The 144,179-nt window shown below is 38.1% G+C and overlaps 2 protein-coding genes across 8 annotated transcripts in view; both read left to right on the top strand.

The window, feature by feature from the left end:
• Positions 1 to 58,974, top strand: part of C6 (complement C6) — a 64,188-nt gene extending 5,214 nt beyond the window's left edge. For 3 of the 7 annotated variants that reach the window (XM_033111046.1, XM_033111049.1, XM_033111045.1), the window contains exons 3-18: positions 1,223 to 1,379; positions 2,632 to 2,776; positions 7,646 to 7,787; positions 13,469 to 13,607; positions 18,569 to 18,769; positions 23,392 to 23,632; positions 28,178 to 28,300; positions 31,095 to 31,261; positions 32,655 to 32,880; positions 33,785 to 33,956; positions 34,275 to 34,386; positions 37,623 to 37,755; positions 38,647 to 38,835; positions 43,574 to 43,664; positions 46,017 to 46,258; positions 50,716 to 51,146. In XM_033111046.1, the coding sequence (XP_032966937.1) occupies positions 1,223 to 1,379; positions 2,632 to 2,776; positions 7,646 to 7,787; positions 13,469 to 13,607; positions 18,569 to 18,769; positions 23,392 to 23,632; positions 28,178 to 28,300; positions 31,095 to 31,261; positions 32,655 to 32,880; positions 33,785 to 33,956; positions 34,275 to 34,386; positions 37,623 to 37,755; positions 38,647 to 38,835; positions 43,574 to 43,664; positions 46,017 to 46,258; positions 50,716 to 50,897 (2,662 nt within the window). In that variant the 3' untranslated portion in view covers positions 50,898 to 51,146. The other 4 variants (XM_033111044.1, XM_033111048.1, XM_033111043.1 and 1 more) reach the window with 4 other exon arrangements.
• A 23,469-nt stretch (positions 58,975 to 82,443) lies between these two features.
• Positions 82,444 to 140,283, top strand: MROH2B (maestro heat like repeat family member 2B). The gene is made up of 42 exons (XM_033110009.1): positions 82,444 to 82,585; positions 83,874 to 83,935; positions 84,998 to 85,108; positions 86,420 to 86,579; positions 87,277 to 87,375; positions 90,042 to 90,196; positions 93,118 to 93,258; positions 93,631 to 93,723; positions 93,815 to 93,884; positions 95,598 to 95,711; positions 96,597 to 96,670; positions 98,210 to 98,332; positions 99,043 to 99,156; positions 100,037 to 100,193; positions 100,340 to 100,380; positions 100,890 to 101,031; positions 101,604 to 101,647; positions 103,689 to 103,796; positions 107,133 to 107,249; positions 109,804 to 109,911; positions 110,408 to 110,560; positions 112,938 to 112,964; positions 114,096 to 114,215; positions 114,422 to 114,501; positions 119,654 to 119,789; positions 119,878 to 119,973; positions 120,253 to 120,342; positions 121,172 to 121,292; positions 124,117 to 124,214; positions 126,623 to 126,775; positions 129,174 to 129,331; positions 129,830 to 129,956; positions 130,488 to 130,675; positions 131,711 to 131,851; positions 132,254 to 132,368; positions 133,007 to 133,153; positions 133,379 to 133,561; positions 137,536 to 137,691; positions 138,026 to 138,160; positions 138,569 to 138,671; positions 139,673 to 139,738; positions 140,177 to 140,283. The coding sequence occupies exons 1-42, from the start codon at positions 82,444 to 82,446 to the stop codon at positions 140,281 to 140,283; spliced, it is 4,875 nt and encodes a 1,624-aa protein (XP_032965900.1).
• The last annotated feature ends 3,896 nt before the right edge of the window (positions 140,284 to 144,179 follow it).

Here is a 144,179-nt window from a genome sequence, read left to right as displayed (position 1 = left end):
AATTAAGAACCAGCAATATTTTCAGTTGACTATTTAACTTGCTTAGAATGAGTACTCAAGCTTCTTTTCAATCCCCATAGAACTCTGCTTGCCTCCAGTTAGTGAGTTAATTATAGAGAATTTTCTACTCATTAAACTGAGTCGAACAGGACCTCAATCGAGCAGCACTGTTAGCTGTTAGCTTGATTGTTGGCATGTATAAGAAGGCGAGAAAACTGTATTTACTTGATAACATTTAATAATTCTGTCTTTTCACCAATTCAGATTACTTGTCCCCCAGGTTTTCTGGTTTTTTTTCAAATCTATTGGGTGTTTCTGTTCCATGGAGATGCTCACATGACTTGGGAGAGAAAGACATATATTTAACGTGTTTTAACTAGTTGAGTATTTTTTTAGAGACCTATTTTAGAAAACTATTTTTGTATATGTGGTACGAGTCTCATTAAAATCACGGGTTGACTTCCCCAATAAACTGTCCACTAAGTATGTAAAACCAGATTTGTTTATAATGCTCCTCTACTCAAGAGTCCCTCAGTAGCTCTCTTACTGTCTACCTAATAAAGTACAACAATATGTCTAGTTCCTCTCAATCATGCACTTCTCAAGCCCATTCCATATGGACATGTCATTCTCTTCCACCTCTAATCTTTGCACATGATGTTCCCTCCACATGCCCTTCCTTTTGTTGCCTGGAGAATTCACATGAATTTTTCAAGATGTATCTTTCACGTTACCTTCTCTTTGACTTGTTTGGCCCCACACCACTCTGATTCCATCTCATAATCATTGTACTTTCCACATTGTGTTGTCATCTTTTAAGCAATTTGCAGGGTTCTTCTTTCCTTTCTTTCCCTTCCAGTCCCTTCCAGGAATTCCATCAGGGCCAGCTTCATGGTGTGTGATCTGTGCAGAAGCACAGGACCCTATATTTAGAAAGGCTCCATGTTTGGCTTAATGCTCTGCCATCACTGTCTTAAAATTCTTAACAATTTTTGAATAAGAGGCCCCCCATTTTCATTTTGCATTGGACCCCACAAATTACATAACTGTTCCTGAGTCCCATTAAGTGGTACGAACTGCACATGTGCCAAACTACGTGATTTTCCATGAAAACCTTCTTTCTTTTTACTCACTGTAGTTAATGCTCAATGATATTATTCTTATAAGTCTGGAGCCACGGTGAATATACTCATTCTAAGCAGCTTTTTCCTCACTATTACAGACAAATAATAAAGGATGCGTACTATCTGGGGAACTCCTGTGAGCAGCTTTGCATCAAGCAGGAGACCAGAGACTGTAACCAGCAAACTTGTCCTATCAACTGCCTTCTGGGAGATTATGGACCATGGTCAGACTGTGACCCTTGTGTTGAAAAACAGGTAGGTAACACATGGACATATTCAGGAAATCTGAGTCACAATAAAAATGCTTGGATTCCCTGAAAGCCTCAACAATCACAGAAATGCTGAATTTCTTCAACTTCTGAAAATAAACTTTCCCACATTCCATTAAGGGAAAATTTCATTCAGCAATTTTTTTGGGGGTGGCGGGGGCAGGAATTCATTTTACATGTTTCACTGTTGTGTGTCCATCAAAGGAAATTCTGCCCCCAGTTTTGGTATTGAATGTGCCCAACTCTGATAGCTCAGGAAACAAAAGCAGGTGTTAGAAAATGGGTATTTGAGTCCAAGGTTTAAAATCAGACAGAAATGAGGAACACTAATCAAAAGCCTGACTCCTTGCCCTTCCTCTAACTTCCCTCTTTCTACAGGAAAGTCCCTCAATTTGTTTATTGTTCCCAGTTGCAATATTTACCCACCTCAAACACTTTTCTGTAAGGACATTGCCCGTTGTGAACCTCAGTCAGGGCAGGTGCTGAGCATTAATACGTTAGGGAAGAAAAAGAAACTCATTTGTGGAGCACCCACTTTCTGAGATAAACTGTTCCAGGCCCTTTACATATATTACTTTATACAAACTTCACATCACAGTGTGGTTTTCTACCCACAGGAAGAATTTATGGCTCTTCAGGAGTTAAGTAATTTGCCCAAAAATATATCACTAATGAATGTAGAGCTACACTTTGTACTTGGATTTTTCTGACATCAAAGTCAGTACTTTTTAATCCTGTCATATTTCTATTCTTCCTTAACTCTCTGTTTTACTACTCACCATTTAAAATCATTTAAAGTAGCGACTGTGTCAACCTTGGTCTCCATGGTGACTTCCTTGTACAAAAGAACCCCCAACCTTTCACATTTATTACTCACATCATACTACCTTTGAGATAGCGGAGGGCTATTGTTATTACCTGGAAGGGTCTGCACTCAGGAGATGCTCAGTAATTACTCGTGCATTTGAGTTCTAGTTAATTGGGAATCACGTGATTTCAGAGTTAGAAGTTTTAGAAAACTTTTTGCCCTATTTCCTCATTTTAAGGAAATTGGGGCCTAGAGAGGTGATGACTTCCTTAAGGACACACAATAATGGAATTGGAAAAATCATCAGTTAATTTAGGAAACACCACTATAGTAAAAATCACTATTGTGATTTCTAAGCCCAGTTTTCTTAGATACGTTTTGGCTTTGACCATGCCTCAGAGTTACTCATCTTTCTCTCCTTTTCTTTCAGTTTAAGGTTAGAAACATTTTGCGCCCCAGTCAGTTTGGAGGACAACCATGTACTGAGCCCCTGGTGACTTTTCAACCATGCATTCCCTCTAAACTCTGCAACATCGAAGAGGTTGACTGCAAGAATAAATTTCGCTGTGACAGTGGTAATATACTTTTGGAAAATGTTCAGCCTTTACTAAAATGACTTGAGTGAAATAAAGTTATTCCAATTGACTCCAGTAAAAGCTGCGATAGAGAAGTCCCACCATATTTTAAGCATGGGGACGTGGGGGTGTTATGTTACCAAACACCAAGCTATTGATGTGTGAAATTACCGCTTTCAAGCTAAAATCATCTGGACCACTTACGTGATTCATTTGCTCAGCAAGTACTGGTGCCCAGGTCCCTAAACTGTTATAAGGCAGGAGGAAGAGAGAGGAGGAGGAAAAGGAGAAGCAGGCAGATACATTTTTTTTTAAAGACTTTTTTTTTTTTTATTTTTGGGGAAGGGGAACAGGACTTTATTGGAGAACAGTGAGTACTTCCAGGACTTTTTTTTTACCCCCAAGTCAAGTTGCTGTCCTTTCAGTCTTAGTTGTGGAGGGCGCAGCTCAGCTCCAGGTCCAGTTGCCATTGCTAGTTGCAGGGGGCACAGCCCACCATCCCTTGCGGGAATCGAACCAGCAACCTTGTGGTTGAGAGGAAGCCCTCCAACAAACTGAGCCATCTGGGCGCTCAGCGGCAGCTCAGCTCAAGGTGCCGTGTTCAATCTTAGTTGCAGGGGGCGCTGCCCACCATCCCTTGCGGGATTTGAGGAATCAAACTGGCAACCTTGTGGTTGAGAGCCCACTGGCCCAGGTGGGAATCGAACCGGCAGACTTCAGAGTTAGGAGCATGGAGCTCCAACCGCCTGAGCCACCGGGCCGGCCCCAGCCAGATACATGTTTAGGCTATTAGTAGCACAAATCTATAATCAGAATAAGCAATTGAAATGGAGCAACGGGTTTAAGAGATTTTCAATATAGTTTATTAAGATATAAATATTAATATTAAGATATTATATCAAGAGGATGACTAGAGATGATGTGACAACTTTTCTGGGGTGGTCCATTTATGGCTCCAAAGGTAATTACAAGAGGAAACTGTAAATGATTTAAAGGATGGCAACATTCCCTTCAAGTCCAATACTCGTTCAGATGCAGAAATTCTAATATTTAAGTTTCATTGGATTATAATCAAATCTTGAATATAGTACTTAATTTTTGTATTATCTTGCTAATTAATAGCTCTCCAACGCTCACCACTTTAAACAATCTAGATCAGATTTCTGCAAACATTTTCAGTAAAAGTCTAGTCTAGATGATAAATATCTTAGGCTTTGCAGGTACTCAATTCCTGCATCGCAGCATCAAAGCTGCCAAAGACAGTATATCAACAAATGAACGTGGCTGTGTTCCAATAAAGTTTTATTTACAAAAACAGGCCACAGGTAAGTTTTAGCCCATGAGCCATAGTTCACTGACCTCTTATCTAAATAGTCAATTTGAAATTAAAATTAGAGTTCAGATGAATACAATTTACATCACTGCTGTGTACTCTGGAATACACTGACAAGTAAAGTATTTATACTGGATAGCAGAATTTCAAATTCCATAGAAAATTGACCTTGGATACAATGTTTTCCTCCTCTTACTTCTTGCTTCCTCTCTTCAGTTTTTCCAGTATTTTCTGAATGTCAGACAGAAATGCGGGCGTCAAGGTTTTCCCTCTGTGCTCCCCAAACCTGAGTTACAATGGTGGGACGTGGGCAAGAAGATATAGATCATGCCTACATGAATAGGGCATATAAGCTATTGAACAAAAAAAAAGAGGGAATGTAAGAAAAATCTTGACGGCAATGACTGAGAGGAATATAGACCTAGGCATTATATCCAGAATATTAAGATAAAGACTTAGAAAAGAAATGTAACTATTTGAAGCTGGTAGGATAACTTTTAGAACAAATTACCAGGAAGAAGTCCTTTATCCAATGGATGATAAATCTATGAAATTTATGACAAAAAAGTTTTGTTGGGTCCCAAAATATTCACAAGATTGAGGATGATTTAAAAACATCAAAGGACCACCAATTCATAATGAGCAACTTCAGGAAAATTAGTGGTGTGTATACAGCTGATCTCTAGTTCATCAGCAATATGTCCACAGCCACTGATTAAACAAACAAACAAACAAATAAGCGTCTGCAATGGCTGGTAAGCAGCTACTACCCTGACTTCCCTGTGTAACCCCTGCCCTGTTTCCTTCACCAGGAATCCCTAGATTTTCCCAGGATTCAGCCATTCACTGGTTAATCCCTGGCACAGATGTGGTTGGCAACCATTCTGATTGGGTGGTGCCATGGCCTATTGGTTGTTAAACATTCTGCTAAAAATGATATATTATTATGCTCTCCTAAAAACATCCACTAATGCCACTCTCAAAGGGAATAAAAGGCTAGATGGACTGTTACTTGTCTGACTCAAGAGGATGTTTGGCCCTCAATTAACAAAGAACTGTCTGTCCTAAAGAGAGTTTCCCTCTTCTCTTCCTCCTGCATAGTTGCTGTTCAGAGTCCTCAAGCCTAAGTATGTTATTTTAATGTATATCTTTGAGAATTACCAATGAGTGCAATTCCCATCCTCTGTGCCAACTTCTCTCCCAAAGTCCTAATTTTGAGCATTAGAAGACTAGATAATTTGCAGTTGGTTATAAAAATAATGTCATTGCAGTAACACAAATCAGTTCAAGTACATAGATAGGAAAAACATGTACAATTTCTAAATGATTGCATAGCTCCAGGTGGAAGTGTATATATATTATGTACATGTGCTTGCTAAATGTTGACTTCTGCAAATCCTGCTCTATTTAAATTGCCCTTCATCTTTCCCATCCCTCCTTTGTATAGGATATATGTATGGCTTACAATATCTTTCTCTCGTGCTTCCTACACCATTGCGTTTTCGTGGCCTGGAACCATTATTAACTGTGTTCCTTGGCATCTATATCATTTCTGCCACTTACTCCTAATATCACTCAAGAGACGTCCTTTTGTTTTCAACCCTACCCTTGCTAATAGGTCTTCTCCAGTATCCCTAGAAGTATCAAACGGGTAGAATTTCATGTATCCTAAATTTGGTAACCTGCTCACAAAGTTAGGCTAATGAGACCTGTATCCTGCATGTGTATCCCGACCTCTATTTGATAAAATAGGATTTTTTTTTCAGTGTAACTATATCTAAAATTAGCATTTGCTAAAGTTTGTGCCAAGTTCAAAACATTTTAAAACTGTAATATTTGGGGGTTTTTCTTAGTAAAGGCATCTCTATTTCAAACTAAATTACCCATTCTGTTTTGCCCTGAAAAAAACCCAAACAAATAAAAAACTAGAGATGTGCTCTTTTAAAAACAGCATCTTTCAGGTTATATCCTGGGATTAAAAGAAATTCAACTCCCTCTATATTTTCAGTCTTGTATGATTCTGGGGCTCATGACTATAATTCTTTATAATAATGGTCTAGATACAACACAAGATTTTTAATAATCAAAGGAGGACTTAATTACCTTTGTTACACTCTACTTTCTGAGTGAAGATTATTAACCAAAAGAGTTGAAACTAAGTGCTTTCTGGGGAATTTTCTATTAATAGATAAATTTATTCAACAGAACACCCAATTTCCCCAAGCATTTCAGCTAGTAAAGGTAATCATGTATAGCTGTAGTGAGATGCAAACCACAACCTAAAATAGTTAACTAGATAATCTTGAGTCAAACATTTAATCATTGTCAGTGAGACCTGTACATAAACGGTAGGACGCCAGCATCCCTTATTATATGCAAGAGGGTGAGGAACAGGGGAGGGGCTGTCTTTGCACACGAGGCATTTGAATTTCTGTAATATATAGTTACTGACTCCAAGGATCTTTATGAAATTCAGCATGTTTAAAAGAGAAAAGAATTATCTGTGTACGTGAAGTTTGTGCTATCTCCTAAATTCAATCATGTAAACTGCTTCTTAATAGTGTAGCACCTAGGCATTTAATTGGTCAAAAAAATTAGATGTAATAAATTAATTGTAGCAAATAATTATATACTATAATAATATATAGTGCATATGTAATAAAACATGTAGTAATCATGTATAGTAACATAATTATACATAGTAAAATGCACAGATAATAAATATGCAATTTTACTTTGATGAATGTATGCATCCATGTAAACAACCCCTAATTAAGATGTAAAAATTATCCATAAACCCAAAGACATTCCATTTTTCCTCTTTCCAGTGCATCCCTCTCCTTGTTCTTGAACATCATATAAAGGAATCACATGCATGATTCTTACGTGTCTGGTTTCTTCCACCCTACATAAAATTTTAGAGATTCAGCCTTGTAACTGTACATACTAGTGGATGTGTGTATGTGTGGGTGTGTTTGAAAGGTTACAGTTTTTTTAATAAAAACAGTAACCTTGAATCTGCTATCCAAATTCTAAACCTACTGTTCATTTTCTCCTACAGAACATGCTTCTACAGAAAGTTCACTGTAATGGGAATAGGATTCTAGAATTAGTTACCTTATTTAAGACAATTAGACCAATGTTGACTAAATAATCTATGGTGACTCTTTTAATCCTAAAAAAATAACAGAAAATATCAGTTTGTCATTCCATTTCCATGTGTTCCTAAATCGTTATCAAAAATAATGAAAACTTAGGTGGGTACTAGACTTATCAGGGGGATTGCTTCATATGTTGTATAAATGTCTAACCACTATGCTGTACACCTGAAACTAATATAATATTGAATGTCACCTGTAATTGAAAAACATTTTTTTTATAATTTTTAAGTGCATGATCTTGGATGAGTCACTTTAAAAAATAACAAAAACTTGCTCTTAACTTTTCCTTGAAATTTAAGGCACTAATGTTTCAAATTAATAAGTACTGTCTTAAATGATCACTTATTGTCAATGTTGTTTGCTTTTCTTGACTAGGCCGCTGCATTGCCAGCAAGTTAGAATGCAATGGAGAAAATGACTGTGGAGACAATTCAGATGAAAGAAATTGTGGGAGAACAAAACAAGTATGCTCTCGGAAGTTTGATCCAATCCCTAATGCCCAGATGATGGGCACTGGGTATGTAACATCTTTTTATCATTTGGGGAAATAGAGAGTTCTCAGAACTAATGAGATGGAAGCAGCAGTGAAGCAATGAGACATGCCATTGTCCGCCTCCTTATTAACCTTGTTACTCCCACCAGCCTTGTCTCGGGCATGTGGCTACTACTCTCAGGAAGCATGTGGCCATGAGCCTCACTCCTAGCGAATAACATAATTTGGCATTTTCACATTTACTCTGTACCAGGCAACGTTATGGGCCCTTCATAAATGTTATTCGTTTAATTCTCATACATCCTCTGACTGCTCTGGAGTGAATCAGGACAAACTGGTGGGAGGCCATCTACTCACATGCCACGATGGATTCCTGGGACTAGGTCTTGAGTGGCTGAGTAATCACTCCGAGATGCCAGGAGCAAATGGAGAAAGAAGGTATCAGAAAAGCATGCCTAAGAGTGTGTTGAAAGTCAAAACACTAGAAAAGCAAAACCAGTCTTCAAGTGGAAGAGTCAAGCCCTGAGTCAATAATGGGAGACGAGGCCAGAAGGAAAGAAGTTACACAAACATGGGGAAAAGGGGATGATAAAAAACAGTGGTGTGGAAAACTTAAGAGAGTTAGAGGTGAAACGAACATAACGAAACTTCCTCTCACATTGACGATATAATTCATGAGAAGGTCAGTACAGTTTAAAGACAGAAGGTCAGACTTGCATTACCATCTGGTTCTTGTTCAACTTACAAACCAAGAAACTGTGCCTCAGAAAACTTCAATAACCTGTCCAATTCTACCAATTAGTAAATGGTGGAAACAGGACTCAAATCCAGATTTCAAAACCCCGGTTATTTCCAACATTTCATGCTGATTCAGGCAATAACCACCTTAAAAAAAAAAAGAAAAGGAAGAAACCTCAGGAGACCATGCAACTCTCCTCTCAATCTTTGAATAATGCTCAGAAATTCTAGTATTCCTATTTCAGAAATTCTAATGTTCCTATTTCAAGTCATGAGGGCATAGAGGTTTAGTAAAGGATTCTAAATTCGTTATACTGAACAAATGACTTAGAAAACTTTAGAAAATGTAAGAGAACTCAACGGAAATAGAAGATTTAAGCTTTAGTTGGAAGCATAAGAAAAATCAGTAAAGATAATCTCCTGTACTCTCCTGTTCCGATGATAAAGAAATCTCCCTTCGATTTTTGGCCAGAAAGCAAATCATTTGCTATAGGCTTTTATTGCTTCCTATTGAACTTCTTTTTTTAAAAAAAATATATTCACTTATCCTGCCAGACTTGCATAATATGAAGCTTTGAGGCACCAAAGACAAAAAAGCAGCAGTTGCAAATATAACCTCATTTGATTAGAATAAAAACCAGAAGTTACTGAACCAAACTCAAGGATAGCAGTAAAATGGAACAGCCATTAGTCTGGAAGTAAAGGGAACCAGGTTCTAGACCTAGTTCTGCCTTGACTCACTATATCATAACCAAGTTATTGAACATCTATGGGCTGCAGTTTCCTCACTTGTGTGTTGGATGACTACAAACTAATTTGCAGTTCTATCCTAAGAATTCCTAATTAGAATTGGTTTCAACGAGAATGTTTCAACATCATCTTCTTATCAGTGTGCTTCCTGTTTTTTTCATTTTCCTGGAAGAAAACTCAGCCAAAACTCTCACTGGTAACCATGTTTTCTGATGTTCTGATTATCAGGGGTGACATTACAAACTCACCTCTTGCTCAGTTGGTCCAGACTCTAGAGTTACAGATGGGGAGGACCACATGCTATGTGTACTTTGGCAGAAGAACCGGGCGGCCCTCTGCCAAGCAGAGCTGTGGTCCCAAGGATTCTCAGAAATGAGCAAAACCTGCTGCTTCAGGACAGTCAGTCCTCTCCTCGTCTCCCCATGGAATGAGGGTTTTAAGAGCTGCTTACTGGAATCTCATTCTAATCTGCTGGTCTTAGAATCTCTGCCCCCTCTCTGACATATTTCTATCCACAAAAGGTAGCTGCCTGGGTGGCTGTACCTCTTTCAAATGGCATCTCTCCAAGAAAGAATTTAATAAGATATAATATCCTACGGTGCCAACATCAGTCACCAGGTCTTAAACCTAAAGCAAAAATCAAGCAATAGTAGCATGTGCTTATTTTTTCTCAGGCTCAGCCAAGGTACAGATGTACACACACACATACACACACGCATATTTGTATATGTATATATAAATTAATTCAATTCAAACAGTTACAAAACAAGATACATTAAACCAAATTAGATAAAAGCCCTTTAGAAACCTATAATATTAAAATCCATGATGTATTTGAAACACCAAAATATTTAAAGTCAATTTAAATGCCACAGAGGCAAAGAGATGATAGGGCTGAAAATTGCTGTATAGTTGACTTAACTCCTAAAAGATTCCTCAGGCATGCCCTGAAAATCCTGTCTTCAGGCTTTCTACAAGCAGCTGTTACCTCCATAGATTCCTCATGACCTGGAAGCCATTTTTCTTAAGCTCTTTCTTGTTGAGACAAACTCGTAAGTACTAGCATAAGGCAGTATAAGGTCAACAGTTCTTTTTTCCTCACTCATCCCTCTTAACTCAGAGAACAAAAATGAATTTTAAACACCCGTGTTTGTCATGCTAACCTAAGTAGTTTGGAAAGTTCTTCCTAGACCACCTTCTCATACTTCCTCCCTCAAACACTTATTAATACAAATTCAAATATGGATGAGAACAAACCTCAAATTGTATTCACCAGTATTTGAGTATGAGATGTATCTTACAAAACCTACAGGAATCACTACAAAGACCACTACAGAATCACAGGAATCACTCCGTATTTTAACAGCTTCGTTGATATGTAATTCACAATCCGGTTCTCCTCCTGTGTACCACTTTTACTCTCACACTACTAACGCACTCACAACACTTCTGACACCGGATGTGTGGGAGCTCTCCCCTAGGAAGCAATTCTCCACAACACCAACTGGGTATCCTACAGTTTAACTCAATTCTGGTAGTGTTAGATGCCACAGGTTAAGGGCTCAGTCCCACAAGACTGTCCCCCCACACTGCAGATGTCTCTTCACCTGTGCTTCTGATACATTTGGAAGTTCCCACTGATCCCCCTCGCCCTGGACCCCCACCTCATCAGGTTTGATTAATTTGCTAGGTGGGCTCACAGAACCCAGTAAAACAATTTACTTACTGTTCACTAGTTTATTATCAGAGGATATGATAAAGGATGCAGATGAACATCCAGTTGGGAGAGATGAGTAAGGCCAGGTGTGTGGGAAGGGGCTCTGAGCTTCCTGCCCTTTCCAGGCACACCACTCTTCCAGCACCTCCTGTAATCACCTCCATGTAATCACCAACCTAGAAGCTCTCTGAACTCCATACTTTTTGGAACTTTTGGAGGCTTCATCATGTAAGCGTGTTCAATCATTAACTCCATTTACAGCCACTCTCCACTATTTGGAGAATGGAGGGTGGGGCTGAAAATTCCAAGCTTCTCATTAAGCCTTGGTCTTTTTGGTGATTAGCCCCCATCCAGAAGCCCACCAAGAGTCACCTCATAAAGAAAAAAAAGACTTTGTACATATGGGTGCTAGATTTATCAGGGTGATCACTTCATAAGATATATATATAAGTGTCTAATCACTATGTTGTACACCTGAAACTAATATAATATTGCATGTCAACTGTAACTGGAAAATAAATTAAAAAAAAAAAAAGGAAGAAAGACACCGCTGTTACCCAGGAAATGTCAAGGGATTTAGGAGCCCTATATCAGATACAAGGGTCAAAGACCAAGTATTAGAACAAAAGGTGTTCTTAGTGCTCTTATTGCTTAGGAGATTACAATGGATTTTAGGAGCTCTGTGCCAGGAACTGGGGGCAAAGAACATTATATATTTTTTTAATTAATTAATTTTTATTGACATTCAGTATTGTTTTATATTAGTTTCAGGTGTATAGCACAGTGGTTAGATGTTTATTTATATAATTTATGAAGTGACGACCCTCCCCCATAAGTCCAGTACCCATCTCACACTATACATAGGTTTTACAATACTATTGACTACATTCCCCATGTTGTACTTTACATCCCCATGACTACTTTGTGACTACCAATTTGTACTTCCTAATCCCTTCACCTTTCTCACCCAGCCTCCCATCTAGTAACTGTCAGTTTGTTCTCTGTATCTCTGAGTCTGTTTCTGTTTTCTTTGTTCCTTTATTTTGTTCTTTACATTCCACATATAAGTGATATCATATGGTATTTGTCTTTCTCAATCCGACTTATTTCCCTTAGCATAATACCCTCTAGGTCCATTCCTGTTGTCACAAATGATAATATTTCATTCTTTTTTACGGAAGAGTAACATTCCATTGTACACATGTACCACCATTTCTTTATCCAATTGTCTATTGATGGGCATTTCTGTTGTTTCCATATCTTAGATAGTTCTGCAGTGAACATAAGGGTGTATATATCTTTTTGAATTAGTGTTTTAAATTTCTTTGGATAAATACCCAGGAATGGAATTGCTGGGTGATAAGGTAGTTCTATTTTTAATTTTTTGAGAAACCGCCATACTGTTTTCCATAGCAATGGCACCAATTTGCAATCCCACTAACAGTACATGAGGGTTCCCTTTTCTCCACATCCTTGCCAACACTTGTTTGTTGATTTACTAATGATGGCCATTCTGACAGGTGTGAGGTGATACCTCACTGTGGTTTTAATTTGCATTTCTCTGATGATTAGTGACATTGAGCATTTTTTCATATGTCGATTGGCTATCTGTATGTGTGCTTTGGAGAAAGGTCTATTAAGATCCTCTGCTCATTTTTTAATGAGATGTATATATTTTTTTCTATTATCTCATCATATGTAATTCAGCATTACCAAACTTTTTAACACAAAACTTCTTTTTTTCATAGACATTAGTGAAATACATATTAATATCTATAAGAATTTGGAAAACTATTAGCAACTTGGAGGAGTATTTCATTTACCACCAAATAATTTCTTAAATACTTGGTTTGTGCTAAGCTAATTAAACTCTATATGCTTCAGTCTTCCCCATTTGTAAAATGGGTATAATAATTATATCTACATCACATGGTTATCAGAAATGTTAAATAAATATAATATTAATATTAAATATAGATCAAACAGTGCTTGACTTATGCTAAGTAACATGTAAGCATTTGTTAAATAAATTTTAAATATTATTAATTATTAATAAAAACAGTAGTATTATTACAATTCTATTAAAATATTGTTATTACTATTTCATTTTTAGCTCTCTATATGAATTCCTTTACTGTATCAGACTGAAGGAAGTGGACCCAGAATGGCATTCATTATATAATAATTTATTTCATAATCTACTTTCAAAGTTTGTGTTGGTTTTGTAAACTATGAAATAATTATAAACTCAAATTTTATTTCATGTTGAAAGCCCAGAACAACCATGTGAGTGGAATAAGGAGAAGCTAACAGAGCCAGAGGGGCTGAATTTTGGCTTCCAAACCTTTCTGGATACTTCACCATAGACTAGAAAAAATGGGCTTTGTTCAAGTCATTTGTCATGAGTCAAAAATGTCTAAGAGAGGAATTTCTTTCACATAAGTAAGGTATATTTTAAAGATTACATCTCTTGAATTCTCGAAAATTATTATATTTCTAGGTATCATTTGCTGGCAGGAGAGACCAGAGGAGACGTCCTTGATAACTCTTTCACTGGAGGAATATGTAAAACTGTCAAAAGCATTAAAGCAAGTAATCCATACCGTGTTTCGGCCAATCTGGAAAATGTCAACTTTGAGGTATGACAGCCTATCGTGGCGGCATTCCAACTCCAGTGGTGATTATAAGTTAAATTTTCAATGAAAAAAATGAATAATGAATGAAGGGACAGAATAAAGAGGTAATGAGCATTTTTAATTACTTATTACACAACACAATGAGGTTAGTATTTTTATCATCGATTTACAAATGAAAAAACTAAGGTAACTAATTTGACCAAAGTCAAACAGCTAGTAAGTAGCTAATTAGAGATCCAAACCCAGGTTTCCCAAACTCCAGAGTCCATGCTTTCTTCAGTGAGCATACAGCTGTAAGGTATCGCCACACAGAAAGATGATTGGATTCATTTAGAATTTTCTCCTGCATAGTTAATTCTCTCAGGTGACTATTATATTTAGACATAAAAGAGTGTCTTGCTTCTAAAAAGTCACGATGAATCTAAGGTTCTGCCCACCTTCCTTCCTACTTTATTAATTGATGTGGTTTTCTGTTTGTTTTCCTAAGTGGTCATGAGCAGTGTACTACATACCCCCAGAAGGTAGGCCAGTGCCTTACACACAATAAGTGCTCCACACTTGTTGAACTAAACAATCTATTTTTTATTTTATTTTATGATCATAGGAACAGAAAAGACATGATTTTAATGGTAACATCCATGCATACAAATTTGACATGCTAGAGAGAATTTCAGAAAGTCTATGGATTTCTGAGACCACATGATGAATAGTATGAATCCAGCAAAAGTCATTCAACCCTTCCTTTAAAACAACTTTTATATACATATAAATACTGGCAATTTTCAATTTGATAAACTCAATTTAACACCATCTAATATATATGAATGAGTGTGGGGAATGTCCTTGGGGTCCAACTGTCAAATTCAAACACCTTTTGGGAGACCAAAAGAAACCATCTCTGCCTGAAAGTACAAGTGACAAGAGTAACAAGTGACCTCTGACCAAGTAAAGGCACTACCCACTATTTCCCCACAGATCCAGAAGACTAATCTCAGAGGGTCCACCACCTCCAAAGAAGGTAGAAAGAAAGGTTTTGCTGTTATTCTAAATAGTAACTCGGAAGAGACATCCCAAAGAAATAATAACATCAAAAACTCTGGCAATGATGGTATTACGCTTAAGATATGTTGCATTGAATAAGCTTTGTGGATAGAGCTAAAACCCAAATATTTACATATACTGCTGCTCTGTTGGAGGATGCTTTCTAGGTCCTAAGCAACCAATACATAAGCTTCATTTCAAAACACAATAATTTCCAAAAGAACATACTGCCTATATTCTTAGCCAGCATTTATTTCAAGCAATTTGACAAGTAAGAAAAGTTAAGCTCAGCACTTAAGATTAGGGCAAATTTGGGCTTAGATAACACTTTACATTTATAGGCTACTTTAGAGTTTTCAAAGTCCTTTCATATAGTGCTCTACTCAATAACAACTTTCCCTAAAAGGTAGAAAATTGTTTATATCCACCTTACTAATAGGAGATTTAGGCTCATTGAAGATGGAGAACTTTCTCAGAGTTGTGCTAAATCAGACCTTGACAATAATATCAAGAAAGACATTAACAACTGTGTAATGAGTGGCAGGTCTGCGTACCTTTCATAAACTATAATTTAAAAGGTATCACCTGTGAGGTTCACCAATGCCAGCTCTTGTAGCTGGCATTGAACCAATCGGTAAATTTTCAGGAATTTTGCAAGCAAATTGTTAAATTCAGACATTATTAAATATTAATTATATAATCTTACAATTAAATAAAAATGTTAAAAACACAGGTGATAGTTATTCAAAATTTATCTCTTCTCAATGATTTTGTTCCATTTTATTATTATCTATGCACCTAAGGTTACCTTACATCTACTGTATCTGTATCATGAAAATACTCTGTAATAATTTGCTACTAGGCATCATTACCCAAGTTGGAATTCAGAGGTGCCACATAGGTAGGTTGAAATCAGCTATAATAGGAATATATATACACCATGAGAAAAGGCAAATGCTGTAGTAAGTCACGTTTTTGTTTTCCCCTCCCAGAGAGCTGGTTGTTAAATATTTACCAGCAGACCACTTGATCCACAGGCATTATTTGGTAACCCAAGCCTAGATGGCAAGTTAATCAGGAAACACAGCCTGAAAATCCCCATTCAGAATAAAGTAGACTCATTTCATTATCAAGGCAATTCTAAAACTTTGTCCAAACTTAAGAAGCCGACTGCGCTGATCTCTAACTGTACATCATTGAGTTCTAGATGATATTCAACTGCTACAAAAGGTAATGGTGATATAAAATGGTAATGGGATTTCTTCAAACAAAGATCTGGGAATGATCAGATCCAAGGTCACAAGCTATTGGGTTACTTTTCACTGAATCCTACATTACTTTGTTTATGCCTTTAGTAGGCAGCTGTACTTAAGCTATTGAAAATAATAGAGGAGAAATCCAGCAGACGTATGACTTCCCTTCTCTTATATTACTGGAGTTTATTAGGACAGATAAAATAATGGGCTGGTTGTAGAGAGGTTTCTGAAAGAGGGAAAGGCAGGGAAGGGAAGGTGTTGGACAGGAAGTCAGACTAGAAACCCATAGGAAGAATTCTTCCCTTCAGGGATCCCCCAACTGCTGAATGCAGAGCTCAGTCACTGTACAATTTCTGCACCAGTCCCAGATTTGAATCAGTCAGGAATCCTCTCTTTTTCTTGTTGTCACTGTTTTTGCTACTGATTGTGTGCTAAGCATTTGCTGTCACCAGTAGACTGCAGAGCGAGGTAACCACTACACTTTGATTCTTCCAGTAGACCAGCCTATCTAGACATGGCCTCTTGTTGCACCCCAAAGCTTGAAAATCTTCATAGCTCTTCAATCCTTCAGATCCTTCCTAAATCCCTTGTAAAATTCACAACTTCAGGCTCTGTTTCTAACCCTCACACCACAGGAAACCAGGTGCAACCTGCCCCCTCCATTCCTCAAGTCTCTATTAACTGTCTTCGACCTCTCCCTACACACTCATCTTCTTTCTTCAAACACAAAAGTAAAAGTGTCAATGCACATGGAGCCCCAGATGTCATCAGCCCACAAGATCCACAGATAGTCAGGATGGGCTCAGGGAGAAACTCGCAGTAATGTGCAAAATGGAGATTAAAACCTTTTCCCCAGAATTTGGTTAACATCGCTTCCTGGGCAAATAAAGTTTCTCAGAGCCTACCAGCTGTTTCTTACACAGAAATAAAAAAAAAAAGAACTCATCTTCCTCCTTTCAAAAGTTGCCTTGGCTTTCTATATTCTATATTCTCTTTCATGAAACAGCATTCCCATTCTCTCTTTTTCTCTCTCTTCTCCCTCCTTCCCTCCCTCCCTCTTTCCCTCCTTCTTTGGCTCCCTTCTTCCCCACCACCATATACTTGGTCAACAACTTCTGTTGACTTACCTCCTAAATATCTTTCAAATCTACCAGCTTCTCTCTACCCAACCACCATTCCTGTAGACCTGGCCATTAACCTGTCCCCCTTGGCTTATTACAAGTTTTTCAAACCACTCTCTTTGCCTTCACTTTAGTTAACTATGTAGTTTATGTGATCTTTGCAAAACCACAAATGTGATGGTAACACTCCCAATTTTTCATTCATTCAATTAATGTTTTTGAAGAACTTATTACATGCAAAATTTGCCTTTAGAATTCAATCCAAATATTTTATCAGGGCCTACAAGGCCTGGCCCCAGTTTTCCAGTTCAGTCTAATTTTTAGTACCACTCATCTGTAAACCTGCCTTCCCACCAAGCTAATTGCATGATCAGATTTTCTCTGAGCTTCTGGCCATGATACCCAAACCCCTTTTCATACATGTTAATATCTTTTTCTTTAAGCTGATACATCTTTTCTTGTGTGAAAGCTAATTCATAAAACAAAATATTTTTGTAGTCTGGGTTTTTTAGAGACATGATAAAGAAATGTCCGCAACTATATTTAAATATAATTATATTGTTTCATTGTTAACTTATTCGTAGACATTTTAAAAGCTAACTAGCATGCACTGCAATATCGAAAAGCAACACTGAACTTCTGTTTTTTACTGTTGAGCAAGAATTTCGCAGCTGGGTTATTTTGTCTTTGCTTGACTAATTGTGCAAGCTATTTAATGGTGACATGTTTGCCTCACAGTGTATTTTAATGCTGAATATTATAAAACAGGAAAAGATTTTTCTATTGTAAATCAAACAAACATTTTTAACATGAAGAAGTACTACTCTTCAATTTGTTTTGCAACTTTTTAAAAAATTTATCCATTGTTCTCTTCTTACCAGCATAACCATAACAAGGATTTAACTTGCACTTAAATTCAGGTCTACTCAGCGTAAGTCCCACTGTTTTTTTCCCTTCTTCCCAGACCAAGTCAGTGAAGATAACCACCCACCAGGCAGAACCAATTGATTACTTGTCCTCTGCCTTGCAGACATGGCCAGTAGAGTGTTGATGCCCAACATTGAGTTGAGTAAAGAGATGGAGATGGTTTCAGAGCAGGGTCAGTCAGAACTTGCCCTCTCCTTGTCTAGGCCTTAATTTTCTGAAAGATATCTTAAATTAGATTGCAAACTGCATCAAATTCACAAGCACACTGAAAATAGGCCCTGTTGCTTATTACCCCATTAAGTCTCAGCTTAGGAGTCATTTTCTTGAGGTAGCCTTTCTGGTATTGTCTCTCTGGGTTTATAGTTATTTGTAGTAATTCCATTGGCAGCACAACACTTCACATATCCAATTAAGTGTCTGTGATTGTCTTTCTCTCTAAATAAACTATTGACTCCCTGAGGGCAGGAACTAACATTATCCCTTGCTCAGCAGCAAAATGGATCTTCAATAAATATTTATTGAATGCATAAATAAATGATCATTGCATTAGATCTTAGATCTTCACAAGTAGCTCCAAAATTTCCTAAATTCTGTTTTATTTCATACGGATTTTTCTCAGGTAGAAACTAAAGAAGACGATTTGGAAACAGATTTCTATAAGGATTTAATTCCTCTTGAAAAGAATAAAAATGAGCAAATTTCAGATATCAGCAAAAACGACAACAATTTTAATGTGCCAATTTTTTACTCCTCATCGAAAAGTCAAACCTCCAACCATAATTCTGCCTTCAAACAAGCCATTCAAGCCTCCCATAAAAAGGTAATAAAAATGGTTTCTAATTCTTTTACTCTTTTCTGAAAATTACTACCAATTCCAGCAATCATGCAATAAGAAGGGGGGAGTTTTGATATCAAACAGAAGGCTTTCTAACTCATACTTAAACACCTTTAGTATTTTTGTCATTTTATCTCATTTCAAAAATTCTAGATGTAGTGTATATAATGATGCTTTCTTTTTGCATCCATTTGGCTGTGTTTATGGTTGTTTTCTTTTCTTTGTCTTACTGCTTTAGGTGTATGTATTTCTTATAAACCACATATAACAGAACTTTGCTTTTAATGCAGTCAGTCTGAGGCCTTCGCTAAGACAATTCACCCAACTCAGATTTAGTATACTCACTGAAATACTTGATCATTTTTCTCCCGTCTTTAATTTTTCTTACTCCTTTCACTTGGTTGCTGTTTCCTGTTTCTTTACTTTTGCCATCTTTGTCATATTTCAAACTAGCCCTTTTATTCTTTTGGTCATTTGGAAGTTTTATTAAGCTTTAAATTTCTGCTATAGTTACCTTTCTCTAGTTATAAAGCATAATTATACCTATGTTTTTCTCTTATCACAGTAATACCTATAGCTCCCCAAACCCACATTTTCACTCTCTCCTTGAGAAAACATTTGCTCTCCACTTCCCCACCACTATCATCACAGACCTCCAAAACCTGTTTTGTTGAGATAGTTCAAAACCTTTATGTTCCATAAAGATTGGTTTGTATTTGCTTTTATATTATATATGTTCATTTGTATTTTATTCTGACTCTTGTCTTCTCTATTTAAAATTCCTCACATAACACTTATAAATTCCAACTTTTTATATTTTTTTGTATTTTATATTTGTGTGATATTTTACGTATGTATTTGTATATATGAGTATGTGCGTATGCACATATATTTTTTTCCATTTACTCATTACCATTTCCTCTCCTCTCATCTTTCCTTTCTTCAGATCCTTGTTCTCATTCAATTGTCATATTTTTGGTATTTTTCCTCAAGTAGGATACATGCAAGATATATTCCTTAAATCCTTATAGTGTATCTAAAAATGTCTACATTTTCCCTGAGCAAGAAAGATAAAGCATATCTTGGCTAGATATGGAATCTTGGATCATAGTCTTCTTTTAATGGTCAGTAGATGTTATGTTCCACTGTTTCCTTATTTCCGTTACTGCATAGGAAAAAATCACATGTAGAGCTGATTTTCCTTCTTTTGTATTGTCTGGAAATTTACAACTTTTTTATGCTTAGAATTTAGGTGATGTCTAAATGTTGGACTGTTCTCATTAATCTTGCCAGGAACTTATGGGACTCTTTTATGTAAAGATAAAATCTTTATCCATTAATCTTTCTTCATCTGTTCCTTTTTCTCCTATTATTTGCATGTGAAATCTCCTGGATATGTCTTACAACTCTTAAATGATTTATGGGATAGATTTTCCATTAGACATTTTTAGACATTTATTAGTATCATTTAAAATAGTATCTGTTCCTCACTATAAACACCACTTTAAGTAGTGTTTGCTCTTTCCAAAGAAATGAATGTGGAGACTGAACCCTCAATCACAGAATGTGAGAAGGGAGGTGAAAAGAGTAGAGAGAGGTAACAATGTTGGAACCAATGGGACCAACACCTAAAGGGCACCGTTTTATGGCTCCTCTTGCCTTTACTATAGTGTCCCTCATATTTTTATTTATTCATTCATTAATACACTTATATAAATGAGACCTTATAGCACTTTATAGATAAATTTTGTAAGCATTTATCTTCAAAAGAACCCTAAGAGATAATCAGAGTATTTTTAACACCATTTTGCACACATAAAGTCCGTATATTTATTTTCAATTTGACACACACTTATCAAATATTAATACCTAATGTGTCAAGCACACACTGAAGTCCAAGAAGCTAAGTGGCTCCTGTGATGATGTTACAGTGAGTAAATGCCAGAATTGGGAATTGAAATCAGTTTGTATGATTTTTGTCCATTATTCTTATCCATTATTCTTATACGTTACACTTCAAGCTATTTGCTTAGTCATTCATTCACTTATTCATAATTTCAACAAACTGTGAAAAGAGTACAGCTATGATGGTATGAACATATGAAAAAATGAGAATAAAATAGATTCCTTGTATAACATAGATTGCTAGTTCAGTTTGAATGGGCTATGGCTCATATAGTGAGTGTCCCTTGAACTTACCAAACTATTTTCTTAAGACAAGTTAGTATCAGAATTACTAGGAAGTAAAAATACATCACTACTACCATCACGCCTATGTCCTTCCCTTAATTTACTGATTCAGAATATCTAGGATTGGGCATGTGATTCTGGTTTCTTTTTTTTTTAAGTCCCTAGCTCATTCTGATATCCAGGATCACAAATATGTATACGTGTGTGTGTGTGTGTGTGTGTGTGTGTGTAATATATATATGCATAAATATATTATATATGTTTATAATATATATATACACACACACACCTACATATTTATATATATATATATATATATATGTAGGTGTGAGTGTGTGTTTGTGTGTGCGTATATATATATATATATATATATATATATATATAAAATCAGTCTTGACATTAAGAATTGCTATAAAGATTTGGTTTATAAATGTTTCAAACACGCTAGAAAACACTTGTAGAAGCCTTATAAACTACTGTTTTTGATCCTCTAATAGTTTGCCATAAAGTGGAAACATTTAAGATTATTCACAGTATCAGATGGAAACATGTAAAACTTCTGACATTCAATAATTTTTTACTTACGAAATTGTCAACTTCATATGGTTCAACCCTGTACCATGACTATTGTCTTTGATTAAATCTGAACAGAATAAGGAAATCTCAATCTAAATAGAAAGTACTACTACAACCTCTCTTAGTCTTCAAATCTTAAAAACAATAAACCACAAACTTGAAAATCAATCCAAGCCCATCAATGGAACTTAATGCTTTATTTATTAATTTTGTCAATCACAGATCTGACTAACATGTTTGTTGGGCATATAGTTTGTATCAAAGTCAAAACATTAGTTTTTTTCAATAAGATTCAGTGCTTTTCTGATTTACTTTACAAAATCTAACCCACAAAAACATGGCTAAATTAAAGGAAGTTCTCACAGAATGTTGAAATAGATCATACATGGTTAATAACCTACTGTCACATAATTTTTTAGTGTAAAATAGCCAATTCCAGCCATCATGCACTGACCTGGGGAGCACCTTGGAGGTACTTGTGCTAAGATGAGTTACCAAAAATTTCACTGTATTTTCCACTGTTTAGTTTTTAAAGCAACCTGGAAATTTTTAACCACCCATATCTGAACAGGCATTTCAGATACTCAGGAAGTGCTTGCACTTCTTATTAAACGCACAATGCTTCTCCAACTTTCACAAGCCATGGTTCTGTGACAAAATTCAAGTATTAAACTTAAAACGTAGAATTAATGGACACTTAAAATGTAAATTCCACAAAGGCATGATCTCTGCTTTGTTCACTTCTGTGTCCACAGCACCTGAGATAGTCAAGCAATAAATATGTTGAAAGCAAGAAGGTAGGAAGGAGGGAGGGAGAGAAGAAGGGAGGAAATGAGAAAGGAAAGAGAGGGAGGGGTAAATGATGACTTCTTCAATCTTTGTGATTATTGTTTTTTCTTTTGTGTTAGCAGTCATTTTGCTCCACAATTACAGCATACAGGACTATAGCTGTTTAATAATTTATAGCTACAATAAAGTTCTTTTGCTAAAATATGCTCCTCTCTCTGTTTCTATTACTCAAACACTACCATTTGCTAAAATTGAGAGATCAGATAAAGTATATTAAATTGTTTTAAAAGAACAGTTACATGGATACACGTATAAAACTCTGTGGCTTTGTAGAAGGACAATTTAGTAGAATGAGATTTGGGGCATAATACCAACCATCTAATCCTAAAATAACCTGACATAACAAGAAACAATTATAAAAAAAAAAAATTTTGAACGAATATTTTTGTTTAGGGGTGGAGGAGAGAGGATATAAATAATTTTGGTTAATTTTACTCCCTAAGTAATTTTGAATCATAGCATTTTATTTGGTGCTATGTTGAAAAAGGCATGAAATGTTACCTGGTACATAGCGCTCATCTGTGTACCACGTGACATTTCACAGATAACTGAGGCCTAGAGAATTTAAATGCTTTTTCCCAGTTAGTAACAAAGGTATGATGAATCTTAGTTGAATAACTTGCAACTGAAAATTTGCACAATCTTTTTTTCAATTATTTGCATTAGCAAGACTTTCTAAACAAAAACTCAGTAGGGTTGAAGCCATGATTGACAATCAAAAGAAAAAGATTTATTTTTCTGCTAATTGATCTCTTTTTGGTAAAGAACACATGTCTTAGTCACACAGTTTACATTATTGAGATAATCTTATCAGTTTAACACTTTGAACATCTCAGGAAAATGTAGTGGAAAATAAAATGAAAACTATAATTTTGTATGTGAGAATATGCAATAGTTAAAATTGTTGTAATACTAGATTTAAGTGCTTGATAACCTCAAGCTTTCACTACCTTTAATCATCTTTTCTTTTCTTTTTTTTCCCTCCTATTTAGGATTCTAGTTTTATTAGGATCCATAAAGTGATAAAAGTCTTAAACTTCACAATGAAAAGTAAAGATCTGCAGCTTTCTGATGTCTTTTTGAAATCACTTAACCATCTGCCTCTAGAATACAACTATGCTCTGTATAGCCGGATATTTGATGATTTCGGGACTCACTATTTCACCTCTGGCTCCCTGGGAGGCGTGTATGACCTCCTCTACCAGTTTAGCAGTGAGGAGCTAAAGAACTCAGGTATGCTTTCTTCAGCCCTCATTTTTTTCTAAACTGATCTGATAGCATGTAATTCATTTTCCTCTTCCTCTATTGTTTTAATTCTTTTTTATTAACTTCATTTAGACCCTACTTTATTTCTAAAATCATATGAAGAACAACCAAAAAGTACACACTCAAATAAATAAAACAAAAATAGAAAATTAGGACCAAAAAAGACGGAAAAATAAATATGCTAACCTCTTTGATGGGGCATCAGACTTGTCTCTAAATTTCCTGACATTTGGGAATATCATAAGCTACACAATAGCTGTGACCTAAAAAGAGAGATGCATGCATTACCTTAAGGAAAGAAAAATTTGTCCTGGAAGTAAATTCTAAAAGATAATTTACTTATAACATTTATATAGGCAATAATAATGTTACAGAACAATAATTATAGCAAGTTCACTAGAAGTCCTTTTCGTTCAATGATTTTTAGCTAAAAGCCATGGGTGTAAGATGAAAGAACAAACAAGGACTTGACAAGGGACTAAGTTAATGAGGGCCAGATATGCACCGACTGATAAAGCTTGAAATCAAATGAGAAGCACTTTTATTTGAGGAAAGGTTACAACTTTATATCTCGGTGCTTAATCAGTGATGCTTTCCTGCCCACATATAAAATAACAATATAAACCTTAGTTTATGAATAAATTTTGGTTTCTTAAAAACTATCAGAAATTGCCAATATTAATTGTTGTTACAGCTTAAATACCTTTGGAATAATTTGTCTTCAGACTCCTGTGTGAAATGATACAGGGTCCTTGTGATGATTCTATCTTGTGTCTGTTGAGAACATGGTTAGAAACAGAATGGTAACCAGAACTCAACTGACCAATTCCCCAAATAAATCATAATTCTTGATCATGTAACTTTTACACAAAAGAAACCAAGAGTTTATTTAAAAAAAAAATCGCATCGGGCCAACCCTGGGGTCAATAGAGTGTCGATCCCTCTGTTCTTACATCTCAGATGGCCAATATTAAGTTTTAATGTGACAGCTCTGAGTCCTTCCAAACCTTAAATGGCCAGAGAACCCTCATGATCTGCTGCCTAAGAGAGGAGATGGGATACATGTCTTTGAGAAGGGCTTGCAGTAAGCTGGTCTTCAAAAAATTTCACCTGACAGAGTTACTGAAATTGAAAAGATTTATGCTGTGATGAACTTTCCACACTGCCTAACCTTTATGTTCATTTCAGCTATCCTTTCCACGGGAGCAATGTTTGCATGATAAATTTGATGTCTTCTGCCATTGAAAATAGCATCAACATTAATGCTGAGCAAAAATGGTTGGGGGAAATGTCTGACCCTTGAGTTGTTTTTATCTCACCCTTGGGATAAAATTATTCTGGTCACTGCTGCTGTAACCCAGAGAGTAATTTCTCCACTTGATGAGCTATAGTCATCATGCATTCAGAGCAAATCTTCTGAAGTCTTAGAGATCAGGTCAGTTAAAGAATGATGTGAATCCTTAATCAACCATCAAGCATTTTAATAGTTGAAGGCCCATAACCAAAATGATGAGTGATGAGCTATACTCCCCTACTGGAACATTCTCAGCTTCCATCTCTTTCTCTATAAATGGAGAAAGAAACTGACAATGAGATATACATAATAAAGGAAAGAAAGGGAGTTTGAGATGTGATAGGAAATTGAAAATGTATAACCATACACACCTATGTACATATACACACACATATAAACATAATATATATATAATATTTATAGTGTGTGTATATGTATATTCAATAGTCAATAAAATATATTCTTATATGCAATATTCTTACATGTAATATACATTTTTATGTTCAATGAGTGTGTGTATCTATATATGTGTTTATACACACACACACACACACACACACACATATATATTTCTCTGAGTCCACAATAATAATATTGGTGCACAATTTTAATTGTGGTTAAGATGAAGCACAATCAGACAGAAATAAATCTCAATGAAATGGAATTCTCCACAAGGTATGTTTACCTACTTTGGCCCACTTTCTAGATGATTATATATTCTGGCCTCCTCTCTTGTCTCTCTTTCCATTCCTTTCCCATAACATGGAACTAGAGTATAAGCTTAGGTTTTTGTTTGCTTTATTCAATATGAATCATGTCCTTTGTCATAAATTTTGATAAAATGACTTGAATATTTCATATTTTGTCTCCCTCAAGAAGAATAAACAAAATTAAATTGCTTTTTATTTGCATCCCTTGATTCATTCCTCTATTGTTCAGTGTCTCACAGTCAATTTAAATCCTTGAATATAAGTTGACATTGCTTCAGTGTGCAAAGTGAAAAGAATTTCAGGAATACAGTGAAAACATTAAACAATTAAAATATCATAAGATGTCAGATGGTAATTTTAAACTCCTTTGGTTAAAGGAGTTTAAATTTTCTGCTTGAATTGAGGAGAAAAATTCATTGCCCCACTATTTATTGGTATGACATTTTTGACTAACGCTATTGACCTTTGTCCAGTTGGAGTAACTGAGGACATTTCCAAAATACTCAACCTTGTGCCACATCAGAGGGATACTCAGCTTTGAGAGGCCCAGTCCTGTAGCATCAAGCAAGTCTTTGTCAATGTGGACAGAGGTCAGGCAGCAAACTATGTACTGAAGGGAAGCGAAGGCTTGTGCAGAAATTCCCTGATACAGCCTTGATATAGTAATCACTGCATGAGAAACGCCGTTTCTCATAAGAGGGATTCTTCATTCAAATCTTCAAGGAGTCTCCTCTAACCCTCAGGAAATGAAATTAACTAAGCTTATGGTTAATTAATTATGTTGTAATTAGTGAATTGGACACATAAAATTTAATTTCACTTACAAAGTATAAAAGCCTAATGAAAGACTAAGAAAAGATGGGAGTTAACTGCTATAGATGCCTTAAACTATTAACATGGCCTCTACATTGGACTGACCCACTTATAGGAACAATACTACCAGGAGAAAAATGACTCATATTTATTCAGCCTGATCAAAATAGCCATTTTTCTAAGACACAAGGTAAACATGAGAAATTCAAACCAAGAATTTTTACTCCCAACTTATAATGCATCCCTTCAAATGTGTCAAACTATTGAGAAAACTGTGAAGTAGGCAGATCCCACCCCATCTACCCAGTCTCATTTCTCAGGGATCTCTACCTTTAGGTTTCTGTTTCAGCATCACACCAAACTGTGCCTCAAGCTCTAAACACACTCTTCCCTGCCTATCGTAACCTGCCACCCTAAATATAAGTATTTGATAAATTACTTTGCTTTAAGGTGCTTAAGAGCTAATATTAACCTCTTATGTGCTTGTGTTTTGCAAGGCAATTTTTAAGGAAACATCAAAAAAACCTGGATTCTAATTTTGATGTTTCAGGTAGCAGGTCAGATGGCTGGGGAAGCAGTTAAAGGGGGGGGGGGCATTGATTGTTCTCAAATTACCCCTAGATAAGCAGGCAGTACTACTAACTCAGCCTACAAAGAGCCAGACCTGTTTTCCTGCGCTGTGTCCCTCTCAGTCCCTGACATCTACATGGATTTTGAAGTCATTGAGAATAATGGCAAGATAGTGGTGGGAAAGAATGATTCAGATGACAAAATCTTCAACAAATGATACTTGGAAGTTTGGTAAAAGATAAGAACAATGAGGACTAAACATATTAGAACTGGGTGGCCTGAGCCTCAGAGCATCAGGGTTTTTCCAAAAGCTATAAAACTGTGGAGAGGCATCCTATGGAAGCAGCACTGGGAGACTAGGAAGACATCAACCCCAGCTCCCACATGTGAAGGGGCTGGGGATGAGGCAGTACCGATCTCTCTTTAGAGACCACAGGAAACTTATCAAGAACAGGCTTGAATTAAGATAAGGAGAGTGAGAGAACAGTCAATGAGGACGCTGAAGAGAGGAATTCGTAGGTCAGAAGTCAGAATTTCTGAGAGCAGAACAAATGGGTTTTGGAAGTAGAGGTGAAGTGAGCAGCTGAGCCAAGGAGAGGAACCATAAACAAGTATGAGAATGAGTGTTCACAGAAGGAGAGATGACCAACAAGACTTACAGGGAAAAAAAAAATCACATTGAATCGGCTGTGGCCCAGAAAGAAGGTCTAACAGTGGGGCACCGAAAGCAGAGCATGTGTCCATCTCTTGATTTGCAGGGCTGTACAGTGGCAGTGGCCAGTAGGACGGCAAACTGAGGTTCCTTGTGTGTAAGCAACAGGGAGAGGCCAATGTGATCCCCTAGGATGAGCCACAATGACCCCATGTGTGCTTCTTAGGGCCAGTGTTAAAGGGAGAGATGGCGGGGACTCATAAATACCTCTTCTGTTCAGGACTGTGCCAGGGTCTGTGAAGGACTGAGTCTGTAGGGAAGACCTGTCATTCATTCGCACTTATGGGAATTAGAGAAGATGGCGACTGGTACCAAGTATCGGTAGTTCTCACAGGGCCTGGAGCCTCATGATCCTCTTCTCTGAATTCTCAAGGGTGCATTCTCAGGGGTTTTGTTTGTATTCTATTTCCTAGGTTTAACAGAGGAAGAAATTAAAAATTGTGTCAAGATTGTAACAAAGAAACGCTTTCTTTTCTTTAAAAAAACATCAGTGGAAGAACGGTGCACCACTAGCAAGATGTCAGAGAAATACGAAGGTAACAGTACTCTCTCTTAGCAGCTTACGCAGTGCGTCCTGAGGCTGACAGTAATTTAAGTACCATACGGCACGGCACGTGTCTGTGCTGTTTTTAACTTTTCATTTATTTCATTTATCTACCTCAGAGCCCTGTATGTAGTTGCGGGGGGGAAGAGTACAAATAAAGTATCATCAGCACTACTTAAAAGGAAAAAAGTTAAAGGTTTTCTTTATCTTATACTTAGGTTGTTTAATTTAATTGACATTCATTGATCCTTCCCATGGGCTGACCAATATCAGGCATTCTGATGTACAGATGGGTGTAAACCAGCCCTTCCTATCAAGGAGCTTACAAAGTACTGAAAAGTATTAACAACCATGCAAAATACAGACTGATAAGGGTCTAAGAGAGTTATGTAAACAAGGATGAGGTAACCAAATCAGGTATCTGAGTGTTATCTTTGATTTCTCCCTCTTTCTAGCCTCCACATTCAATATGTAATCACTCTATTGTTTTAATATTTCTCCCGCTTATCCCCATCTCTTCATTTCCATGAGCATGCCCTCTGTTCATTATTTCCAACCTGGATTATCACAGAAGCCTTCTAATTGGCCTCTGGCCTGTAGTCTTGCTTTCTTCCAAGCTATTCTACCATTTTCTGTGAGAGGAATCTTGTCCAAGGCAAATCTTATCATGCAACTCTCCTGCCTTAAACCTGTAATGGTTTCACAAAGCCTTAAAGAGAAGTTCCTGCCTCTCTTCCTCTACCTAGCTAAACTGTAGGTAGTCTCCTGAGTAAGTCATGCCCTTTCCTGTGCCTTGCCGTTATAAATAACTCCTTCCTCTGAGTAAGATTCTCTTATTCCCTTACTTCAACGACTGATTCCTACTCATTCTGCTCAGAACAAAGGGAAGAAAAATCACAGAAACTTCCACATTATGAAGCTTATATTCTCATGGGGAGACAGACGAGGAATAAATAGAAATATAATATTTACTATACTAATAAATAGATCATTTAAAATATATCAGAGTATATAGATAGCCTATGTGCAGATGCCCGTGTTAAACATAAACAAAATGAGAACTTGTTTGACAACTACGCATTCGTACTATATTATAGAAAAAAAGGAAAAGAGGGGAAAATATTATAGAACAGAGTGCAAAACAAATAACCTAGTAATATCATCCAAAGAATGGTTACAGATTCTATACCAATTTTTCACGTTATAGAATAATTTAATAAGAATGTGAGTTCAATAAATCAAGAGCTCAGAGACAAAAGATTAAATGTAAGAATTAAATGAAAAGGGAGATTTAAAAGCTAAGGTACTGACAAACAAACATTGAAAAATATCACCCTTATAGTTATAAATAAGTTAGACACTGCAAGGACAAAATATAATTGCCATATTTCAGGGACAGTAATTCCCACATACGAAATTATATTTGTCATTCCATTTCTATTAGATTATCTTTAATAATTGTTAATATCTGAATTTTTTCTCTGCATTCCTTATGAATGACTTTAAATCTTTCCTGTATGTAATTAACTGTACTGATTTTATTTTCAGACAATTATACTTTGTCACTGTCCATTGGTATATAACGTATTGGCAAATACTAGTTTCCTATTTTTATATGAAAAATAAATTCTAAAACCTCTAAAATTTTCTTCTTATATCCCTTTGTATTATTTTATGTGCCTCACCTTGGAAAGGATCATACTACTCTTCATAGGGAGTATTTCACCCATTGTTCTAATCATTCTAGACTACCTTACTAGAGGCATGGCTAATCCTTCCTGGCATTGAAGAATAGACATCAAATTAATGGCATTAACTATTACCCATATCACCAGCCTCTTTTTCATTTGATTTTATTTCTTACTACAATTTCCTATTACTCAGATTCTATTCATATTAATATTAGTTAGACACCATTACTTCAGAGGGATTGTTTTGAAAATTTGTATAAAACTCTGTGCTGTGTAGATTAAAGAAACATTGTGCCAACTCTTACCGTGAGGTTTATTTATTTTTTTTCCCTCTTTGGTTAGCTGTGTTTTTACTCCTGTCTTTAAGTTGAAAAGCATTCTGCCAGCTTTTTTTTCTGTGAATTGCGAGTCTCCTGCATGGCAGTCAACTAATTGGATATCAGAAGCCATGAGGTTTATATCATCCCGGGGATCCAAGACATACATATACTAATATATATCAGAAGTGGGATTTTGGCATCAGAGAGCAGGGAGCAGAGTAGTCAGCACTTGGGGTGCATTTGCATCTCAGACCCCCACCCCACCCTAGTAACTGTGTTCCAGGCCAGATTACTTCTAGCTTTAACATCCATGTTTGTAACAATACCTACTTCTCAGGATTGTTGTGAGAATTACACAAGACAATGTGTGCAAAGTGCCTGGCATGTACAAGCTGCTTAATAAACGGTAACTATTCACACTGTTATTACCATTTCTATTATTGAACTCCCTGTAGGAATGAGGACTGGTGTCCTCTTGCTTTTCATTTAGCTTACTTAATGGAGCTACATGATTGTTCCATCTACTTGTCCCTCCTGTGCAAACAGCTTTTTCGTTAAAGGTTGAATTTGCAGGACATTTAACGAGTACTTTTCTTTTTGTTCTAAAGATTTTTATTAAAATATAGCTAACATACAATATTACATTGTATGCTATTGTATGTTAGCTTTTAGGTGTGCACCTCATATTTATACACCCAAAGAAGTCATCACCATGATGAATTCAGCCACCATCTGACACCGTACAAATGAGTAATTTTCTTGAAACACCTTGCAGGTTCAATTATGCAGGGAACAGAGAAGTCCATCTCCTTTGTGCAAGGTGGGAGGAGTGAGTACGCAGCTGCTTTGGCATGGGAGAAAGGGACCTCTGGTCCAGAAGAGAAGGTCTTTTCTGACTGGGTAGAATCACTGAAGGATAATCCTGCTGTGATTGACTTTGAGGTAAGATTAAAAAGTATTACAGGTAAGAGAGCTAAAGTAGTTCTCTAGCAGCCCAAAGGAACTGTCACACAATTCTTTTCCCATTTTCCTCTCAGAAGATAAAGGAAATGTCTTTCTCCACTGCGCATGCACAATGGACCTTTGTTAAATTACATATCTGTTGCTTTTGCTATTCAAACAAGCATTCTCTAGGTTAGCATTTAGAATTCCTAGCACATGTAAAATCTCCAGAAAGAGAATTTGGTGACTAGAGCTGCTAAGACTTGCCTTGACTAGTGTTCTTCCTCTGTCTGTGTATACAATAAATTTGATTTCGGTATATTTTTTGCAACTTTTTATTTGATGAGCACTCCTAAATCTTCATTTATAGCTCCGTGGAATAAATGGGATTTTAGATCTATTTGGCTCTGTGTTTCTATCACCTTTGATTAAGTTTACTGGTCTTGTATTTGTTGTAGTTACATGAAAAGGTGATTTTTATTATGGATGGAATACTTTGCCCACATGTCAGTCATATGCCATTTAGAGCCATTTTTTCCTAAAACATAACCGCATTTTAAAAAGCCCTCTAACAAGCTATTCTGTTCATTTCATTTAAATGAAGACAAAGGAGTTCAATCATTATAAAAGTAATTGACACGCAGCATGAACATACATTGAGCTCTCCAGGTTATGGTAGGAAAATGAGATCCAGCCGCTCATCTGGGCATTTATAAGTCATACACTGCATTAGATAGTCATTCCGCTGGGGTTTTCAAATACTAATTATATGCTACTGTAACTCTTCCTACCAGTGAGTTCATTTCTCCATTTTCTCCCACTCTACATTTTGTCCTCTGGTTTCACCAAAAGCCAATATTAACCCTGGAAAAACATAGAACACAGAAAACCTCTCTTCATCCTCTCCGGGTTTTTTCGTTTGTTTGTTTGTTTGTTTGTTTGTTTGTTTTTCGCTTTACTCAAACTTAATGAGGCTTCAGGATAGCATTCCTGAGCTGCCCAACTCTGGGTCACCTATCTCAGTATATCAACACATGCATTTGCTGCTTAATAAATAACACGATGCAAATCTACATCAGCGACACCGCGCATGGGGCGTCCTTCATAGTAGAATTCCAGGGAAAGGAAGCTCCAGATACAGCACAGCTGGCATACTATAGAGACAACAGAAGCCAGCTGACCTTGCAGAGAGGGGCTCTACCCATGTGGGTGGGAAAGAAACTCCCTCGCCCTCCCTGTTTCTCCATTGGTTCCACAGGCCCATATACTATATTCTGCAATAATCCCTTTGAAGTGTGGGATGTGCCAGGCTTTGCCTCTCATTCCATGAGAATTAGGCAGTGATGGCAACATATGCCAAAGGGATGTGACTGGGTCTCCTCTCTGCTCTCAGCTTGCTCCCATTACGGACTTGGTAAGGAACATCCCCTGTGCGGTGACAAGACGGAACAACCTCAGGAAAGCTTTTCGGGAATACGCAGCCAAGTTTGACCCTTGCCAGTGCGCTCCGTGCCCTAATAACGGCCGCCCCACACTCTCAGGGACCCAATGTCTGTGTGTGTGCCAGAGCGGCACCTACGGGGAGAACTGTGAGAGACGCTCGCCGGATTACAAATCGAGTAAGTATCAGGAATTTAAGGTGAGGCAGGCACCTTTTCCCTTTCCAAAAGATTGGTCAATTTAAACAAAAACAAAACACTTCTATTAGCGTCTTCCACCTGATGCAAACTCCCAAGGAAAATAAGCCTGTAAAAAAGACTCTAGAGTCAAACCCCAAACAGTCCTGGTGTGAATTTCAGCTGAGACCTACTAGCTATGTGACCTTAGGAAAAATCTATGTGACCTTAGAAAAGACCTTAGGAAAGTCTAGCCTCTCTTTGCCTCAATCTGCTCATCAATAAAATGGAAATAATGTCAGTATGTACCCAAAGACTTTTTTTAAATTATATATCTAAAGGATACACAGCACAATGCCTGTAACATAAAATAAAAGAACAGAAAATACTATAAAATAAAAGATATGATACTGCTGTTATAAGCCTTTTTATATATTATAACTTAGAAAGAAGACGGCATTGTAATAGGGATAAGTTGAGCCACAACCAAAGTTTTCATACAGGACTAGGTAATGTTCATGGCTACCTCTAATCCTCCTTAGAAAGGGGATGTGTTACGGGCGGGAGAATATATTCCATTACCTTTAAACATGTACTTTGATATGTACTCTATTCAGAAGTTCATACTTATACATCTATATATGCATACGCATATGTGTGTGATGTGTCGCCGATAGTTGAAAACAATTCACAATTGTCATCATTTTATTCAGGCAGTGGGGACAGGAAAGGGAAATAAGGCAATGTGTCAGGGCCTAATTTCTTTTCATCCTCACAGTAATCCTGTGATATTCTACAAAGGATTGATTACAAAGCTAAGGAGTGAGGAAACCAAGCTGGTCTGTCTTCAAAGCCCAAATTCTCTCAGATGCACCATGATCAGTGGATGGGTTTTCCTGTGTTCCAGAGGCAGTAGATGGGAACTGGGGCTGCTGGTCATCCTGGAGCACGTGTGATGTGACTTATAAGAGATCAAGAACCCGAGAATGCAACAACCCTGCCCAGCAATTAGGAGGGAAACCCTGTGAGGGGGAGAACCGGCAAGAGGAGCACTGCACATTTTCAATAATGGAGAACAAGTAAGAATGCGTAATGGGAAAGAATGAGTCATGTTACCCCGCTAACAGAGTTAAGATATTTATTATCCTACTGCTAAGTCAAGAAATAATTAGAATTTCACCTATTCCAACACAACACATTTGTGAGGTATTGGATCTGTTGCTACCCTTTTCTTGCTAATGTTTTCTCTGTTCTATATTAATATATATATGAGTACCCATATGTAATGTATATATGCATGCATCTATATGTACACATGTAAGTATATGTATGCATATATATACACATACATATATACATATTTATGATATATGCACATATTTCTCTTTCCCTTTTAGTGGACAACCATGTATCAATGATGACGAAGTAATACAAGAAATAGACCTTCCTGACGTAGAACCAGATTCAGGGTGTCCTCAGCCAGTTCCTCCAGAAAATGGATTTATCCGAGTAAGCATCCTGACCTTCGATTTAGGTTTGGAGTTCAAAAAATAGAACATAAAAAGTATGCATTTTTGTTTTATTTAGAGTTACTGTTTTCCTAGTTTAATAATCTTCTGTTGACTTAAAAAGTAAAGAAGTAATATTGAGAAATGCTTTGCCACTCTTCCATCTTGAATTCCCTGGAGATTTCTTTATACCAAAGGACAGAAGCTTCCTTGTGTTTCTTTGCACTACTAATTCATATATTAATGGTACATTTATGAGAGTGGAATTTGAGTATCATATAGATTTGGATGACTTGTAAGAATATGCAACTAAGGTCTGACTATTTAATTCTCACTCTGAGCAAACTAATCCCCGATCTGAGCATGTTATCAGAGAGACAAACTAGTCTTGGCTATAATCGTAGGAAGTGTTGCATTTGTAATATCTTATTAGGTTATAAGAGGTTATAGCACTCTTAACCAGTCAATACAATTTTAGTGTAATTGATATAAAATTAATCATTTTCTTTTCATTCGGTCACAATATGCTTCTATGATTCAAAAAACAAATGAATACTTTCAGATAGGTCTGTGGCTTTAGATATAAATTTTCAGGACACATATAACATTTACAGTTGATCACAGAAGTCATGCTCTCTAATCAAGTTTACCTTTTTTTTTTTACCTTTCTTAAACTCACTAAAGCCTTTAAATTCCTCTTTTTTCCAACTGTATCATATTTATGACAAAAGCTAAAGAACACGAGATTCTCCAAGGCCAACAAATAAATATCCATGGAGCATAGTCTAGGCTAATGTTCTTTCTTATTCATTTGTCTTCTGCCCATGTACAAGGTACCATGCCAAATGTCTTAAGGAGAGAAAATATTTTGGAGGGAGGTAACGTCAATTGTCTTTACTCTAGAACAGAGATTCTCAAATTCTCCAATGCACTGGACGGCTTGCTGGGCTTCACTCCCAGAGTTGCTGATTCAGCAGGTCTTGGGTGCAGCCGTGAATTATCTTTATCTAACATGTTCCCAGGTAATACTGGTGCTGCTAGTTCAGCACTTTGGGAACAAAATTTTTAAAACAGAGGTCAGTAAACTATGACCCACAAGCCAAATCTGGCCTGCCATCTGTTTGCTTTTACCTTTTTTTTTTTATGAAGTTTTATTGGAACACAACCACACTCAAGTGTTTACATAATGCCTATGGTTCTCCATGCAACAATGCAGAGGTGAGTAGGTGTCACAGACACTGTACAGCCTGCCATTGACTACTGAGGCTCTTTATAGGACAGGTTTGCAAGTCCCTGCCCTAGGACAGTCTCCTCAGATTTCAATACCTAAATAATTCTTAATCTATGCCAGCTGCTTACAAAAACTGTTGAAATTATCGGCATTCTAATTTTAAAAAACACACAAAGGCTTTTAACAAGTGGTTCATAATTTTATGATTCCTTATATAAAATTAGATTATATGTTTCCATTTTCATAAATAAATTTACTTCTTATTTTATTTTGCTTTTTATTAAAGGCCTCATCTCCATCTGACACAGTTTTTACTCAAAAATAATATGGTTTCAATTTTCCTAATGAGCACCTTCTGAAATGTCTAGTAGCAAAATGTGCTCTTAGGGCATCAAGCAGAGGCAGTTATGCCTAATTCCAGGCTAGAACAATGATGTCATTGTACCCAAAGATATTTGTTCAATGACCAAGGCACAAGTCCTACCCCCGTACAAGTGGCAATGACTTTACATAAGGTTTCCTTGTGTAGTCAGTCTAGAAGATGTGTTAACCTAAGTTCAAAGGTTGCAACACACACTTATAGGTTATAGCTGCATAAGAGAAATGGAAGCAGAAGCTTAAGGCGATGATTTATTGAAGGAGGAATGTGAACAAAGTTCAGCCTTTGAATAAAATATCCAGATATTAATATTATTCATCATCACATTTCTCTCCGAAACAAAGTCACACCCATAAAAACCAATAGTAGCATATTCTTTTTGTATTCAGGAAATTAAGAATCTTCTAGGAGACAGGTTGAATTATGTGGCCAGGTAATAACAAAAGTTGACTATTAAGCTTTCACCTTCCTCAAAATTCCCAACCTCAGTTCTCAGAGAATAACTTCCTAGTCAATTCTTTGGATTCTTCTCCCACTCAGTAAGGAAGAAGAGTGTTACATTACCATCTCTGTAAGAAGGATCGTGTTTTGCATTCCTTCAGCAAAGAGTTATTAAGCCCTGTGTAAAGATTTATGAGACAGAGATCTGTTCGTGGAGGTGTCACTCAAGTGTCAGCGGTGGGGTTAATAAAAGTGATAAACAGTATAAAACTAGAGTTTTGTACAAGTTTCCCCCAGAACTGAAAGGATGGTACACATCTTGAAGCTGGGGAAATAAAAGGGGTTATCACAGAGGAATTTCTACTTGAACTGGGTCTTGAGAGAAGGGAAGAAAGTGTTGAGAACAGAGAGGGAACAGCCGGGTAAAAACATAGACATGAAAGACAATGAATATTATGTTCAAAGAATGGCAGACGTTTTATTTTGTTGGAGCATAGGTTTTATGGGAGGAAGTAGCAAAAGGTGACGATGGTAAAGTGGGTTAAAGCTAATAATTCCAAACCAAGTAAGATCCATTTTATCTTGAAAATTTTAGTGAACAACCCACCTCACCCTCATTCCCCCTGACACACACACACGATAGTAGTTGTATTTTAATTACCCATAATTGGGAAAATACATAATGACCAATGGCTTACTTGGAATTCAGTAACACTTCTAAATGACTTGTAGTCAATTAGTCATCATGCCAACTGCATATGTTTGCATATGTAGGATACAGTATTTATTCAATTTATAGCCACTACAGGATAAACATATAGGTGTTTTGTTTGTTTGTTTTTGAATTCTTGAAATAGTAAGCCATCGAATATACAGTGGGGAGCAAGTTTGTAAGTAAAAGAAAATATCTTAATCAATTTAAAGCAGCAATATGGAAGATGGATTAGAAGAGAGACCAGTTAGAAAGTTGTCCTGGTAAGAGATAGTAAATGCTATGAACAAAGGCAGTGATGATGGCAAAGGAAAGGAGAGAACTTTGAGAGATATTTAAAAGTATAAATCAAGAGGATTCTGTGACTGAATAGATAGAGGAGGGAAGGAATAGAAAGAACCCAGGATGACCCTGAGGTGTTTAGAAATATTACCCATAGCACTAATAATTTGCTGTTTTCTGTTTTAATTCCAGAATAAAAAGAAAGTGTACTCAGTTGGGGAAGATGCTGAAATTTCATGCTATACTGGATTCAAAATTGTTGGATACCAGTACTTCAGATGCTTGCCAGACAGGACCTGGAGGCAATTAGATGTGGAATGCCAACGTGAGAACTGGGCAGCCATTTTGCGTGACTATGATAAAGAATGAATGTGCCCCGAATAAATAAAGCAAAGTCACATCCTTAGATCAGTACATTTAACTATTTTTTTTAGTAGCTCTGGTGAAAAGCTTTAGTAAAGCAGAAAATAGGATTCATCTACTAAAATTAGATTTCAAAGTATCTTTATATTTTCGTTTTGCTCCTGTGTATTTGTCACATCCACACTGGACTGTGACATATGTGCTTAAAAAGAAATCCAGGAAGTCTGCCCACTGCATCCTAAGCACAGACATCTGTCTTGTGTGATGTACAAACTGAATCAAATTAATGAGTCCCAGGAAGACGATACACCTTCTATGTATCAGGAATGAGGTTTTATGTGAAATGCAGTTTTCTCCTCAGAGCACATTCACATCCTTTGCTGAGGAGGAGAGGGTGCGTTTGTAGGCAACAGTACAGTCAAAATGAGAATCAATCAAGGCTCAAACGGGGACTCCAAAGAGTTATTATGGGACCCCCGAAGACACAGAATTGAGACCAGTGTCAACTAGAATGTCCTACCTCTGCATTACCCACAAGGTGGTGACTTGCTTTTGAGAAAACAAGAGGAAAGATTATTTTCTGAACTGAAAATGTCTGAATAATGTAATGAAAGTTGGAAGTGTCTGGAGCTAGTTCTTCAGCAAGGGAACCTCAGATAATAGAACTAAAAGGAGGCTCTCGGGGAAGCCTGGGATCCTCACACCCCAGGTTTTCTGCTCAAAAGGTGACATTAAAGAATGAATGAATGAAATAAATCATATTAAAATCAGCCCTGGGGTTGTATAAAATCTGCCTGCATCTAATGAGTATTCTGCTCCACTAAACACATATGACACATTTGTCTGCCTGCAGGAACACAGTGCCTCAAGCCAGTTGTGCAGGAAGTCCTGACACTTTCACCATTTAAGATGTCATATGAAATTGGTGAATCCGTTGAACTAACGTGTCCCAAAGACTTTGTCGTAGCCGGGCCATCAAGGTACACATGCACTGGGGATTCCTGGACACCGCCTATTTCAAACTCACTCACCTGTGAAAATGGTGAGTAGAAGCTCAGAATTCTGGGGTCTGCTAAGGGGGTGCTCCCTGATATTGACAGAATAGCATCTACCATGGTGCTATTTCTTGATTGTGTTTTGGGAGGAGAAAACAGGTTGTATTTCATGTATAGATGATGAGATCAGGCAGCAAATGAGAAGTTACTGGTCAAGTTTTGGTTCAAGAACTTACTGGTTCAAATTTTAGAGAGTGAGGTCAATTTTCTTTTCCAATATCCTACTTCAGTATTTTTGAGAGAGTGCAAGCTCTCTCATCTAATAAAATCAGAATTGATGGTTAACTCAAATTTTGATTAAAGTAGAGGGCCATATAAAAGTAGTGCACAGTACTTTCTAATTAATTAAGCATTTAATTTTAATTTAAAACATAAAAATAGACATTTATTCACCAATTTTATGATGTAGGACCAAGCTCTTACTTCTCAATGAGTCTCCTAATTGAGTTCCAAGACTTCTTTCTCAAATAAAACAAATATGTAATTCACCACATACCATGTTATCTCATACCAGTTTCTCTGAAACAGTTTTTAACTCCAGGCAGGGTTAAAAAACAGCTCTACTCAGGTCCCGTCCCGATTCTGAAGTCACTGAGCAGGAGAAGGCCTAGTGTTTTGTGTTTGTTTAAAAGCTCTCCTAGCTAAAACAAATGTATGTAGAGAAAAATTGTTTTGAAGACAGATGAAAACAGTTACTTTTGAAGCAAATTGACTAGAGAATGCTTTACAGCTTTTATATATTCTTCCTTACTCTTTTGCAGTACTCTCATTCACAACAGATTCAAAACAAAATTTTTGCACATCTCTTTCAATTGTTCAAAATTTTCAACTTAGGTTTTATAAAAATAACTCCCTTTAGCCTCCTTTATTTTGTCAGTGGACATATTTAACCAACTTACACAGTTACACTAACAACTGGCATAAATAAATTTAGAACAAGTAAAACTGACTCTTGGTAAACCTATTGCTCGACCAGTGGGAACAGAAGTGTGAAGCTGTAGAAGAGAGGAACTATAAACCTTGAAGTTCAGTGTCAGACAGGCCGCTGGCACAGAGGGACTGGAGAACATTAGTCTGGCGGGTCACTTACTTGGAGGACAGTTAAGAGACCTTCTACCAATTTGTGTCTTTTAACTTTCTCAGCATGCTTGTTTAACTAGTGTCTCATTTTTAATGAGAGAATCCTTGAGTCTGTAGTGAGATCAGCTAGGATTAGGCCCACTTTGTTTATGAAAAAAAAAAAGAAGGCACAGAGAAGCTAAATTCAACCCATGGTCAGATGGTTTGGGTCACACAGGAACTGTGCAAGAGCTCTGCTACTTCCCCAAGCTCTTTGCCATCTTGCCTTCTTTATCCTGTTCTGGGCTTTTATATTATGTAAAGGGGGAAAGTCAGCCCATTAAATAACTTTAAAACTATTGAAAATGAGATCTCATGGAAATTTGTAGGAACATCAGGTCAATATTGTGGCTTGGTTTCGCTTGACCCCTGATCACATACGCGTAAGTCAGAGGGATGGATACGTTTGGGATTCACAGGCTTCAGAAAGTTAAGATCCTTAGGGCATCTTAGGCAGCATCCTCTTCTCTATGCAAATAACAGCACACGTGTACACACACACACACACACACACACACACACACGACTCTGGAAAAGAAATTGAAATTCTAATCCAAACTGAGAGATAATGAAATGTTCTACATCTAGATAATGGAAAGCAATATCTTATCTCATACACTTTCCAACAACAGTGACAAAAAGATCAATGAAGGAAGTCACAGAAAGAGAAAGAAAATCATCAATAAAACTAACTGAACACTCTTTCAATATGTGGGGAGCCGTGAGATAAAGAGACTTTCAGGCCATTTGTTGGTCAGGGAAAGACTTTTTAATTCTTTCATCATGAAAAAATGAGATGCTCCATGCCTCCACGGATATTTTTTTCCTTTCTCCGAGAAGTCAATACCTGCAGAGGGTCCCCTTGCCCTCAGCCCTTCAAATTTCCCAATGCTCCCATTTCCATTTTTCTCACAAACTGTGCTGGGGAGTGTGGGCAGCAAAGGGTCAGTTGCTGCTTCAACCTGACCCCTAGTGAGGAGCAAAGACTCCTTGCATGTCATCATTGACAATTTCAAATCTGTAGACAGAGTAATGCTCCCCATTACTTGAAAGTTGATTCTCTTTGGAAATAATGTATGGCTTGGGTCCTTCCCTGACCTAAGTGTGGATTATTTACAAAGGGCAAAGAAGTATAGCTATACAAGAAACCAAAGAACAACAATCCCATGTTAGTGGAAATGTTAGTATCTGATGCTTTACTAGCATCTATTGGTCTCCGTGTTCATGAAAGTTCTGGGCCAAATTTCACCAGATGGAATGAGGGTCCTGATAGAAGATTTTTTGCCCCTAACATAAATCTCCTTCCTTTATCAAAGCTTCTGCCTGATAGGCTAAGAGGAGAAACCATGAGCTGGTTCTCCTGTTCTGCCATCTAATGTGTCAGGATATATAGATAGCTGCCTACTGCCCTCCTTTGATAACTACTTGCTCTCAGAGGCCATTGTAGTTCTGTGGATGCCTGATTAGTCATATTCAGTCCAGGCAAGTTTGTTTCATTCCACAGGCCCAGAGGTCAGCTCCAGGTCCAATTCAACCAGTCTAAATTTTCTCTGGATAAGTCTTAATGTAAGCAAAATAACCAAGATGTCCCTTTCTATATAATATACCCAAGTGTTATTCTCTCTATTTTAATTCCCCTTCCTCTCATACACACTACTCAGTTGTTCATCTTAGCTCAAGCATCATTTCCTTATGAATCTGTCCTTACATTTCTCAATTGAGGTCTTTTTGTTATGTGATCTTCTAAGAACCCTGTTCCCTTATTTCAAAATACTTATCTCAGCCTTTAAGTGTAAACCCATTACTATGGTTATTTGATTAAAGTCTGTTTTGCCACTATCATTTAGATTCATGGAGAAAAGGATCACTGCTGTTTTCATTCTTTCTTTTTCTTTTTCCGCCATAATATCCTCGTGCCTAGAGTATCATACAGAGATAAATAGCAACATTTAGGTGTTGCATTTCTTCATTTATTCTTCTTATAAGAAAATCAGACTTTCAAGCCATTGCTCCCCAACCGCCATTTGCAGGATTGTAGTCAACGATATCCATATTGCTAAAGGTAATGGACAATATTTTGGTCCTCGTCTAACTTGACCTCTCAGTAATATTCAACAGTGTTAACCTTCTTCTGCATATATTTTCTTTCTGTGGTTTCCAAGATACACCAATCTCTTGCTTAGATTCTACCTCTCTGGCTGTTGCCCTTTCTTTTTGGCAGGATCCTCTTTGTACTTGGATGTCAAATGTTGGAGTTCCTCAAGGCTCAGATTTGTCCCCTCACCTTATGCTACACTCTCCTGCTGGGGAATCTCACCCATACTCGTAGCTTCAGTGACCTCCCCATACACTAATAACAAATTTAAATCTTTAGCACAGACTTCTCCATTGAGCTTTAGACCTGAATATCCAAATTTCTATACACCTACTTTTTCAAATGTCTTAAAGATACCATAAATTCAATATATGCAGACAGGAACTCGAGTCATCCCTCTCTTCTCCCTAAAACTAACATCTTCTAATAGTTCCCATTTCACTTAATGCACCAATGTCTGTTTTCTTACATGAACCAGAAACATAAGTATTTTATTTCACAGATCTCTTATCCACAAAATGCTACATCATCTATTTTATCTACTAAATGTACCTCAAGTTTATTCACTTCTCTCCATTTCCACCTTGGGACTTTGGTCCAAATTACCATCTTCTTTCACCTGAACTACTATAATAACCTCATAGATTATCCACCCCTAGCCCTCTTGACCACCATGCTCTCTATTCCCCACACAGAGCTAGAATTAATTTCTTTTTCAAAAACCAGACCTAATTTTGTCTCACCTCCCGCTGCTTAAAATCCATCAAAGCCTTTCCACTGCTTATGAAGTTAAGGACAAACATCCTTCAAAAGTCCTAGAAGACCCTGCACAGCCTGACACACCCACCTCTCTGACCTGACCTTGTTCCATGCTCTTATTTTTATGCACGTCAATCACTCTGGCCTTCTCTCAGTTCCAGGAAAGTCACATGCTGCCTCTCTTTTGAGCATTTTTATGTGTGATATTTTCTGTGCTTTGAATACTTCCACTTTTCTCATTTTACCATTCCTAATCTTCCCAGCTACATTTATTTTCTTGGTTATACGCTTTCTCTGTAACATTACTAATAAGGGCCGTAATTCTATTTGTATTAGTGTGTTTGTTTGATTAAGGGTAGTCTGTCTCCACAAGAATATAAGCTCTGTGAGCATAAGATCTGGGTCAAACTTTGCTCAATTCACTATCCTCAAAACCTAATCCACTAGTGAGAATACCATAGTGGCTCAGTAAATATTTGAAAAGCAAATGAACAGAAATTTCACTGATTCCATGTTCTTTAGTTATCTGAACTTAATAGCAATTTTAGGTTGGAAAATGACAGCTCATGAGAGCCAGAAAAGACCTTTCAGATGGAATTTTTCATGACAGCTTATTTGTAAAAGCAAAAATGAATGCTCTAACTGCAAGAGGTAAATGCACACCTTTTCACTATTGCCTTTCCTCCTAAATTCAGGTTTACTGCATGGAATCTATACTGTGCACTGCTCTTTACTCTTTCTTTTTCTTTCAGATGTTCTGAAAAGATTAAAGGGCGATTGTCAATCAGGACAAAAACGAGTAGGATCTGAATGTATTTGCATGTCTCCAGAAGAAGACTGTAGGTAAGAGATCCTCTATGGACTGTGTTTGGAAATTGGAAAAACTAGTCTAGTGTAACCAGGTTGATGGAGGAGCTGAGCTTCTTGAAGCAAAAATACGATACATATTAATTTTTCACATAAATGATACCCTTCATGCTCAGTTAAATTCCTCCTTCTGCACTGGTTGCAAGCTTTCTAATTATCTCTCAGCCCAATTCCTAAATTTGCGTGGCTTTTGTTTATTAAAACAGTCTCATTTTGATTATAAAGACTTACTTCTGTCCATTTTAAAACTTCAGACTCAGTTATTTCAAAGCCAAACTGTTCCCATAAGTATAGGGAAAGGTTGTGACTTCAAAAGCTTGGAGTAGAGAAAGTGGTATGAGCATGGACCACAGACACACACACACACACACACACACACACACACACACACACATACACACACACACACCTTTGTCAGTTTATTCTTTCATGCAGGCGCAGAGAGCATGAATATGAAAAATGATATATCTTCATGTGACTGCCATCACTAGTTAGCTATCTCCTCTTTGTTGCTATAACTTCTTTTTCTTTACATGAACAAACACAGGCGTGTCAAGGGTGCTTATTAATTTAAGGACTACTTTCAGCTCAATTTAATCCAAAATGACATTAGCTTAAGATAAAATTTTGTTTCCCTATGTCACAAAATAAATATGGAGGTAGGCAATCTAGGGCTAGTATGGTAAACCTCTTATTTCAGATAACAATGAGCCTCCTTTTTGCTCTCTGTTCTGCCATCCTTAAAGTTATTTCATGGTCTAAGATTGCTCTGCTGGAACAGGAAGGAAGACCAAAAACAGACACATTCTCTCTTTTGAAGAAGAGTTCCTCAAAGACACCTCGTTTGCTTCCATCTCCTTCACCTTCTCTTACTCACATGGCCACATGTCCCTACAAGGGAAGCTGTGAAATGCAGTTCTTTGGCTGGATATAAAGATATTTCTGAATAAAATTAGATTATGGAAGAGGAAAAAGAATGGATGTTGGCGTGAGGAGCCAACAGACTGTGCCTGTTGTTATACTTTACTTTTTACACTGTCTAGCTCTGATGTTCCTCTGTGTGGCAGGGGAACCAATGTTTGTAAGGACTCATTCGTTCATTCACTTAAACACTACAGGTTGTTCTTCTGTATAATTTCACTGATATAATTCAGCCCAAAGGTGGCTCTAATTTGCCCTTCTCAGTAGCTTCACAAGTGGGCCACCACACAGCTTCTTGCTGCTGAAGTCCCCTCACTTATCAGATGCCCTGCTGGGGAGTACTTACAACATACATATTGTCCAGTTAACCCAGAGGAAACTTCTTTCTTTATATTTGCAATACCAAACTATGAGAATGCAGACTTCCCTCTGGAACTGTCTGGATTTCAGCCCTTCCCTTCCTCTCTAGCCTCTTTCTATAATCCTCAGTTCTCTTCTACAGTGTTAAAGGTATATATGGGAGTGACTGGCCCCACACCCTAAGTTCTCCAAACTTAGTATTGGCCTTTTCTTCTCAGGTATGGGTGCTAGTTCTTGGAAACAATTTTACACGCTGGTGCACTGATTGTTAACTGTAAGATTGACCTTAGAGAAGAGACTCAGATTTGGAGTAATCAAAGAGTTCTTGTCCTCTCAGCAAGACAACGGCTATGGCCACTGGTTACCTCTCGGTAGCAGGACATCTTCTACTTAGAGAGATTAACGAAGTTACCCAAGAATTACTTAAAAGTGCCTGCACTTACTCATAATACAAACACACTTGCAAAGCTATATAAGGATATATGATTCTGGTGTTGCAGTTAATGAGTATTACTGAGTTCAGAAGGGGCACAGACTACAATGGGCTAGGTTGATCAGGGTTGGTTACAAAGTGTAGGCAGGAATTGAACTGGACACAGATAGGCAGAGAGGAGAGAAAATGTAATACTGCTTGAGCCGGGCATGGGATGGCAGAAAAGAAAGAATACTCTTGCCAGTTTAGAAAATGATCAATAAACAATTGTCAGGTCATAAAAAGGGATTAAGGAGGATGGGAAAATAATTCTAGAAAGGCAAGTTGCTTGGAGTCAAAATATGGAGATCTTCGTTACCAGAATTTAAAAATTCAGATTTTAACTCAAAGGCAATTGGGAGTAATACCAAGACTAAGATGAAATTTTAGAAAGATGAGTCCCAGAGCAGGCAAGATAAAACAAGGGTCTAAAAGACGAGAAATATGGGGAGGGGGAATCGGGAGGAAAATAACTGGGTAGTAAGTTAAAATATTAAATTGGCTAGATGTCATCACTCTCTCTTTTTTTTTTTTTTTTCTTTATATATTAATGCTTGCTTTCCTCTCTTGAGCAGCTATTATTCAGAAGATCTCTGTGTGTTTGATTCAGACTCCAGCCATTATTTTACTTCACCTGCTTGTAAATTTTGGGCCAAGAAATGTTTAAATAATCAGCAACTCCATTTTCTACATATTGGTTCCTGCCAAGATGGTCCACAGTTAGAATGGGGTCTTGAAAGAACAAGACTTTCATCCAATAGCACAAAGAAAGAATCTTGTGGCTATGATACCTGCTATGACTGGGAAAAATGTTCAGGTAAGCTCCAGTGGTGACACATACTAGAAGTGTTCTCACTTAACCTTCCTCTCACCTAGTATATCTATTTGCAAACACTCTCTCTTAAAATTAACCTGTCCTTAATCAATAATAATTCCATTTTATTGTAAACATGTTTTATAAAAATGATTTAAGCAAAAAAGAAACATCTAACCACCCACAATTAGAGATAACTACTTTAACAATTTTGGTGTAAATCTTTCTAATCTTTTTTCTATGCATATATAATCAGTACCACCCTTATACCCCGGTAAGAAGAATACTCATCTCAATCTCATGCTTCAGGCATCCTTCCCCACTCCCAGCTTTGGAGGGCATGCATCAAAATGGTCTGTTTTTCTTTTGCATTTGGGACGAGTTGGGGCTGGCGTAGGTAGAGGGCCCTGAGCCTGGACTGGGTTCCTCGTGGATACCAATTGCTGAAAGCATCTTCCTTAAATTTTTTTACAACCTCTTGCTGTGTCTGGGACTAGCCAAGGGTGGTAGTGTTATTCAGTCAGGATGCTCTGAACCCAGACATGTCCCCTCGTGGATTCAGGTAGGCACTGTTTCTCCCTGTGGAACATTCTCTGACCCTCTACTGCTTCTTCCCTCCATTACACATGGCATCAACCAGATGCTCCAAGGAGCTCTGGGCTTCTATCTATAGAGTCATCCTTGGCTCAGAGCTGGATTCTCTTTCCCAGAGAGCAGCCTGGTGAGCCAGAGGCCAGCAAGGTCGTCTCTCTCAAGATTGTTTCACATTGGAGGACTAGTATGGTACTGACATTCTGATTTGGAGTGACTTTAATTGTTTATATAGAGAGGCATAAGAAAAATTTCCCCAGGTCACACACACTTCAGGGCAGCTCTGATTATATTACAAATTTTTTTTAATAAAATAGGATCACAGTCTACATCCTATTTTACATATCTCTGCTTTGCACTTGTATCATAAAACTATTTCCACATCATCATATGTTATTCTGCCACATAATTTTCAGTGTCAGCAAAAGCCTACATGGAAATTTTGTGATTTATTTAACCAATCTTCTGTTAGGCATTTAGATTTTTCCCAATATTTGACTACTATAAACAATGCTGGATTCACAAATCTATCACAGATAAATCTATAGTGTAAGATTATTTTCTTACAATATACCTTAGACAATGGAATTTCTAGTTAAATATTATTTAAAATTATAAAGTCTGTTGTATCAACTTGCTTTCCAGAAATGTTTTTATCATATTATAGTCCTATCTACAACATATGATAAAGACTGCTCTCCTACACCCTCACAAACCTTGGAGTTATCACTTCTTTATGTCTTTGCCAACGTGATACTTAAAAAGTGGCATTACATTTCCATTTTCTGTAAGTGTATTGGCCAACGGCATTTTATTTGTGAGTTGCTTAGAAGCAGAAACTTCACAGCAGTACATTTGCTCTACGATGAAGTTTGACCCCGAAATAGCCCAACTAAGCTTCATATAATATATAAATATGGGTTGGAGATTAGGATTTAACAGAACTCAAATAGGCAGCTAGATTTCCCTTGTGACACTCTTCAAAAACTTAAGGTGAGACATAAAGTTTGCAATAGAAACTTGTTGAATCGTTACATCCAACAACAACAAAAAAATGACTAAAACCTATTGCTCCCATTGACTCTTCTTTTACTTTCTAGCCCAACGTCCTTCAACTCAGTCCTGGAAAATGGGAGAGGACTTTTTATCCAAATAAAGTTTCTTCCCGATCCACTTAAAGCTGATTATCAATATCTAGCACCTTTGCTAGATGGCAGGATTGAACTCATGTCAGAGGGTAGACGCAGACACCATGGTCAGCGAACCATCTGATGGTTGCTACTCAGGAGGTCATTATCTGGGGATTCCAAACTTCAAGCCATATCTGAGCAAGGCTGTTCCACTGTGAAAAACAGCAAACCGGGGACTGCTACGTGCAGTGCCCAATTCTAATCACTATTAAATCATCTTCTAGATAAATACTATTATTCATTCTTTCACTGACTGACCCAGCAACATGATCCAGCTGACATGTCTCTCAGAAACAGAAATTTGTAGCAGAAAAGAGCTAACATTATGTAACATTATGTTACATTATGTATTATGTAACATTATTTTGTATTTAAAATATAACCTATTTTTGAAAATCATAGTGTAAGAATATTATTTTCAAAACTACATACAGCAAGTAAAAGGAATTTCGACAGCAGGTCAAATAAAAACAGCCCCTGTCTGTCTACTTCAATAGGTCGCTCAGGCATTTAGGGATGTATTCCGGGTTAACTTTCATTCCTCCTTATTTTTCATGGAAAAGAGGTCTTCATGGAACTCTTCTATTTCAAGATTTTTTTTTTGCTATTTTTACACAAATTATTCTTTTTCAAATCTGTCTGAATAACAAATAATCTGTGGCTTACCATTTCATAAAAATCTGTCTTTACTATTTACAGTAAAGACAGACTTTACTGTCTTTACTATAGTTCTTTGTTGTACTTCTATCTAAAGGCCACGGTCTCCGGGAGTCTAAATTTGTCTAAAGGAAGAACACTAAAATGTTTGAATACTTAACAATAGTGCTCAAGTTAGCAAACAGTCTTGGGGTAAACACACTAAAACATGAATATTTCTCACTAAGAGATTTATGTCATTTATAATATTCTTTGTTCCTGCACACAATCAGAAAACAGAAAGCATTTTCTGCCCTGCAGATATGGTCTGCCTCTGTCAGCCTTTTTAATTGGTGAGCAAAACTCAACATCACAGAATCCAGTTTAAGCAGCACTATAGAACAGCATGAATGTACAAACCACAGCGTTTATGAAGAAAGAGAAAGCTGAAAATGTGTTTCATACCCAACCCACTCATGGCAAGTTGGGATATTATTAATCTTGAGTTGCACTGAATATCACCTTGATTAAATTGTGTTCTTGATTACATTGTGTACTTTGCTACTCATTTCATTTCCTTTTTTTTCTAAAATAAAATAAGAAAAAGTTTACAATGGAACTTCAAAGTTACATGAAGTTCATTTTTCAAAAGTTAAAACACGAATGGTTTTGAAAGGAGTCTAGTGTTATGAATATTAAGTGTTCTGTCTGAATTTCAAAAATATTCACTATCAACCAATAGGAGGCGAAGATTTATTTTGTACACTTATACTGTTCACAGTAGTTGGAGGAGTAACTTTACACAATAATTTCATGAATAACTTTTAATGCAAGGCAGTATGTGATAAGAGCTATAAGAGACATAAATATCTTCTGGCCTGGACATGTTTCATGAAGTTGAAGGCATGAGAACGAAGTGTTGGAGGATGAATTAAAGGAGGAAGTGGAAAAGGCCTCTGCTGTTAGTCTGAAAATAACCTTGCTGAGAGCATTTAAGCTCTAACCATGCTCAAAGAGTAGTGACTATGGCCTTTCCAGAAGCCTAGGGAGCTGACTTCCTCCCCAGGGGTGGAACAGTCTCCTGTCCTTCACCATACCCTGTTTCTAACAATGTAGAAGACTTTCCACAACTAGAATCTTCTCTAGCTGGTTGACAGAGGGCGTAGAAGGGAAATGGATGCTTTTTCATGAAATGTTTCCTACCACAGGCAGAAAGACTGCATATGGGTATCTCCCCATTTCCTTGCCCAATTTTGTCCCATCAGTTGAGACACATGGGAAAGAACTGATATCTGCCTAAAAGAAGCTACTTATTAATGCAATCACTGCTGATTCTCAGGCTGACTCAGAAATTTTGAATACACGAATTATCCCCGATCCACCAAATACTTTCTTTTTGAATACTTATTCTGCACCTTAAATATCTACACCTAAATTTAGAATTTAAAATCAATTGATGAAGCAGAATTCTTTGAGCACCTTGGTAAAAGCTGAGTGGGGCATGCAGATGGATGAACCATAGTTACTGCTCTCAAACAAATCACTTGTAGTTGTCTTGGGGGAAAGACATATGAATAGCTAACTAACAAGAAAGTATAAAAATGTCAAATGTAATACTGACAAGTTTACACCATTAAAGTTTGGTTAAATAAAATACTGGTGTTGGGGTAAGTGGCTAGGAAACACTTCATGGACAAGGTAAGACTTGTAGAAATTGGACATGTGGAGAAAAATAGGAAAGAGTACATTAGTCTGGCAAAAAAAGAAGCATTCTGCTCTCTTATATCCTGTTCACTGTATTCAACCACAGTTGGGTATTTTGCATTATTGCCTTTTTTTCAGTTTTCTCATTTATTTTGCCACCAAGGAGCTCACCACCCTGGGACAAGTTAGGTAAAATTAAACCCTAACGTACTGTGGTAAGTCACATATTCTCTCTCTCTCTCTCTCTCTCTCTCTCTCTCTCTCTCTCTCTCTCTCTCTCTCTCTCTCTCTCTCTCTCTCTCTCTCCCTATCTCTCTCTCTGTCTCTGTCTCATTGCAGCCTCCACTTCCAAATGTGTCTGCCTATTGCCCTCCCAGTGCATCAAGGGTGGAAACCAGCTCTACTGCGTCAGAATGGGATCATCAATGAATAAGAAGACAGTGAACATCTGTGAAGTAGGAACTGTCAGATGTGCCAACAGGAAAGTGGAAATACTGCATCCTGGCAGGTGTTTGGCCTAACGCAATTACTGGTAAACAGATTTACTATCCAAAAATAATCCCTTCAAAAGGGCATTCTTGTACAAACAGTAGACTGATGTATCCAGAAGTCACTGACACATTTTTGTATTAGTTTCATATAATTATTCTTCCCTGCATCTAATGTGTTAGCCTCCACTATCCAGTTCCAACCCATGACACCCTGTAGCATATCCTGGCTAACACCTTTCATATCAATCTAGTAAATTCTTCTGTTCATGTTGCACTAAATGATGGAACTTCTGAGGACATTGTGTAGCCCGTGGTACTCAGCATCTTCACAAGTAGAAATAAGAACAAACACTATAATGCTCTTCAATTAATCAATAAACATAAAAATTTACAACTTTAAAACATATTCTTGAAACTTAACCTTCATACATTCATTCAACAAATAATTCTGAATGTCTACTGTGTTCCAAATACTGTTTAAGGTGCTGGCGAATCAGCAGTGAATAAAACAGACAAAATCTCTTGCCTTCCAGAAGCTCACATTCACGTGGAGGAAGACATACAAAAGAAAACAAAAGCAGCACATAAAATATGTAATATGTTAGATGGTGACAATTGCTATGGAGAGAATAATGCAGGGAAGGGTGAGTCTCACATTTAAGCCTCATCAGATGCAGGGAAATATTCCAGAGTAAGAAGCGTCCCAGGAAGGATGATTGGACTCAAATGTAAATTGCCTGTTTAAAGTAGTTAATACACTTCTAAAATTCCAGTCTTTTGGGAAAAAGAAAAGAGATTCTCTTTGACTCTGCATTAAAGTGCATTAGAAAGTTTTTAAGCTGAAGTGTGTGATGGATGGAAAATCATCAGAGAATTTTTTTTAAGTAAATCATATCTTTTGTATTAGGCCATACCAAGTAAACATCCATTTCTTAGAGAGGCTCGAGTGTCACTTTGAATTGGGGAAGAGAAGCATCTTTGGAACAGTGGTTTGCAAATATTAGCGTTCTTCAGTCTCACCTGGAGTGCTTGTCAATACAGATGCCTGCGACCCACCCCCAGTTTCTAGGTCTATAGACTGGGGTGCGGCCTGAGAACAAGTATTTCTAACAACTTTCCAGGTAATACTGCTGATGATTGTTATGGGATCACATTTTGAGAACACTTATTAGTTTAGACATGGAATCATCAAACAGTAAATCCTGATTTAGTCATTGATCTCCAAACCTTAGCCAGCCAGTCTCCAAGCAAGCGAGTGGAAGCAGATTCTCTACCTCTAAAACCCACCTAGGGGCTACGAGCAGAGCCACCTGGCTGCACCCTCACGAGACCTTATATATTAAATGCAGCTCCTCCTCCATCTCATTAATCATAGGATGTTGACAAAATCTAAAACATCTTGCAATGTCAAAGGGGAATGAGAAAGGAAAAAACCTAGAAACAGAAAACATATTTTCCTGGTGTAATAGCTCCTGAGTGGGAATTTTTCTATTCCCAGGAGTCAGTAACCATCTTTATCTCAGGCCACTCCTACTCCCTTCTCACTACAAGAGTGTTGCAAACTACTCTTGTAAACTTCATGCCTTCAACACTTCCAAGACCCCAAACTGAGGGCAAAGAGTCATTAAATACTCCCATATCCTAAGGAGAGCCACTAACAATTGAGCCAAGAAACTTTCCTCAGGACTGAACTGGCTCCAGTCTACCCAACTCTCACACTGTCCAGGTCATACAGCAGGCCTGCGGGAGAGGGAAACCACGAGAATCTGCAGCCACATGAAGGCAGTGGCTCATAGTGAGGCCCGTTTTGTCCCCTTGATGGAGAGGAAGAAGATGGGAAAGCCTTGAGATCATCTTTTGTAGGGTGCGGGGACACCTACAGCAAGGATATACAGTGCAGCCCTCGCTGGCTGGGTGCTGTGGCATCTTAGAGCTGCCACTGGTGAGCAGAGTGCTGGAGGAGGTCCTAAGAGACATGGAACTCCCCATACCAGGGAGTTCTCCCTACAGAAGCATGAGACCTGCTTAGAGAGTGCTGAGGGCAGGATGCTTTCAAGGGTGGTCAGCACCATTTCTATAGTGAGAAGAGAATGGTGAGGCAGGACTAGGAAGGAGAGAGACGCAGCCCTTTCTCCATCTGAGTCCCAAGGCATAGGGAAAGAATGGAGAACGTTAGTGGTTCTCTCTGGCTGTGCAGGAAGAAGCACAAAGAAGAGGAAAGGCAGGCTCTCTGAGGCTATCCTGAATCTTAGATACAAACTTAAAGAAAGCACAAAAAGGAGGCAGAGCTGCCTCTCTCACAGGAAGGACAGAGCAAGTAGGAGTAAAGCAAAACACCAACTCAAGAAAGCACAGGGACTATCAATAACATATACCAGACTTAGTAAGAACAAATGCAGAAGTGACACCACATCACTGACTGTTACATCAAACAACTCCTGCCATCTCTCCTAGTCTACCTCCTTGCTTCTGACACCAGAGAACCAGAGCCCACAGATGGAGGGGAGGGAAGTGTCCTAGAATGAGACATACCCCACCTCACCACTTCCAAGATGCTGGAGAGCTTGGAAACACAAAAGCAACCCTCGTCCCTTCCCTACCGCAGGCCTGGCTGACACTGGAGGTGGGGAAGGCGATGAAATGCAAATTGGATATGAGAATGGAGACTAAAACCAGACAACTTTTATAAACAGAAACGGACCAGAATACTATATAATCTGTCCAAGACTTACATCAGCAAGAACAACATGGAATTGGGCAGAACATAGTGAAAGCTGTATTAGTTTCCTGGGGATGCCATAACATAGTACCACAATCCAGGTGGCTGAAAACAATGGAAATTTATTGTCTCACGGTGCTGGAGGCTAGAAATTTGAAATCAATGTGTCAGCAGGCCATGTTCCCCGGACACTCGTAGGATAGAATTCTTCCTTGCCATTTCTGGCCTTTGGTGTTTGTCAGAAATGTTGGCATTCCTTGGCTCATAGAAGCAGAGCTCCAGTCTCTGCCTCCCTCATCACATGGCTGTCTTCATCATCTTCCTCACATGCATGTCTGTCCGCCCAAATTAGCATTGTTTCATGAGGATAGCAGTCCTGTTGGATTCGGCCCACTCTAATGACCTCATCTTAATTACGCTACATCTGCAAAGATCCTGTTTCTAAATAGGGTCACATTCACAGGAACCAGCAGTTTACACTTCAACATATCCTTTTTTGCAGACATAATTCAACCCATAGCACTGTGATTAAAAAAAAAGATGTTTTCTGTGTGCACCCCGTAATATAATCAAAGACTTACACCAGCTATTACGTTCATATTGCTTGATTCAAATCAGTCACGTTGCTTTAAAATATGTTATTCTTTTACTTGTAGCAATCTTTCCTTTTAATGATTAGTCTCTTTACCACTTTAGCTACCTTTGTAGCAAAAGATTTTTTTGAGTGCACTAATTCATTCAAGTCTGCATTAAGTTAATTTGCATACCACTTACCAGTTGAAATTTTCACACTCTGATATTAATATTAATACACCAGTTTAGTACAATAAGTGTTAAGAGCTAGTGGTAAAATTGTCTTCGTGAAGCAGAGAGCAAAACTGAAACGTATTATAATACCTGGAATTTGGACCTAGAATCTCTACCACACTCTTAGATTAAATAAATTCTAGATCAAAAGTAAAAGCCTTATCCTCTTAGGCTATTAGAGATGAATACTAAGCATGTATGCTTGTAGCTTAAGTAACGGGAAATTAGGTACTTTTTTAAAATATGGATTTTAATTTTTGTTGATTTTGCATGATACTGACAAAATAAATGAGACCCCAGTTTAAAGAACTTTATAAATCTGCATGTTATATATCTCAGAGGTCCTGAAAGCAGAACTCTTAAAACTATTATTTTAAACTCCAGTCTTCTGGGGAGGAAACATTCAAGCTCCACTAATGAGTTCCTCTTTTTGACAGCCTTCGGTAAATTTCAGAATATTTTACTGTTGTGGTTTTTTTTTTTTCTACAAAAGCCTGCAACTCACACAACCAACATTCCTTAGTTTTAAAGATTGAATTCTCCTGTTGTTTTCAGAAGAGCACCAACAAGCTAAACCTAATTCACATCCCTTCCTAAATTCCAGTTCTAAGTAACAAGATTCTGACAGATCATGATATCTCTGGGTGTTGTTGGGCACCAAACCCCCCGAAGCTTGATTAATTGGATTCTAAAAGGCTGCCTCTCTCTAAGGTCACCTTCATTCTTTTGGAATACATTGTGTGGAATCAATGAGGCATCAAGCGTCTAACCAAACAAATGGCCTACAAAATTATAGTTGTATCCATTTTATTTTATGAGAGTGAGACAGGCCACTGCTACCCTATTTGTCATCTTGACAAGTTCTAACTACGCAACTTCAGTTCTACGTGTCAAATGTCAGTTAGTAGAGGTGGGTGTCACCAGACAAGGGACTCCAAGGGACAGATGGTGCATTGAAAGTCGTGCTCACAAAGGTTTATATAGAAAGATGTTCATGACAACATTATTTATAATAGCAAAAAATGACAGAGCCTAAATGTCCAATAATAAATTAGGGCCCTTCCATATCATGAAACAGTACAAGACCACTGACAAGAATCTTTTAAAAAAGATTTTAAAGGACATAATAAAAAGTGAAAAACCAGGTTGCAATATTATGTGTGATTATAGCTACATAAAGTGTGTGTGTGTGAATGCCTTTTGAAACCATGATTGGGAGAAAAAATATCTCTAGAACTTGGATTTATTTTTATTTGTATCATTCCTATTATTCTAAATTTTCTAGATTTTTTACAATCATCATGCATTATTTTTTTTTGTAATTGGGCATGAAAAGTCACTCTAAAAAATTTCTCTTCTACTTAGATGAAAAGGACAGATTGTTAATTCTGCTTCTATAGACAATGGCAAATCGGCTTTGGAGTTCAAGCCAGCAGCCCTTGCCTGCCTGCGACAGGTAGTACCGTGTTTCTCCGAAAATAAGACCTAACCAGAAAATAAGCCCTAGCATGATTTTTCAGGATGCCAGCCCCTGAACATAAGCCGTAATGCATCTTTTGGAGCAAACCTTAATACAAGACCGGGTTTTATTTTCGGGGAAACACGGTAGCTTTCAGCCAGACTTGTGAGCCTCACATACATCCTTCATTCACTCACAAGGATTTTCTGAATACCTGCTAAGTCACAGGAGTTAAGTCTATAATTATGCAGAGATTTGAGAGGTGTTTATAGTCTACTGGGAAGATTTTAAAGGTAAAATACCAGTACTACACAAAATACAAAGCAGTGAGTTACTGTTTAAAAATTAATGGTACAGATGTTAATTAATTAACATCTTCCAGAAATTAAAAAAAAAAGAACTGGATGTTTAATAAAATACAATCAAGTCTAAATTCTTAAAATTTGATAACAGTTTAAGACACAGAGTAGCTGTTTAAACTTGGACAAACCTGTCTGAGAGTCAATTTCTTCATATGAAAATGAGGACAATACCAGCCAATTCATTCTATTTGTTCCAAGAATTGGCTGGAATATGTATATATATGTCCTATATATAATATTCTATAACAACCCCAGTTGAAACTACTATTATCTCTCACTTGGATTAGAGCTATATAGCTTCTTAAATGGTCTCTTTGATTCTGCTTTTTTCAAATGAAAATTTGGATTATTTTTACTTTCTTACTTAAAACTATAACTTAGAAAAAAATTAAAACTTTTTACTATGGCCTAGAAGGCCCTGCATGATCAGCCCTTGCCTATATCTATCTATCTATCTATCTATCTATCTATCTATCTATCTATCTATCTATCACAACTACTAAGAGCTTAGAACAAAATGCACATTCAACTATTGAGGTATTATTATTAACACCAATGGAGAAGAATAGCTGGACTTCATCCTTTATTTCCAGCAAACAAGATACTTTCTCTATTGCCAACCTTGCCATTGAAGCCTGACTTACAAAGGCACACATGAGCTTATTTAGAGTGTTCCGAGGTAAGAATGGCTGGAGAACTCAGACTCCTTATCTACCTAAGCTGATGAAAGGTGCTTCTCCCCTGTGCTCTTCATACAGGTATGACCACAATGATCAACATCAGCACTAAAAGTTTTAAATTCTCTTTGGAATGAATCACCCTTTGTTCCAAATAAATAGAGATGGCCCAATGTTTGCCATAGAAAACCTGACAATCTATGATAGCAAAGCAATGTGGACAGAAGACCCAGGAATAGAAAGTGAAGAGAAAATTAGACTGGGTAGCTGGAAATGCACTCCAAGCATTACCTGCTTGATACCACCCATACACAAAGACAGAGTGGATTTGGAAAAGGCTACATTTTACCTAAACGTGACTCTTAATGTGAGGGTAAAGCCTTATCACAGTTCAAAGCCATAAAACCAGAATTTGTTGTCCTCCATGGAGCTGTATTTGTAATACCCCCAGGATACAGAGCACCACCCTAACTGAAGCATTTCCATTTTGTCTGTAACAACCAAAAACTAACTGTTGGTTTAGGGTCATATTTGCCCTTCCATTGAAAGGCAGTGATGCACAATGGTATATCTTTGCAGTTGTCAAAAATACTGCTCGACACTGTTGCTGGCTCTCTCTCTCCCAGGGGCCTGGTAGAATCATACTTCCCCATGAGTTGGGGTGCCATGTTCTCACCAATGGAATGTGAGAAGAAGTACATGTGTAGCTTCTGGACAGCACATGTAATTGCTGGCAGAACGATTTCCCCAGAGCTCCCCTTTCCCTATGGCACATCTGAAATGGTAGCTGCTCCATTAGCCTGAGTCCCTGAGTCACAACATGAGTAGAATTGTCTATACTCCATTGAACTCCTACGGCTATGTGTAAAGAGCAAAAAATAAAACCTTTCTGAGATTTTGGGGTGGTTTATTTGTTACATCATTACCCAGCCTCTCTGACATTAACTGTAAGTGTACCAAATGACATGATAACATTAGAAGCTAATCTCTTTCACTTTCCCAAATTGCATTCCAGAACACTTTCAGTTTTCTATGGGTATGACTGAGTAAATAGGGATTATTATTGTTTGGAACATGGCCTATATCACCTGTATGTTTGAGGGGAAAATACAGAAACAAATTAAAATTAGAAAAGGGGACTGATTATATTTAGTTCTTAAATACATTCTTAATTGCATCCATCATTTTGCAGAGAAATTCATTAGTGAAAAATTAGTTACAAACAAAATAAATGCTTACATAGAAAGTTTACCTGCTAGGACTAAAAAGAAACATAAATGCAAAAATGGCAAACACTCTTCTAAGAAGCTCATATTTTGGAAATTTTTTTAGAACCTTAGAAACATTTATTATTTTAAAAATCATTTCAATGTTAATTAAGTCTGCTTCATATTTCTTGATTACCAAATGATTCCTATTATATTTCACACCAATTGTTTATCAAAACTGCATTTAGAACTCCAGGCATTTACTAATGATGCAAATATACAAAATGGATTCTTCATTCCAATGTCTAATAGTTGGATATAATTTAAAATCTAACTAGTATATTGTAGCAGGTAATATTTATTGTCCATCCTCCACCAAAAAAACTCTATTTAGCACCTGCCAATGGTCAGTATTTTGGAAGAGGCTGGTCCCAATCACAACACCAGACCCAAGAAGTAAACCCCAATTGGTTTAAGTCAATCAACAGGATTCCATTTCCCTTGCACATGTGGTTTAGACATGTGCAGGTGATACAAGTCCAATGAATGAGAGATGAGGAGCTTTCTCTGGAGGGCTTCTTAGAAGGAGTTTCTCACTCTTCAAGAGTTTACAGGAAGATATGGTCTCTTCTGAATGTTGCCATGTATGAATGTGATGTTTAGAACTGCTGCAGTCATCTTGCCACTATGAGGGGATTTCCTTTTGTTATATAGGCCAATATATGGAAGAGGATCCAGTAGAGACATGGAAAGAACCCTTTGTAGACCATGTATGAAATCATTGAGCCACTGAATTACCTAACTCTGGAGTGTCTATGCTTCTGGTCTTCTTGTTATATAATAATAAATTTTCTCTATTGTTTAAGCAATTTTGCGAGTTGGAGATTCTGTTACTTGTAGTCAAAGGTATCCTGATTTAGAAATTAATAATGTTCTTGAGGTTTATACTTTCATGATGCCTCAACACTGAGGACAAAAAGTTACACCAGACTTTCAATGAAAAGCCCCAGAGAACCAAACCCTAAGAACAGGGGTGACCTGAAGACAGACCACAAGTCAGCCTTAACGTAACTCAGACGATGAATGGATTAAAGCAGTCAGTTTCACACTCTAACTGAGAAACAAATGTGACTTAGATATTAGAGTTAAAAGACAGAACATTAAAATGAGTATTATATTCAAGAATATATTTTTAAAAAGAAAGAAATAAGGCCAACATGGCTGAATGATACAAGACAATATGAGATTGAAGATAGAGGCAAGGGCTGATCATTCAGGGCCTTCTAGGCCAGAATAAAAAGTTTTAATTTTTTTTCTAGGTCCTGGTTTTAAGTAAGAAAGTAAAAATAATCTAATCTTCATTTGAAAAAGCAGAATCGAGGAGACCACTTAAGAAGCTATTACTCTAATCCAAGTGAGAGATAATAGTACTTTGGACTGGGGTTCTTACAGAAGATATGGAGAGAGGTAGCTAAATTCAACTCATGTTTTAGAGGTAAAATGAACAGGACTTACTGATGGTTTGAATATAACTGATCAGAAAAAATACCAAAGATGAGTCTCGGTTTCTAAGGAGCAAAAGTGGGTAGAACAATAGTAGGATAAATTGGGGAGCTGAGGGAAGTCTCACAGAATTTGAGAAGCTTCCCTGAGATTACCAACTAGTCAGTAATAATACAAGGACCAGGACCCAAGTCTCTTGATTCTTATTCAAGTACTCTCTATCATACTAAATTAACTTTCTTTTAGGGACCTTTTCAGTAGCAGTATGACTTTCTGTATTATACAGACAGTGCACTGAAAAATTTTGTGTTTAGGGGTCCAGTTTCCAGGAGTGGACAGATATTAATTTTGAGTCTTTAAACATGGATGTCAAATGCAAATGCCTTCAGAGTCAGGAAACATAAGATGGGTGAAAATCGAGTTCTGTAGTCACAGAGAATGGGAGGAGGGCATTTTTGGATGAACCTGCAGCATACATATCACCTAACAGCATTCAAATTCAATTTAAAAATATTTTTAATCACTCCCCTGCCAATTAAAACAGATTTATGTGCAGTATACCGACTCCTGCTAATTAGATACAAGTATGTTTGGTAACACCTTATTTTGCCTTTGAACATAAGCAAAAGATAGGCAAGTTCCATTCAAGGACTCGACTCTTGTTCAGCCATTATTAGAAATAGCAAAGTATTTCTAATTGCATGAATATTTGTATATAAAATAGAAGTCTAACTGTTATTCCATAAACAAATAGAGAATTGAAAGAAGGCTATACCTAAGCCAGTGATGATAATGAATTGTGATCCAGAGATTATGGTTAATCCAACCTTTTACAACTAAAATTAAAATAGATTAATTGGATTATGTTACCTGATGCATTTATTGTTCCCTTGAGCTATGACACCAGGAACCCTCAACCTGATCACCTAGGAATAGTCAACAGAAAGAGGAAGAAAAGAATGATTGCAAAGTAGAAGCTGCCAGTGAGTTATCAACATGTGGGGATTCAACAAGAAACCACTGGGAAAACACGAGGGCATAGACAGAACTGTTTCCATCTGTTTCATGAAATTGCTTAATGCTTAGAAAAATGTTTAATTTCTTTATGTTTCAATTGGGAAGCCATTCAGCTTAAATGTTTCTTGCCAGTTTTGTAATTTCTAAATGCATTAACATACAACCAAATTTAGCAGAATATCAGTGGAGTGTGCTTTTGACAAAATGACTGAATGTCTTTTATATGCTTAATTTTTGAAAACGTATTTCATGAAAGGACAAAAATTCAATACATTATGTAACCCACAAAATGAAATAATTAAATAACAAATACCTTGAAAGCATGTGACCCAAAGACTTGCATTATCAAGTTAACATTATAGAATTTTCATTATCACTTTTGCATCTTTTTTTAAATAATATTTCATCTTTTTCTCTCTCTCTCTTTTTTTTTTTTTTGGCTCTCAAGATATCAGTTCTGACTTAATTAATTTATTTCCCCCCTACTCTTAAATAAAAGTGGGCAATCTGATTGATCTATTTCTTCTGCTATTTTGTTATAAACAATTGCTTTAATGTGACTATGAACATGGCTATTTCTTTCCATCTGCTTACAAAAATATGTGCATGGACATCAAAAATATTGTTTTGCGTGTAGAAAATCAAAGACTGAATTTGCAACAGTTCATGCCAAAATATCTGAGGCTTTTAGGTGATGACAAGCTTAATATGAACCAACATTGCAATAATTACTATTACTATTTCTACTGTTACTACTACTGACAAAAATAGTACTTCCTTCTAGTCAAGGTAGTATCATAAAGTTACCCATTAAGTAACAACTTTGTTATAAACACATAACAATGATAAAATATTTGTATATATTTTAAAAGTCGTATTTGTGTTTAAGGTGATATTAACTAGATATTCGTGAATCAGAAAGAAAATTAAGTTGGGTGAGGACCACAGACCCACTGAGCTTCAGGATAGACCCAGAATAAACATCTAGATCAAATTCTAGGTGGCTGATTAGAAACTATAATACCACATATATTTTAGACAACCAGAGTCAGTTTTGTGGCGGGTATTAGAGATGAGTGTGGATTAGGGACTCCTTGCCATGAACAGTATTTTTTCGTGTGTTTGTTTTTAAAGGCCAATCTATATGGAGAGAGCAGCAGCATTTGCCATCCCAAACTTGGGTCAAGCTAACCTGCTGGCTTAGGAAATGAATCTTTGATATTCTTCCAGCATAAGAGATCCAAGCTACCAAAATAAGGTCTGGTTCCACAATGAGGATTCCACAATGAGGACGCTGAAAGCTGAGCATTCCTCTGAGAACTTCCACTTTCTCCCCTGAATCTTGCTATCACCCCCTTAATGCAAAATCAATAACTATGAAACAAAGATGGGAAAATTTGACTCAAGAGTAAGTAGAGCTGGAGGAAAACTGAAATCACAGAAGTGAAAAATACAACCACTGAAACAAGAAAAGATAGGATAAGGATCTAACTGATGAAAGAATTGAATTGGAAGTTAGTAGTTAAGAATTTACCTGAAACAAATGTAGGACATAAAGAAAGATAAAAATTTAAAAGATATGAAATAAGGAGAATAGATGACAAGCTTCAACATATACCTCATAATTGTTTCAAAATTAAAGAATAGAGGACATAGCTCAGAATTTTCCTGGATTAAAGGAAGATAGAAGTTATCAGAAAGAAAACTCCTGCTGCACAACAGAACAAATCAAAACAAGGCCAAATCTATGAGTTTTATTATAAGAGTGATATTTCCACAGTGCTGCACACTGCTTCTGGAAATGGCAATGGGATTTTTCAGGCTCATCTTACAACTGAGAACAGATAGGAAACCTGGATAATTTGTTAACAAAATGTGTATGAAAGCAACAGAAAGCTACAAACAGGATGAGGATCTGTGGTACCCTGATTCAGGCAAAGGAGAGAGGCCATAGACAGGTGAGCTCTTCCCTTTGAGGTAATCACCAGCTTTGAAAATGGCTGCTGAGGGGTTGAGAAGCTGAGCAAAACTTTACAACAATTAGTGAGGTTATTGCAAGTTGAGTTCAGGGACCACACAAAAAGAGGATCCTTAATTTAAAAACAAATAAATAAATAAATAACAGGCTTTTGATTGAGCCTTTAAACACCTACACCCTAAGAATAATGTTCAATTAGAACACATGTAGGTCCATTGTGGTCAAACTGTTGAAAACCAAAGACAGAAAAAGATCTTGAGTGTCATTAAGAAAGAAAAAATAAGCTTCAAAAGAGCAGTAATTATAATTAACCTCACAGCTGACTTCTAAACAGAAGCCAAAGACAGCAGAATTATAATTTAAAAGAACAGAAAGAAAACATCTGCTAATATAGAATTCTATATACAGCAAAATTACCTTTGAAAATAGAAGTTATATAAAAATATTTTTTGATAAACACGAACTGAGAGAATTCATCATTAGCAGATCGGCACTAAAAGAAATAACAAAAGTTATTCTTTGGTAGAAGGAAAATGACTGAGGTGGAAAGGCTAATACATGGGTAAGTGAATATGGACTACATAATCAATATGTCTGAGGATATACCTTTGTGAGGATTAAAATAAAATATGAAAAAAATGGAGAGGAAATATATGAAAACAACACCACATAATTTGAGATGAGGATAAATGAAATTAAAATGTTTTAAGGTCCTTGCATTGTCTAGAAAGTGGTAAATGTATTAATTTGTATTATACTTTAATAACGTAAAGATGCAGAATGTAATCTCTAAATCTATAGTGACTAAATAATAGTAAAAACCTATATAATCAACACGGTAATAATGGGGGATGCAATGACTAAAACTGAAAATATAATTTAAAAGAAGTCAAAAGGGGCAAAAAGCAATTAAGAATAGTTAAGACAACTAGAAGGCTAATAACAAGGTACGTTTACATTAAATATAAAACTACTATACTTTGTGAGTTTGGGCTCTCCAGGAAGCAGGCACCAACTTGAAATGAGAATCACAAATGATTCGCTGGGAAGAATAAAAGGGGAGAGAAAACAAGGGTATACAGAGTGAATCTCAGATCACAGAGCAGATCTGATACCTGTAGGGGTGGAGAGAGGAGAGAGGATTGCAGAGAAAGACCCTCAGATTGCACCGCAGTTCTGAGAAAGTCAGGCAAGGTTGACCTGGAACAGATTGCCCACTAGCTGAGCTCCACGCACACTGACAGGACAGGCTTGGTTCTTTCACCCCTGCCATGCTTCCCCATCACTGGGAGCAGCCTAAGTAAAGAATGATCTTGGGCTGGATGCAGTGACTGATCCCAAAGTAGGTGGAGGTGTCAGCTAACTGCATTTCCTGCAACATCTTCTGTCTTGAACACAGAGCTGAACCATGTACCTCTTAGAAGCCACACCCAACCGTTTGTCCTGTAGGTTTTAAAATGTTTTTATTCTAGAAATATCACTGCTATGAGCATCTCTGTTTCGTTGCTTATTTGTGAAATGAGGACTAGGTGACACAGGATGAACATATACCATATACCAGGATGAACATATACCAAAAGCCCTTGGTATATGCTGTATGATCTTGGTGATACTTTAAATATGGCACTGGGTTGACTTAAGAGAAACTTGAAAAACAAAGGAACCTCAAAAACCAAAACGTCCTAAAAATGTAAAAGCACTCTCAGAGTGGGCATTTTCATGACAGCTAAAAGATGTAGGTACAGCTCTTAAACATTTTAAAAGAACTTTCTCATTATATTGTTTCACTTGCCCAAAACCATTCTGTAGAAGTGGTAGGACAGATGTTACTGCTAGCAACTTGTCCAAAACCAATCAGTTAATAATTTATACAGCTGAGACAGAAACAGGCCTTTTGAATTCACATGCACTCTCCTTAGCCCACAGCTCTCAGTTTGATATAATATTGTATAGATACTTTGATTAATACTAACCCTTTCTAATGAATGGTGAAGTTTTAGTCTCATCCTTGTGCTTAACTTTGATATTATAAAAAAAAAAAAATCTACTAGGAGCGAGTTCTGACTTTAACGAGATAATGGCCATACTATCATTAAAGTCAGGTGACTTCTCTTCCATACTCATAAGTACACTCCAATTGCTGATGAATTTAGACAAAATGTCATGGATAATTTTCATAATTTTGTCATATACTAAAAGTAATTATATCATTCCTACTCAGCCTGTAGGAAATAAAAATTTCAGTGCTGAAAAAAGGAAAATGTGATGAACAAACCTCATGATCCTCATAGAAAAGATATATGTGCCCAGAGTTATTTTTTTCAGTTTGGGTGGAACTTTCATTTGGGTTCATCCTTCCATTTTGCCTCAACTACACAAACTGGCATTCTTTTATAGCCAAAGTCTGTACAGTCTCTACAGCCCTCTGTATGCACAGGTTTTGCATTCACGGATTCAATCAACTGCAGATAAAAATGTTTGGAGAAAAAAAAAAATACCAGAGAGTTTCAGAAAGCAAAACTTGAGTTGGCTATGCACTGAGCACTACACTGAGTCCACCCAAATGAAGTGATGTGTGGGGATATCCTGCTGTAGCTGATATGTAAATATAGGTTAGACACACATATTACACCATTTTATACAAGGGACTTGAATATCCACACATTTTGGTATATGAAAGGGTCCTAGAACCAATCCCCTGTGGATATTGAGAGATAACTATATTCTTTAACACTGAAAATATTCCTTCTGGAAGCTGATATTTTTGTTTGTTTGAGGGGATTTGATACAGCAATTGACAATTCCTCCATGACAGCAAACGTGTTTCCAACCAGTTCTGTAATGTCAATTTGGTTCCAACATATCACCTTAAACTCCCAGCATGTAGCGTGGCTCTGTTAGACTTCAATCTGCTGCAGGCTCAGAGAACACTTCGGTGTTCCATAATTCATGTTTATTTTTAGAGTTACATGACTTTCATTAGAAATCACAAATCTATCTTAACCTGGTTTATACTTGTGTTCTGACAAAAATGTTCATGCCAGTTTCAATGAGCAGGCTTTGAAAAATAAAGGAACTCTTTCTGGGGAGGTATGATGGTGGTAGAATGTGTTCATCTGTATCTCTCTAGTAGGATTAAGAGTCCTTCTAGGTATTTGATTCATGCCACCAAACAATTTCCAATGAGGCTTTCTTTAAAGATAGAGATTATAAAATGAGTCTGATAAATAAATCGCAGTCCCATAAAGCAAGATGAAAAGATATGTGAAACGAAGCATGTGAAGAGAGAAGGACTAGCACTCAATGAGTGCCCACCAAATTCCTTTCTTTCTTTCAAAGTACTTTCTACAATATAAGAAGTAGGTATTGTTACCATATCATTCTAGAGTTGACAAAATTAAGCAAATAAAGAGCAGAGACAAGATATGAATCCAAGTCTGTTTAAATTCCAAAACCATTGATATTTTCCCCCAGCCTTATGTACTATAGGACCCATATTGAATGAGAATGCAATCTAGATGTTAGTGGTAGATGGCATTAATGCCCCCAATTCTTCACTGCTTCCTGTATGTGTGCCCTTTGCCATTTAACTGTATAGGGCCCTCTCACTGTAAACAGAGTAACCCCCATAACTCAAGTCTTGTCTCAGCCATGTGACTTCCTTTGGCCATTGGGCTATTAATAGATATAATGCACCAGTTTCGTGGTTACCAGAGGTTTAGGGGGGGATAGTAGAAGAGAGAAAAGGGAATCAAATATATGGTGATGTATTATAGAAATGTACACTTGAAACCTATACAATTTTACTTACCAATGTCACCCCAATAAATTCAATTTAAAAAAATAGACATAATGCAAACTTGGGGTTGAAAGAATTTGCATGACTGGGCTTGCCCTCGTGTAACTCTGCCAGCACTATGAGAAAGACTCGTTGGTCCAGAAGGAGGATGAAAATACATGAAACAAATTCTCCCAGCCTGGGTCATCTGGACATAGCAAGTTGCAGACACATGAGTGAATGAAGCCAAGACTAGCAAAACCATCCAGTCACGCCCAGCTTAATTTAGCCACTCACACAATCTACCACTGATCTGCAAAAACAAATTCTGTTGTTTTAAACCACGTAGTTTGGGGTGATTTGTTATACAACAGTTTTCTGGCAATAGTTGACTAATCTACCCTCCATACCCTGATCCAGTATGGTATAGGAATTGGGTTTTGTTTTTCTTTTTAATTCTATGGGTTACAAAACCTAACAAAAGATTGAATATTCCTTCTATGCACAATGAAGGAAAAATTTTCAATCAAACATTTAATCCTAGAAATGTTCCCTAAGAGTTCTTAAAATATTGAAATGTCAGCCACACTACATACACGGTTAAGCAACTGTAAAATAGTAAGTCCCAAGATCATCAGCTGTTTGACTTCGAAGAATGTAATTACATTTGAGAGACAAAGGTGACTTGCTTTTAAGAGACACTGGCAAGCTGTGACTCTGAAAGAAGAGGGTAGGTAAAAATTGCAACCTACAAAAATCACACTTTAATGTAACTGATAGGGCAAGTTTGACTAGTTTTTAATCTTGCATTTCTAGTTTCACATAGAGTTTCTCTACCCCCAGAAAGCTTACTTAATTCTCATTTATGTAAGAGGAAAAAAAAATGACAATGTGGAAGTAAATAGATCAATTTTAAGTACATCTTCATGTTTTGCTTATTATTACCCTCATACTAACACTCAGGGTGTGCTTCTATTTTGCATATTCTTTAGTGTCTTCAGACCACTTCTTAGAGTAAAATGTTTTTGCTATACAGCAAACTTTTACTCCTTAATAAAGAGTTCCATAAAGTGTTCTCTCTTTCTATTCTAATGACTTGCCACTAACCAAAATAATCTCTGTCCCACATTTCTCCCCTGGCAATCTATTTACACTTATTTTTAATAGCCTCTTAACACTTTCCATCTGGGTTTTGAAGTATTTTTGTGCATTTTCACCCATCTGCTATACTACAGGTCATAAACTGAATTGCCTCCAGAAGCCAAAAGGGTAATGATGAGTAAAGAGGGCTGACAAAGCAACTATGCGTAGTGAAGATTCTGGCTAACTGAAAAAGCATATCCCATCTGAAGGGAGAGAGCTATACTCAGGTCCACCTAATTGTTGCCAATTGGAGGATATAAGCTTAGTGGTGACAAATCTACCCAGTTTTAAGATTTAAGACTCCAGATTTTTATGTAAAATTTTCCAACTTTATGTGAAAATCCAGACTTTGAAACGTTGTGGTAGAAATTTCATTCTTTTTCTGAGTTGCACACCCACTGCCTTGAGGCAGAGTATAGTTCCCGGCCCCACTGAGGAAGGGCTTGACTATGTGGCTTGCTTCATTGAGTGATCACTGTCCTCTATGTGTAACCAGAGCTTTAAACGCACCACTGTGGCCTCAGATCCCAAAATGAGACACATGGAGCAGACGTCAACCATGGCCTGCAAGCTGAAGCAGAGCCACTCCAGCTGACCTGCAGACCCATGAGGTGGTTTGTCCGTGTTGGAGGGGTGGTAGATTGGGGGACGGGGGTTGTCACTCAGTGAAGGGTGTAAATGTCCAACTATTACATTGTTTTGTACACCTGAAACTAATAAGAAGAAGAAGAATAAAAGAAAGAAAGAAAAATAGATGTTTGTTGTTGCATGCCACTGAGATTTCCAGGGTTGTATTTTATGTGGTGTTATTGTATCTGAAATCTGACTAAAACATTTGGCCATAAATTTAAAGGAAAAACTTAAAGCAGAAAAAACTCAGGTAACGAAGCTTGGCTCGTAGTCCTATAGGTTTCCACCTCCATTACTGGGAGTTTTCTGAGGGGAATTCATGAGTCTATTTCCATTTAAATTCCCTGTCCCCCATCATTGCAACATCTAATATCATCCATCACAGAGTAAACACACACACACACACACACACACACACACACACACACACACACACCTAATATTTTACTTGGTAATAATCTGCCATTTTACATCAAATCTCTTAGGATTATGAGTCATCATTAAAAATAAACTAACTCCTGTTTCCATACACCATTTCCCACACATAAACCCAACAAAAGTAGATAGCACCCTGAAGGGAAATTTGAAAACATTCCTCCCAGCACTGACTTAACTCTATTGATCATTCTGAGCCACAAAGGAGCAGTTTCATTTAGCAACAAGTTGACAATTCAAAGTCAGATGCAATCCTAAACCTGGATAGTTAAAGATGTTATGCACAGAGTTTATTTCCCTCCATATAGGTTTTGTTTGGCTGTACTAGTTGGTACATGGACTCAACAATGCCTGGAACAGTCTGTCCTACCATATTTTTCTGCCATCCCTAGGTGACACCCTTATCCTCAAACTTAAAAAAGACTCCTCACAATAACCTATGTTCCAGCCCAAAGGGAGGAGAAAGAGGTCAGCCTCCTTTCTTTCTAAAAGTATAACCCAGAAGTTGTACACAGCACGTCTGCTCGCATTCTATTGGCCGGAGCATTACCTCAAAATTTTTCGGTGATAAGGAAAGCTGGGAAATGTAGTCTTTACAGGCATATTGCTACCCAGCTAAAGCGTCAATGAATACAGAAGAAGAAAAAATGTATTGAAGAGAAAATTAGGAGTCTCTGTAATATGCCAGCAAAGAAGGAACATTTTGACAATTTTTAAACATTGATTCTGCTTTGGTCCGTACATGTAAATTTATAAGTAAATCTGTCTCTATACATGTTTCTTTAATAAAAACAGCCTTTACCCCTTATTTCCACTAGGTGAACATTGAGGAAAGCTAGTTAAAGAAATAAATTTAAAACAGGAACCATGATTTTAGACTGCCTGAAATGTCCAAAGGATTTGATCTAGCCTTTTCCTTGCTTATCACAGGATTGATATTGGGTAAACTTCATTTTGAAATGAAAGGGGTGAATTTCACAAAGGAGTCTTATGTAGATGAACTGTATTTATTCATGAAGTTGTTAGTGGTTATCTATTGAAGGACAACCATGGCAAGGCACTTTGCTAGGCATGAGGGGATACAAATGGATAGGATAGACATTGATCACATAATCACACAAACAGAAGTATGATCACAAATGGATTTAAGTGTAATTAAAGTGGATACAGAGTACAGGGCAGTATGCAAGCAATAGGGATATGAGGACAAATAAGCCCTGAGAAAACAGAAAAGCTTCTGTTTTTAACATTCATGCTCCAACTAGCTCTCTTTTTATATCTTTTGTTTTGAGGGGAAGCCTAAGGGATTCCTGAAGAATATGCCTCCTAGAAATGTAGCTTATTAGCTTCCAGGCACCACAGTTATGTCTTTTAGGAGCTATTAATATAGCAATTAATTTTTACTCTAGTCTAGTTTTCTATTAAAAAAAAAAAGCTGAGTAGTCTGTATAAATAATAGATCATAGCTCAGGGATGTGTTTGTCTCAAGCCATACTCTCTGCTTCTCTCATGGAAGTCTTGCTGAGCTGCCAAAATGATCATCAAACTTATTAAAAGCATCCCAACAGTCAGTGCTCAGAGAAATTGAGGAGGATGCTGGGAGATTACCATTGCTGTACCAAGATGCTAGATCTCAGTTAAAAGGAACAAGTTTTCCCTGACAGGAGAGTAAGGTCCAAAATAAAGTCACATCTTGCAATTATATATGATCCAGGATATTTTAGAGAACTGTGGTTTTTATTTTTAGGGTTTTCATTGTGCACGCTGGTAGTTTATTATTTATTATTTTATTATTACTGTCTTATGACTATTGCTCTTACAAAATTCCACTCAACAGCCCCTGCCTCCTGGCTAGTTGCCCCCTTTCTGCACCACTGCCTCTTCCATGACTCCCAGAGGCTCCAGGATGACATTCATTCGACTCGCATCTCTGCGTTTAAGCCCCCAGAAATGCCCTGATCCTGTGCAGCAAACTAACAAAATTTCCAAACACTCAATAATTCCGTTTTCTAAAACACATTGAGCATCTGCTACTTCAATAAGGAAAATAGGAAAGGGGATTATTCCTGAAGTCAGGAGATGTAAACACGCTGCCTATGGAAATCTTGTTCTCTTCAACAGTAAAATATAGTTAAGAATATCTGCCCACCTTTACTTTGTGGGGCTTTGATGAGATGAAATATATGAAAGCATTGTGAAGATGACAACATACACTATATAAGCCAAAGGCATGAGAACCAGTGTCCCCTGAACACTCTGGATGTGTGATGTTTTAAAGACTGAAAATCTTGCTGTCTTCATGACTTCACTCCTCCCGTAAATGTCAATAATCCTTTAATCCCTATAATCCATTTTACAAGACATGAAATTTGCACACTTGATATTGTTCTTTTAGATTGGGTCACAGGTCTCCAGAAGTCCCTCTGAAAATATAGAGATCTACCAAATATTGGTAACAAATGAATCTAAGGACAGACACAGAGAAGTTTATCAGATTACTTTATTTTGGTCTTACCAAATGGATGAGATATCTTAGAGAATGGGATACAACATGAGTAAATTGGGACTGAATGGAAAAAACTTAACTTTGGCTGAACTACATATGTGATTGGGTAGGATACCAAGAGGATAAAAACTAGGATTGACCTCAATAAGGGAAATGCAAAAGTAACTACTCTAGAGAACTGTATCTACTTAGGTACTTGACTTGAATCGAGCCAATCAGGACCAAGTTTGGCTGTGAAAATTATCTTTCTTCCTAAGTCTCTTTTGTCACATCTTCTGTGAGCATGTTTTACTCGTTTTTGAAATAATAATAGCAACATTCACCTTATAGTTTTGTTGGAGGATTAGATATTAAAATAATGAAAATCACTAATATACAGTATCTACAATAAAGTATGTACTCAATAAAAGAGACTTTCCTCACCTTGTACTATCTGTGAAATTTTATTGTATGAAGTTTTTATTAGGGGTTCAGAAGGAAAAATTGTTGTAAAAGGGAAAAGAAAAAGACTTGGCTCATATAAAGTCACTTTAATGAATATAATAATAAATAAATGTACAATCTCAATAAAAATATTAGGAGTGCAATAAAAAGCATGTTTTGATTTCAACCAAGCACTTAACAAAAACTCTTATGACTGTGTAGTCAAGAGAGAGAACTATATGAAAAAAATAGAAAGAAAAATTTGTAGACTTATTGGAAATCAATCAACTAATATCTGGTTCATCATTGTCAATAGGGACAGAATGATCTAAAGTCCAGCTACAGATTTCAATTCCTGCTTGATTTTCTTTGCCTCTGTCTGCCCCATCTCTAGAAAGTGACTCTCCAAATTTTCCCTATAAGCAGACTGGAAACAGTCCCCTTTCCCAAGTCAATCTTGACAGAGCATTATATACACCGACTTCTTGTTATGGCCTCACATGGTGGAAAGAGGGCTAGAGAGCTCTCTGGAGTCTCTTTTATAAGCGTACTAATTCCATTCATGAGGGCCCCACCCTTATGACCTAATCACCTCCCAAAGGCCCCACCTCTTAATGCCATCACATTGGGGTTAGGATTTCAACATATGAATTTGGGGGGGGACACAAACATTCAATTCAGTCCATCACACTGACACGCCTATCCTTCAAGGTTTTCTTCAATGTCAGTTAGACCCAGATCTGAAAAACCAAGGAGCAAATCTTGAACACCTGAGAAGTAGTCCTCAAATTGCAGTGATAGTTCCACTCCCTTCCCCACTTAGATTACACTGGTCCATCTGAAAACTTATATGATCCGAAATGTTTGACCATTAATTGTTATTCTGCCCTGTTCCTTCTAGTAGCTGACTTTTCCCCACTGGGTTGGGGCTGTAGGAGGCCACCTCCTGCAACCGCCTGTACCTTCTGCTGAGCTCCTCTCTGGTACAGTCCCTGGTCCTCACACATTTACCTCTCCTACCCACAGACAAGGATCTTCCTCCCCATGTCATCCATAGTTAAGACTTGTTTTATATTTGTCTGCCACCTGAAATCCCGGGATCAAGAACTCTGCTCACCTTCCTGAGTAAGTATATTTCTTAGTTCCTCTAAAAATATTTATCTTTCTTCTCAAAAAACATGTCTCTGTTCCCCTGCTAATCTCTCCCTACTGGCTGGCCAGTGTTACCAATTCCTAAATATTCCTATGACTGAGACCGCCTAATTCACAGCCTCTAAACTATTTTAAAATGTTTATTTTTAAATTTTATTTATTCAGCAAATATTTATTGAGCACCTAGTATATGCCTACCACTATTCTAGGAACTAGGAATGGAGAAATTAATAAACAAGGAAAATTCCCTGGTCATTTGAGATAGATATATTTAATTTGAGTTTTTTTCTAAAAACTAGGAAGCATATTCAACAAGTTAGGAGACAAAACAATTAAAATAAACTATAATGATCAACCTAAACAAATAAGGCTAAATTTAGCAAAATAATATATATTTTTTAATTGGCTTTAAAAACGCCTTTGCTGAAATGTAAGTTGGAAAAGATCTGATATGCTGGCAGTTCAAGCAAAACAATGTGTGAGTTAAGTAGAGCATAGAAACCCAATATGATGGAGCTGTTAAGAACAACAACAACAACAAATCTTAGGCTGATGTAAGAGAAGTTCAATGTCAACATTAGTATGGAATATTGTAATCAGTTATTGACAACATAGAGGGGCTTTTAAACACTAAGAGGAAAATGAGAAAGTTGCTAAGAGACGTGGAAACCACATTACTGGAAGAACTATTAAAAGATCATGTAGAGACGTTTTCCTAGAAAACAGAAAAATCTGTGAGGTGTAGAATGGCTCTGAAATTCTTTCCAAATATTTAAAGTACTATCATAGATAATGAGAATAGTTTTCCTACTGCAAAGGACAGATCTTCAACCAATCATAGGCTTTCAAAAAATCAAAGAAATTGGCTCATAAACTGGGCTTTCTAATAATTTGAGTCGAGTCAAAATGGAATAGTCTCACTGTGTAAAAGCAGTAAAGCCCCTGTCTCTGGAAGTTTTCCAGTAAAGGCCAAGGTGTCACCTGCTGAGAACGGGAGGGGGAGTGAGGAGGAAGGTAGGAGTCCTACTGTAGGATATAGATGACTGTACGACCATCTAATATGCCCCCCAATTTTAAGGTTCTCTCAGCCATCCATACCACTCCACTCATACCAAAGGAAAGAGAGGTACTTTCCAGGCATTAGAAAAATATTCTGACAAGCTTGTTGATTGCCCTGCAGTGAAGAAAACTATATTTAACAACACATTCAGCACAAATTGAGGCAAAATGGGCCTTGTGAGAATTGCTAATTCAATTACTTAAATAAAGCTGTCTACATTTACATATGCATATGGCACTCATTTAATAAATCTTAAAAGTGACACTTGTGGATGGAAGGAGAATTAACTCTGGGTGATGAACACACAATGTGATATATAGATGATATATTACAGAATTTTACACTTGAAACCTATTAATTTTACTAACCATTGTCACCCCAATAAATTTTAATTTAAAAAAAGAAGTGACACTTCTCGACAGGCAAGGGAAATATTTAAGTGCCAACAGATTTAAGAACCACAAATCTGTCTAAATACTATAACTTTTGAATGAGATACTTTGTCAATTTATAATGCAAATAAGGCACACATACACAGACACACATGCATTTTAAAGTATTCTTTCTTATATTGCATATTTTTGTCTTTATAAGGCATGTGTATGGCTGAAATTATACAGCACTGCTGTCTTTAAGCTTATTTTCTCTTCTTTTTCTTAAAATTGCTTTTTTCTACGACACCAATGTTTTATAAATAAGGAAAACAATTATTCTGATGCAGCCCACGTATTAAATCACAGAAGGCAGTAGATTTCATGTTAACCTTAAAACCATATGCAATATTGTGAGAGATATATATATATCAGATGACCAAAATGTATTTATCATATAAATTTGGTCTTCATCCATGGTTCCTGGCTCACAGCTTCCAAACTCCTTGGAATTTTCTAGTGTTGGCAGTGATAAATACGTCTTTTGTTATGTTAATGAGGTGACTTTTGGAAACCACCTAAACATAGGGGCTGGCTGCCAGGGGACCTGAGCAGGTGATGAGAGAGTTGGAATTTTCAGTCCTACCCCTGACCTTCACTTTCCAGAAGGGGCAAGGGGCTGGATACTGAGTTCAATCACCAATGGTGAATAATTTAATCAGTCGTGACTATATAATGGAGCTTCCATTAAAAAAATAAATAAATAACAGGGTTCAGAGAGCTTCCATGTTGGTGAACACGTGGAGATTGGGAAAAAGTGGAGTGTCTGGAGAGGTCATGGATGCTCCATGCCCTTTCCCCATACCTTGCCCTGGCATCTCTTCCATTTGGCTATTGCTGAATTATATTCTTTCATAATAAACTGGTAGCCTAGTAAATAGAATATTTTTCTGAGTTCTGTAAGCCACTTTAGCAAATTAATCGGACATGAGGAAGGTTTCATAGGAACCTCTGATCTATAGCTGATCTTTATAGCCAGTAGGTGATTACCTAGACTTTTGACTGGCATCTGAAGTAGGAGAGAAGGGGCAATATTGTGGTACTAAGTCCTTCACCTGTGGAATCTGATTCTATCTCTGGGTAGATGGTGTTAGAAGTGAGTTAATTTCTCAGACACTGTTGGTGTCCAAGAATTGCTTATTGGTATTTGTCAACCACCCATCCACACACCTTCATAAGAATTTGGTAATCAGGCCACCGGAAGACCATATTCAGCATTTGTTTCATTCCACCAAAAACAAGTATGTTCCAAATAGTACAAGTAAACTATGTAGATTTTATTGATTGTTTAGTTAGGAAATTGGAAGAATTTATATCATTCTTTATATAGATATCAAATTGTTTAAATCACAATTAAAATCTATAGATTGAAAGAGGCTTAAGAAGCATATCAACTAATTGCAACGAAGGGATTATAATTGGGTCATACTCAAACAAATGAACTTTAAAAAATATAAAGATAGTATGAGGAAATTGAACTAAATATTTAAAGATATTAAGAAATTGTTAAGTTTTTAAAATAATGGTATGATGCTTACATTTTCTTTAAGGACTCTTTTGAATCCTTAACTTGTAGAGAAACATTCTAAAATATTTGTGAATTAAATCATATGATGCCTGGAATTTTCTTCAAAACAATCCATGAATGGAAGAAACAGAAGGGGACATAGATGAAACACGATGGGCTATGACTTAATAATTATTGAAAGTGGTGATAGAAATACATGAGTATATGAGCATTCATTATGCAATCATTTCTACTTTTGTAAATGTTTGATATTTGCTATATTTTTAAAAATCAAATCAAATCTCACTTAGACATTTTTCTTCTCTCCCAAAGTCTTTCTTCAACAACCAGCCATGAAAATTTCCCATTTCACTACATTTTCTCTCAAACTCCTGTGTTTTCTCAAGCAATTCAACTCTCACCTTACACTTACAATCCTCAAACAGAGAAACAAAAGCCTTGAAGCTAATCACGCCCAGTCTATAAAGGACACATTAAAGATTATTAATTATGTACAGAGTCTATCCCCTGAGATCTTGCTTCTTATGCCAAAACAGCTGTTAAATCATCTAATCTAATTGTGATTCTCCTTGTATACCATTACACTGAAGGTTTTAAAACAAAGGACATGTATTATCATAAATGTTGTCATCTCAACAGCACCAAAATTCACATGTGTGAGCATATGTATGCATCTCTGTCTACATGTGTGATGGAGAAGCACAGAAGCTTAAGTGAGAATTGAAAAATGAATTTTGAGAGCTTCTGAGTTAAATAAAATAAAAAACAAGTCAAAATGGAGTAAACCTAACAAATTAGGATAATGAGGTATAGTCTCCATTTGAATTTATCTTTTATACTCTAAACTAATTTTATCATCTAGCCTTTACTCTCATTCACCATTTATGATTTACATAAGGCCAACTGATAAACAAACACAGAAGGAGAATGATATCAAACATAGAAACTAAGTGGCTATATTTGGCTCTCACAGATTTGGGCTTAGGGCAATTTTGTATATCTTAAATGTTTGGAACATAATAGGATTATTGTTCTGGCAGACACTCTGGACTATCTATCCAAAAAAATCCCCATAACCGTTTTCTTTCTTACCTCCCTCTATTGAGAGGCATGGAAGCCAAAATACATGATTTCCCAGACTCCATTCCAGTGAAGAGCAGCCAATTCTTACTAACAAAATGTGAATGAAATTCACTGTGGATGTCTCCCTTCCCAAATTAAAAATGCTAATATCTCACATGGAGAAAGTTTTGTACTCTTCTACCTTCTTCCTTCCTTGAATGCAAACATGAGTTCTACATGAAGGTATAGCAATTTTCTGGCAACTAAGAGGTCAAACACACACTAAAGATAGTAAAGCAAAAAATGAGAAAGAGCCTAGATCCATAACAGCATTGCTGAATGGCTGCTTTAGCCCTGGCTACCTGTTCCAGATAGATTTTTATATTTGAACAATAAAACACTATATTTAAGCCACTGTGAAGAGTGTTTTCTTGCAGCAGGGGGCTGGGGGGTGGCGTTTATTTGCAAGGAAACATATTTCTATCTTACACACTAGTATTCCTAAGAGCAAAATAGGAGGCAGCAATTCACAAGATAGAAACAACAGAAATACATATATAAGAATGTTGGCAGACTTCTGCTTCTCGCAAAAATGAAGTAACAGGAATTGAATTTACCCTTCCACCTAAAATAACTAAAAAAACAGGCACAATATAAGAAATGACAGTTTTCAGGTATGGAACACCAGTTAATGCAGAACACTGATTTCTAAGAGTGGAGGAAAATATAAGGTTAGCCCCAATGATTACCCAACCTTGCTTCCTGAAGAAAGTTTCTAAGCCCCCGAACAGGGTAGAGGAAGTCAAGTGGAGCTTGGAGGTCTCCTTGACTTTAAGATACAGAGTTGGGGGTCCAGCAAGCAGAATACTGGAGAGGGGAGCTTCAAAAGGTGAAAGCTCTGGAGATTTGCAGAATATTCCCCTCCAGTCTTCAGTTGAGTGAATAGGGCATGTATATGAGGAAAATTGTGACTAGGAAATAAACCATGCAAAAGGAGAATAATCCCCAAAGCTCACACAGGCCCGGGAGTAATCCACATTTTCAACTAGCCAGAACAGAAAACTTCATAATTCAGGGAACATCAGGTAAGTACTCAGAAGGACATCACCTCGTATTGGGGCCAAATTAGCTATATATTTAAGGCTGTCTGGTCCTTACACGTTACAAAACTTAAAATCAAGCTTGGAAAGAATCAAATTATTTCCAAGTAAATTAGCTATATCAGAACAAAGCTCACAAAGATTCAACACCTAACAAAAAAAAAAATCTCAATGTCTGCCATCCAGTGAAAAAATATATATATACAACCAATAAGAGGAAAAAAAAGAATCAATAAATAGAAACAGATTTAAAAATTACATACTTTAGGTTATAAAAGGAAGGAAAATGATTGGTATGTTTGCTTTTGTAGAATTAATATACCATCAAGAAGCAGAAAGGATTTAAGGCACACTATTTTATAAAATAAAATAAAAGAGAAATGCTTAAGAATAGTAAGAAGTAGTTAACATGTGAATAATTAACAATTGAGTAATTGACAATTAGACTGATTATGTTATAAGTATGGTTATTTCATAGAGTCCTGGAAGAACACTTTCCCTTAAAATCAGAAACCATACTCTTAAGACTGCAATACACATAATGCTGATGTAGGTGATGTTGGATCTGCCGGCAGTTTCTGAGTGTGGGCCAGGATCGTGTCTTGTGAAGCCGAAGAATGGAAACATGGACCAGGGAGAGGTAAAAATTTGTAAAAAGAGGATAGTTTATTAGAGACAGGAGAAGAGGTTGCAGCTCCCGAGCGGGAGGGGGTCCCGAATGGGGGGTGCCCCATGACTGAGGCCAAAGCTCTTACTTTTATACCTTCCCTTGCCTGTTTGGGGAAGGGGAGCTGTTTGGAGAAGGGAACTTGTTTGGAAAAGGGAACTGGCGCCTTCTAATGAAATTCCCCTACCAGGTTTGTTCTGCTTGCCCATCCTGGAGGAATTAGCAAAGTAACCCACTCTTTATCTATCAGATCAGCTCCATTTGTCAGGCCAAAATGAATTTTATGATTAACCTCAAGGCCTTGTTACATTATGTCCTGGAGCAAAGGAGTGATTTCAAAACCTGGAGTTTTAGGGATATGGCTGTCTTTGTTGATTCCACCGGGGACCTCCCTGTCTACCTAAGGACATGCAAACTCTCCTGTTATCAATGCCACTGGAATGATGTGTCTGGTTAGTCTGTTTTTTGGTTAAGTTATAAATACAATAAGAACAACAAAAACAAATAGCAGATAATAATAACTTACTGATAACTCAGTGCAACATCTTTCCCTTGCATTACTCATTTAATCTACACAGCGAACCATTTTATATAAGATGGAACTGAGGCTTAGGGTAAGTAACTTTATTGCTAACATCTCTAATATTTATTAATGGATAGATTTACTTTTCTGCTTTAAAAAGCACAAAATGGTGACCTGGGCTCCAGGTTCATCTCCTTGAACTTCTCATCTTGGTGCACTATAGAAGCAGATGAAGAATGACATGTACTCACACAAGGACCAGCCAGGAAATTTACGTTAACCCAGAGCATGGTTTTGTGATGTGCCACCTTTTCAACAAAAATCCCTACTCATATTTGAATGCTACTGGTAATCAGAAATTGTATTATTTAAAATTGTATTTAATATTTTACCATGGCTTCTTGATTCAGATGTTTTTGAAGAGTTTCAATTAATAAGATGTTTTTATAAAATTCATTGAACAGTTGTAGGATTTTAATAGTTTCTATGTATAACATAAAAATATCCACATTTTCATGGTACATCTAGAGACCACTGAAACTACCAAAATCATAAATTGGAAATGAGTTCTTAAAATTATTAAAGTAATCAAAAGACAACAGAGATATGTTTGTTTCTCTAAAAAATAAAAAAAAGAAAGAAAAGAAAAGGTAAGAGTTTTTTTTTTAATTTCTAAATATAAGATAGTAACCTAGAGGTAATAAAATTGTCTTTTAATCCTTAAAAATATAATACTAATGACTGTTTCTTTTAAGATTTATTTACTTAGGAATTTATAGGACCACCCAAGTAACTCATTATGAAAAGCTGAAATTATGAAAGGATCTGACTTTAAATTATCTAGCAACCATAAAAGCTGAATTCCTCAGTCAAAAATATGATGTTTCATTTCACATTAACAGGACCTGACGGTTAAAACTTAGTCCTTCTGAAAGCTCTGCCAAGGTCGAATGAGCTCCAGAAAGCAGATAGCCAATTCTGATTTCAGGCCTTTAGGCAAAGTCTTCAGAGGTAAAAGGTTTCGTCTCTTCAAATTATAAAGTCAGGCTGTATTCTTCTCCTGGCACCTGTTAGTAACAAAGCTAGAAATGGCTGATATGAGAGGCATTTGAAAAACAATTTACTAGGAAATTACTTACTTATCTGCAGGGGCTTGAATTATCTGTCACTTGAGGGTGAAATCATTATATAAATCCATCTGCAAATTCTCAGCCCTGGGTTAAATTCTTAAGAACCTTCTGAATTCCTGAAGGGATGACTTTAAAAATATAATCTCAATTTTCAAATGAAGCCTGCTTAACAGTATATAGAACAGTAACTGCTGTTTACATGTGTTTCAGATTAGCAATTCATGGTTAATATCCCTTGAGGCTTATTAATCAAGAAACATTAATGAGGCTCAGGCATTATATTAGGCTTTGAGGTTATTCATGTGTCTTACCTTGCCGTCCACAGTGACAGGTGTCTTGCATTCAGTCTCTAGAAACTTCTCTGACCTCCTCTCCCTACAGTACTGGCTGCTGCTATCAGTGCAAGGAAGAAGGAGATCTCCATCCAGGGTGTATATATGGAGAAGAGTGTAAGAAATACCCTATCAACAAAAGATCCCAATACATAAAAATTCATTTATAAGTTTATCATTTAGGAATTAAAAACAACATTACAAATGATTTGGGTATTACCAAGAAAGTGAAAACAAAGTTGCTTCATGCAGGTAATAATAATCCTTAGGTCAACTAATCTGATCCTCTCATTTTGCAATTGAGACTACAAACTCAGTCCAGAGAGGTTGACTTTTCCAGAGTAATACTACAACTAGTTTGAAGCAGAATTTAGATACAGTTCAAGTTTCTGAACTCCAAGTCTTACGTTGTTTTTTTCTCTTCCCTTTTATTTCATTCATAAATCCTTCTCTGGAAAAAGTGTGAATATATTTTTTCATAAGAACATAGCTGAACACTACATATGTGCACTGAAAATAATAACTATCTAACTCTTGACAAGTAAAAATTCAATCATCTCCTAACTTCCCTAATCTCTATGAAATCAAGGAAATCTTCATGCACAGAAATTCAGAAAAATGATTTGCCACCACTTACAAAACAGTAGTAAACCGATTATAACAATTACTTAAATGGCTAGCTTTCTTCTTATTGATTCTATTGCACTTTGTTCTTTAAGTTTCTAAGAGCACAAAATTTCCAACATTTTAAATTTAATCCAAGAGTTTTAGGTTGCTTCTCATCACCTCAGTACCTCTCCAACCCACAGATTCTTGGCCTAGGGTGAGTGAGCCATGGTGCTGGAGATGAGCCACTGCAATTCTTACCCAACCACAATGAAGACCCTTCAAATAACTGCTAAATTTTCAGTTGCCCACTGATGGGTGATTGGGGAAGAATCTTGGCTTCTCAGACTTTAGTAAACCAAAGAATCACCAGTGATACTTGTTAAAAATACATATTTCTGTTCCTTATTCTAATTTACCAGGTCTGAGGTGGGCCTGGGAAAGGACATTTTAAATAAGGACACTAGGTGATTCTGTTACAGCGCACTGTGGACACACAAGAAAATAGTGATGCTGACTTAGGAAGCTGAAAATGTTCTTAACACCAGCGTACTGAGAAACTCTACGATAAATACAGTGCAAAATGTCTATGGAAAGAATGATGAATTCAAAGATTTAGTTGGAAACATTTGGCCTTTGAATCTGAAATAAATTATTGAAGGGAAGATAGTCAGAGAAGCAGCAGCATCTGAGAACTGTCCTGAGCCCCTCCCCTCAGTCCCTTTCACATCCGTCCTATAGCCTGCTAGTACCCCCTTCCCACTCCCTCTAACAACTGCCCCTTAATATACCGTCTGGACAAACACTGGAAATTGTGGTCATATAGATTTAGGGTTAGGGAGGCATTGAGACCAGATTTAGGTCCATACTGATATTAAAAGCATTATAACCAATACCAGGGCTAGATAAAAAATGATTTGAAAACCAGAAGAGAAAATGGAGTCAGAGAAAAAGCCTGAGCTTGGACTGAGGCCAACTCAATGATGGGGGTTGGACTGGGGGGGCGGGCAGGGAGGGAGGCAGAGAAGGCTTTGCTTTGCTGCTGTCAGTTGGACATTCCATTCAACTGCCCCTGGCAGGGATTCCAGTCCACTGGGCATGCCCAGTTTGTGCGACTGACTTTCATCAAGTAGAACAATCAACAAGATCACCAAAAGGCTTTACCAACACCAGGCCAGTGAAGTGACCACTGAAAATCATTCCCAAATTTGTGATCAATGGACCCAAGTTTAGGGAAAGGAGCGCCTTTGGTCTACAAAAATGGTTTGAGTTCCAGTTTCTAATTTCTACCTTCCCAGACAGATACTCTGGTCTCCACCAAAGGAACAATATTCAGTGAGATGCAGCCATTTTGTTGGTCAGCAGGAACTCAGAAGCAAGAAAATGTCATAGTGGGAGACTACAGCATCATCCTCCTCAACAGCAGCCCATCGCTGGAAGCTTCCAGATCATTGTGCCGATCAAGTGGAGGACGGACTTTCAGTTAGAGAACCTTATGTGACCTTTATATGAGAAACCTGCCAACCTGCTTCTTCGATTTTTAGCCTTACTATTTCTGATACTTAGGTGCTATCTGTTAGAGAGCCTGAAATAGCCAAGATATGACTCAGGACATGGAGGAATCTGTAGGTAAGCACCATGGTACCCTGAGGAGATAGGTGTCTTGTGTGTGTGTCACCATCTGCATACGTGGGGAGGGGGTGGTGCGTGTCACTTGGCAGGTCTGTACACCTTACAGGTTTTATGAAAAGCTGTGCTAAAGTAAGATTGTCTCTCTCCACTCTCCCCTTATTCTAAAATAATAAAATCACACTGATTGTAAACAACCAATTATAGAGTAGGAGCCTGCGAGATGGTTGTGCCTTACCTTCTACCTGAGGAGAAAGTAGCTGCAACACAAAGAAAGACAGCTTCTTGTTTAACCTTAAATACTGGAAGAAACCTTTGGAAATATTTTCTCCCAATTTTCAAGTATGGTTGCCTTTCTGCTTTGCCAAAACGACAGCGCTAAAGGACTACATGTTTGATTTGGAGGCTTGTGGGAAATCACCACCTCCAAAAGTAGCTCTCCTACCAAGTTGCCAAGTGGCCTAAAATTGCTCCATTTCTTTGACTCACATATTTATTTTTTCACTTTTCCAGAATACTTTATTCAAATACAAATACTCCTTGAGAATGCTCCTGAGAATGACCTAAAAGTCAAAATCTTTTAGGTCATTATCAGAAAAGAGCAAGTTTTCATGGACTTGGAACAATAAGAGGGACCTGGCAGGGCCAGAAGGGAAGGCAGAGGCAGACAGGATATGAAAAAAAAAGACGGAGGGTATGTTGAGGGAAGAGCACGGTACCACACCATGGCTTTGCCATGCTGAGGCCAGGTGTAAGGGATTCAGCTCATGGAACCTGAGGGCTGAGCCTTGCCAGAGAGGCTGGAAGGCTATGCTTACATACCTGGAGAGATAAATAGGAATCTAACATCTTTTATCTTCCCCTCCACATATAATTTAGGTTTTGAAAAAAATACTAAGCATCAGCTATTTTCAAGTATGTCAAGTATATGAAATATGAATAAGATATAGGTCCTGACAAGAAAGAGCTGGCAGTTAAGAAGAAGAGGGGGAGAGCGAGACAGAGGGAGAGGGGATAAGGAAAGAGAAAGAAAAAGGGAGAGAAAGAGAAATCGAGAAAGAAAAACTTCCTGTGACTCTTGCATAGTAATGAACAGGAGAACATTTTGGCACATACTTAATTTTTTTTCTGTGCATTTTAGAGACTTTTGGAGATATTAACCTCACTCTCGGCATGCTGAACAAGGAAGCTAATATTAGCAAGGTAAGGAAAATAGAGAAACATCTCAAAAGTCCCTAAAATCTCCCTTACTCATCTGTAATGCTATTTCACAACTAGAGATTTTATCCCTCTGAGATTTGAAGGCTATTCCAGCTTCATTAACCTTTCATAAAATAACAATAGCTACGCTTCATTGAATGCATCTACACGGTAGAGCGCTAGACGCTTTCCAAACAATAGTGAATTGTATTATAGTCAAAACTTTATGAGGTAGGTATCAAGATTTCCACTTGACAACTACGAAAAGTGAAGCACAGAGAAGTTACATGACTTGTCTAAGGATAGCAGGGCTACATCCAAGCACAAGTCTGTCTGACTCCAAAAGAATGCTCCTAATCGTTATTTAAGGTAGCCTCCCTGTGAAGGGCAGTGTCTACACGTTTATCTCAATCCAGTTGTTGACATACCTTACTACATATTAAAATCCTTTATGCAGAGGGAGTTATTTCACATTTCAAACCTGCGCATAGTACCTCAAGGTGGCATGTTTGCAGTTGTTGGAGATTTCAGAACACCAGTGTTTCATCTTCCAAAGGCCACATCGCTACCTAAGCAATTTAGAAGAGCCCTCACACACAACATCCGGTCAAGCCATACAATTCCCAGAGGCTGCAGCGCTATCAAAACAGGTCTCCCTTAGGAACAAGTTTCTTAGCTTAGCAGACTCCTTGGGAATCACACTGCATTCCTTGACACCATAGTCACAACTTAAACAATTAGGTTGATGGACATTTCCGTTCCAGAGTTACCTACAACAGTGATTTTCAAGAGACTTTGATGTGTCAGGTAGTCTACCCCGGCAGTCAATTCGATTTTGGATAGAAATGTAGTCACGTTAAAAGTTTTAGAATGAACTTTGCTCTACATGAAAGCCTTTGTCTCCCAAAGATGCATATTACACTCAGGAAGCCCACATTAAGATACATTAACTCCATCGTGTAGTAGAAATACATTGTTTATTTTAATGGTGTTACTCATTTGGACTTCATCTGATTCCTTTAGTTTTGCAACTCAAATTTCTGTGTATCCTTTGTAACTTCACAGGAAGAGATTTATAGTCATCTCACTGCCATTATTCAGAATGCTGACATCTTGGACAATGCAATTGTCCAAAGGTTGATTTACTATGCTTCCAAGGACATGCGAGATGACAATGTAAGTTTGATTGTTGGTGATGAATCCGTGTCAGAACTAGCAACAAGTGTTTAAGTGGCCCAACTGCACCCATATAGACATATATAAGCTTTTTCTATATCACTGCAGAACCACAAATCACTTTTATTTGTTCTTCATGATAACTTGTATACAGTACCTATTATTTACCCTTTTACAGATGAGGAAACTGAGGCAAAGCTAAGATAGCCTTTAGAGACAATATTATCCAATCCACTTTGAGATGAGGAAATTGCTGCTTAGAGAGATTTTTTTTTCAAAGTAACACAGTTATCTATTCACAGAAAAAATAACTAGAAACTAGTTTTCATGTGCCTACTTATCTATGCACACCAGGCATTGAATCTGACAAATTAATTGTAGAAATAGTTTGAGCCCTAGGAAAATGATATTTTCTTCCAGACAGGATGTTTATTTGTTTATCTGCCAAGTGCAGTTACAATCCACGATTAATTTCAGAGCTTGAGATTTTCTGGGCAAGTTCTGTGACTCAAAGTTGGACTACAATCCTTGGAGGAGCAATGTAACCTTTCTTCTGAATGCAGCCTGTGGGGTCTTAGCCCAAAAGATGGGAGGTAGGATGACCAGGGTCTCACCATGGTTGGTCCTGAATTCCGATTATTTTCCAAAATGCTGCAATGCAGCCTTAAACAAAGGATTTATCTCTCTGGATTCCCAATCTTTTCCAGATCTCAACTCAGTAACTTATTCCACACCAAAATGTGAGCTCTCTGACATTTTTCTGAGTATATGTTTTGAAATATCTTGTCCAGCTCTTTTTATTCTCCTCAGTAGTAGGGTTGATCAAATATACCTACTTCATTATTACCAAAAGCAGAAGACCCTCCACACATCTCCAATATCAGAAGTATTATTAGATCAGGACAGTACTAAAACCCAAAGCTCTAGACTTCTAGCCCCGGTTTTGTTGTTGTTGTTGTTGTTGTTTTCACCATAGCCTTAAGACTTTCAACCATAGTAATTCATGTCACTCAAAACATAAAACATAAATTCTATGTTCATGGTACCTGACCCTTTAGCAAGAAAACGTGTACTGACCCCAAGCTTATAAGAACCCTATTAAAATCTGGTTTTAAAGTGCATAAAAGTTACCTCTGCTTTCCCAGCTACTGATACCTACCCTAGAGGCTTCTACTCTAGGTTTGTAAACAGCCCATTCTCCCTCTATTCCAAAACGAGGGGAACTTATAATATTATGTATTCTACTTCCTGTCTGCAGACTCACTCTGCTCTTTCTCTAGTTGTTGTTGTTATTTTTCTTTTCTTCCTCAGATCCTCAGGGAAATCAGAATGCTAGCTGGTGAGGTTTTGGTGTCTCTTGCTGCACATGATTTCAACTCTGTGATGTACGAAGTACAAAGTAACTTCAGGATCCTCGAGCTACCAAACGAATTTGTTGTGCTTGCCCTGGCTGAGCTGGCAACCAGCTATGGTAGGGAGGGAATACTCTCCATGTACTCCTGGGAAACCACTACCCCAACTAATTGTTGAAAATCCCAATGCAAGCAAATGGCAAAAGGGAGAGCATCTCTACCTTGTGTCGTACTACAGAATATAGGTAAAGGGATTTGGGCAGTTGTTTATGAGCATAAACAAGTCTGCAGACTGCCATTGGTCTGCTCGGAATTTGGCTGGACTCTCTCCGATCCTCACCTTCCCTTTCATCCCGCTTTGTGTCTGTAGAAGCACATTTTCCACAAGGTATATTCTGCAAACCACTGAACACTTGCATGAAGTAAAGGTTCCTTATGATTTTTTTTCTACACCACTTTATTTGACAGATATTCATTGAGCACCAATTGCCTTTGCTGGGCCCTAGGGATACAGGAAAGTTCTGGTGGGAGGGATGAACATTAATAACATAATTATCCAAGTAAGAAATTGCTGCTGAACATAGGTAAAGGTACCTGTATACACCAAATGTACCTTGTTACACCAAATCATTCCTTGATTCCTTAACTATAGCCTGGAATTATGGCAGGGGAGGGACAGAGGAGAGTATGTTCCTACTGCACCTTACCTACCTCCCCCACACAGCTGTGAACTGCTTGTTGGTGACATGAGGAGCAGTCCCAGAATCTGCAGAGTGAGAAGATAACGCTTGTCTCCTCTTGTGCTCCTCACTGCAGTGTCCCAGAGCATTCCCTTCATGATGATGACCCTGCTTACCATGCAAACCATGCTCCGGCTGGCCGAGGAGGAAATGATGAAGGGAGCCTTCTGCATCGGTGGGTATCCCTGCCGTTTCCTCTTGGTTAACACCAGACTGTGATTTTTCCTTTTATCTTATTTTTCTTTTTACTCTAGTCTTGTCCTTCCTAATAATAATGGCTACCATTTCTTGAGCGCTTACCCCACAGAAGCTCCTCTGCTGGGGGTTATCTCTCTCAGTCCTCACAATTCTACAAAGCAAGTACTTATTAGACCATTTTACAGACAAGAAACTGAGGGTCATGGACATTAAGCAATTTTCCCAAAGTGTGACACAGTCAGCGAGATGTAGAGGTGGTGTTCAAACCCAGGCCTATATAACCACCCAGTCTATATTCTTTCCACTGCCATATAGGGGCTCCAGTTCTACAAGCCTCCTTCTTTCACTGGATCACAATTTCTCCACAATCATTATGAAAGCTTACCTGCTTTTACCAGTTGGTTAAAATTTAGCATCTCTTTAAAATGTAACATTGTAATAATAAGTAAAGAATCTAATCAAAATATAAGCAATCATAAAATCAAGAAAAATAGGTAAACAAATTACAGTCATAAATCCCCTCCACCCAAAACTGAAATGTATCTACAATAATCAAGAGTCTACAGAAAACATGCCCTAGAATTCCTAGGAAAATGTATTTATAGCACATGAGGGGCTTCCTGGATGAATCTGGAGACCTGGGCTCTTGTCTCTGATCTGCCACTGAGCCATTAGCTGCCTCTGCCCTTCTCTCAGTCTCAGTTTCTCCTCTACAAACATCAAATAAAATGAGTTCTAAGAGTCCTTCTACCCCTAACATGGCCAATACTACCATTTATATACTATTTAAAAGCCCATGCTGTCAGGAATGTCTTCTTTACCCATCAACCAAGTTCTTCCTTTTACTTTGCTCATTTCCTCTTGTTCTGTCCTCAAAGAAGGTAATGTTTGTATCTGACATAAATGGAGAATTAATTATGTGCCTGAGCACTGCCTTGGGTATTTCATTTAATCCTCACAGCAACCTCATTAGGTAGATAACATTTTTCCTTCATTTTAAAGATGAGAATATTAAGGCTTAGAAAGGTTAAACAGCTTGCCTGAAGTTGCTCAGCTAGTATGTGGCAAAGCCAAGTATTGAACTACAATGGTCTGACTTGAACAACTAGACTAGATTAGCGCACTTTTAAATACTTTTTACTATCCCTACTTTCAATCACAGCTAACATTGTGTTCTGCAGATAAACTTTGACACCTCTAATAGCATTTTTACTGCAAAATTAACAACTGAAAAAGTAAAAAGAAATAAAATCAGAAATGATCATAGCAATGAATAAGGGAATTCTCTGTCTTTGTATTATAAAGTTATCTGGTGTCCTTGGATCCTAAAGCAACTTTTGCCTTACTTCCACTAAAGAAAAGGTAAAAAATTTAATAGCCATCATTCCACTCATCTATCTATTCATTTAATCAATCAGCAAATAAGCAGATATTGTACTCATTGCTTCGTATACCATCAATGGACAAGACATCATTCCTTCTCTCATGTTCCTTATAGGCCAGGACAAGACATACACAAACACACACACACACACACACACACACACACGTACACAAAAGATTATGTTTAACTGTAGCAGAAGATGATGAGAAAGAGTTTAGAGGGAATGTGAATGAGCCAAAAAGTGGGCAGATCTAAAGCTAAGATACTTGACTTCTTTACTAGGGTTTTCTTTGCATGTGAGATATCTTTGAGAGAGCAAACTATGAATTTTCTTTATCATCAATGAAAACAGTAGAATGAGGGCTAAAGCAAAACATAGAATTATTTGATGTGTTTGATACAAATATATATGGGTTAGTGGCCCAATTTTTATAGGCCCTAGGTCTTGTTAAATGTTATTGAAGGAAAACAGACTCATAGGAAGATATACAAATCAGAAGTATACAAGTTGATGAACTGTCACAAAGTAAATTTATCCATTTGACCACCACTCAGGTCAAGAAGTGGGACATTACTAAAACTCTAAAAGCCCCCTCATCTTTTTCTTCTAATCATCACCTTCTCTATTCTCTCCATCTTGACTTCTAATACCACAGATTAGATTCAAGCATGCTGTCTTATGTAGCTGTAGTCTATTTTCATTTCTATATACTATTACATGTCTACACTATAATTTATTTTTCCATTTTACCTATTGGCAGATATTTGGGCTGTTTTCTGTTTGAGGTTTTTTTTAAAAAAAACAAAAACCCTAATATGGATATTCTTGTAAAAGTATTTTAGCGCCTATATGTATGCATGTCTAATGACTATATACCTGGGAGTGGAATTTCTGGGCCACAGAGAACACATACTCAACTTTGGTATATAGTGTCAAACAGTTTTCCTAAGTGTTTGTATCTAGTCATACTCCCAACAGCAGTACATAAAAATCCAACTATACCTTAATCCTGTCAATACTTGACATTGACTGTCTTAATTTTAGCCATTCTGGATGGTATGTAGTAGTATCTCATTATGGTTTATTTACATTTCACTAATGTGGCTGCGCACATTTTTTATGTTTATTTGGTATAGTCATAAGATTTTATAGAAACTATTACACTATATACTAATTATCAGTACTCTCATCTCAAATTATTTTATGGTCCTTCCCATCTTTATATTTTTCTCAGTCTATGGTTGTTTTTAAAATGCAGCCCTTGAGAAGTTCAGCAAGGCCATTTACAAGTATATCAACCACTGGAGAGATTTTCCCTATCCTAGATTGGATGCCAACCGACTATCTGACAAGATCTTCATGCTTTTCCGATATATAATGGACAAGTGGGCCCCCATGATCTCACCGACGCAAGTGAGTGGGGGCCTCAGCATGCCTCTAACGAGCTCTCCTTCCATGCTTGTTGAACTTCTTCTTTTCTTTTCACATGATTATTAATTTCAGTTCTTTTGGAAAGCTATGGGTTGTATTTTATCAAGTTTATCAACTCTTTGGTTTTTCCTATTTCAAAACACTATTCATTCTTTCAACTTATATTTATTGAGCCTCCATGACATGCCAGATGCTGTTCCACATGTTGGTGGTGCAGCAGAGATTAAATAGACCAAAATTCCCACTCTCATGGAACTGGCATTCCAGTATGTGGAGAGCACAATAAACAAGATAAGATGAGTAAAATACATAGAGTGTTAGCTATTTCATGTCTTATACATAATAACCCACACTTGGGTTGAGTCCTGATTTGGAAAAACAGTATAACAATGAAATAAAATAACATCTAAAAAATATACTTGGCTGTTTCAAAATATTGTAATGCCTTACCAAGAATAGATCACAAAGTGTATACACACACACACACACACACACACACACACACACACACACACATATATATGCCTATCCTTATCTTGCTTATTTGCTATAATTTTTATTTATTTATTATTATTATTTTTTTAATTTATTGGGGTGACAACTGCTAGTAAAATTACATAGATTTCAGGTGTGCAATTCTGTATCACATCATCTATAAATTACATTGTGTGTTTTAAAGTAGGCTAAATTATATCCTATTAAGATCTCTTATTGCTATGTTATAAAAGATTTAACACTTAGCTACCTTCTCTAGTTCAGTTTCTTTTCTATACTTTAAGCTATTAAAGCATTTATTTTTAACATGCTGGGGTAGTTAAATCATTAGCAAACATGGAACTTTTAAAATATCCTGCATAAGTCTTTTCTTCAAGACACTTGGAAAATTTAATACAAACTTGATGACAACATTCCTAGGTTTTCACAAGAAGAGTTAGGCAAGCAACAAGAAGGTACACAAAGTGATAAGAGAGCACAGAGAGAAAAGCTCTTAACTCCCATGGTGAGCACTGTAAAGGCTGTGGCATTGGAAGTGAGCTTGCAGCCCATGAATTCATTTACTACAGGGAAGGTACATTCCCTAAAGAGGGAATAAAAGCTACCGAAGCATAGGTAGGAGATGGGATTACATGCACACTTGAATGAGAAAGGGAAGGGGACCCAGGATAAGAGGATATAGAAGCAGAAAGAAATGAAACCAGAAGGGTCTTAGCTACGTAATGAAGAACCTTGGATGCTACTCAGGAACTTGAATTTCTTTTTAAGAATGAGACACCTTAACAGATTTTAAACCAGGATTTGAGTGCCAGAAAAAAACATTGTTATATCAATGTTAAAGATGGATTGAGTATAGAGATGGAGTAAGACAATACTATTGGAAGGCTATAGAAATATTCCAGGTCATAAATGCTAAGGGAATCATTAATGTAATATCAATAGTTCAGATCAAAGGAGTCAGATGCTGAAAAATAAAATCAATAGGACTTGGCCTTAATTGGATACGTATAATGAAGGAAATGGAGGCACCTACGATGATTTTTAGATTTCCAACTTGAGTGATTTTTTGAGCCATTAATCAAGATGAGAAAAATAGGAGAAATAACACATTTGGAGCAATAAAACCATGGGTTTAATTTTAGACATTTTGACTTGAATATCTATGGGACATCCAAGTGGAGATATTAGTACGTTTGGAGACAGTCAGAATTGACATTAAAAGAAAAGCAAAAATTGGATATACAGATTTGTATGTCATCTTTATATAAATGACAACTGAATAAACGATTGTGGATAGAGTTATTCAAGAAGAGTAAGTAGAGTGGAAAAGTGTCAAAATAGAGTTCAAGGGATGGGCATCAATATTTAAGGGGAAGGCAAACAGAGAACTCTTGATAGAATTGAGAATGTGCTGGTAAAGGTGTAGGAAACCAAGTAGAACGAGATCTTACTAACTTAGAGAGGAGGAATTTTCAAGAAGCAAAGAGAGATCTAGAATCCATTGACATAGTACTCTAGCAAGAAAAATCTTGGAAAGTGTTAATTTCATGGAAATGTGCTAGAAGAACCATAAAGCTGACACACAGTCTTGAGTGAAATAAATGGTTGTCATTATTAGCCACTCAGTTTTGAAGTGGTTTACTATACAGCAAAATTTAGCTGGTAGAAAACAATTCATCACTAATACAAGGTAGAAAAAGCAGAATATGAAACTATATATCAAAGAACTATGTACCAATTTTTAGCAATTAAAATGTATAGAAAGAATAAGTCTAATAAAGAACATATTAAAAACAGACCAAGTAGTGGTTATCTATGAGTACTGTGGGTACTATGTTTTTTTCTTCATCATTCATTTGGGATTTCTAAATTTTTATAATCATATATATTACGTTTTGTATTTTATACTTCTTCATTTTTTTATGTCAATGCAAGCCAGATTATAGTGGATTGAGGGAAGTGGAAACAACAAATGTAAATCACTCCTTCAAAAAGCTTTGCTCTGAAAGAAAAGAGAAACAGAGGTGGGTGAGGATAATAGTGGAGTCAAAGTGATATGGAATCAAAGAATTTTTGTAATATAAAATAAAATTTAAGTTTGCTAATATAATGAAAGAAAGTGACTATTAGAGAGGGATTAAAGAAAGAAAAAAGGAGCAAATATTGAAATGAGTATTAACATAGATATAAATACAAATATAAATATCTCTGCCTTATGCAATGATCTTAACCTAAACATTTTTCAGTTTTTTAAAGAAATCTTTCTTAGTTGAACCAGTGAGGAAAGTTTTTCTTTTTTTTTGGTGGGAGGGGTGGGTCTAAAGCTCCTGGTACTCTAGGAAATGTACAAAAAAAAAAAAAAGGATAATGAAGTACTAAAAAATGGTATTTGTTTGCTGCCTTTACAGACTTTGTCCATCATTAAGGCCCATGGCCCCGCAGTGAGTCTGCTGCTCCATCGGGAGGACCTCTGTGAATACGCCCTGGGCCAGGTAACCTGGCTCCTGAACCAATATAATGGCAAAGAGACTGATTTCCATGTCACTCAGGTACGAGCTACACTCTAAAGGAGCTGATTCAGAGAGTCAACTGCCAACCATCCTAGAGGATATTAAGTCCCAAGAAGGCTTAAAAACTTAAATACCTGTTTGGGCAGGTGAACTGTAGTACCTCTTGGGGAATATGAGATAGAAAAGAGGGTGGTGTAGCTGGATGACAGAAATTCCAAAAAGAGATTGTGTATTTTATTTTCAAGCTGCTGAGGCACTGAACAAGGTAAAGGGGCCTGCATCACTAAAGATAATGTAACTGCAGGAAGGTGATCGGTTTGTTCTCACAAAATATAATCATTTGCCTTTCACATCCTGTGCTTGCTGCTTCGTGGGCAGCCTCCAACTAACCTGTGAGAGCTTTCATTCTAGAGTCTAAAACAAATACTGACTGCAGCAGTCCTTTATGACATTGGCTTTCCAAAGGGCTTGAAAAGAGCCATCTTCATCAATTTACTCCACCAGGTAAGAAAACGACACTGTCCAATCTGATTGTTTCTTTTTCACTGGTTTTCTGTTTTTAACATCTACTACCTAGTTTTTCCTTCTCATTCAGGTGTGCAGAGTTCAGGAGCCTCCAGTCAAGGAAAACGAAATTGAAGCTTCAAGTTGTTTCCTCATTTTAGGTAGGAGCAAGCATCAGGAGGGTATTTAGTAAATATTTCTTCAAGTGATGATGACGACGATGATGAAGGGTTTGCAAACTCTCACAGTAGGTAGTAGGTACACAGTAGTAGGTACTTTCACACATATACACAGTACTTGTTTCCACGCATAGTATTCTGTGCCTGTCCCTTCTTACCTGTTCCCATGAGGAGCACAATATATAAGGTGACCAATCATTTCAGGACTAAAGGACTTCCGAGGAGATAAAACTTTCATTTCTAAAACCAGGAAAGTCCCAAGTATATTTTGGATATTAACCCCTTATTGTATATATCATTGGCAGTTATTTTTTCCATTCCATATGTTGTCTTTTCATTTTGTTGATGGTTTCCTATGCTGAGCTGAAACTTTTTAGCTTGACGTAGTCCCATTTGCTTATTTTTTGCTTCTGTTGACTCCGCTTTGGGTGTCAAATCCAAAAACTAAAATAAAAAATCATTGCCAAGACCAACGTCAAGGAGCTTGCTCCCTATGTTTTCTTCTAGGAGTTTTATGGTTTCAGATCTTCTTTCAAGTCTTTAATCCATTTTTATTTTATTTTTGTGTATGGCATAAGGTAGGGATTCAGTTTCGTTTTTTTGCATGTAGCTATCCAGTTTTCCCAGGACGATTTACTGAAGAAACTATCCTTTCCCCATTGAATATTTTTTTGTCCTTTGTAAAAAATTAATTGACCATCTTGCATGGGTTTATTTCCAGGCAAACCAAGGTGAATTGGTAACCCTAAGAATAGGGAATGCTTTTCTTTGTATTTGAGATTATTTCAAAATGTGCAAAGCCCAAAACCATGCTTTTTTCTCCTGATCATCTCTTAGTATCTATTTCTTGTCTCTCTCTCCCTCTCTCTCGCCCTCGCCCTCTCTCCTCCCCTTCACTTTTTTCCCTTTTCCTCTTGCTCTCACAACACAATCTCATCCATGTCTGATTAGAATACTTGGCAGAGGTTGTAGAGGAGGCACTGAGGTCTCAGGGTCAGGATACAAAACTATGTTCCAACATAGTCCCTGAGGATGAAAGACAAGAGCAATCCTATACCTCCTCCCACACAGCCACTCTCCCCAAAATATACCATGTCTATCACTTCATTGCACAGTTTTCTCCTAACTGACATCTCTTTTTCTATACTTTCTTCTGCTCTATGCCCCAGCCTAATGAACTGCTTCACTTTATCTCTGACAATTTCCAACCCAAACTGCTTTACTCTAGCCAGGCCTTTCCCCCCCTTCTCTACTTCCTGCAGGGAACCCATGTTTCTTTTTATCTCCCCAGCTGGTAAAGCATCATTCCAATCTCTGTCTCTGTGTTCACAAGGTGCTCTCCTTGTGTCTCTGTGTCTCCTCTCCTTTTGTTATAAAGATACCAGCCATATTGAATTAGGACCCACCCTAATGACTTCTGTCAATTAATCTTAATTTGATTGTATCTGCAAAGAACCTAATTTCTAAACAAAATCAAATTCACAGGTATGAACAGAGGTGGGCCTAAGTATAAAAAGCTCTCTTAGGTGACCAAACTGCTTAGTTTTGTGATACTAAAGAAGCAAGGACGTAGTAAAAACTATTACCAACCTAAAAATGACTTTGAGAATCCTCATGAAATTCCCCTCTTCTCCACAAGTATTTTACTAAGGTGAAAAGAAATTCTTATGACCCCAGTATTTCTTAACCCTGCAGCTCATTCCAACCCTGCAGACCTGATGGAATTTTTTGATGAACAAATGAGAAGTAATAATGAAGTCATTCGAATGGGAATCTTGATTTTGTTAAGATCAGCTATCAATGCTGAAGGTAAGCAATAGGGATAAAGCCAGAGGGCTTGCTTTGTACCAAGGAGAAAACCAAAGCGTATGCATGCTCTAACCCTGTCCTATGTCTTTGGGATATTTACAGAACTTACTCGAGTGAAGCTCTACCTTCTTGGTTGCCTACAGTCTACTACTTTAAACAGGCATTTTCAGTTACTTCTCTTCTTTCATGACATTTATGGAGGCATTGAGTTGACAATGACAAGCAGAATATTTGAGAATTGAATACAGAATTTAGAAGATCTAGTAAGCTGGATAAGTGGCCTAGTAAACAGGGGTGGGTGAGAGGAATGCATAATATTTTAGAGATTGGTACATTTAGAAAAGAGCAGAATTTAATAAACTATGATACTTCATTAATTCCAAGAAGCACATATTTTCATGATGGTTAAATGCATCTTATAACTGATAGCATTTTTAATTATAATCAGCCTCTATGATTTTTCTTTTCTGATGCAATATAAAATAATAGTGCCTCATAAAATTGATGGTAGATTAATAAAATATGATAATTTCTTTTTGCATTGCATTATAATAACTTTTAAAATTCTGTTAGCACTGGGACTTATTGAAGAATCAAATAAGAAATATTGAAGCAGAAATTTAAATCTGATGCATTGGGCATGATGTGTTGAATCCACTTTGGACCTTAACATTTTAAACAAGATGAAACCAATATAATAGGGAGCAAAAAAAGCAATCAGCATCTTTAAAGAGTTGGAAAAGAAGAGGATAGGAGGGAAGTGAACGACATAAAATGTTATGACTTTGCAGTTATGTATTCTAACTCTAATGGGTTTTCATCGATACTAGAACATACTATACTCCTACAGAACCATGGCTCCCAATTCTTCCGTCTGTCTTTCAGAGCCCAAGTTGAGGGATCATATCACTTCAATTGAAAGAATAGTCAAAGTCGTCATGGGTGACCTCAGTATAAAAGTAAGATAATTAATGAGAACTTTTATTTGGTTGATGGTAGTTTTAGGAGTAAACAAGATAGTTTTGTCTGTTTAAGGATCTACTTCTCAAATTGCTTAATGACGAATTCAGTGAACTATCCTGTTTTTAAAAGAACTCCATCTTTCCCCAAAAGCTAAACCAAATCAAGGTAAAGTTTTTAATGTACATTCAGTTCAAGGGCTTCTCAGTAGAAAAAAATATTTTTGCCCAGAGTATCACTATGCCATGCTCTTCAAATATAGGATTTAAAAATTATTCATTATAAAGATAATATATCTTTCTCCAAAAAATAATAACCCCTGCACCTTGTTCTGAGCACAGACATTCAATTTTCCAACCCGGGAGCACCTAGAGCAAGTCTTGCCCATAATAGATATAGAACTGATGCAGGAACAAATTTTTTAAATTAGCAATGGTATTTTTTATACAAAAACCCTATTTTGTTTAGATCAAAGCCCTATACAGAAGCCAATGAAAAAGAAATTCTTGTAAGAAGTTTTCATTGCCAGTGACTGTGATTAAAAAAAACGAAAGCTATGCAATAAAAAACAACAGAGTGATTATACAGAAAAGTCTGATCCAGTAACTGGCCAAGCCAGGTGAAGAATTGCTAGAAGATTTTAGTATAGAATAAAAGAACACAAAAATCTCTAAGGAAGGCCAGTTCCTCAGGCAAAAATAGGGAGATGTGTACCTCTTCTTCATCTCTCAGGGAAACGACGGGGTGACCTTATGCTACTTGCCAATTGCCGCCACGTATCTCTGCCTCCCTGTTCCAAGACATTCTTTTCTTCCCACCCTCCGTTAAAAGACCCATTCACCAAGGAATTGAATCTGAGCTTTCTGTCTCCCAAGGAAGCAATCCAATAAACTAATTGAAGCCAAATTATTAAAAACTTGTAACACGGGTTCATAATCCTTTATTCCAACCCCTAGGGCCAGATATATTTCAGAATTCACAATGTTTCAGATTTTAGAAAAACATAACTGTGACAGGAGCCAACAATCAGATCCATTAATATATCTTCAAGAAAATGTATGGATAGACTAAATAAAGAATACAAATAGCTTTAAAATTGCTCAGTTTGGTTTTTGCCACCAATCAGTTGGCACCAAATTTAATAAACAAAATCCTAGTTTTCAGAGTTGTTTGAATTTTGAATTGGTGGATAGGGATTGTGGAACTTTACCTCTGTGTGCTATCTTTCATTGAAGATTTTAAAAGCGAAGCAGTGTTTTAGCCCAAAGTTACCAATATTTCATAATATATAATACTAGAGGATATGTCCTGAGAGCTAGGGAGAAAGATTTTGGTCAAAGGTAGATTTTCTAAGGACCTTTTCATCATAATCTATGGATTATTTCCTGTTCCATCTATTATAGTAACGTCACTCAATTTATGCTCTTTTTTGAAAAGATTCCCAATAATGATCCGTGAAGGTTAAAAACATAGGAGAAGCTAAATTTCCATTCTGCCCAACATAGTAAAACGTCGTAAATGCACTTTTCTTACTCTAGGTAAGGAATTCCACCCTCCTCCTCATCCAAACCATGTGTGAAAAATGCTACATTGAAGCCATGGAAGGATGGCCACTGATTGATTATGTCTTCTCCCAATTTGCAATGTCCAACAAGAATCTGGTATGAAGAGGGCGTGGTTTTGAGGGCTGCGTGGTAACAATGGCAGCTGACTCGACTGGGTTTTAAAAGAAATGGCTGGGGTTCGATTTAATAATGGATTTAAATGTTATATTTCAGTCTTACCACTTTTACTGATCAATTTTTGAACCTCTGGTGCCCTCGGTTCCTTTTCACTGATGTCACTTCTAACTTATAATACACACAATGTAGATTAAATCATAGTTTTCGCTAAGGAGGAGGAAACCTGGCCTCCCAGGCTTGGGGGTGATTTAGAGAGGGGAGGAGAAAGTAAATAGTTCAGAGAAAATAAGGGACACGAAGACCTGCAGCCCTAGAGTTGGCTTCCATTGGATGAATAGCCTGGAAAGCATCAGGGATCAAGTTTGTCACAACTGAAATCACAGTCCACTCCACTAGGAAGCAATGTCTTTGAAAATTTTTGCCCCAGAGAAAATGGTAAAGGCCTGAGGGAGAGAGAGAATATCTGCCGTTCAAGGATCCTCAGAATTTTTGCTTTTCTGCTTCAGCCATTCCTCCAAGGAGCATTTTAAAACAAGGATTAGACGTTGAAAACCAAGATCATTGGGTTCCACGAGCCCCTTAAATTGACTGCATTCTTCACCCCAGGGTCTGAGGACACACCCAAGTACAGTCAGAGGGGACCAACAGGAGGGATTATTAACAGGGCGCCTGTTTCATCTTTCTTAAAGGAGAAACCAGTGAAACCTAACTCCCATGAGGATGAAAACGGAGAAAAATCTGTCCGAGAAACAAGCCTTGAGGTCTTAAAAACTCTGGACCCACTGGTCATTGGAATGCCTCAGGTAAGGGGTTTTTTGTCACCACTTACAGTTATGTGGACCACCTTTCTGCAGCTCTGCTCATTTAGGAGTAAAGACACGAGTTTGTGCGTTATATGCCATCGACTATTGATGATCTGACTAGAGGAAATTTATTGTGATGCTCCGTGCCCAGCATATAGTAGTTTCTCAAAAATAGGTGTGAATTAATTAAATAACCTCTTACATCTGGATAGCAAATCACAGTTTGTAAGTACCTTAATTATTTCTCTTCTTCTCCTAACATACCTAAATATATTGTTAAGTGGCGAGAGGCGAGAGGCGATTCTGCCACAGTGAGTGCTAAAATCTCCCCATTCATCTGGGAAAGTGTTAAAAAGCACACATTCTCAGGCCTCACCTGAGGCCAAATATAATCTGACCCTCAAAGGGATGAGCCTTGGAATCTCTGTTATCCTTAAGCAAAACAACCTGAGAAAGGATTTAGTGGCCAGAAATACAAGGCACAACCAGGAGACAATCAAAGACCAACTTAATTTAAAGAAAGCAATTTAAATGAATCAGAGGCTTTATCTAGATGGGGTCAATTATTAAGTGGAGCCCAGGGATGCCGAGACTTCTTGCAGTGCCTAGAACACTTCCTCAGGATGAAGAATTGTCCTGCCCCAAATCCCAGCAACAACCCCATGGAGAAACACCGACCAATACTCACTACAACAAGCACCTGAAAATAAACATGCTGTGCAGAGGTTTTATTTGATGATTTCTTTTGGATTTGGCCAGCAGAGCATAATAACAAGTGAGAAAAAATGTTCTGCATCAGAGGTACACACACAGTGAGGACCGAGAAGAAATAATGAAAAAGAATAAGCAATCCTTGCAGCTTGCCCTATGTTTTCCACAGGTGCTGTGGCCAAGAATCTTGACTTTCGTGCTACCTGCTGAATATACGGGAACGCTGGAATACCTGTTTAATATCATCAGAATCCTGATTATGGCAGAAGAGAGAAAGAAGAAGAATGCCACAGAGTCAACAGCACTTGTCATCTCTACAGGAGCTGGTTTGTACATTCAAAAACAAAGCAAAACATTTTTCTTATGAGAGACTCATTTCCAGAAAGGCCACAGTGTTCTGATCATATGCCCAACCCCAATCTGAATTTTGCTCGCCCCCACAGCAATAATGAAAATTGCTTTTTCTTTCTAGTGATACTTCCTTCACCACAACAGCTACTGGCCAGACTTCTGGTGAGTGAGTTGCAAAAAAAAACAGCGTGGGATAAATTTAAGCCAATATAGATAATTCAGTTCTAAATAAACCAAAAGAAACACTGAAGGAATAATAAATGTTCTGCTGTACTAAGGACACTCATAAAAATGTAAAATTGGCAAGATTATTTTCTCACTCTAAAATGCATGTTAAGCTTCATGATTTTAAAATAAGCGTGGATGGAATTTGATCCATAAATACCATTCAAACAACTTCCACATGTATGATTAGGTTTCCCTCTCTCCTCTTTGCTCCATATGTATCATTTACTCAAGCATTATTTCCCAATGCCCTTATTTAATTAATAAATATTTCTAAGTGTCGGTACCTTTATTTTTGCTCTAGAATAAGTAAGAATAGACTGTGATGATTTGTTAAAAGATTAGCTAATGTAGGAATGGATGGAATCCAGGACAATAGGGAAAAGGAACATGCATGTGGCCTTTTAAGTACTCCTAATCATAGCATTTTCTCTTCTATTCTTCAGGTAATATCTATGCTCGCAAGTTTAGGGAAATTATGTGGGGCTGGTGCAATAGGGCTTTTGAAGATATTGCCTGAGATAATTCACCCCAAATTGATAAACCTATGGAAAGCACGCTTACCTGAACTCCTGCAGCCACTAGAAGGTACAAGGGAGTGGGATCAGGTCTTTATCCAAGGTGTCAAGAACACAAAGAAATGAGGCACTATTTCTCTGTTTAAAGTCATTATTGTTTATTATAGGCAATAAAAACAATGAACTTGGTATACAAGGAAGACAGCTATACTTTTTTTCTTGATTCCTTATGTTCTATTTCTCTACTTGTATGACAAGAGGACCTGGTGGGTGACATCCTTAGCAGGATGTTTTACTTTTTGTAAACATGTTTTGCCCTGGTCTTTTTCTTGTATTTAGAGGAACTCTCTTTCAGTATTGTCTTAAAAAGTTATACTTAGGCATGTAAGAGTATTGAAATGTGATCATTTCAGAAGTTATTGTTAAAATTAGCAAAAAGCTTAGATTTTATCACGGACTGAAGACCCTCTGTCCACCTGACCAGCACTTTAAAGTTGGCAACATAGTAAATTTCATCTGAAATAATCATCCTGTGTAAGGACGAAAGTTGAAATAGAACTCCAGCATCCACTGGTGACCTGGCAAGGGAAAAACTGAGTCTTGATTTTTTGGGGCAGTTATTGCATGAATTTCTTTTTCTAGGAAAGAATGCTACTATCACGCTATGGGAAACCATGCTGCTTCAGGTAAGGGTAGCTTCCAGGTTAATTTTTGATGATGGGGTGTTGAAATCAGCTAAAGTTACCCATCTTAACTGAAAAGAACTGGGTTCCAAACAGCAGTAAACAACATTTCCTTTTCTTAGGAAAAGGACTAGCATGTTAGAAGTGATCACTTAAGAATTATGCTCTTTATTTTTTTTTACAGATTTTTATTAAAATATAGCTAACATACAATGTTATATTAGTTTCAGGGGTACACCACAGTTATTCAAGTGTACCCACCTGGCACTATTCAGAGTTATTACCATATTACTGATTATATTCCCTATGCTAAAGAAGTAATCACCATGAAAAATTATGCTCTTTAAATTATCGTAATTTGAGCAACAATCTTTCATCTCCAATTTAAGTTTAAGACAGTTTTGAAGATTTTGGTTACTAATACTTTTCTCTGTGTGTTTCTTAAATCTTCTTCAATTTTCAGAAGTCTTTTCTCTCTTTGCAATTGCATTCGTTAACCATTCATATAAAGAAACACATATTAACATAATTTCCACTTCTTTGGTCCTAAATACAACGTCATTTCCTCCTCTATCTGCTTTTCCCTGTCTTTTCCCTGATTCCTAAAAGCCAAAGGGCCACATTGTAGCCCTTTTCCAGAAAAGAATCTCCTTCTTTCATCCAAAAACTTTTTGGACTTTCACAACTAAACAGTGCCCCAGGCAATGCCAAATCCCCAAAACAGTAATTTGCAGACAAGAGTTGGACATTGGCTTTCTAGGGGGGATTTTGATTTCAAGAGCCTACAGGTCAAGGAACCCATCGGGAGGGAGCTTTTAATCTAGCAGGGTTTCAGTTCATAAACCACATACATAGCTTCTTTTAAAATGACTTCTTTTATGACTTCTTTTAAAATGTCATTTTTCAGTGATCTGTCCACAGCGTCTCCACCTCCCATCACCACCCTTGCCCGAATCAGAATCTCTGGGAGTGGTGGAATGGTACCTGAGAACTGATGTGTTTTAAAGAATCCCACGAGTGATTCTTATCCAACATGAGATTTTAAGTGACTGCTCTACTCTCCTGGTTTTTAATTCTAGGAATCACCTGCGTTACACTCATGTTTCTTTTATCTCCCCCTCACTCTCAAAATTCCTACCTGAGTTTTCCCTGCTACCATTTTAAAATAACTGTTTTTATTAGGAAGGCAGTTTCTTTCTCTAGAAAGAAGCTGTGAGAACGGTTTCCCTCTTCCAATCTTGAGTATGTTTCTGGCCTCCTTCCAAAACTGTTCACATGTGCCTTCTTCCCTTGAATTTCCAAGGCTGTTTAATTTCTTCTCTTTAAAGGACCCACTCACTGAATGAGTTCTTAGTAAGAAAATGCATACAAATATTTTCATTTGCTTTAATATTAAGTTGTCCTTTTCTAAGCTTAAAGTAGAGAAAATATGAGAAATAATAGATTCTAGAAATTGCAACAGAGTTTTGACCTCCAAAAAGATAAAAACACCTTTTTATGTATTGTTCAATGAAGAAGGACATGGGTCCAGATGATGGATTGTGGCTTTGGCTCAAAACAGTTGGTGAAACTAATAATATTTAGTTAGCAAAAAGTGTCTGTACATCTAATTGGTTCTTCAAGACATTTAATTCTTTATTCCAAAAATATCCCTTCTTTTAGTACATAATAAAACAAACATTGACAAATGGAGTTTTTCCAAATCTACTCACAACTTGAAAAACATTAACTTCAATTGGAGTCTCAGAATGGATTAGTTTCTATTTTAAGTCTTTAAGCAATTTTTATTTAAGAAGAAAAAGGAAGGCACTCGTATGGAGTTACTTCCACATTCTGTGTAACCTATTTTTAATGGAATTCAGAGCATAACAGAAGATGGCTTTTAAAATAAACTAAAGTGAAAAGTTCAAAAGTTTTTTAAATGGTGATAGGAATAATCCCATTTAATACATATTTATACTTTTTGAAAAAGATGTAACAAAAAAGTACCAAGAAAACATATTAAGTAGTCACATTCATATTTAAATTCCACTTCCCACCACAGTTGCTCAAAGAAAGTTTATGGAAGATCAGTGATGTAGCCTGGACCATTCAACTGAGTTGGGATTTCAACCAGCAAATGGGCAGTTACAGCAACACCTCCATTGAGAAGGTTGGTTTTCAGCTAAGTGACCTTAGCGCTATCTCATGACCTAAAATGGCTGCTCAAATTCCAACTTGTCTGCACTGCGATCAAAAGGAGGGAGGAATTGTTAGAAAGATGCTACCTTCTCTTCACCTCACATTTGACGAAAAGTTACTCACAGAGCCACAGCTGTCTGTGAGGAAAACTGAGAAGTATAGTGCCTCCGAGACAGATATATAACTGACTAAAATTCAGGGGTTCTGCTCTAGAAAAGGAAGAAGAATGAACATTGGAAGGCAAAAAACTAGCAGCCCCTGCCATAGCACTGGTTTAATGTCAGCTCATGTGTTGGTTTCCACAGAGCCAGCTCCTCGTGGCAAACTATAAGAAAAAATATCTACTACAATTTAACAAAAACTGAGCGCTGAAAGAATGCTCAAAGGCCAGTTCTTTTATTGCTCTGTCTCCAACTGGCCTCTACCTAACATTGTAGCCATCCATTCCTAATGGGATTTGAATCCACTTTCTGCTACTTAGAACTTATGTAGCTTTAAGTAAATTACTTAATCTCTCTGGAGCCTCAGTATACTCACCAATAAAATGGAAAAATACCCACCTCTGAAGGTTGTAGTTTTGTGAGTGTTGATTGAGGTAAAGTATATAATAAAGTCCCTATATGAAGTGCCTGGCACAAGGCATAAACTCAACAAAAAATAGATCAAGGTTGTCTTTATGCTTCCATGATTTCTAAATTTTTTTTCCTGGAAAAACATTTCCTAAGTCATCCATTCTAGTATTAAGTGTCTCTTCCCACAAATTATTTATTATTAACTTTCAATTCTCCTATGTAATATTCAAAATTTCCCTCACTGATTGACTTTCTCAGTTGGTACAGAGTACTGATTCTCTAAATTGGTCTATCAAGCCTGCAGACATACCCATCAGGAAGATTTGGTGAGCAGTGCCTTATCTTCTTATATACACAAACTAGCCTTGTACATCTCATGTAATACTATTCACCCAACAGCTTCCAGACTCACAAGATTCGTCCAGGATAATGGTCATATGGGTAGGCAGTGTAATTCAAGCAATGAGCTGCCTAGATGGCTCTCAACTATTAAACTTAAGAAAGTAAGAGTGGATCAATTAGCTTTAGCTGCATAACTACCTCTAGTGGATTAAAATAATCACCATCTATTTAGCTTACAACTTTGCAGGTTGTCAATTTGGGATGGGCTCAGCTAGACAGTTGTCTGATCTCAACTAGTCTCACTGGCATAGACTGGGGATTGGCCGGTCTGGGATGATCTTAACTAGGATGGCTAGTTTCTGTTCCTTGCAGTCTATCGTTCACCAGCAGGCTAGCCCAGGCTTGTTCTCATGGTTTTGGCAATGAAATATGCAAGGTCTCTTGAGGTCTAGGCTCAGAACAGGCACACTACTACTTGTGCCACATTCTATTGGCCAAAGCAAGTCACATGACCAGTACAAATTTGAAGAGTGTTGAAAGAGAATTTCTGATGGAAGTTCCTGAAAACTCCCATTGCAAAGAGGCATGGACAGAGGTGGAATGGAAAGGTTGTGGCTATTTTTGCAATCAACCATATTTTTTTTTCCCCATTTCTGGATTTCTGATTTCTGGTATTCCTTGCTAAGTCACAAAGCAGGAATGTACTACACACTGAATCTGACCAAATTTAGCAGAGAAGCACCAGGTCCTCAGTACTGGGAGGCACGGAGGGTAACTGCCTAACACACAAGTCTTATTTTCCCCTTCATAATATCAATGTTTTCTGCAGCACAAGACTTCCAGATTCTTTCTTATCCTTCCTCCAAGGTAAAATTAAATAGACTCTAGCAGTTTGGACCCTGAGTAATATTTACTCCTGTGCTTTACATAGTATTTCTCATTATAATCCCATTATCATAGGGGCCTTTTGCCTAAGCAACCCAGAGTGCAATGGGTGCTACTCATCAGATCCTCACTATGACTGAGGCTACTCTCATTCTCGTAGTTGTTTCACCTGTTTTATCACTTTATGTCCCCCTCAGATCCCAAGTCAGACTGATCTGTACAATTTCTCCTGGATGTGCTAATTCCATCTGTTACTATTAGTTTTTCCTTTTCTCCTGTGTTATAGATCTCTTCTAGTAATAAGCTGTAACTTAACAGCTATCATCCTTGGAATGAACCTCCGGCTGGCCAGTTTTCATTCTTATATGTGACAAGATGGACATTCTAAATAAGGAGATACCCATCTGACACTATATAGCTGTAAATGATTTGAATCTTACAAAACAAATCAAGTCTTCATGACCTAATTTTTCTAGCCATATGAGTACCTCCTCTTGTGAATTTTTTCCTTGTATCTTAACTCCATGAGAATATGGATATGTCGATTTATATGTACCCATGTACATACACACACACACACACACACATTTACATTCAGGCATGTGCTGTAAGGTTCAAACAAGCCACTGCTGGGCTGCCCCACTCTCCCAGCCCTAGTTCTAATGTTTGTATGGTTTTAAAAAACAAAAGAACAGGAAGCCACATCTGTCCTTTTCTCCATCATGATACTGCAGAAGTATCAAGGATAGGACTAGCATAATGAATCCAACATTCTCACCAACTGTAAAGGATATGGAAACCACAGAATGATTCCCCCATGCTCCCTCACCAATGTTCCTCCATTTGAGAGCTTTCCTTTCCCAATTCACTAAGAGTTTCTTACAGCCACAATGTGGGTGGAAAAGTTCCTACATGACTTTTCTCCTTCACCCTTGACACCATTCTGACAGCATTTCTGGACAACTCACCTTACTCCTGAGATAATAGCAGAGCTGACACAATATTACTTTCCAAACTATTATACGTTAAATCTCCTAAACTATAAAGTAAGTTAATATCTTTGAAAATTGAGAATATCTGATGACATCATCTTCAAATAACCCTATTTTCATTGAACATGCTTATTCAATAAGCATTTATTGAGCACCTATTAGCTGCCAGGGACTGTACACTGAAAGTACTCAATCAGTAAGACCATCTGTTACCAAGAACTAAAATTCTGAGCACAGAGACAAAGAAAAAAATTAAAGATTACCATAGGGAGTGAAAGGTATTAGAATGACAGGGCACAAGGCGTGGAGGAGTGCAGAAAAAGAGCACAGACAGAGGACAGCCTGGTGCGGGACGAAACACTCTCAAGCAGAGGTAACACTTGAAGTGCAAGGTTACTAAGCCATCATTTAGTCACACAAGTTTCTTTCCTTCGGAAACTGTTTTCCCTCTTTTCACTTTTTATCAGTCCTGCTTTTCAACCTTTAACATTCTGTTGCTTGTCCTTTGTTTTCCAGAAATTCCTTTGGAAAGCATTGGGAACCACCTTAGCATGTTGCCAAGACAAAAACTTTGTAAGCTCACAAATTAAGGAATTTCTGACGGCTTCCAGCCAACTAGGGGATCAACGACAGGTGGGACCCCTTTCTCTCAATTTCCTCTTAAGATGATGATAATTAATTCCGTCTAGAGAACCTGTGACAGTCTGATGATAATGTCTTACTTATCCACAATTATCTGTGAACACATTCAGAATAGTCCAACAGAATTTTTCAGAAAAAATGAGGCTTCCCTGTTTAAATATCAATGCTTCATTATTTAACCAGGTTTATGAAAATATCGAAAAATGAATTTTAATCATTCTTACTTAATAAGAGTATCTTTAATATATGTTGACATGGGCTTTACATTAGTAACTTAAGTATGATCGCAAACATCAAAATCATTGAGTTTACAAGCTGAAAGTAACTTTGCATACCATTGGTTTTCAACCTAGAGAGAATGTAAGTATAATCTGGAGAGCTTTTGCAAAACACTTTTACCTGTTTCATACCCTAGCCTAGGCTGGAGAGCATATATGAATATGGAAGAAGGGAAGGATATATACTGAAAGGAGGGGGGGGAGAAAGAGAGAGAGAGAGAGAGAGAGAGAGAGAGAGAGAGAGAGAGAGAGAAACTTCCCCACCTAGTGCATCTAGTATAAAATAAATTATTGGGTTGTGTTATATACTCTCCTCAGAAATTCTGAGGTGTTTAGGGTTCTTTGTCCCATATTAAATGGCCAGATAACCATAAGACTTACTGAACTTTTAAAACTGCTTTTTTTTCTTTTTGCTGTTCTTTTATTCTTGTCATATATTCAGTTATCACGTACTGCTCTTGGTATTATTTCTAACACCATTTTCCCTATGCTAGTTGTCCTTTTATTTCTGCTTTGTCTAGGAAACAAAGTAAGTTTATTTTAGATATAAGCATACTATAAGGCTCTCATTCAAAGCCTGAGGATTTTGCAAACTGTAAGAGATAAATTTTGTGACATCTATTTGAGCTTCTCAGATTCCTTTTTCTTCAAGTTGTTGAGTGTGTTCCATACACTCGAGTCACTTAGTAACTGACCTCTGGGTAGGTAAAGTGTTGACACATAACTTTCTTAATCCTATGAGCCTGTTGACTTTCCATCTCCTAAGCATGACTCTTTCACCCACATAACACCAAAGCTCGGATTCTGGTGTCAGATCAACTGGATTCAAATCTTGGCTCCACAGCATACTATCTATGAAATTCCTCAGTTTCTCCAAAATGAAATACGTGAAAATAGAACTCTTCTCAAAGCTGAGCAGTTTCAGGACAGAGAAGATTTGAGACCATTGCTACTGTGAGGAACTGGAGAGAGAAGCTGGACTAAGGGAAGGTAGTGGGGCATTTGTGCAGATTTAAGGGTCCAAGTGAGGTTGCAATCATCTTCCACTGCCACTGATTGCCTCTGTGGTGTCACTTTTTTTCAGCAGTGTCCAGCAGACTGGGTGTAGGCACAGATGGTAGGTAAGTTGGAGAGTCAGATTTACCCAGTGCTTGGGTTTTGCCAGACTTAAATGACAGAAGGACAATGGGACATAGGAAAGCTAGGGAAGGAGACAAGTTAGGAAGACGGGCTGGGAGAGGAGAAGAAACACAGAGAGCATTATGGTGTGAGAGCACAAAGAGGATGAAAGACACGGAGAACTATACCTTAGGCCATGACCAAGGAGCACTACAATGTCAGGCTACAAGAATTTGAGGGATTTTTCTAAGCATTTCTGGTGAGCGAGGGTGTGTGGCCTGGTATCTAAGGACTAAGAACCGTGCTGGTTGAGACCTTGGTGACAATGGCTAGTCCCTGGGTTCTCATGGTAGCTCTAGCAGGGTTATGCAACCAAACAAAATATAACAAGATTCGTGAGCAAATTACCATGAAGTGACTACAGTGAAATCAGCCTGGGGCAAGAGATGTGAGGAGTGGAGAATGGGTAGCATAACCTTAGAGTGTGGAACACGAGCCACCAGCTTTCAACAATTCAACCCCTTAAGATATAATAAAGTTTCAGAGTGCTCTTTTAAAAATGTCAGTCAACTCAAGCTCAAAACACCCATCGATCTAAGATTGAAAATCCAAAATCTTGAGGATGAACTGAAAAGTTCTGTTTGAACCAGCCCAGACCTCCTCTCTACCTCCTCTTGCGTTGCTCTCCTCCTTCAGCATTAACTCGGCCTTCCTCGGTGGACCACAAAGCCTTTGCACTTAACTTCTCTCTGTTTGGAACTCTCCTTCCCAGGTATCCAACAGCTCAGTCCCTCATTTATTTTAGGGGTCTGTTTGATGTCATCCTGTTAATGTGGCCTTCTCTGGCCATCCTATTTAAATTGCAAATTCTCCCCGCAATCTGAAGCAGTTATGCTCTGTTCTTGTTCTTCTTATCTCCATAGCACTTATCACCATAAAAATATTAATATTTTTACTGAATGTATGTGTTTATTTAATGTCACTTCTCCTGGTTATATGCTCCACAGGGATGGGGAGTTTGGTGTGTTCTGTTTACTATTGTATCCCCAGCACCCAGAAGAGTGCCTGACACATAACAGGTGCTCAATAAATATTTGTTGAATAAGTGAGCGGTTAAACTCAAAATCTCATATCTTTTCTGATTTTAGGGAATAACATCTATTTTAGGATACTGTGCTGAGGGCCACTTGAATACTGTTTTAAAAGTTCTTAAAACATTCCAACATCAGGAAAAGTTTTTCATGAATCGCTGTAAGGTAAAAAAAAAAAAAGCACTTCGCCTCCAAAGCCTTTGGTCATTGTAAGGGCAAATGACAATGATCCCTTCAGTGAGTACCCTTTCTCTGTGTTATACTTACTCCTGTCCCCAGGCCTTTATTCCAAGTCAGAACTGTCTGAGCCCTGGCCCTGTAGAATGACCAGCTAGCTAACAAGGCTACTCCATTTTCTGTTGCTAATGCTGATCTAAAGTGTTCCAAGGAGCTCCTTGTGTGCCTGGGTTTGTCCCTCTGCCAGTTTTTCAGGCCTTGTATATACTTTTCGTTGTATACGTTCTACTTCCCCCGAAACAGAGGGATTTAGTAAATAAAAATTAACACAAGCATTCTCGCAGATACCTCTGTTAAGTCCTGATAGATCCACAACACAGTCCTGGGTGTTTAAATTTGGACAAACAGTACCAGTTATAGACTAATTTTAATCATCCCAGTCTCATTTCTTAACCCCTTCAGTCATATTTTTCATTGCCTTCAGGGTCTTTTTTCTGGGAAAAAGAGCCTGAGCAAGACTGACATCATTGTAATCTACGGAGCCGTGGCCCTCCATGCTCCTAAGGACCAACTCCTCGCCAGGCTTGATCAAGACATCGTATCCCAAGTCCTGTTTCTTTATGGCCAATGCTCTCAGGTAACGGCCATGACACAGCTGCCTCCATTTGCAGGCGAGGGTCCTCATACGTTGGAGGAGCTCAGTCCTTGGGAATCTTTATGCTCAAAGGACATGGGCCAAGGCAAGATAGGATCTGGTATGTTTTAAAAATGAGAACATGTGGGAACAGAAACATTTATTATGAATCAGGATCAGGACACTTATTTCTTGCTGAAGGCCATGGGCAGTTCAGATCTTGCCACATCCATGATGTCTTCCCAGATCAATTGTACTCACAGTGGTCTCACCCTCATTTGAACTTCAAATAATTACTACCATTCTACTTTAGGGTAGCTGGCTTATTAGTTCCTTGTAATACTCTCTGAAGTGTTACTAACGATAGTTCTTTAACCTTCTGCAAGGTAACGTTGATAAACCATGTAAAACAGTGCCTCACAAATAATAAGAGCCATATGTGTATTTTTTTCAAATGCAGTTGACATTCAATATTGTATTAGTTTCAGGTGTACAGTGCAGTTGTTAGACATTTATATAATTTATGAAGTGATCTCCCCGATAAGTGTAGTACCCTGGCACCACACAGTTAGGTAAAGTACTTTAAAGTGAATAAAATACGTCATTCATCAATCTAATCAATCTACTTCATGTTGTACTATTTTCCCTCTCCACACTCACCCCAGCCACCCTAACTGACTATGCTCGACCCTCCTCAAACATGCCAAGAATGTTCTACCTCAGAGACACCAAACTGAGTTAGAATTCATCCGACCATTTCTATCCCCCATAGCACTTTTTGTATCTTTAATAAAGTGCTTTATACATATTGTCAATTCAGCCATCTTGCTGAGGAGTACCAGGTTAGCCACCTAGGGATCACCTAGGGATCAAATTTAAAACATAGCTCCCCAGAGCCATTTTCCAGAGAGGTTGATTCTGTAGGTGTGGGTTGAAAAACACATCTGTATTTTTTCGAAGGTTTATGAATGATTCTCATCTACAGCCAGGTTTAGGGAGCTTTCATTGACTATGTGCAGATCTTCTCCTAGATTGTCGGCACCTTGATATTAGGGATTGTACCTTATGCTCCTTTATCTCCTCTTCTCTACTCTTCTATAAACCAACTACCTGTTTGATAAATCTGTGCTCTTGACATTTATTCATATGTGTATGTGAGGAGAATGGAATCACAGATTGCTCACGATAGAATAGAAACAAGTAGTATATGCTAGTGGAAGAATATAGGGCAGTGATCCTCATATCTCAATTTCATGAGAATTACCTGGAGAGCCTGTTAAAAATAGAAATCCCTTAATGAATCATCAGTCTTCAGGGATGGATCACTGAATCTATATTTTTAAAATGCTCCTCAAAAGATGATTATGACACACCCAAAATTTGATATGCAATGACTAGAACAGAAAACATAGTCCATCATTGAGGAAAATTATGATAAAAATAAAAAAGAAAGGGAAATAAAGATGTTTTAGATAACGATGACTGTACACTTTCAAGGTACAACAATTCTGCTATAATGCAATACATGCGCAAAATTGTACAAGAAAAACCACAGGGATTATGGGAGAAATGGATTAAGGAGCACAACATTCAAACAAACCCATCAATGACACATTTTTAAAACTCAGGAATCTAATTTTTTTTTTTAAAGCAGCTAAGAAATATATAAATATTACAAAATTATGGCACTTTTCCTTGAAAAACACCCACCATCAATTTGGAAAGTTTTGAAATATTGTGAAATAGTGGCAAAGGAGGGGGTATCTGAAATTTGAAGGACAGTTATGATGCCAGATTTGAATGGGGAGCAGCTCGTAACACAGTAAACTGAGGCAGCTAGCGGATGTTTGGTTTGAGGTGTGTGTGCGTGCGTGCGTGTATTTTTACGCAGCTCGGTTTAACTGGTGCACCTTTGTGCTCTCACGGATGAAACTGCGCATGAGCAAACACAAATCTCAGAATATGCTACAATTATTCCCTCATATATTAATTTCATTAGAAGAAATTTTCGTTTTCAGCAAAAGCATTATAGCAGAACTGTATTTCAGTTCCAAAGTGAGCTGCTCTATTAACTTTCGTTTTAGAACCCTGTACTGCTCGGGTAGAGCCTCTTTAAATTGATTGTAAAACCTGAAAACCCAAAGGCCTGATATCTTTATGCAGCCTTCTGTAGCTTAGTCATGACTCATTTGAAGGAAAGACTCTGCCAATGTCCATGGTCTCACTTTGAAAATGGGGAGGAAGAGATCAGCCCCCGCCCTTTGTCAAGACTAAGAGTCCTGCTTCACTGTTGAACTTAAGGTTGATGGTGGGTTTTTTTATTGGGGTGAGGGAACTCTAACTGCTTCTCTAGTATCTGTTTTTGCCTTTAAATTTTCAGATTCTGGGCATGTCTGTGATGAACAAGGTATGTGATACTTTTGAATACATATATTTGAACATAAGTCATGCTCCTTGGAAGTGCAGTAAGCATAGGTATCCTCTTGATTTGATTCCAGAGGAAAGGATCGTAATATAGAGGGTGCCAAAAAAAAATGTACACACATTTTAAGAAAAGAAAACTGTACTAAAATTATAATACTCAATATATACCAATAACAAAAGATGAACACAAGTCATGTTTGACTTCTGCAATTACGAGAGGTGCTCAAAGTGGTTACCATCAGCATCCAGACACTTCTGATTACGGCAAACTACTGCTTGAGCAACGTTGACCAAAGTGTCCACTTATATACATTTTTTGGCACCCCAGTATAACTAATTAATCCAATTCTGAAGCCAGGATTCTGGAGCCTAATCTAGGGCAGAACAAGGAGATGTATTTGGTTCCATGTGGCTTGGAAGTTAGGCTGTAAATGACAGCAGTGTTTTTAGAACTGTGGTTTGGCACCCACAAGTAGACCATGAAATCAATTTAATATGTCACAACCAGCAAAATTTTTGTAATGAAGTAAAAGAGTATACTGCATATAGCAATAAGTATCATAAAATTTTTATTTCAGTTATATATGTGTGTGTGTGTATATATACACATATATATACAAATATACGTGTATATATATATATATATATATATATATATATATATATATACACATACATATAAGGGTCCAAAAAAAATACATGACTTGTATTCACCTTTTGTCATCGGTATATATTGAGTATTATGATTTTAATACAGTTTTTTCCTTTCTTAAAATGTATATACATTTTTTGGCACCCTCTGTATGTAGCATATAAGTACTGAGTGGAATTGTAAACAGTTTTCTACTGTGGTTTATGGTCAAAATGTTTGAATACCACTGCTCCAGAGAAACCTCAATCTATTAGGCGGGGTAGGGGTAGGAGGAGGGCGTGGAGGTTGACCTTTGTTTTTCAACTTCCCTGAAACTTATATCCTAGACCGAGGTAGAGATGGCAAAAGGAGCAGAGATTCTCGCTCCTGTCCGGGCACACTTTTCAACTCTAGATCACATGTATAGAGAACCAGGAGCGCTGCCTAACACCTTGGCTTGTACTGTGAATCGCTCTGCTTTAGGACATGGATCTGCAAATGAGTTTCACAAGAAGTATCACTGACATTGGCATTGCTGTCCAAGATGCTGAGCATCAAGGCTTCAAGTTTTCCTACAAGGAGGTGCTACTGGGTCACATGCTGGTGAGTGAGCAGAGAGGACTCGGGCAAGTATGTTACCAAAGGTGCAGGGTAGTCTTTTTTTTAATGGGTAAAATTCACCAGTCCCAAGGAACAGATCTCTGTCATATTTGTATCTGAGGGCACCCAAGGGTCCATGTGGTTGTGTCTGCATCTGGAAAATCCCCAGATCCTTTCTGAAACGTTTCACTTCCTCATTTGTATGGCAGGACTTCATCAGGGACGAGCCCCTGGATTCCTTAGCTAGGCCTATTCGGTGGAAAGCCTTAATCGCCATCAGATGCCTCAGGTAGAGAATTTTTTATTATTCTCGTTGGAAAAAATATTTCCTCCCCTATATTCTCCTTCTGTCAACTGATGTGTCAATCAGTGCATTCTCCCTAACATGAACACAGTTATTTCAAACAGGGGTTTCTTCTCTTTCCAGAGTTACAAAACTGAGAGATTGATCATTTGACGACTGACAGGAACTAAAGAGCTACTTAGAGTGAGATTTATTATGTGGAATGAAATTTCTGTGCAAAAGGAAATTTTCTTTCGAGATCTTGGCCTGTAGGCAAATTTTAATCTTCCCATTAAAAATTTATTAAAGCTCTAATCACATTCCAGTTGGTTGGTAGCAATATACCTGAAGAAGAAAATAATTTTAAGCAAATTTTTAAAATAATATTTCCCCCTGCAATAAAAGAAATACATCTTCATTGTTAAAACTTGGAAACTATAGAAAGTTTTTAAAAACAGTGAAAATCACTCATTTCCCCCACTTTACCCCACCCCCCATTTTCAACTTTTTGTATTTTTCCTTCAAGTCTTTAGTGCTTCATTTTGGTTACAGAGTTGAGATCCTAATCTGCGTATGATTTTTTATCCCGCTTTTTGTCAATTCTCCTTATATATTGCCACATTATTACCAATTCTTTACAAACATCATTCTTTTTTCATTAAAAAAATTGTTTTAAATTTTTAACTGTGGTAAAATACATATAACATAATATTTATCATCTTAGCCATTTTTAAGTATGTGGTTCAGTATTGTTAAGTACAATCACATTGTCGTGCAATCTATCTCCAGAACTCTTTTTATCTTGCAAAACTGAAACTCTCTCCATTCCCTCCTCCCACCAACCCTGGCAACCACCATTCTACTTTCTGTCTCTATGAATTTTGTACGTTAGATACCTCATATATGTGGAATCATACAGTATTTATCTTTTTCTGCCTTATTTCACTTAGAATAATCTCCGCTCGGCCCATCCACATTAAAGCATGTAACAAAATTTCATTCTTTTGTAAGGCTGAATAATATTTGATTTTATATATACATGATACATCTTTAATCCATTCATCCAATGGACATTTCGGTTGTTTTCATGGTTTGGTTATTGTGAATAATGCTGCTAGGAACATGGATGGACAAACATCTCTTCCAGACCCTGCTTTCAATTCTTTAGGGTATATATCCCAAACTAGGATTGCTGGGTCATATGTACTCTTTTCTATAGCAGTGGCACAATTTTACGTTCCCACCAACATTGCACACATATCCTTGCATAATTTTTCCATATCCTTGCTAATACTTGTTACATTTTTTAAATAGTATCCATCCTAATGGGTATGCGGTGGTACCTCATAGTGGTTTTGAGTTGCATTTCCCTAATGATTAGCAACTTTGAGCATCTTTTAATATGTTCATTGCCTACTTATGTATCTTCTTTGGAGAAATGTCTATTCAACTCCTTTGCCCATTTTTAATTGTTTTTACTGTTGAGTTGTAGGAGTTCTTTTTATATTCTGGTTATTAACCCTTTATCAGATACATGATTTGCAAATATTTTCTCCCATTCCACAAGTTGGTTTTTCACCCTATTAATTATGTGCTTTGATGCCCAGAAGTTCTTAATTTTGATGTAGAACCATTTGTCTATTTTTACTTTTATTAGCTGTGCTTTTAGTGTCATATCTTAAAAAATCATTGCCAAATCCAATATCATGAAGCTTCCCCCTGTGTTTTCTCTTAGAAATTTGATAGTTTTAGCTCTTACATTTAGGTCTTTAATCCATTTTGAGTTGACTTTTGTATATGGTATAAGGTAAGGCTCCAACTTCATTCTTTTGCATGTGGATATCCAGTTTTCCCAACACCATATGTTGGAAAAACTATCCTTTGCCCCATTGAATGGTCTTGGAACCCTTGATGAAAATCATTTGAACATATGCTAGAATCTATTTCTGGCTCTCTATTCTATTCCATTGGCCTATTGTCTCTTCATGTCTATACTGCACGGTTTTGATTACTGTGGTTTAGTAATAAGTTTTGAAACGAGGAAGTGTGAGACCTCCAACTTAGTTCTTTTTAAAATTATTTTAGCTATTTGAGGTCACTTGAGACTCTATATGAATTTTAGGATGGATTTTTCTATTTCCACAAAAAATGCCATTAGGATTTGATAGGAATTGCATTAAATCACTAGACTACTTTGGATAGTATGGACTTCTTAACAATAGTAAACCCTCCAATCCATGAACATGAGATATCTTTCCATTTATTTGTGTCTTCTTTAATTTTCTTCAGCAACATTTTGTGGTTTTCACTGTACAAGTCTTTCACTTCCTTGGCTAATTTGTTTCAAAGTATTTTATTTTTTTGATGCTATTGTAAATGTAATTGTTAATTTCCTTTTTGACTGTTCGTTGTTGGTGCATAGAAACACAACTTACTGTTGTGTATTGATTTGGTATCTGCAACTTTGAAGAATTTATTTATTAGTTCTAATTGTTATTTTGTAGAGTCTTTAAAGTTTTCTATATATAAGATCATGACAGCTGCAAAAAGGTAATTTTACTTCTTCCTTTCCAATCTGGATGGCTTTTATTTCTTTTTCTTGCTTAATTGCTCTGGCTAAGTCTTCTAGTACTATGTTAAATAGAAGTGGCCAAAGCAGGCATCCTTGTTTTTTTCATTATCTTAGAGAGAATGTTTTCAATCTTTCATCATTGAATATGATGTTAACTGTAGGGTTTTTATATATGGCCTTTATTATGTTGAGGTAACAAATATCATTTTTAATGCCTTCCTAATAGCTTATCATATAGATATGCCCTATGTTACTTAACCAACCTCCTCTTGCTATATCTAATTGTTGCCTGTTTTTAAAAACTATAAATAATACTTTAGTGAACACTTTTATGCAAAATGTGTTCTCTGAACCTCTAATTATAAAACTTGACAATTTGGTTCAATAAATATTGTCATTTATGTATCAGGCATTCAGGTAGGTTCTAAAAGAATAATTATGAACAAAATATGATTTTGCCCTGAAAGAATATAGCCTACTGAAGAATATAGATGCAAAACACACCCATATAAATTCTCTAGGGGCTGGCCTGGTGGCTCAGGCAGTTGGAGCTCTGTGCTCCTAACTCCAAAGGCTGCCGGTTTGATTCCCACATGGGCCAGTGGGCTCTCAACCACAAGGTTGCTGGTTCAATTCCTCGAGTCCCGCAATGGATGGTGGGCTCTGCCCCCTGCAACTAAGATTGAACACGGCACCTTGAGCTGAGCTCCCACTGAGCTCCCAGATGGTTCAGCTGGTTGGAGGGCGGGCTCTCAACCACAAGGTTGCCAGTTCGATTCCTCGATTCCCGCAAGGGATGGTGGGCAGTGCCACCTGCAAGTAAGATTGAACTCGGCACCTTGAGCTGAGCTGCCGCTGAGCTCCCGGATGGCTCAGTTGGTTGGAGCATGTCCTCTCAACCACAATGTTGCCAGTTCGATTCCCGCAAGGGATGGTGGGCTGCACCCCCTGCAACTAGCAATGGCAACTAGACTTGGAGCTGAGCTGTGCCCTCCACAACTAAGACTGAAAGGACAACAACTTGACTTGGAAAAAAGTCCTGGAAATACACACTGTTCCCCAATAAAGTCCTGTTCCCCTTCCCCAATAAAACAAAAATAAAAATAAATTCTCTAAAATGTGGTAAGAAGATAAGGGAGGCACAGGTTGCCATGTTTACAAAGATGAGGAAAGTTTGAAGAAAGCTTGAATAAATAATTCTTGATCAAGAAGTAAGAATTAACCAGGCTCTAGAACAGTGCTGTGAAGTAGAAATATAATGCAAATCACATATGTCATTTAACATTTTCTAGTAGCCACTTTCAAAAGAGTAAAAGGAAATAAGTTAATTTTAATAATTATTACTTAATAATTATTATTTAATTCAGTATATTCAATATATTATCATTTAAACATGTATTCAGTACAAAAATATAGTAATGAGATAATCTACATACTTTTTAATACTAAAGGTTCAAAATCCAGTGTGTCTTAGAATTGCATCATATCTTAATTCAGACTAACCACAACTCAAGTGTTCAATAACCACATGTTGCTAGTGGCTGCCCTCATTTGGACAGGACACTTGCAAACTAATCTCAAATGACAGAAAGCAAATCAGCGTTTGCATGGGGCCAGGGTGGAGGAAGAGATGAAATGCAAAGGCGCATAAGGAAAAATTTGGGAGTGATAAGAATGTTTCATATTGATTATAATGGTGGTTTCATGGGTGTAAAACTCATTTAATTGCCCCCTTTGAATGAATGCAGCTTGTTGTGTATAAGTTGTACTTCAATAAATTGATCTTTTTTTAAATCAGCCGGACAATAAAGATGAGAAGACTATTCAGCATATATCAATATATTTAGCACTTTCAATAGAACTGTCCCAGCTGGTACTTTTACTTCCCTGTGAGAGAACAAATTTCACTCTGCCCTGAAAGTGTCATCATTTTTTCTTTGCTCGTTTGGTCACTGACAAATGGTACTGTATTGTATTGTCTTAATTTACATTTATTTAATGACAAATGGGGTTTTTCATGTTTTATTGAACATTTGCATTTTCCCAAGATATGTCCATATCCTCATGATGTCTATAGTAAATGTAAGAGAGAGAGAAGAAGAAGAAGAAAAGAGAAAGGAAGGGATTATTTTTTCACTTGTGCATTTATAAGAACCTATAGTATGTGTGACACTACATATAACATGAGAGGACAGATGAAAGCTGGTAAAACTCACTGTTCTGAACTTAGAATCAATCTGTATGTGTGTGTGTCTCTGTCTCTGTCTCTCACATACACACACAAGCACTAACTAAAACATGTTATCACAGATGTTAATGTTATCGCAGATCATATAATAAAGGGTTAAGTAACGCAAAGCAAATGATGATTTGTTTATCACTAGTAAATTCGAATTGAGGCATGTTGACTACACTCAGCGGTACAGTCTGATCTGTCCGTCTTCCTGTTCCCACTTCCTTCAACATCCCACCATGTCAGAAAATATATGACTCCCTCAGGAACAGTTGTCAGTTCTTGGGAACTCTACTGGGTCATGTTTTGTTTGTCACCATAATATCCACTCCTCCACGTGGTTCTCGTTTCAGTAAACTGAAACCTCGGCTCTCACTCAATGACCATCTTAATATCCTTGAAGAGAATATTCAGAGACTGCTGCCCCTTCCACCTCTGGAAAAACTCAGAAATGAAGGCGAGACGGACAAGGACCGGGAGCACATTAGTGTATGTGGGGAGAGGCCTGAGGAGAATGAAGAACTCGGGGGCTCTCCTCTCGCCTCAGCAGTACACTACCACTCACATTTCATTTCAGTTTCTCTATGAACGATCCATGGATGCTCTAGGAAAGCTGCTGAAGACCATGATGTGGGATAATGTGAAAGCAGAGGACTGTCAAGAAATGTTCAATGTGAGTAAGGCCACCACTCAAGCTGATTCCCATATCCCCTAGTCTGTGCTCCGATACTCCACTCCAAACTCTACCTCATCCTGTTCACGTGGAGACGCCCAGCCTGACCCACTTACCCCACCACAGAGGGCCAGTTTGTTTAAAAATTGTTTGTGGGGAGGTAAGCCTCTGTTACATAAGAGGCGGAGAGAGAATGAGAGTGAAAGCAAGAGTGAGAGAATGCAAATGAGTGAATTATGAAGAATACTAAGGAAAGGACACTTACTCTTTGACCAACAGCTTCTCCGAATGTGGCTAGTTTCACAAAAAGAGTGGGAAAGAGAAAGAGCCTTCCAGATCACTGCAAAAGTGCTGACAAATGACATTGATGTAAGTAATCCCCTAGAATCAATAGGTTTCACTGCTTGCTAACAGCCAGGATCTCTTGAGGCTTCTGGAATCCCATAATCCTACATGATGGATCTCTGATCCCCCTGATGGAGTGTTTTCCAGAGAACCACCTGAGAGGTCTCCTAACTCCAGAGTGTGGCAACTACACTAGGATTTAGCAATTTGCTTCTCTTTATGTGGTTGCTTATTTACTTTTCCACTGCTCTTAAAGGGAAAGTTCAAGATTCAATTTCATGAATATTAAATGTCAACTACTATTTAAATATATATATGTATATATGGGTGTGTGTGTGTGTGTGTGTGTGTGTGTGTGTATCAGAGGTGCCAAAAAAAATGTTTACAAGTGGACACTTTGGTCAACGTTGCTCAAGCAGTAGTTCACCAGAATCAGAAGTGTCTGGATGCTGAATGTAACCACTTTGAGCACCTCCTGTAATTGCAGAAGTCAAACGTAACCTGTATTTATCTTTTGTTATCAGTATATATTGAGTATTACTGCTTTAATACAGTTTTCCTGTCTTAAAAATTTTTTTGGCACCCTCTTATACATAGTCACGGGACGTAAAGTAGAGCATAGGGAAGACAGTGTTATTGTAACAGCTATACACGATGTCAGAGGGGTAGTAGATAGGGGTGTGTAAATGTCTATTATGTTGCTTTGTATACATGAAACTGAAAAAAAAAAAAAGATTCAATTCTGTTCTAAAGACCTGCAGGGAGAAAACAGGGACTTAATATCCAGTGTTGGGAATATTCCAGTATATCATTAAGCCACTCCATCACCTTGGGGGTCTCCTTTATCTTGCAGGCACCAGTGAACTTTAAAATTGGCTCACTCCTAGGCCTCCTGGCTCCTCACTCCTGTGACACCCTGCCCACCATCCGTCAGGCCGCAGCTAGCTCGGCCATTGGTCTGTTCTGTATAAAAGGTGAGTAAAAGATGAGAAACCCACAAATGAAGAGAAAATATCTATTTTCTTTTGTTTTTAGTTTTTCTCCTTGTACATCTATGTCTCCTTCATCTCTTTTCTTCCTCCCTCTCTCCTTCCCTTTCCATGCCCCTCCCTCTCGCTCTCCCTCCCTCCCCAATTCAGCCATTTCTGAGTTCTAGTATCTTCATTATGTCACAGAATTTGTCTCTTGAATCTTTTTTTCCTCAGTGGCTCTGTTTTTCTGTTTTTAAAAAAATAAAGATAATAACACCAAAGCATCTTAAAGAGCCATTAAAGTGGATAAAATAAACATTTTGAGAGTGTCTGATTTAAATCACTGAGCAATTGGACATATTAGCAATGCTTCCTCTATTACATGGTTTTCTTCAGGAGGAAATTGCACTGTTATTATGGTGCTAAGTGACTTTCAAAGTTCTCTAAGAGAGATAACTTTGTGGAGGTTTTCCCAGCTTGCATAACAAGACCTCTGTCTGCTCACGTGAATGACTGTCAATATCAGTAAATGTAAAGAATTTTAAAACCGGTTGACCAGATGGCTGTTAGTTAGAACGTGGGCTCAGTTAGTTAGAGCACGAGCTCTGAACAACTGGGTTGCTGGTTCAATTCCCACATGGGTCAGTGAGCTGCACCCTCCACAGCTAGATTGAAGATAGCGAGCTGCAGCTGAGCTCCCGGAGGGGCAGCCGGACGGCTCTGTTGACTGGAGCGTGAGCTCTCAACAAGGTTGCTGGTTCAATTCCCACATGGGATGGTAGGCTGTGGCCCCTGCAACTGAAGACTGAAAAACAGCCACTGGACTTGGAGCTGGGCTGCGCCTTCCACAGCTAGACTGAGGGACGGTGACTTGGAGCTGATGGGCCCTGGAGAAACACACTGTTCCCCAATATTCCCCCAATAAAACATTAAAAAAAAAAAAAGAATTTTAAAACCTCAGTCTTGGGCTGAAACCAACAAACAGGGCCTTCTGCCCAGGTTAAATCAGCAAGCGTTTCATGGAGCCCTGCAGTGTGTGTGTGCAGTTCTATGTAGACCAGGGACAGCCAGAAACACTTGGTCTTGGTTTAGTGCCTGCTCATGCCTGCGTTCCACTCTTCACTCTGTTAGGTGCTCAGAAAATATTCACTGAGTGCCTCCCCACATGTCAAGCACTGTTCTGATGCTGGAGACACAGAGACATTACAAGATTAACATAAGAAAAGTGTGTTAAATCCAAAAGGCAAGATTTGGATTTGGGGTGGGGGAATAGTCAGTCAAAAAGAAAAAAAAAATATTCAGCAGAGCCAAAATAGGTATGAAAGTCCCTTGGGATGTGGGGAGATTGTTCATTAAGGATATACTCATATGCTTTTACTAAACCAGGGGAAAAAAAAGTGAATTAGGGAAATAAGAACTAAGGGACCATTTCAATAAGAGAAGTAATGTGCCAGAACGGGACCTCATAGGAAGAAAGGAATTTGAATTCTATTATTGTTGTACCTATTCTTCCTTTAGCCTATTTTATTTCCCTGAAACAAGCAAAGTTCAGATCCTCAAATACTCTTTGTTAACAAGAAATTCCATACTTCATTAATCACTTTAACTCTTTTTCTTGATCGATCAAATAAGCATGGTAAAGAGAGAAAGAACATGATCATTAAACACCCACTTCATACAAGTAACTAATGTGATATTAAATTAAATATCCATTTAATATTCATGGATGTGCTCAGTCAGTGAGATGAGGGATCGGAGGTTAAGAAATGTACCAGTTGCTTGGATCGCTGAAAATTGTGCAGCTGGGCTTTGAGCTCAGGTCTGTGTGACTCCAGAGTCCATGTGTTTTGTTGGGCTAGGCTGCCTTCCACCAAATGGCTCCGGTGGGAGTTTCCACAGTTACTATACATACCCACAGTAAACAGAAAATCATTACTATTTAGGTCTACGTTTATAAATTGATATAAATAATCATGCAGTCACTGATTTCCTATTACAATAGTTACCTTTCCATTTCCCCAAAAGTGGCTCACCGCAGAGTAGAATTCCAACAGAGACAGCAGGGTAACAAAGTAGTGAGAGCCTGGGCATTGGTCTCAGACAGACCAGAGTTCAAGTTCTGACTTTCCTATTTTTACTCATAGTCATGTGGCCAAATGGTTTCACATGTCTGCCTCATCACTCTCATCAGCAAGATAGGGGCAACGACGGGAGAGGCTACCTCAGATGATCTTTCTGAGCAGTAAATGAGCTCATTATATGCAGAGGATTTAACATGGTGCCCGGCAGGTATAAATTACTCAATATATGTTTGCTCTTATGCTCACCGTCTCATCAGACAGTCTTTAGTGCATTTGTTAAAGGCATCCAGCAGCTGAATTACTGTCATATCAAAATATAGCCAGCCTCGGGATGGCTCTTAACAACAAGGTTGCCAGTTCAATTCCCACATGGGATAGTGGGTTGCACCCCCTGCAATTAAGATTGAAAATGGCGACTGGTGAACACATAATATGAGATATAGATAATGTATTACAGAATTGTACACCTGAAATCTATATAACTTTACTAACAATTGTCACCCCAATAAACTTGAAGTTAAAAAAAAGAAAAAAGAAAATGGTGACTGGACTTAGAGCTGAGCTGGACCCTCCACAACTAGATTGAAAACAACGCCTTGACTTAGAGCTGGTGGGCCCTGGAGAAACACATTGTTCCCCAATATTCCCCAATAACAAAAATATTTAATATATATATATATAGCCAGCCTCTTCAACTCCTATCATGTCTTTGAACTCTTACCTATGTCTCCCTGTGTTGATTTTAGGTATTCACCTGGAAATGGAAAGACTGCAGGGTTTGCAGGAAGGGTTGCAATGTGATGATGTGCAGGTCCAGATCAAGATTTCTTCTAAAATAGCAAAGGTAATAGATATGGAAGACTGGCCAAGGGAAATAAAGATGATTTTGGATTGGTTTCCAAATGAGTAAGCTGTGTACACCCAAGTACCAAGGAGGAGAATAATCTAGCCAGCCATTCAAGCTGAATGAAGACCTCTATCCTGTCATTTATGAACTCTGGGTGCGGGTGCCCAGCCAATGCCTGCCGCTGATCATTTCATACTGTGAGAAAGCTTGTGAAGCAAGCAGCCATCTCCAGGTTGAGGGAGGCAGTCAGGTGAAGTAGAAGGACAGGCTTTGGAGCCAATCAGACAGACTCTGTGTGCACTGCTTGAAGCTCAGAATCCTCATCTTCAAAAAAAAAAAAAAAAAGTACCTAACCTATCTCTCAGAGTTGTTATGAGGATTGGTCGATCCATTCATTCATTTATTCAATCATTCATTTACTCATTTAATATGCCCTGTGCACCTACCATATGCCAGACTTTGTTCTAAGCTCTAAGAATAGAAAAAGACAAAATGCTTGCCCTCATTGAGCTTGCATTCTAGTAGACAGAATCAGCCAAATAAATATCATATCAGACAGATAATGATAACTGAGAAAAATAAAGTCAGGTAAGGGAATGGATCGTAAGGGAAGGGTAATCTCCTAGAGAAGGTCACTCTGAAAGAGAGACCCATGGGGACATCTGGAAAAGAACATTCCAGGCAGAGGAGAAACAGCAAGTGCAAAGCCCCTGAGGTGGACAAGGAACTAGGTAATGAGATCCAAGAGATAGCCTGGGGCTGATCAGGTACCTTCAGGCCTTGTGAAGGACCTTGGTTTTTACTCCAAATGAAATCCAAAGCCAGCAGAGGGTTTTGAGCAGAAGAGTCAGGGCCACTAACGTACAACTGTGCTGGTTTTGAAATGCATAAGGGCGACATCATGAAGTGGCATCTTTCCTAAAGTAGACATTGTAGATTTATGTGTACAAGTATTATGGTAACTATCCACAGATGGCAGTAAAAGGTCCAACAAAATCAGTCATTATGACAATATACTTACAGAGAGAAGTGAACTATCTTGACAACAGAACGCCTTTCCCTAACTTGCAAAAACCCCTTATGGGCTATTGATGGGCTATTCTGCAAGGAGAACCATGATTAGACCTATATTTCTAAAGGATCATCTGGAAACTATTTTTAAACTAGAATATAAGCTGGCAAGAGGGAAATTAGTGAGGCCACTTTGGAGAAAACTACAAGAATCCAGCTGTGAGATTACGTGACGTAGACTAAGGTGGCAGCAGCAGTGATGAGAAACTTATCAGAATATGGGAGAGAAGCAAGTTGGAAAACTGGGGAGAACATATGTCAAATGCCTAAGAAAGTGTCAGACACATCATAGGTGCTCAAGAACATGAGTTCCCGTCTTTCCTTTATCCCTAAACCAACATCTATCCCAGTGTGATTAAGGAAAGAAAAACAAAACAGGTTACCATTCCATTGAACTTGGACTCCAGGCAGGCAGTTGATGTCACACAGAAGAGACAGGCTAGTCTAGTCCTTTGATCTTGGAAACGCGATAAATTACAAACTGTCTGGGACATGCAACTGCTCATGAAAAGAAACTCAGAACTCTACCAAACATCATCAGGCCATTTAATATAGGGGGAAGTCGGTTGTGAACAGGAATGTTTTCATACCTACAAACTCTTGGTTAAAACCCATGATCACCTTGCTTGGTTAGAGCTCCAGGTAACACTCCTGGAATTCATTCAAACTGCTAACTTTTCACCTTCCTGCCTGCCTTTTCATTAACACATAGACACACACACACACACACATACTGCTATCAACCAATCTGTATCGTTCTTGTATGTACAGACCAAAATTGCAAAGTTTTTATTTTTCTCAACTTCTTACTGACTGCTTTTAATACTGAAACATGGAAGAGCAAAAGACAGAGCTCAGTAATTCATACGTACCAAGACACCGGTATTTACCATAGCACTTAGTGCAGGGTGATAGATTTTCCTGGATTCTTAAGCCTTAGCTATGCTTTGGCAAACACAAGACATTTCAATGTTATATGAAATATGTGTGAAGTACTTTGCAATAAATTACTATATAAGCATTATGCATCATTTTTCCATTATGGAGTATACTATAACTTTAGTTTGGAGAGGAAATTGCCTCAGCAAGCTTGGGGTTTGATAAATATGAAATGATAAAAAGGCTATCCCAGGGAAAGTTTGCCTAGAGTTAAAAGGTCATGTTTATGTCTTATTTCAGCATTTCCTCTAGTTTCTATGGCTCCGGTCATATACTCACTCTTTGGCAAGCCCACTGGTCTCTAATATCCTAAAACAAATAGTCACAGCATGTTGTAGGTGTCCAGATATGAAGGGAGGTGGTTGATAATGTGCATTTTTCTGGTATGTTCTCAGATTGTCTGCAAACTCATCCCAAGTGAAGAAATTCTCACATTCCTGGAGGAAACCCTGGATGGTCTGGAGACCCTCAACCCCACATGTGTAACAGCCTGTGGCACATGGATGATTGCTGCCCTGAAGGAACAGGGAGCTGCTCTGGAAGAGCAGGTGAACTGACAGCCAGTTTGACACCTGAGCAGAATTCTAACACTTCTGAAACGCCAAGTCAGTCACTCTTTCTCCCTTCATCCTCTGATGGGCAACAGGCACGACCCCAAGAGACCTCAGCAGAGACCCAAGTTGTGTATTAACAGCGAGGCTCATGTTGAGTGTCTGTCTCAAGCAATCTCAGTGTGACTCTCTAGTCTGTGATCACAAAAAATTTCCAAACTATCACTCACTGGCCAGAGGAAGCAGCTCTGAACCAAGGACATTTGGATTATGGAAAACTGGGTTGTTAGATCCGCGAGGATGAGAGTGACTGTGGGAACACCTCTGAGGTGGCCATCTATGGCCAATAGAGTCTCTAATCCCACTGCCACTCTTCACTGCTCTTCCACACATCTTAGAATTCTGGTAAGGAAGGCTGTCCTTGGGAAACTGATTGCGGGGAAAGTCCTCAATCCTTCTCCCAACCAGAAAGGGAAGCAGATGAACAGGATTTAAATTAAGGAAACTCAGTTAAGCGCTCCAAATGGAGATGCTCTATCTATCCTCTCTCTTGAATCAGAAACAGAATACAAACAAGTCAAAAATTAATAAAGAGGAAAAGAATCTTTAACTCAATGAAGGTATCTCAAGGAGAAAGAAGTTATTGTCTCCACCGCCCAGAGTCAACCACCCTAAATTAAAGAATTCTCCAAAGCGTGACTTTTAGAAATGACCTCTGTGCTAATTATTTTCCAATCTGTTTTTTAAAAGACCTGTATTGAGTACATACAATTGGCAGGCATTGAGTTAGGCATGGGAAAGTGAAGGTTAATAAATTTAGAATGTTCATTTATTTGTGTGTGTAGCATAAAAGGGAGTTACTCACACAATAGATAAAGGCTTACAGAATGGACTTAAATCCTCTCCAAGAATCACTGAAATGAGGCTCTGTAGTAATCATGTTATGCTTAACCTAAAAATGTCTATCCAGAGAAAGCGAGAGAAACATCTACAAGAAGGAAAGTTACTGTAGCATAGAGACATGCTCTTCTCCATGCAAAAATTCTAATATATAATATCCTTCTATGCTAGCCACAGATTTCACATCCAAATACCGTGTTTCCCCGAAAATAAGACCTAGCCGGGCCATCAGCTCTAATGCGTCTTTTGGAGCAAAAATTAATATAAGACCGGTTATAATATAATATAATACCGGGTTTTATATAATATAATACCCGGTCTTATATTAATTTTTGCTCCAAAAGACGCATTAGAGCTGATGGCCCGGCTAGGTCTTATTTTCGGGGAAACACAGTATATCGTGATGGAAAGAGAACTGACTCTGGGTGGTGAACACAAAATGCAATATATAAATGATGTATTACAGAATTATACACTTGAAACCTATATAATTTTGCTAACCAAATTTAATAGAAATTTTTAAAAAATATATCCAAATCCAGAAAAGTGGCCTTCAGTGCCCTCTAGGATCTGGCTTCATCTTTTCTATCAAACTATCTTCCCTTTATCACCCTCACTCTCTCTGTGCTCCAAACTGGACCATGCTCTGATTCCAGAAATCTTTTATGCATTTGCTTGTGATCATGCTTTCATACTACTTTTTTATATAGGATTTTAATTTTTAGAGCCATTTTAGGCTCACAGCAAAATTAAGCAGAAGGTACAGAGTTTCCATATGCCTCCTCTTTCCCCACACACACACACCCTCTTCCACTATCAACATCCCCACCACAGTGGTATATTTATTACAGTCGATGACCCTACACTAACACACGGTATAATCGCCCCAAGTCCATAGTTTACATTAGGGTTCACTCTTGATGCTGACAAATGTAAAATGACATGGGCCCACCATTGTTGTATCATACAAAATAGTTTCACTGCCTTAAAAATCCTGTGCTCCACCTGGTTTCATGCTTTTTGACTTTACATCTGTACCTGTATTCTTCCTGATGAGGATGCGTTTTCCCACCATCTCCAACTTGTCTTTTGAAGTTGCTATATATCCTTCCAGACCCAGGCCAGATGTCCCTCCAAGTGACCTCAGTTACTTCTGGATCCCCGTGTCAGTTCTGCATACCACTTGTATACCATACACAGTCATGTGCACAGGCCTTTGAGTATATGCCTAATATCCTTTATTAGTCTACCCATTTCTTTTGAGAAAGGACTTATCATCTTATTCATCTCAGGTAAATTCCTCCACAGTGCCTCGCACAATACTTGGCATAATGCAACCTTTCACTACATACTCACTAAATTGATTTAAGAATAAATACCCAACTAGACAATAATTCTCTTGAATACGAGATAGGCCATACATGCCCGAAGGCTTTCATGTAGCGGGAAAATGGCAACTTAATGCTTGATTTAACTTTTTTTATTTTTTTTTAAGTTGTTGGAGATCTTGGGCATGATTTACTATCACATGCCGGTCCTCAGACAAAAGGAGGAAAGTTTTCAGTTCATGCTGGAAGCCGTCTCCCAGATTGCCAGCTTTCACATGAATGCAGTCGTCACCAATCTTCTACAGAAGAGTCTGCCCCTTGACAGGTAGATTCTAACTGAACTGGTCCCTTCCTTCCCCTAGGAAAGACCACTCTGCAAGGCACTGGGGAAGGCTTACTGTTTGAAAGATAGGAAATAAAGGTGGAAAACAAGCCACCTCAATAATAACTTAAAAATTGGTATTTGAATCATAAGTACTGTCTTTCCAAGTGGTTTTCGTGTGCGTTTGTGTGTGCGCGCTCATTGAATGGTAATAAGATTTTTTATAAAAAAAATACACTATAGGAATAATTCTCCTCTTTCTGGTTGCCTAAAATACACCTATTTGAGAGGTTTCTACCTTGATGGACATAAACAAACCTCAGTAACCCAAGGCCAGAATTCTAGATTGTTAAATAAAATAAAAACATCCCGAGGCATGTTAGTATGTCCATCTGTCCTTGATATTTTAATTTGTCAGAATGTGGCTTTAAAGTGAATCAGATGGAAAAGCTCATATTCCAAGGAGCTGTGCCTCACCCGTTTCCTGCCTTGCCACCCTAGGGACTCAAAGACACTGTGGAAGGCTTTGGCTGAGAACCCGGCCTCCAGTGGTAAACTCTTGCGAGCCTTAATAGACAAATTGGAGAACAGTTTAGAAGATGACCTAGCCAGCCTGGATGCGATTTCAGTGAGTTGGACAACCCATCAGATGCCTGAAACTGTGCCCCATTCCATGACTGTTCCCACCTGGGACTTGGTGATGTAGCATTAATCACATTTCTTCTCCCGTCATGTCCTGATTTTAAATCAACTCCCGTTTATAGACAAAGATGGCAGTAATTTTGTCTGTGGCTGATGATTTTTAGAAGCAAATTTCTCAACAGCCCAAAGAAAATCTGTGTATCTGTATTTCCAAATTAGTCTTCAAGATACCCAAGTGGCCTTTCTTGTTGAAAGACCCCAGTGTTGGAAAAGATGTCACTTTACCTGACTGGTGCCCCCTGGAGTTTGGAGTCGCTTAACATGGCAGGCCTGTGACTCCCAGTCTGAATTGAGAAGTTTCCAGACAAACCCTCCCTTTTCTATGTGGTTTGACCATGAGTGTGGTCGACTTAGAAAGCAATCATAGGGAGAGAAAACAAACTTGAAGATCAGCCCAGTGCGACGATGTCCTTGGAGGAAAGGAGCCTGCCTGACCACAGGTCCTTTCTCCCCTCAGGTGGCCTGTGCTATCCATGAAGTGGTATCAACAGGCATCCCTGTCACACGCTTATACCCGGAGCTGTTCACCCTTCTCCTGAAGCTGGTCAGCTGCACAGTGGGCCAGAAGATGCCAACTTCTAGCTTGAGCCACAGGCGGCGGGTTATGCAGCAGGGAGAACGACAGCAAATGGCAGACCCCTGCAGGTGAATGACCAGGCAGGGAGGGCCCTCCAGAGCTAGTGTGACCCAGACTTTAGACGAGGGTCTGCAGAACTCAAGGCCTACACCTTCTAGCATGGCCTCAACCAGGAAGAAATAAGGCTCCACCATTCTTAATTCTTGGAGCAATTCTTCCCTGAACCAATACCCAGAATGGTCACATAACAAATAAGTCCTCTTCCCTTGAGGGCCCACTCTATTTCCCTTTTTTCTTTCCATGAGACCTTTCAAGGAAAGCTGCAATTTTGTGATAGTCAAGGCCACCAGGGAAAGAAGAAAAATAAAAATATCATATTTCATCAAACCTAAGACCAGTTGAAGGAAGCAACCTTATTTTGTGTACCACTGAGAAAGAAAAAAAGACTCCCAACTAAGCCATGAATCAATGCTTCTAAATTTTTATCGTATATTTACCCAAAGAGCTGTTTTAGGGTTATTAGGTATACATTTTTATCCAATATCACATTGCTCTGTTTCCCTGCCCTTTTGCATAACTTTTCAATCCAATGTCAAATCAACCTTTTAAAAGACATTTTAAATAACAATTGGTGCAACACATGTCATTTCCATAATACGTGTAACTTTACTAAAATGACAACAGTATAAAGAAGTCATACTGATGTCCACGCATGGACATTTACAAGGCCATAGTGACTATGTCACCACTACTGTCTGGTCAACAACTATAACACACTACCCATTGCAAGATGCACCCTGATTTCCAAGGTGCTGTTTCAGAATCAGTGAAACACGATATTTTGCCCTTTCCATCTTTAGGGCTTTATTTTCTCATGAGAGGTTCACAAGATTCTGCGGCATTATTTACTGGCTCAAATCATTTCAATGCCTCCTTTGGCCTCAAAACTAAAGTGTGAGGTCAGGCTGCCTGTTTTTTCCTTGCACAACATCCATTAATCCAGGAGTGAGGGAGCATTGCGGGGAACAGGAAGCGTGAACTTGGGAATTCACAATTCCCTGTATGGGGCTGACTTCTTTTGTGATGGTAACTATCTCCTTCAGGCTCTCAACTACAACTCTGAAGTGTGTGCAAGCCCAAGCCATGAAAGAAGGCCTTGCCAAAGAATCTGATGAGGGGGACAACTTATGGACGCTACTCAACAATCCCAGTACCCACCACACAGGAGTATGTGCACTGGCCAGGTAAGGTGCAGATATTCTAGAACTGGATACAGAGGAGAAAACTATAGAAACAGTGAAAAAGCAATACAGGCAACCTCACTGAGAGCAACTGACCCACCAAAGACTGACAGTCAAGGAGAAGAAACAAGGAACAAAGAGCAAATGAGGTTGAGAAGAGGTGGTAGGATCAGCCCCAAATTCACCACCCCCTCAAAAAAATAGTGATACAATGAACAGTTTTAGGTAAATTGCACTTAAATTGGGCACTTGGTAGCCAATTTTAAAGTTTAAGGCTTGGTGCTCTTTCCTTAAACATTCCTTTTTAGAGAAGTGATTTTCCTGATTGAGAAATAGACTAAAATTTGCTCCACTGTTTAGAAAGAAAAAAGTCTCTGCTACAATCTGGAGCCTTGCGTTTTCTAGGAGCATGGCAGTGTGGCAATATGGAGTCATACTGGACATCATGGAGCAACTATTCTCATCTCTCACCTCCTCATCGGAGAACTACCGGATAACTGGCACAGCTTTCTTCTCTGAGGCAAGGGAGAGCAGCCACCACAGCAGGCTTGCTGGGTCCCCTAGGGGTATTTCTCTCAGGGTCAAGAGTGTAGTGGGAGCCAGAACCACGGAAGAGGTGGGACCTCCAAAGGGAGCTTTGGTAGTGGAAAGATGCTGGTACTGCCAGAAACATGGTACGTGAGCAAGGAGTGAGAAAGGAGAAAGAACCCACTCTCCACCTCCTCCTTCCCTCTGGTCTGCAGAAGTCAACCTCCCAGGAAAGAGAAGGGTGGAGAATAAACATGAGAGGGAGAAAACAGAAAGTGACCAACACGTATATTACTGCCTCTTCACTCTTGGATAAAAGCAGTCCCAGCTGATCCAGAGAAGGAACACTGTCAGTCATTCCCTGTTTTCCCTGCCCATTTTTTTTCCATTTAGATTAGAAGCATCTTCTTAAGTAGGTATTCTGTTCTCATCACCCCGTAACCTTGACTTGTGAGCTGCTTACACCTAGAGCTTAGTTTCTGCAAGACTTGCTCATTCACCAGTGGGCTTCTTGCTCCTCCACTCCAAAAGCAGCTGGGCCCTACTCTTTAAGTGTAGTTCTGGCCCCGTTGGCATTCTCCCGAAGGGAGGCTACTCCTTGACTAAAGGAGAGGAGTGTCCTGATTTCAGCTTATGAAGGAGCCAATCCTCTGGAAGCATGGGAATCTGCGCGAAGTGCTCATCTTGATGGATCAGAGCGCCTGGGACCCCAACGCCACTTTGAGACAAATGGCCATCCGAGGCTTCGGGAATGCAGCTACTGGAGCCCCTCACAAGGTAAAAGGAGTTTTAAGTGGAGTTTGAAATCCTTCTTTACCAACCCACACTTCATAGTTGCATAGAAATTAAGTAGAAATCCAAAAAAATTGCTGTAGTGATGGCACTTGAGTTAAAGTACAAGTGACCTTAACAGAATCTCAGGACCCTGTCTGGAGTCTCTTACCCTATTCCAGATACACATACAACAACTTTTGAGATTAAGAGACCTTATTTTCAAAATAGGTGAAGAAGCATAAGCAGATAATACTAGAATCTACCATCAGAGGCCTGTATCACCTGGCCCGCACTGAAGTCGTCTGTGAAAGCCTGAAAACTCTAAAAAAGATCCTGGAGCTGCTCACAGACCGAGATGTGAGCTTCTACTTCAAAGAAATAGTGCTGCAAACAAGAACCTTCTTTGAAGACGTAAGTGAGCCTGTTCAGGAATCTTCCCTCCCCAGAAAAAGTGAGGAAACAGGAAGAGGTGCAGGTAGATGATATCGGTGTCCCATCCATATTCTTTGGCCTACCCCAGAGGTCACCTGCCCCAGAGGTCACCTGCACAGAGGTCACCTGAATAATTCCTTTCAGGCTATTGGCTTCCTGTGTGTCTCTGTGGGTACTCTGGCCCTGGAATCATCTTTGGTCTGAGCAGGGTGGGGCAGACTTATTGGACAGGACCCTCAAATGATAAGAAACAAGAGTTTATAGATAAACTCCCCAGCTTCCTTATCCCTCAGAAGGAGTGAGCTCCACTTCCCTACAGGGTAACACACTCATTAATATTCTCTTTTGTAACTTTCTTCACTTTCCTATCTCATTCGCACTCCCCAAAATGCTTCCTGGGCTCACCTCCCCAATAAATTATATATGCCTAAATCCTCATCTCAAAGTTTGCTTTGGGAGGAACACAAATTATGACAGTAAAAACACTGCCGCTTCTAACACTGCCATTTTCACATCCAAGATTCAAAGACTCAAAGCGTTTGTGTGGGTCATTTCATCCAGAAGTCACTATAAACTACAGCTCACGGGCCAAATCCAGCCCAGAACATCGTTTTGTAAATTAAGTTTCATTGGAACATAGCCATGCTCATTGATTGTGTATTGTCTATGGCTGCTTTCACACTTCATCCGCAGAGTTGATTAGTTGTTAGAGAAACTAGATGGCCCACAAAGTCTAAATGATTTACTGTGTCAACTGGCAAAAAATAACTCTCCAGAAAATCCACCAAAACTGCGATTTATTCGGGAAAAGAAAAAGAAAAGAGGTCACCCCAGCAGTGTGCGAATGCACACTCCCGACCAGCATTCCAAGCGGCCGCCCACGTGAAGAAGAAAAAAACCCAACCCCAAAATGGCTATTCTATTTATTAGCGTCCCTCCCCCAGAAGTTACCACAAAGTTTTAACAGGAAGTCAGAACTAGAGAGTTAACAAGGGGACCCAGCTCCACCCATAGTCCTCCCAGCTCTATTGTTAAGCATCTTAAGATGCCAGTTCACTTTTATCAACTGTCTGGCCTTTTAGGGAAAAAGGTTATTAACCCTCTGATCCAGTCAGTAGCCCTAATCTCAGAAAATATCAGTCAGCAGTCCTGGGCAAGGGAAGGTCATTTCCCTTTATAATTGCTTGGAAACTAGATTTTATTATTTTCGGTTTATTCACTGTTTGTGTAAAAGTCTATTTCATGTCTAACTTGAATCTTTTTTTTTTTTTAATCTAAAACTGCTTTGTCATGTTGTGTTGTCAGAGGGGATAGGAAACTGCTACTTGCTTCCTCTAGGGCAGGGGTGTCCAAACTTTTTTCAACGTTTTTCACCCAGGGCCATATGCGGTAAAATACACAAAGAGCCGGGCCACTCACTCGAGGTGAAGTACGTATTGCCTCACCTGGTTTATTTAAGTGAACTAAATATATTTTTGGAATTTGCTGCGGGCCAATTAAAAATGGATTGCGGGCCGCAGTTGGCCTGTGGGTTACAGTTTGGACACCCCTGCTCTAGGGTATCCTTCTAGAACATTAAAGCTTTATTAAATTACCTATTTACCCCCATCTCCAGACTGGAAAGTCTTCATTTCCTTCATTATTCATCATAAACCTAATTTTTCAGCTCTTTAAGTATTTTGCAAGCCAGTGACTGTGTTATATCTCTAAATGAGGCCTAAGAGTATTGAATAGATCTAAAGAACATTACCTTTCAGATCCACTCTTTTCCTGTTCATTCACTCCAATTTAGTTTAATCTTGCTCTTTCTTCATGACTCTGCAGCAATTTATTACCCATACAGACCTCTAGATTTTAGCCTACAGTATATGCCCACAGTCAATAATTCTCCAGTTTTGTAATTTTCAGTTGCCCTTGTTCACGTGCTAACCTAAACCTGACCTTTGGCAGCAGCTTTCTGCTTGTTTCCAACTACTTTCTCCAATATATCAATATTACTTTTTCTTCTCATTTTATCCTCAAAAGTGCTTACTTGGGTCCCATTCAATTTAGTATCTTCTATAAAATAACAAATATGTTTTTTTTTTCATCACACAGATAAGTTGATGACAATCTTTAACAACGGGCTGAAGTTACCCTGACAGAGCCCCGTCTGTTTGTTAGGTTTTCCTGGGTTGTTGTTGATACAGTAATAATAATTATTTTGCATTGGAGCCTTCAATAATCACAAGTTCACCTACTTGTGGTCAAGATAAGGCTTCTCAGTCTATTGAAGAAGAAAACAATCCAAAGTCTTCCTGGTTGTTAGGGTAGACCTTTCTCCTTCCTAATAGGTATCAATTCTATCGTAAAAGTAGAGTTTAATAAACTTGGGTCTTAGCAATGACATGCTATTTATTCTGCCGTAATGCTTTGTTTCTGCAAATATATTTAACTATACTTTATGATACTTTGCCCCTGTAGTTTTTTTATAGACTAAGCGTACAATTCTGTAATCTCTAAATTCTCCCACCTATTTTTTCAATGTTTAAGTACTTTCTTGGAATTCTCAAAAATATGGCAATACTTTGATGAAATGGTAAAACAGAAAATATGGCTGCCGTCCCTTGCTCCAGGCCCCATTCACCACTATTTCCCATGCTGTCATGCTGAGCAATCACTTTACTCCCTGTGACTCCATTTTCTCAACTCAAAACAAGGACATGAAACTCTGTCTCTCCCAGTACCTAAAACATTTTTGTCACTTCTCTTTTCTGCTTTTTTCATCATCCCAATTTGTTGATTCTTCCTTAACCTATTGTTAGGTCTTTAATTTTGGAAATTCAAAAGACTTTTTTACTAACTACATATATCTCTACTTTGTGGGTACTTTGTTATTGCTTTCTTTTTCTAAAAAAAAAAAATCATCTTTTAAAATATATGTTCTGACCTCATTCCTAATATATTTAAAGAATGTTTATACTTCCATTTCTACTATATGAGGTCACATTTCATTCAATTTTTCTGGGCTTTTCCCAATAAACCTTCTTTATTTTTTCTAGATCTTTATTAACTTCTTTGTTTATGGCATTTTTGTTTATATGCGCACTTCTTATACATTTAACTTGCCATGAAAATTTACTACTCTATCTTCTCCTTTGTTGGCCCTTGTTTATTGCTAATCTAAATAATATTCTGCTACTCAGGATGAATTTCCCCTTCATCCTTGTGCCTTCATATGAGTATTTTAAACTAGTATTTTAAATTAGACCTGGAAAAAAAAAACCTCCAGAAAATTCATCAGAGTTTGTTAGAACTCTGAACCATATCAGCAAAGTATCTGAGATAATAGAAGGCCATCTTTCTCCACAACATACCCTTTGGTTTTTTAAATCATTGCCTACATCCAGGACAAAAAAGGAAGTTCCAGAATTTCACATAGCCAAGAATAGGGATAAGTATTTGTTTGCTTATTCTTTCTCTCTGAGACCCAAAGCCCAAATTTCTGAGCTGCCAGTCATCCCTCTAGAAAGTGTTTAGGAACTTTGACAAGAGTTTTAGGCCTTGGGCGATTTAGATTAGAGGCCCCATAACTCTAAGCTAATGATACAATCAGGCTAGTTTGAGTAAAACAAGCAGGAACCCTCCCTGGCCTTCTGCTGCCAGCACTCCCTGTTTATCATTCCTGGGGTCAGGTTTCCCCATTAGCTACTCAAAGACAGAAACCAGTCTCCAGTTCCTTGGTATCACTTAAACCCTACACCCGTAGTCATTTAAACATGTATAGAGTGTGTTAGAGAGCTGCTCGGAAAGGAAAAGCCTGCTTGGATCACATAGGGGCTGTAACTGAAGTGCACCGGTTCCTGGGTTCCAGCCTTCCTTTGCTAAAGTGGGGCCAACAGGGTGGGGGTGGGGAGGTGCTTCCAGAATGTCCTGAAAGGGGACTCAACCAAGACATGCATCTGTTGCCACAGGAGCAGGACGATGTGAGACTGACTGCCATCTTCTTATTTGAGAATCTAGCATCCCTAACAGGAAGAAGGTGGAAGATTTTTTTTGCTGAAGAAATTAAAAAGAGCATGATTTCATTCCTTCTCCACCTTTGGGATCCCAATCCCAAAATTGGAACTGTAAGTGGTCCTTACGCCAACACCGGCACCTCCTTCTCTCCCCGTGTCTGAGAAGTGCCAGTACACCTGGTCTGGCTGGACTAGAAGCCAGAACTGAAGTTGCCACACTCTCAGTTGAACCTGAAAATCACTTCTCCAATCCTGGGTTCTTTTTTGCCATCACTTCCCGAGTTTGCTCTTCAGTCCTTGAACCTGGGAAGATGTCATCCCTGACTATAAAACCCTTTAAATCACTGGCTTTCCCTGCTCCTTTCCCAACACTAATCAGCATTTCTTCCCTTTTGGAAGGGAATCCAGCACAACAGACTATGACACAGAAATCTCTGCTTTTTAGGCTTGCCGTGATGTCCTGACCATCTCCATTCCTTTTCTGGGCCTCCAGGAACTCTATGGGGTGTTAGATCATCTCCTTGATGCTCAGGACCTGCCAAGGGCCAGGGATTTCTATCGGCAATTCTGTGTGAAACTGGTGAGTGTGCAGTAAATGCTGCCTGAAAAAATGCAGGCAAGAGTCCTGGCAAATCCCAGAAAGGCAGGCAGCATGGCAGGGGCTCTCTGGCCACATGCAGAACTGTCTTGAAAGGAAAGCAGTGATTCTTGGTGATTCTGTCACATAACCCTCTGCTCTTTTCCCAAATCCTGACTAGAATCTGTTCTCCTAGATTCCTGAAATACATCTGTTGATTAGTCCTGTAAGACTAGTACCTTTCTGATTAAATTTAGGTTAGAATAGCTATAAGACATATTCCAACAGAATAATTAATTACTGTGTGAGTGTTCACTGGCCTTTAGACTTCCCTCTTAGGACCTATAGGATGCTGAATTTCATAAAAGGTCATTTTCCAGGTGCCCTCTTTGTAACACATATGTCTTCTAGGCCAAGAAAAACCAGGAAATCCTGTGGATCCTTCACACACACTCATTCACCTTCTTCAGCAGCAACTGGGAGGTGATCAGGAGTGCAGCTGTCAAACTCACAGGTGAGGGCACATGCACATTCCCTGCTCAGGTATGTCTCCTCTTTGCCACCTATTTCTGCTTTGACTAGAAGCTATTCCAGTGTGAACACTGAAATGACTGGAATGACCAAATATAAAAAAGAAAGAAAATGTTACGGCTTGCAACATCTTCCCTCAAAGGAACATGTTCTCTTTTGCAAATGAAAACTTACATCTTACTTTCCAACACTCACTCTCTTGCTGTCAGACCATTCGCCACACTGGGCCCTCTGTGCTTCTTCTGGTTCCAAGTCACTGATCCTTCTTTTCCCCAAGTCTTTGCTCCAAGCCTGCTGCCCCTGCCTAAATGTTTTCCTTTGCATCATCCCTTAATATAAACCATAGTAAACCTTCTAAGCTCAGGTCAAACAACAGACAGCTTTCGCAGCAGCATGATATAAGTGGAAAGTGCGTTGGTGTGGGGGCCAGCAGACCTTGTCTTTGCTATGTGATTCTGGACAATTTACTTAACTTCTCTGTGTTGCTCCTTCATCTGATCCATAAAATAAAAGAGGAAAGTAAATGAATCTCTGAGGATCCTTCCATTATGAAATTCTAAGTCTCATCATTATGCCTGTGCCAACTGATCAAAGCCACAGTGAACAGGCCCACTAGCTTGGCCACTTTTTAGACTGAAGATTGCTTGTTGGATCATGTGTATGATCCCTCAACTACACTGTAAACTTTTTGAAGGCAGGGACCATATTTTACACACGTTTGAAACCCTGACAGCCACTGGCACACTCCCTGGGGGGACATTTTCAAATACTCATCGGGTGAGCGACCACTACCAGACATGGCGCTCAAGACCCAATAGACATGATCCTCACATCCTCCTGGGGGTCCCAGGGGAGTCACGTAGTTTGCTCATTCACTAGCCAGACCATTTAACCTGTGACCAGGTACAGAGTCTGACCTGACTCGTTTTCCACAGCCTCTTCCTCTATAATGAAATCAGCATCTTTTTCTCCTGTTGATTTTAGATGCCATTGTTCTCAATTTGACTAACCAGTATGTGGAGCTATTAGACAGAGAACAACTGACTACACGTAAGTACCAAGCCTAGTTTTTGCCCAGTCTATTGTTATATTCGTAGAGAAAGAGCAACTAACGCTGCTCCTCGTTCCATGTTAGCCCAGCAGTTGAAAATTGTAGAGCCCTGTTGTCGTCTCTGGTGTTCCCTAGACACTGGAAGTTTTCTGTAGAATAAAGTGAACCCCAGCTCCTCCTCTTTGTGGGTATCCTGCCTCACAGACTATGGTTTTCCAATTGTTTATTGATCACAAGGTCAGAATCTTCTGTTTCCTTATGTCAGCGTTAAAGGCCATTCTCAGCGTGCAGCTCCCAATCCTACCCATCTGGGTAAAATGTGAGCGCGGGGGGCCTAGCCCACCTAGGGCTCACCCTCAATGTGGAGCCTCACGTGCTGCATAGCCTGAGCCTAGGCTTTCCTCACTTACTGGACTTTGCTATTCTTTCCCTTTCAGGGCTCCAAGCACTTCTGCAAGACCCCTGTATCAGTGTCCAGAGGGCAGCCGGAGCTGCTTTGCAAACCCTCTTGAGAAGGTGTAAAGAGATAAGCATCCCTCTGTAAACCATCAGGAAATAAACTGCTAGGCTTTTTCTATAACTGACTCCTGTTTTCATTCTCAGAACTCACAAACTTGCAGGATATTAAGGAAAGAGATGGTGCCTGGGATGGGGACCTTGAAGTGGTGGTATATTTCTTACCAGGGTCCCCCTGGTGGTTTCCACTAGTAAAAAGTAAATCCCACAAATTCACTTGAGGGATAACCTGTGATTTGAGTGGTGACGGCCACGTGGCTTTGCACAGGTTAGCCCTCTATCTTGGGAAACTCATATCCCAACAGATACCAAAAAATGACAGAACTTGAAACAATTCTGCTGCCATTAAGAAGAGAGCCACTGCTTTTTTCCACATACAACCCTTTCCTCACATATTTTTGCTAATGTTAAATGACTACCCACACTCTTTCTAACAAGCAATCTTATGATAAATTTTAACCTGTCTATTCTTTCTCAGGTTGTAATTTACATGTCAAGACTATGCCAGCTACTTTTCTATATAAGACCCTTTCTAACATTCTATTAAATCTCATGGTTTCCTCTCCATTTTTATCCCAGAGCATTCCTCCCTTGGAATTGTATGTGTGCACATGCATGTACGTGTGTGTATATGCGTTTACCTTCTTCATAGCATCAGAGAATAACTCTTTACTCTTGTCCACAATGCATACCTGAAAGTTTACATACATGAAATTATATACAAAGAAATTTCTAACATAGAACCTGGCACTCATTTAACAGCACCACCATCACTGCTATTCATTAGCAACATTATTAAGTTGATGTATCCCTTTACAAATTTCTATTACCTATATCCTAACTTCTTCATCCTCAGACTCATTGGGGAAGCATCTTTTGTTCCTACAAAACCTTCTAAGGACCAAAGGAATATTTTAGGTTAGAGATTTTTTTTAGGCCAGAGTCCATTTATTATTCATGGCACTGTTATAGCTACTTGGGCTACAATTATCAGGGAAAAAAATTTATTCTACCCTCTTTGAATTTATATTCTATGAAATCTGTGTATAAATTCCAGAGGATGGAACCAACCTCCGGGATGGTCCTCAGTGATTTTTGGCTCCTGGTATTCATTTAATCCCCTCTTACAGTGAATAGAATAACAAAAATCACCACCACAATCAATACAATATTTCAGAAGTGACAAAGTGTAACTTCCAAAGCAAGGTCATAAGTGGTATTGCACTCTTTTGAATCACTCACACTGGGAGAAGCCAGCTGCCAAGTCATAAGGCTACTCAAGCAGCCCAAAAAGAGTTACAGGACAAAGAACTAATGTCTCCTGCAAACAACCAGAGCTAACTTTCTAGGCATGTTAATGTGCCATCTTGGAAATGGATCCATGGGCACCAGTTAAACTATTCAGATGATTGACACTTCAGCTGACACATTGACTGGATTATAAAATAAAATACAGAATGCCAACTAAATTTGAAATAATGTTTTTTCAGTAAAAGTGTGTCCTGATTATTGCATGGAACACACATATACTAAAGAATTATTTATTCTTTATCTAAAATTCAAATTTAACTGAGAATTTTATAGTTTTACTTGCTAAATCTGACGACCCTACTGCAACCTAATCCTGAGAGTCCTGAGCCAGAATCACTAAGCTAAACTGCTCCTGAATTCCAGGAGATCCAAGATGGCAGAGAAGATAAACACTGTACCTGCTTCCTTCCATGAACACATCAAAATTACAACTAACTTATAGAACAATCAACCTGAAGAACCATCTGAAGTCTAGCTGAACAGAGGTTTATAACTAAAGATATAAAGAAGAAGCCACATGGAGACTGGTAGGAGGAGCAGAGACAGGCTGCCCCAAACCTCTGTATGGCGGTTGAAAATCGGGAAAGATATCTTGGTGACAGAGGTTCCCTACAAAGGAACGAGGGACCCCAGCCCCTCACACTACGTTTCCCAGCCTGGAGTACTGCTGTAGGTAGGAAGAGCTCCTACAACATCTGGCTATGAGAAAGAGTTGGGATTCCAACCATCCAAGTGGGATGGAAAGTGATGGGAAACGCAAACATCCTTTTAAAAGACCTGTGCAGGCACTCACCCTGAGCTCTTGTGGAAGGATGGAGACTCTGGAACATCAGAGATACATGGGGAGAGACTGAGCTGTGTAACTTTGGGTCGAGGACTAGAGAGACATTCCCCATTTTCCCTGTGTGAGAGCCTTCTACCCATGCAGCCCACAGGCAAGCACCAACTTTCCTGTGTTGAGCCCACCCCAACAGGCCAAATCTGAATCTGATTGGTCTCATGAACTCTGTTGCTCCAACCTGCTGATTCACTGAGACCCTGAGTACTGCAGGCTTTATCAGCAGCTGAAACTTATAGGAGCCAGCAGGTGGCAGCTAGTCTCAGACTGTCCTAGCTTTTTGCAGAGTTACCCCAGACCTGGTACTGGTGGCAGCTGCCCTCCGTTCACAGCGTGTCCTTTCCCACACACCTCCAGGTACAGTACAGGCAGCAACCATTCTATAGCTCCTACCAGGTAGTCTCCAGCTGATCACAGGTAGTAGCTGACGGGGCCTGCACCAGAGCTCCTCCCAAGAGACCCCAGAACAAACATACTTGGAGGTTGGCTTCAAAGCACAGCAGAGCACCACCCAATTAGCCCCATAAGTGGCACACACAAAGGGTGGTCTTAACAAGTACCAGAGCTCATTGGGATGAATCCTTCTCCATCAGGTAAACTCACCAGACAGCAGTCGAAAAGTTGTGGATGTGACTCACAGCCAGTCAGCCTGAGGGTGAATCCCACCCACTGACATGCCAACAGCAATCAAGGCTCAACTATAACAGGAGGCCACACAAAACCCACACAAAGAACACTCCTAGAGCACCCAACTCAGGTGCCACTGGGCCCCACAGGTCACCAAATATATAAGGCCACCTGACAAGACTGGGAGACATAGCAGCCCTACCTAATACATAGAAATAAACACAGAGAGGCAGCCCAAATGAGGAAACAAAGAAATACATCCCAAATGAAAGAACAGGAGAAAACTCCAGAAAAAGAACTAAACAAAATAGAGGCAAGCTACGTACCAGAAACAGTTAAAAACAATGGTTATAAGGATGCTCAAGGAACTTAGTGAGAACTTCAACAATAAGATAACAAGAATAAAAAAGGACATTGAAACCATAAAAAATAACTAGTCAGAAGTGAAGAATACAGTAACTGAAATGAAGAGTGCACTAGGAGGAGTCACCAGCAGACTAGATGAAGCAGAGGATTGAGTCAATGATTTAGAGGACAAGGTAGCAGAAAACACCCAATCAGGACAGCAAAAAGAAAAAAGAATCCAAAAAAAATGAGGCTAGTTTAAGAGACCTCTGGGACAGCATCAAGCATAACAACATTCACATCATAGGGGTACCAGAAAGAGAAAAGAGAAAGCAAGGGATTGAGAATCTATTTGAAGAAATAATGACTGAAAACTTTCCTGACCTGGTGAAGGAAATAGACACACAAGCTCAGGAAGCACAGAGAGTCCCAAACAAGATGAACCCATACAGGCCCACACAAAGACACATCATAAGTAAAAATGCCAAAGGTTAAAGACAATGAGAGAATCCTAAAAGCAGCGAGAGAAAGCAGTTAGTTACCTACAAGGGAGCCCATAAGACTGTCAGCTGATTTCCCAACAAAAAGCTGCAGGCCAGAGGGATTGGCACAAAATATTCAAAGTGATGGAAAGCAAGGATCTATACCAAGGGTACTCTACTCAGCAAGGCTATCATTTAAAATCAAAGGACAGATAAAGAGCTTCCCAGACAAGAAAAAGCTACAGGAGTTCATCACCACCAAACCAGTATTACAAGGAATGTTAGAGGGACTTCGTTAAGATGGAAAAAAAAAATCAAGAC

The sequence above is a fragment of the Rhinolophus ferrumequinum genome, chromosome 7 (assembly GCF_004115265.2).
Source record: "Rhinolophus ferrumequinum isolate MPI-CBG mRhiFer1 chromosome 7, mRhiFer1_v1.p, whole genome shotgun sequence".
Classification (NCBI taxonomy): Eukaryota; Metazoa; Chordata; class Mammalia; order Chiroptera; family Rhinolophidae; genus Rhinolophus; species Rhinolophus ferrumequinum.
The sequence above is the reverse complement of the archived record's forward strand: the minus strand, read 5'-3'. Positions and strand labels throughout refer to the sequence as shown.

Excerpts from the sequence above, each read along its gene's own strand:
- MROH2B (XM_033110009.1), top strand. The coding sequence starts at position 82,444 with ATGCAGCCATTTTGTTGGTCAGCAGGAACTCAGAAGCAAGAAAATGTC. Across the intron at positions 93,885-95,597 it reads AAGTTGTTTCCTCATTTTAG|CTCATTCCAACCCTGCAGAC; the intron begins GTAGGAGCAAGC and ends TTAACCCTGCAG. Across the intron at positions 100,381-100,889 it reads AGCTACTGGCCAGACTTCTG|GTAATATCTATGCTCGCAAG; the intron begins GTGAGTGAGTTG and ends TCTATTCTTCAG.